This window comes from Bradysia coprophila, unplaced genomic scaffold, assembly GCF_014529535.1.
Source record: "Bradysia coprophila strain Holo2 unplaced genomic scaffold, BU_Bcop_v1 contig_232, whole genome shotgun sequence".
NCBI lineage: Eukaryota > Metazoa > Arthropoda > Insecta > Diptera > Sciaridae > Bradysia > Bradysia coprophila.
Genome location: NW_023503493.1, coordinates 22,653,334 through 22,792,248, shown reverse-complemented (window position 1 = coordinate 22,792,248; position 138,915 = coordinate 22,653,334). Strand labels below are relative to the sequence as shown.

The 138,915-nt window shown below is 33.9% G+C and overlaps 7 protein-coding genes and 1 long non-coding RNA gene across 18 annotated transcripts in view; 6 read left to right on the top strand and 2 right to left on the bottom strand.

Moving 5' to 3' along the window:
• Positions 1-745: 745 nt before the first annotated feature.
• LOC119076367 (protein-glucosylgalactosylhydroxylysine glucosidase-like) lies at positions 746-7,989 on the bottom strand. Its single transcript, XM_037183073.1, has 14 exons — positions 7,643-7,989; positions 7,447-7,560; positions 7,169-7,377; positions 5,021-5,145; positions 4,790-4,952; positions 4,562-4,662; positions 3,994-4,132; positions 3,788-3,935; positions 2,924-3,162; positions 2,748-2,835; positions 2,321-2,681; positions 1,950-2,121; positions 1,725-1,868; positions 746-1,097 (listed from the first exon to the last, which is right to left on the bottom strand). The coding sequence occupies exons 1-14, from the start codon at positions 7,789-7,791 to the stop codon at positions 1,003-1,005; spliced, it is 2,247 nt and encodes a 748-aa protein (XP_037038968.1). The 5' UTR covers positions 7,792-7,989; the 3' UTR covers positions 746-1,002.
• Positions 7,990-17,115: 9,126 nt separating this feature from the next.
• LOC119076393 lies at positions 17,116-17,350 on the top strand. Its single transcript, XR_005087610.1, has 2 exons — positions 17,116-17,167; positions 17,238-17,350. It is a non-coding gene; the product is annotated as an uncharacterized LOC119076393 (long non-coding RNA).
• A 12,717-nt stretch (positions 17,351-30,067) lies between these two features.
• LOC119076385 lies at positions 30,068-31,102 on the bottom strand. The gene is made up of 2 exons (XM_037183106.1): positions 30,692-31,102; positions 30,068-30,637 (listed from the first exon to the last, which is right to left on the bottom strand). The coding sequence occupies exons 1-2, from the start codon at positions 30,998-31,000 to the stop codon at positions 30,122-30,124; spliced, it is 825 nt and encodes a 274-aa protein (XP_037039001.1). The 5' UTR covers positions 31,001-31,102; the 3' UTR covers positions 30,068-30,121.
• A 1,642-nt stretch (positions 31,103-32,744) lies between these two features.
• On the top strand, positions 32,745-33,796 carry LOC119076386. The gene is made up of 2 exons (XM_037183107.1): positions 32,745-33,078; positions 33,143-33,796. The coding sequence occupies exons 1-2, from the start codon at positions 32,880-32,882 to the stop codon at positions 33,730-33,732; spliced, it is 789 nt and encodes a 262-aa protein (XP_037039002.1). The 5' UTR covers positions 32,745-32,879; the 3' UTR covers positions 33,733-33,796.
• Positions 33,797-42,929: 9,133 nt separating this feature from the next.
• On the top strand, positions 42,930-51,674 carry LOC119076373 (protein mothers against dpp). Of its 6 annotated transcripts, none has more exons than XM_037183089.1 (5): positions 42,947-43,070; positions 43,135-43,206; positions 44,702-44,776; positions 49,797-50,083; positions 50,150-51,674. In XM_037183089.1, exons 4-5 carry the CDS (start codon positions 49,817-49,819, stop codon positions 51,224-51,226), a joined length of 1,344 nt encoding a protein of 447 aa, XP_037038984.1. In that variant the 5' UTR covers positions 42,947-43,070; positions 43,135-43,206; positions 44,702-44,776; positions 49,797-49,816; the 3' UTR covers positions 51,227-51,674. The 6 variants fall into 6 exon arrangements, with proteins under 6 accessions (XP_037038983.1, XP_037038982.1, XP_037038984.1 ...); XM_037183083.1 differs by having other exon boundaries at positions 43,135-43,244; XM_037183087.1 differs by lacking the exon at positions 43,135-43,206 and having other exon boundaries at positions 42,935-43,070.
• A 5,653-nt stretch (positions 51,675-57,327) lies between these two features.
• Positions 57,328-113,033, top strand: LOC119076360. Of its 3 annotated transcripts, none has more exons than XM_037183059.1 (11): positions 57,328-57,593; positions 73,573-74,773; positions 75,031-76,143; positions 76,396-76,780; positions 80,891-80,988; positions 92,148-92,240; positions 94,562-94,693; positions 105,826-106,244; positions 109,713-109,908; positions 109,970-110,570; positions 110,642-113,033. In XM_037183059.1, the coding sequence occupies exons 1-11, from the start codon at positions 57,585-57,587 to the stop codon at positions 111,774-111,776; spliced, it is 5,382 nt and encodes a 1,793-aa protein (XP_037038954.1). In that variant the 5' UTR covers positions 57,328-57,584; the 3' UTR covers positions 111,777-113,033. The 3 variants fall into 3 exon arrangements, with proteins under 3 accessions (XP_037038954.1, XP_037038955.1, XP_037038956.1); XM_037183061.1 differs by lacking the exon at positions 57,328-57,593 and adding an exon at positions 69,454-69,793 and having other exon boundaries at positions 110,642-111,884; XM_037183060.1 differs by lacking the exon at positions 92,148-92,240 and having other exon boundaries at positions 110,642-111,884.
• Positions 113,034-117,438: 4,405 nt separating this feature from the next.
• On the top strand, positions 117,439-120,184 carry LOC119076366. Its single transcript, XM_037183072.1, has 2 exons — positions 117,439-117,542; positions 117,780-120,184. Exon 2 carries the CDS (start codon positions 117,824-117,826, stop codon positions 120,101-120,103), a length of 2,280 nt encoding a protein of 759 aa, XP_037038967.1. The 5' UTR covers positions 117,439-117,542; positions 117,780-117,823; the 3' UTR covers positions 120,104-120,184.
• A 6,871-nt stretch (positions 120,185-127,055) lies between these two features.
• The window catches only part of LOC119076361 (serine/threonine-protein phosphatase 6 regulatory ankyrin repeat subunit A), a 44,837-nt gene continuing 32,977 nt past the window's right edge, over positions 127,056-138,915 (top strand). For all 4 annotated transcript variants that reach the window (XM_037183063.1, XM_037183062.1, XM_037183064.1 and 1 more), the window contains exons 1-2: positions 127,056-128,088; positions 134,295-134,396. In XM_037183063.1, the coding sequence (XP_037038958.1) occupies positions 127,729-128,088; positions 134,295-134,396 (462 nt within the window). In that variant the 5' untranslated portion in view covers positions 127,056-127,728. The remainder of the gene's footprint in view (positions 128,089-134,294; positions 134,397-138,915) is intronic.

Here is a 138,915-nt window from a genome sequence, read left to right as displayed (position 1 = left end):
TAGATTTCAACATGATGAGAATTTGTTCAATTATGGATATCAAAAAAAAACGTACGTAGCATATAGGCCTCTGGTGTAATTATACTTTTTTATGAATTTTAAATTTATTTCGTTTACACAGAGCCGCACCATAGGGTCTCAGGACCTTTAGCATGCGTTAGGAAAATAACTATTACCAACTTAAAAGCTTAAAACGTTTTCAATTGACGTAATAACCTTTCTTCCTAGTCGTCCTAGTTAGGACCCTTCTAAACAAACACTGTGAAAACAGACCCTCTGGAAAGGTGGAAGAATGACAGGTGTTTGGTATTAGCCCTAAGAAACGATAAATTTACCCGAACAACGGCCCTGTCTCAATACAAAAAAAAGCAACATTTGAGATAATTTGTAATTGTATACGATCGTCCAGTAATAAAATAATTCTAATCATAAACAGCAAATAATTATCAGAGGTCAATTCTAGCTGATCTTATTTCTCATAATTACAATTTCGATTTTATTCAGAATCTGGTTTTCTTAGTGAAAATTTATAGTGATGGAGGTTCATGCTTGAAGAGCGGTTATTGTTTGGATTTTACTCGCTGTAACATATTTGATTCGTTGGGAACAATATTTTTTTTTTAAATAAATTAGCTCGTTATATGAGTGTGTATAAGAGTACAAGCCCAACTTACATATGTATGTGCACTTCATACACATAATATATCCAACAACGTCTGGCGATCAATAAATTGAAACATCAATCGGGTTTTTTCATTTATGTTTATAAAAATGATTACACACATTAGCTAGTAGTGTAGGTAACATTCTACAACTTCACCGTGATGTGCACCTTTCAATATGATATTTAAAACGAAAGTTGCGTTGTAGGAGCCATCATTTTTATTATTACTGTGGCATTCTCTTTGAATTATCATTTTTACCTTCAGAAATTTAATGCACCTAACTAAAACATCCAAAAATTTTCATTTTTATTTTAATGAAATATTGATGGGCGCGAGTTTAATCTGATACTCCGATAATGTCGTCCGGTATTTTGCAATGACCGAATGCACTGTTCATCCTTTTTATGACGACAGTCTCCGAATTGACATTATCTGTAACAAAAATTTCTTATCTCCTGTTTTGTGCTTCGAAGAAGAAAATGGGCACAGAAAAAGATACTGTCTGTCATCGACACTAAAAACAAAAATAAACAATAATCTCTGACGATAAGATAATGTTAAGGTTTATGAAGTAGAAGACTTCATATTGTAATGACTTCATTAAAACTATGTTTATGCAACTCGAGATCATAATGTTCGAAAATTGCGAACTTTAGATCGCTCTGTTGCATAAAACGTTGTACGAATCTCGGTGCGAAGTACTTGATTAGGCTCACGATGTGTATTGTAACACACGGCCTGCGGCCTCGTGTCATAATTACACATATAGAGCCTAATAAAGTACTTCGCACTCGATGTCATAAATAACTATTACACCGGTTGATACAATGATTCTTCAGTGAGAGCAAATTTTTTCAAATTTAACCTTTAAGAGACGGCAACAACCTTTAATCACTAGTATATCGAATCTGTTACTTCTTCTGATTGTGAAGCACACAGATTCTATATAAGATCACATCAAATAGAGCTCATTGATTATTTCTGTCGATATGCGGTCGATAACAGATGACATCCCTTCTTACTCATTCCTATTGCGTTTAGTGAAACTTTTTTACTCACACTTTAAATCTTTAGCAATGAGTGCAGCGGTTCCATTAGGATAGATTATTTGGAGAGTTACGTCTTCATTAGAGCGCAAACACCGAATGTGGGTGTCATTCTTGCCAATATTTATTTCCAATGACGATCCCATATATTTAATGGCTTCAAAGTTTTCAATATTTTTGAATTAAAGGAGAAAAAAATCGCTCAAAAACATTCATTTTTGTTGTTGTACATTCATACCTGAAATAGACAGCTTATCGGTCATGAACGGCAAACGAGGGTTTCTTATCTCAAGCCGGTCAATAAACATTTTAATTCCCGCATAACCATTCAGTACAGTTTGTAAAAAGCCACCGGAACCAGTTATAAAATTTGTAGCACCCTTTTCACCTTGTATCACCTCATTCCACACCTGAAAATAATGTTAATTGTGTAAGTTTAAGTAAGTACACCGTCATTTTTATGGCAAAAATTTGTTTACAACGATATTCTAATTTATCGCTTCAGTAAACGGTTGTATACAAGATATCACTTGAATTTTTAAATAAAACGTTCAACCTGAATGGAACGAATAAAAAAGAACACCGAACGAAATGACATTTTTTTTGTACATTGAATGGTGGTCGTATGTAATTCTGATAACTTTTCCGAAAGAAAACATCTGCTTTTTCGATTTCATTTAATTCTATATGACTTATTGCGTGTATTTGCCATGTCATTGCCGGACCCGTTTGGCGAGTCACATTTTCGTAAATAAGTAGATCATTTCTCTTCACAGCATCGCTCATGTTGTACAGAAGTGGATAGCCAAGCAGAACTGTGTCTGCTTGTTTAATTATCGTTCCTTGTTGGTAGTCCTCGTACTGCGGATGGTAATTGTATGTCGAGTTGTAAAGTAGTTTGATACGTTTTGCTATTTCTTTCCAACTAAGGATGGTATTGATACTGGGGAAGCACAAGCACGAAGCAAAACTATGTGTACAATATTTTGTTAAAATTTCGTGCATTTTAAAATTGGTATATTGCTTTGCTACTTACTCGGCAAAGTATAATGCATATCCAGCAACAACATTCGTGTAAACATTATTCGAAACCAATTCATGATCTTCATCTGGTCCCATAACGTCTTAATTTAAATGAAAAAAGACTCAGTCACAGTCAGCCCATTAGCTGGTGATTCTATTTAACTATAATCAATTGACCATATTACCAACCTCTGATATCATAAAAGTGAGTTGATTTATTGTAAACAACACGACTTTTCCAAAAATTGGCTATTTCTATAGCTAATGGACATCCTTCACGACGTAGCCATTGCATATCGTTTGTGGCAGCGAAATGATTGCGAATAGCAAAGCTAATGTCAGCGGTCACGTGAATCTGATTTCTAGCAACCTCCGGGCAACAGGGCTGAGTGACTTCCAATCCAGTGAATGCCGATTCCCATGGGAATCTTTCGGTTAATTTTTTTTTGTTTTGTTTCAATTTCGTTTTGATATTGGTTTGTACGCAATTCAAGTGGAAAATTGTGTATGTTAATCGGTTAGAAGCAGTATACTTAAACAAGATAAATTCGCTGACTTTATTACTTTACAAGTTTATTGCATTTAAATGGAATCGATAATGTGCATATGATGAATGATTATGATTTTGATTGTGAGAACAATATACAAAAGAAAACGAAAATTCAAAGCAAAAACAATGCAGAAAATTGATGATACAATCAGGATTTTATTGCGTCATAATCAGTCATTTAGGTGATTTCTGCCTTTTAGAAAAATTATTTGAGCACTGATTGTTGGCAAAGAGATGAAAGCCATCTGTTATAGCCAACGATGAACCTGACTAAAATCCTTTTATAAAGCAAAATGTACAATAAAATAAGTGAAGTAAAAGATTTTTTTAAACCAAACACTAGACAAGTCTTTAAACAAAAGAAGTAACAGATTTAATAATTATATCACAGTATAGCATTGTGATAGGAACCGTGAAGGACTATTTTTGGTTAAGGGTAAAATTATGAGTGGGGAGGATTTTTGTAGTTATATATGAAAAGAATTAAAGAAGATGTAACTTACCTTGCACCATCGAATCCAGATATCACCGAATTTCTTTTAGCTGCTTCAAGTTTGCGGAAGCGATAGTTTAGCAAAGCTTTCGACCATGTCGGATTCATTAAAAGTATTGGTGGGTGCATCCATATTTCAGTGTCCCAAAAGTTATGTCCTTAGTTTAATAATCGAAAATGATTTTACCAATTTTCCATTCGTTCATTACATCTTACCTTCGTAGTCTTCAGAAATTTTACCACCCCGTCCGAGACCTGTTGGACTTAATCCATAGAATTCATTCGTAGGTATGTTTGTTTGATTGGATGGTAAGGAACTAACCAAATAAAATATACTGGCGTATATTGCACGTGACTGAGTAACGGATGTAGGAAATAATAAAAATTAAAGCAAAAAAAATAAGTGCGGATAAGATGTCCGGTGCAATCAAAGACCATCAGTTGAGCTAATTTTAAAAATATCAAGGTTTGCATTTTAATGGGTACTGGATCTTAATGAAATCCATCGACTTTTTAATTTGAAAAAAGCTGAAAGTAAACGAAACCTGTTTAAAGCTACTTTGTTTAGGCTTTAAATTGTGTATTAGAATGATTCGATTGAGACGATGAGGCAGAATTGGCAATGTTTAGAAAATTCATCCAAATTAATATCTGTCAACTGTTATTATCATGTACTTGATAAATTTAACCGGAAAATGTGTAAAAACGATGAAGAAACCATTAATGAAGTGCTAGATACATGAGGTGCTCATATTTCACAATTTATACTTGTAGATACACTCACTAAAATACGGTTTCCAGAAACTTTGATTTCGAAATCGTTCCAAAATTCATCCCATTCGGCTACATGTTTTTTGAACAGTTCTGAATTCGAAACGGTCAAAACTAGAAGTTTTATGAAAAAATTGTATTTAATTCAAATTCAAGCTGAAATCGTTATCACGGTAATTTAATCCATTAAAATTTACTTTATTATAAGGTAAAGTACATTATACATTTTTACAACACTCACCATCCGTCATTTCCTGCTTGGCTACACTCAAAACACCGTCAACGGTCATTACGAATTTGAAAGACATGACTTGCATGCCTTTTTTTAGTGTTAACTGTTCTGGAACACGATTCCATAAAACACAAACTTGCTGAAGATTTACTTGATATTCGGGATCTTCTACCTGTAAGTGTGTTATTCTCTTCATGGTTTCGGTGTATGAAAATTTAGTTAATTTAAATAGCATTGTACCTCATTTGTTAGTCCACAAGCTGCTGTTACACTTTGATTATTTACTTTGATTACATTTTTATGGTCGAATGTAATATCTTCACTTGAGTTTCCCGTATTACGATTTACATCGACGGTAATATCACCTGCAATTTCATTTTATTTTTTTATTAACATGATGTGATTAGAACAGAGTGTATGTAGAGTTATGGTATGGAAATTGAGTCTGAGTTGGATAGGTAAACTTAAGATTCATACTTTTTTCCTTTGTGTTTTTTTTCTGGTGAAATAATAAGTGCTCACTGTAATGGAACGTGAATCTTGATGAAAGTTTTGAGGCAGAACAACATACCGAGGAAAAAAATCTATTTTTTTTTTCGAAAATGTTTTTATATTTCGGTTTTTTGAAATGAAATTCCTAAATTCCACATCGAATAAGTACGTGACCAATTAAAATTAAATCAGAAAAAAATATTTCACATTCACATAGCTTGAAAAACGTAAAGTGCGTGTTTCTTGTAATATTCGTCTTTATTTTAAAGCCATTGTAAATAATATAATATAGATCTATCGGTTAGATTTGTCAGAGCTTTTTGTTTGGCTACAATAAACTTAATATATTGGATGGTCTAGAAGATCAAGTCTTTGTTTAATTTCTTTTTATTAATTAAGTAATAAAAACCATTCTGTTACACCAGGCTGCCCAAACTAACGCTTGCATCTCGATGTGTTAACCGTTCACAAACGACAAGTATATCACCTGTAATATTATAGAATCTATTACTTCTTTCGGTATAAGTATTTTGCACAGACTAATGCAACATCTTTTACTTCCTTTGTTTCAACATAGCTTTTCCCACATAAAACTGCGTTAGGCAGTTCCTTGTCTGTTATAATCGTTGCAGTCGATAACAGATGTCATGGTCGCATGTACAATAAGAATTCGAACGTTTTTTGTTGCATGATAATGAATTTTTTTAAATCAATATAATTCATTCAGCACTCCTCGAAATAGTTGAACAAGTGTCACATATCTACGAAAGTATCAACTCAAATAGGGGTACGAACAAAGAAAACGGAGGCCATGAAAATCGGTTCACTTGATCATAGCCTATATGCTTCATATATGAAGATGAAGTGATGTTGAAAGTTTAATGAGGATTGAGAGGGTATACAGCCTGTAAATATTTTTCATATGCAGAATGAGCACCAGCTGAATATCACCAGCTGGATCTGCTAACACACACTTATTGTATGATAAACAATCAAAACACATTCTTAACAATGTGTTTACTTCATTCAGGTGATATTCAGCTGGTGCTCATTCTGCATATGAGAAACTTTTAGCAATTGTATATAATCAACTTATACTAAAAACTACTAAAATCTACTTTTGGTCATACGTTTCATATCGGCATATGTAAATGTTTCGTACTGGATAACGTATCACACCATGTATACGTATGTCATGATACACAGGTAATACTAGTCAGATAAACTTATTTCTCCGAATTTCTCCGAATTCTTTCAACTAGGTCTCAGGCCTAGGCACAAATAACCCAAGAAAAACCAGAGTTCAGCAATGGGTTGTGATTTCCGCCATTTTAAGAAGAAGAAGAATTGCGATCAAGGTATATGACGCTCGTAAATAAGACATGTATTCTGGTTGTTTATGTTTTGACTCGGTAGTAGAGTTTGTATTTTTTAAGTAAAATTACAAAATTATTCCCGTTTGAGTAGAAATTACGTGTGAAATTACAAAAAAATTACAAAGTTGGCGCTGGAGTCGATTTTTGCGGCTAAATCTGTAACTTCCATCACAACCCATTAAAACAACACTTTTTAATTAACCCTACATTAACTGTACCGATAATTCACAGTTGCTGTTCGCTCAAATGATAAATTAACCAATTTAATTAATTTTATCTAATTAATTATTGAGACTGACGTCTTTTGTTCGATCTAGCGAATAGAATAACTTTAATAGACAGTGGAAAATAACAAACAAATAATGAAGCGATCTAAAACACAAGTGGTAGATGTAGTGCTCGAAGGAACCGTACATCTCCATTCCGAATATTATTATAATATCAAAAGCGAAAAACCGCCGCATCATCAGACAAACATCTTTGATTTTAATGAGGCGATATAAATATGCGATTTGATTACCTTCGTAATTAAGTCGATAAATGTACACTTGATTTATAATGGCTCTATTGTAAAATCGATGAGCATAGATGCGATGCACGATACTGTAATCCGGACCGATCATGTCAATTTGAAATGTTCCAGATTTTGCATTAAAAGTAAATGTTTTATTTGTGATTGATGGGCTGGCGATGTTAATGTTCATTTCGTTTGGTATTCTAGCACGATGGCTTTTTTTTAGAGAAAATATTATATGAAGGAAGCGATGTTGAGCTGTTCAGCTGTTTAAAAATACTTACCTTAAGCCTTTGAGACCATTGTACAAACCATTCATATAAACTGAATCACTAAGTACTGTGAATCCAATGTGTCCGTTCGATATGGTCGGTAGCAGATTATTGTCTTCAGGTAGGCTTTTATGAACCAATAAAACGAAATCAGCGAAATGATTGTACGACAATGAATTACGTTTTCTCATCGATTGGCTTAATTTACCTTTCTGTAATAAACACATAATCTTCATGATTGTTTCCATTTACGTGTAAACTATCATCGGTTCGGAATCCACTGTTAACTCTTGCGTAAATTGCAAGTAAAATTATAATGATTTTTAAATTAAATTTATTCTTAACAGCAAATCTCATTTCGTAAAACTTTATGATTGCTTTTACTGCACTTTAATTATTTTTTATTTATTTTTTTATTTGAACAAGCACATTCTTTTTTATTATATTTATAATTTCTGTACTTTGTTGGCTGTATGCGGTTAATCGAATTCTTTTGAATTGATTTCGTTAATTTCTGTGCTGGAACTGCTGACTGATCCAAACACTTTGTACGGGGATTTGTATAAATGTGCTGTGCTCGATACATTTACTCATAATTTTCTGATATATTCTCAATTTAGGTTATAATTAGAAATCGTTGCGGTGGTCTATTTATTTTGAAATAAAAATATTGACTCGTCTTTGTAAGAGCAACACAAACAGAAATAAAAATGCTTAATTGCGCTGCTGATGTTATATTGTTGGAAATTCATTCAGTCATTGAATTCTAATTTAACTTAAAAAGAAAAACAATAAATTCTTATGCCAATTATTGAATGTACGGTCGTTCATCTGGTGTACAACTTCATTTGAGATGTAACTCAAGTTTGCAATTGTTAACTTAGCTGTTCACATATTTATCATATTTTGTGCTAGTACAAGCACATTACACAGAGGGATTCTTTTGAAAATCCACCTATCAAATTCGGACCCATTTCGTCTGGGATGGATGTATCCGAAGGTCCCAATTTTTTGGCCGCTATAAATGATCGATCCGGGTGAGAGTGGGCTCGTTGAAAAGCTAAGTTCAAGTACTTTCGGGTCATGCCTAGTTTGATTAGATTCATTGATCACCCGGGACCATCATTTATAGCGTCCAAAAAATTAGGTTAAAAAACACCCTTTTTCGACCTTCGAACACCTACCACCAGCAACCAGGTGTGGCTAGACACTGTTTGAGGCCTGTTTTGAGGTCTACAGGCAAAGACCTTTCAAACCATGTATCCCAGACGAAATGGGTCCGATTTTGATAGATGGATTTTCAAAAGAATCCCTCTCAGCTTTCATACGTACTTTTTTCACACTCGTGACTATACTATGCTTATTACAGTCGAGTTGTCAAAATTCACAGCACCTTTGTGATAAAGTATCCTAAAGTAACCCAGAACTCAATATCGTAGGGGCTACCTGCTTTCCACCACTCGATTAAGTCTGGAAGTTCAAAACTTAACCGTTCGGAGAAGACAGATTTGGAGGGTTGTAAAGAAAACAAAGCTGATTAAATCGGTTCAAGTTAATTGAAGTTGACTTTACAGCTTTCATTCGGCTTACCAGGGTGTTGAGGAATTTCGCGCTGTGTCATTTACTGGGTTATTGTAACATGACAAACTAAAGTCAGGTAAAGTGACATTTTCATTATACAAAATGTGTCATTTTGTCAATTATTGTGAATAACGCGGCGCGAAATTCCTAGCAGCTTCGGTAATGAAAGGGTCCCAAAGAGTAGAATCAAAAGCAGGTCAATCAAAAACTAGTATGTAATGGTCTAACCCCAAACCCTTTGTGGTTTTTCAAGGCAGATTATTTTATTTAATTAATAATTAACCAATAGTATGGTTTAGTATCTTGCCTTGAGTTTTAATATTATATGAAGGTCTTTCGACTATATTGTAAGATTGACTATAGTAACTACAGTAATCAGCACTGTTCTGGAGGCCTGACTAAAATCCGTCGAGTGGATTCTGGTGACATTGACTTTGTTGCAGCGACATCTTTCATGGAAATAATGAATCGTAATCTGTCGATAGAGTTGACATATAATTGACAAATAGAATTGATTCCGTAATCCCTCTCCAGATAAGAGATGAGTTTAAAAATTTAGACGTGGAACACTCAATTCCTAATCATAACTACCATAAAATAGAAACTATTTCGAGCGATATGCTATGGTGGCACAATGTGTGCTTACTCGAAAGAAAAGTCCAAAATCAGTCATTTGAAACTTTTTGATGTACATCAACCATAAAAATATACGTGCATAATTACTCAACAATTACACCTCGCAGCTACCTGATTTTCATTTCTTTTATATTTTTTTATAATTTGCTTGAATTAATTTTAAATGTTTTCGAATAGAAAAAAAACCCATTCAACGGATTTTATAAACGCACGTCTTCGTAATTTCTATTTTTATGCTATTAGATTCAGGTTGTCGACGTCGTCGTATTAAAGTTAAGAAAAACAATAGCGGCGGTAATTATAAAAAAAGAAGAATAAAAACGATGATCGAACGTCATCGAAGCAAAATGCGTGTCTTTTCAATGGTTAAAATGAATGAATAGTTTATACATTAAGTTTTATGAGACTGTGCATTGTCTATGCCTATGTATATCTATCGCAATTGTATAGCGTACAGAAAAAACGGACATTCAACACAAATAAACTCTATTTCGAAAATAGTTTCCATTTTTTATCATGAAAAAAATTCTTTTAACTGAAAATATGTAAAGTAAACCTCACTTTTTCAATCAAGTCAAGTTCCCCTTTATTCCAGACAGGTTCATTTATGTGTTTTTCATAATATATTAAAATGTAACGTATAGACGCGCAGATAACCGGAGATGTGCTCGGGTGATCACTTGAATTTCATTCTGTGAATAATTTATGTCTGAATTTAATATATAAAATGTAATGCAAGACAGAATAAATTGTAAGAAAATAATACATTTTTTAATTTCTTCTCATTATTATTATAAAGAATGGTTAATTAACATTTTCTTCGTATATCCATTTTTTTTTAAATAAGTATGCTCTGCTCATACATGTGTAATACTTAATTCTTACTGAACAACTATAGATATAACCTGTACGTCGAAAGGAATTCCGACAACAATTGTTGTAAAGTCCGGATGTAGTCAATGTGACCGAAAACATCTCCCCTTAATGAAGTTCATTTTCACTTAAACGGTTTGACTGAAAAATCGTTGATTTAAAAGAAGAATTTATTTTGTAATCAGATAAGATCGGTCTGTACGACACTTCCACATCTACGTATAAACAAAAAAAATTAAGATTGCAAAACAGAGGCGAGGCCCATGGTCGAAAGTCGAAATTTTAGGAGGCAAAGACGAAGAAATCATTTTTTGATTTACCATTTCATTAACCTGTTACAGACGGCTGTCATCTGTTATCGACAACGACAGTAATAATAAACGACAAGCTCTGACTAAAGAGGTCTTTTATCGCAAAAAGCATGTTCTAAACAATTGAAGTAAAAGATTTCTGAATTCAATCTAGGGAAATCTTCGATCAAATGAAGTAACTAGCCTTGAGAGAAATACAACTGATCATAATGCGATTTTTCAACGGTCTTTTACACTCTCGCACTGTACAGCGTAAAGAGCTTTCCAATTTTCAATTATACATAAAGTCTTAAATCTTGTTTTTAAAGTTATTATTGGGTTATACCAACACCCTTTAAGCAAAAGTGATCATAGAAATGGTTTTGAAATTTGAAATGGTTTTTTTACTGTGTTTTACAGTTGTGTGGCACTAGTTATTAATTATTAATAAGCATATTATGGAAAATTAAGCTTTAACCATCGTAAAGTGTGAAACAATACTTTTAAGTTCCAAGATTGGTCTACGGAATTGTAATCTTTTTCAACCCTTTTAGTTACTTTCCAGAACGGGTCAGACTTGCTGAAAGGAACTTTTGATTGTTAATTGTGAAGACAAATGCTTAAATGATGAGGGAGTAAAATTCCATGACCAATCTTACCTTGAACTTGAATCTTTCTCCAAAAAACCACAATTGCTAACTGTTTGTTTGAATTAGTGTGTGAAGCGAATACAATTCATCTCATTTCTATTATTCTATCTCCAATTTTGAGATAAAAAGAACCAAAATTTAAATTTCAGCTCTTTGACTTTAATAGTAATAGTAATCACAAAAGCATTTAGGTTTTTACAAACACGTTAATGTAAGTCAATTATAATGGCCGAGCTTCAATTAAAGTTAGATTTAAAACAAAAAGCAGGGCACGCATAAACAAGAAAAAAAATGAACAATAGAGGTAACGTGATTGTTTTAAAGAACAGACAAAATTTAAAATTATTTTTAAATAGGCAACTTCAGAAGCAAAACGGTGATATCCCATGCTTCGCATTTATAGTTTTGTTAAATTGTATTTGAGTGTTTGAAATGCTAGAAACGACAAGAACAAATGCCTAAAAATGGGATGCAAAAGATATGTAAATTGTAACAGATTCTCAACGAATGATCGTTAGGCTTAGTTTATACGTCTGTATTCTTAGGTAAGATTTTTCGCCTAGTCGGTTGGCCTGTAGAAGCGCCACATTTTTTTATAGTACTTCATTCTCACTGTACTATTTTTAGCCCCGTACGAAGTACTGGGGGCTTATAAGATTAATATGCCGTTTGTAACACGTCGAATTGGAAGCAGACAGAAAGGGCAAAGCATTTGGTTATGTTCATAGATAACGAATCCGCAATAAAAAAAATGTCCGTCCGTCCGTCCGTCCGTCCGTCCGTGACCCCTCTAGCTAGAGTAAATCACAACCTTTTTTCAAAATTCTTTTTTTCCCCGATTGGTATCGACAAAAGTAAGGTCAAGTTCGAAAATGGGCATGGTAGGGTCGGCCCTTCCAGAGCTAGGGCCCTATAGGTGTTTTTCAGTCTTTCGACGATATCTACCGAAATACGCACGCAATAGCTGCTTGTGATATATCAAATGAAAGGTATTGACGAGTAGAACAAAGTTGCTGAACATTGTTTTTGGGTAAGATGCAACGTGGGCTTGTTGGGAGGGCTCAAAGGTCGTTACTCGGCCCTAAGTGTTTTTTGCACATAAATCGAGTAAATCTCATCCGATTTTGCTAGTTTTAGTTTTTTTATGGAAGGTAATTGAATACCGAAAAGAACGTGACGAAAAAAGTTTCAAATTAGGGCCCTTGGACTAAGGCCGCTACTCGGCCCTAAGTGTTTTTTGCACATAAATCGAGTAAATCTCATCCGATTTTGCTAGTTTTTGTTTCATTTGAGAGATAATTGAATGCCGAATAGAATGATGGCGAAAAAAGTTTCAAATTTGGGCCCTTGGACTAAGGCCGCTACTCGGCCCTAAGTGTTTTTTGCACATAAATCGAGTAAATCTCATCCGATTTTGCTAGATTTTGATTTTTATGGAGTCTATGGAGTACCGAAAAGAACGTGGCGAAAAAAGTTTCAAATTTGGGCCCTTGGACTAAGGCCGCTACTCGCCCTAAGTGTTTTTTGCACATAAATCGAGTAAATCTCATCCGATTTTGCTAGTTTTTGTTTCATTTGAGAGATAATTGAATGACGAATAGAATAATGGCAAAAAAAGTTTCAAATTTGGGCCCTTACACTAAGGCCGCTACTCGGCCCTAAGTGCTTTTTGCACATAAATCGAGTAAATCTCAACCGATTTTGCTTGTTTTTGTTTCATTTGAGAGGTAATTGAATACCCAATGGAAAGTTGGCAAAAAATTTTGGGTTTCTAAAATAATGTCGTAAATTGTTGGTTTTATTTGAAAGGTACTTCGTACGGGCTTTCGTAATTGCGCTATGCGCAATTTTAAAAATGAACAGTTTCAGTAAATTTGACAATGCGCAACTTGACTTGCATTTTGGTAACATACGCATTAGAGGGTTGTAGACGTATTAGGGTTCTGGGCTTATTAGGGCTACGGACGTATAATGGTTGTACGGGGCTAAGTCGCAGCAAACGCTGCGACTGTTCTGATGCCTTGTTTTTGTGTAACAACTTCACATTGATTCATTCCCATGAAATGTCACTGCAGTGAAGTTTGTTCATGAAAAAATAATTCAGTGACAGCAGAATTTTGATGAAGAAAAGTACTAAATTGTAATAGATTTTACCCTTAGTTTCTAAGCTCCATTCTCCTATAGAGGTACCGCTCAACTTTTAGATTTTAGTTTAGTTAAGGAAGTACAGTAAAGGAATACTGTTACGAATTTTCCCTTGTAAGGCGATCACTTTGGTCTCACGTATAGTCCCATATATATGGAAGTGTGAGCAGAAACTATAGAGGTAATAGATTGTAAAGCCACTCTCTTTAAAATAAGTGCTGTGATAATGGTACGCCCTATGTTTTTTTGTAATTCTAGATCAAAAGTAGTACCAGATTCGAAATGGAGCTGTGTTGTAGACTATGAAAGGCCACCACATCTTTAAAGTTTCTTATGTTCAAGTGTGACTGCGCTATGCTTTTCTCTGTGAGTAAATTACCGGTCGCTTTTTTACATTGAATGGTATAAATGGTAAATTACACGAATTCAGTTTAGAACTTTAGACATTTTTGATTTTTTTCTACGTTCTCCGGTTTGAACAAAACAAAAAACTAAATTACGTAATAATGGAATTTAAAATAAAATCTTTTTATAAAACATGCAATAACATTTACCTAACAACAAATAATGTTAGGGTATATCTCGCTTCACTTACATAATATCAGGCATAAAAAAATGTATCTGTACAACAACTGTGGCTTGGCTTTTTACAAAAGGCCATCTGTTGCAAGAAAACACACCATTTATTATTCTTTCATTTTAAAACACTTGTTCATGTTCTATTCTTTACGCTTATTTCATTTAATGAACAATTTTATCTCCAATATAATTACAACATGAACATGAAAATTATTAAACATTTTATACAAAGAAGTGGTAAGCATTAGCAATTATTCCTGGACTTTGTAATGTTTAATTCGAAAAGTTGTTTTCCGTTGGTTTCAGAAAACAAATTTGGATCTATTTCATGACCGAAACAAAACTGGTTCTGTTACAAATTTCTTTCGGTTCAACAGCACCGGGGACCATATACACCAGTTAAAACCATTTTTGTCCTGCCTACCCTAAATTATTGAAACATATTGAATATTCGATGGTAAATATTTTGTAAGTAAATTTATTTATTATACTTACGGCTGTTACGACAAAAATACACGATAAAAATGAATAGCAGATGAAGTAACAAATTTAATGATCATACCGCGCTGTACTTCACACAATAACAAAACAATTTTTCCAAATATTCCTACTTTTTTGCAAGGGCCTTGGAAATTTCATTAACCTACGAAACACAGTATCACTTTTCTGAGTATTTGTAGTTACAACGAAAAATAACTCAAGCATTATTACGATTAATTGTTGTATGTGAAGAGGCCACTTTATTTTGTCACCTGACGCATAATAAATTAACACTATTCTCATGCGGTGTTCGCTCATCGAGTTAATTAAAAACAAAATTGTATTGAGCATACACCGGGTTATTATCTGAAAGTTATTGATGAATGCGTCTCAAAAAGAAGGAGGTGGTTCTATTACTTCATTTAATCTTACACGTTTCAAGTGATGGGTCGAGCAAAATCTCTTATAAACTGAAATCGCAATTTCCTTAACGTAGAAAATCTCTCTAATTGAACAATCTTTTTAGTTTTTTGCGTGTAATTTGTGATGATAGCCATGGCCTTGGGGCCAAAATCGAGGTCAATTTTGGAAATTTTCTGCATGAATTTTTTTTGAGTACTTGGTTTGGACGATGTTTTTAAGCTATTTCTCCTTGTAGCCCTCACTTAGTTTGGTATACAACTCGCGAAAATCTAAGAGTAATTATACCTAGAGAGGAAATTTCGAACAAAATTACGTAAAATACGTGGTCCCAACATGAAATACGAAATGTTTATTGGTATGTGTGTTTACCCTCTTAATTAAGAGGGCAAATTGAACTATCAAAAGCGAAATAGCGTCAGCGTATACATGTATTGGTGTAAAATTATACGAAATGTGTATCTCATACAAACTGATGTTGGGACCACATTTCGTCGTACAAATTTCCTCTCTAGTTATAATTACTCTAAGGCGAAAATAGCTTAAACACATCGTCTAAACCAAGTACACAAATAACTATTACATCACAAAGACAAAATTCGAAAGTACTTTTCCGTGAAAGGTTACTTTCGCCCCTCGAAATGACAGTTTAGCAAGCATACAAAATATACGACTTGTAGAGATTTCATGGTATACTCATAGGAAACGTCGGTTGGCCTATAGAGGCGCCACAATTTTTTCAGTACTTCTTTCTTTGCACAGTATTTTCAGGTGAAATAACTTCACTCTGGTAAATTTCCATGAAACGTCATTGCAGTGAAGTTAGTTCACAAAAAAATAGATCTCTGACATTAATAATTTTATGACGAGATGTAATAGAAATTTACAAAAATCTATTACATTTGAGCTTTAGTTTCCAAACATCATTTCCCTATTTTTATATGCCGTGCCAAGAAATAAACTTAGCGCGGTAAATTCAAAACAAGTTCCCTTACTCGGTGGAATGTGTCTATACTCATCTCCAAAAACAACTTGCTGATTGTGTTTTTGTATTAGTTGGCGCTTAAAAATTCAGTTGTATTCATAAATCAGGGAAAAGACCGATTATTTTTGATTATTCATAATATTAATAAATGTTTAATAAAAAATCAACAACATTATTTTGATGAGAACGCACACGCTAAAAATAGCCCAGTATTGGAGACGCAGCAATACAAGTAATAATACAAAAAGCAAACGAAACATACAAACCAAATACGAGAGTATGGTGACTAAGGTGGGTCGTATTTTACCTTTAATTTCTTTACACCTGACTCGTGGTTAGAGAAAGCATTGAAGAGACTTATATTTTTTAAATACGTGTTTCCCATGGCACAAGACTCATTTTTGTGATAGTAGAGTGAGACTGAACATAGGATAAAGTGGGCGAGACACAGGTTCTCAACACCTTGGCTTCTAGTGAGCTGAACATAGCGCTGAATGATTTCTCTGTCATGTGTGAAGTGAAACCATTGCTGTTTACTAGGATTAATAAACTTTAAAATGATATTACCTTCTTGGAGATCGACCAAATATTTGAACTTTATCTGCGGATGAAATCTACAAATCATGACAATTAAAGTCATCTTGGATATTGCGTTGTATCGCCTGGATTCGACAAAATTAAAACTCCAAAAGTTGATGTGACCAAATTTGAGCCTAGCTTTCGACTGTGTGACCAGTCATCTTCAAGGCTGAAAAATTTTATTTGGCACTTAATCACTTAGAGCTATGAACAATTATAATTTATTTTCGTAAACTTACGCTTACTACTAGGTTGTAAACAAACTTAATCAATTTCTTGGTTTTTTCCTTAGCACTTGCTTACAGTCTCGTTTGTTTTTGTTTGTCACTTGACAATTTCACACCTGTCACTCAAACATCTGTTGCAGATTCATTTCATCATTCCGTCTTCGAGGGGGGTTCACATGGCGGCGTTTTCCACTATTCACGATCAAAAACAAACAAACGAGACTGTAAGCAAGTGCTAAGGAAAAAACCAAGAAATTGATTAAGTTTGTTTACAACCTAGTAGTAAGCGTAAGTTTACGAAAATAAATTATAATTGTTCATAGCTCTAAGTGATTAAGTGCCAAATAAAATTTTTCAGCCTTGAAGATGACTGGTCACACAGTCGAAAGCTAGGCTCAAATTTGGTCACATCAACTTTTGGAGTTTTAATTTTGTCGAATCCAGGCGATACAACGCAATATCCAATTTCGTTCTAAATCGACAAGCAATACAACAACTATAAACGTTAAAGTCATCTTATTGTAAGTTAAAATATTATGGGCAATTCAGGGCAGGTGTACTTTTAAATATCACTTTAAAAATACTCAGGTACTATCGCACTAAATTTAAATTCTGTGAACATTTCGGCGTGTAGCCGAAGTCAGTTGTTTAAAAATAAAATCAAAGATAAAGTGCGACCCACCCTAACGGTGAACTAACAAAAGTTAATTTAACCTAATATATCTTACACAAAGAGAGAGACTACACTGTTGTCGAACCGGTTGTAATTATGACCGAGCTTTTCCTGGAGGCACAAATTTATTAAATGAGAAAAAAATTATTGATGAGGATCAATCTAACGAACGTTTTGAACGATCGGATATATTTGTCGAAAACTTTTGTCGAATTAAACGTATAGCGTTCTGATGTATTAGGTTCTTTAATTCTATTGGTGAGATTACCTTGTCGGCTTTTTGAACTATTACACTCAATACGTACATCTGCATCGCTTAAAACGGCGGTTGAAAGTGTATCTCTTTGCTGCTTGATTTTGAATCATTTTTATATACAGAAGTGTACAGATAGTAGATCATAATAAGTAGATTTTAATATTTTAAGACTAAGAACCTCTTGCCAAAATTCTTATCGAGACGTGTGGGCTAGTCGAGCCGAAGGCGACACTTTTTTATCTGCCGAAAACGTACATACCGAGATAAACAAAAATCCTCTAGAGGGATAAGTGGGAAGTTATTGTTCTGGGCAGACAAATAAATTAACACACTAGTGCGTAAAAAAGACGTTTTTAAAAAGGAGGTGGGGGGAATCCAACTGCTATACATAAAATCTTGTTCCTAAACTGGAACTTTGCGCAAACAATATATTTTCAACCTCGGCATGGTCTCAAGTTGACAATACAAGTTCCATTTAAGCACACGTGTTATGAAACAAAGCTACAAAGTTACTGTCGAGCATTATTAGCTTCGGTATATTGTCCGTAAACCATTTCTGTGGCGTTCCCTCACAGTCGAACTGAGGTGCGCTTTAAAATGTAATTAACGTTTAAATTGAACGTAAAGTGACTAGATGATCGGGCTGATGTGTAGGCTAAAAATTTGTTGTTATGCATAGATGGAAATTACTCCAAATAATGGCAAGCGATTTCATTAAATTTACGATCTAAATGCTGTAATTAACAGTTAACACAATCACTTTTACACGTACAACACATCAACTTATAGTGTTGTTATATATATAACGCTATTTGTTTTACTAGTTCAATCTTATGTTATTTGAAGAGCAAATAACAAATTCAATGTTGAAATTTCACCTTCATCTAGTTCGAGCGATGACAAAAAAAGAAAAAAATTAAAACAAAAACAGGAATTTTATTTGGAATAAAATGGAATAAATTTTGAACGATTTTTTGAGAGAAGAAGAAAAAATAAATTTAAATTATTCATTCATTCACACTTGTAAATGTTTGTTTTCTCACTTTTTTATCTTGTTTGAAAAAGAGTTATTGTTTGATGGTTGACTTTTATTTGTTGTTACAGATTTTGGAAATTATTTTCTGAATGGTTTTTGTTTTTTTGTGTGTGTCTCTTTATTTAAATTTTTTTTTTAAAGTGATTCGAGCGTAAATATGACTTACACAAATCGATTTTGTATTTCGTCGTATGCTACTAGTTTATAATGGATCTGAAATTTATATTTTTCGTTCATAGCTATTTGTACACGAGACATTTAATAGTTTGTTTGAATATTATATATTTGTAGTAATTGAGAGACAGAGAACGATAGCTTACATCAATTTATAATTTTGTTTTTAGATTTCCGTATGTGCACGATTTAACTTTAAAAATTATTAAAATTACGCTTTCACACAGGGTAATTCTCGGATCTGTTACTTCGTTGGATCATCGACTTCGCGTCGGATCGGTTAACTTCACATAGGAAGCACTTTTGTACAGTTGATAATTTTTGTCTACAATTATTTCATCAGCTTTAATTTTTTTTGTAATGTAAGATCTCAGAGCTGACCATAACAGATCACATAGCAAAAGGTTTTTTAGTTTTCTTGTCTGGAAAGTTGCCTCAAAACAAGCGTACATCAAGACGATGGAAAAACGGATGTTCATTATTTACATTCCACAATAACTAAGTCAAGTGTGAAATTTGTTTATCTGAGTCAAGCCGAAATATAAATACAAAGAGCGACACAATAAAAATATAAATAGATTTTCTCCGAACCTAAAAAAGTGCGTATTTCTGTCGTGTGTCGCGTACAATATTTAACCTGACATGCGTATTTAATGAAAAATCTTTTACTTCAATACTTTCAACATTCGTTTTGCTACAATAATCATCTGGTTAACACTTATTTCGCCGTTGTTGGCTTCAGCAGTGCTGGTATTATGTTGGCTGTACGCGATATAAAAAAGATGTCATTGACTCTTTGATAGAACCAACTGAAATACTATAAGATTATCGATACTTGAGACAGACGATCGAGGCTTGCCGAGATTTGCCTCTCATGTATCGATATCCTATTTTATCATATGAGTGAAAACTAGATAACAACAGTTGAACTTGTCAATAATTTTCATTTATCGCATGAGCGGTGTGATTCCCCGAAAAAATTATTCACCTAGGATATATAATAGTACATTTTCTACCTTGGTGTATATTTCGAGAATAACTTCGTATGTACAATTGTATATAACGAGCGCCAGCGAGTGTATATACAATTGTACATAAGAAGTGATTCGAGAAATATATACCAAGGTAGAACAATGTTTTATCTCCTGCAAGCTGATATTTCATACATTAGCGAAATAACCACAAAAATTTGAATTTAAAATTAATTAATTAAGCATGTTGTTTTAAAACGCATTCACAACAAAAAAAAACATCATACAGAGAATCCTTTATTTACTTACTCACACACATATACTATCCACCTCAACATTTCGTTCAAATCACATCATTCCGACTACTCTGATTATTTGATCGATGTAGAAGTGACTAACGAACCACTACCGACACCAATTGCATCTCGTTATGTGATTTGTTGGCGTAGTGGTCAGCATGTTTGGTCGATATGCTGCTGGTCCCGTGTTCGCTTCCGCCGTTCGGCGATTTTTTTTTTTTTTTCAAATATGTAGATGGAAAGTAAATTTACCCTAGGTGGGTTATGTGTGAATTATCCAATCGTATAGGCTGTGGTTATGTATGCGTTTGTGTTTATATGCAGAAACGCGTAATGTATGAAATATCAGCTTGCAGGAGATAAACAAACATTATACTTCTGTAAATTGTCAAAGTGTCATTCGCATATCTTGTTGTCTCGGCAGGCCTCGACCACTTTGTCATACGCGCATAATATTTATTATCCATTTAGGCAGCCGATTTATCCGTCTAGATAAATAACTGTGACGTCACAACATGACGCGAGTATGATAAAGAATATAAAACTGAACAGCTGTTGCGACTGTTCTTTCACAGATGTCCGAAATAGAATCCAAAACTAGAGTAATCATAAGAATTGTAGATATTTACAACACTGTAATACATCCCGTTTGTTGAGACAAGTTAGTATACAGGAAATTTGAAAGTTTCAAACTTTCACAGGCGGCAAGCATACCGTCTGTATGATTATCGAATCTATTACTTCTTTTCATCTAAATATTTTCAACAGGATTATAGAAACCGCAAACCCCTCCCGAGTAAAAATAAAAGTCTCAAAGGTCGAAAAGAGACGTCTCACGTCTAACAATACAAAGGATTTGAGACCGTGAGACGTCTCTTTTCGAACTTTTGAGACTTTTATTTTTACTCGGGCTGGGTAATTACTTACTTCCCAGACATGTTGTGTAATCTGCTATTACTTCATACTTACATTTTTGTCAATAGATGATATAGCCGCCAGAAGGTCTATTTACTTCATTTCTTTCTACTGCCTCTATCATACGAATATTTTTATATAGAATAGAAACTTTTTTCTTTAAAAAATGTTAAATTAAAAACGACCGCATTTTATTCATTACGGATTCATATTATAATAGCCTGTACCTGTACAATGCACATACCATGCATGTGATTTTTCACATCGCATGCCACTTCGTTTTCTTATTACTTTTCCGTGGTAGATAAATCTAGATTTCCCAACGATTTTGTGGTTATCTTAGAATAATAGAGAAAAAAAATACCTACAGCTTCTACATTACAAAAAAACATTAGTTTAGGTGGCCTGCAACAAAAAGACTGGTCGTTAGTCGGTAACAGAATTTTATAATTTCGAATTCCAACAGTTTTCGATGTTTTTTCCCTATGATAATAAGTTTTTGTTTAGAATTTTATGTTATATAAACTGGCAGCATATCTAATTGCAATTAAACTATGTCCAACGTGTCCAAGTTTATTAGTATTTTATCACATCCGACATTGATGATTTGTATGATTCAACTGTGGGATTTTTTTTATTCAACTCATTTGCTTTTTGCGTTTCGACAAGGTACATCGATTTTGAATGGTTCTATTCTTTGAGATTTGTCACAAAAATCAACCGTAATGATTGACTTGGCGGGTAATAAGTTTCAAAACTTAAAGGTTTTTTTAACGTTCTTTTTTCTCTCCTGTTGAAGTTTTATGAGCAGGCTTGAATGTAATATAATTTAATAACAAAATATAATAATGAAACTGAACCAATATTGTTCCTATGGTGGGCTACTTACAAGAAACCACGAAATCATTAATCAATGATTTGTGTGAAAGTTCTTCAATTAAATGTTAAATTACTGGATGTGGAATGTCTGTGAGAATATATTTGTATTTGTCGGAACAACAATTACATGAACATACCTCCGATATACTCATACAAAGCAGATGGTTAGATGAAATAACAATTTTAACATTTTGATTGTTATTGGGACCCATCATAACCAAATTCTTGTTTCATTCACCTCACTTTAAATTATCATTATCGTGTGGTGTATTTTTTGTGGAAAAAAAAATCGTTGTGTGTGATGATTGTACAGTAAAAAAAATATCGCTCATTTCGTTGTAGCAGTTATGTAACCATTTAATGCTTCGATTTCATTATTCAATATCGAAATAGACAATACAACACATAACTCTTCAGAAATAATGCTGGTATATGCATTTCTTATTACTTCCAACTAATTCGTAATGGCTGGAATATTGAATTTGTAAAACTTGTCCCCGTTAACAAGCGTTTTTCGTTTTGTTTGTTTCTAATCAAATGTTAAATGAATGCCCGTAGACACGATGTCACTAACCGAAACGCCAATCCATCGATGGAAGTATATTAACATTTTGCAGAATATTTATTTATAAAGGAATTTGCATGATCTGATTGGAGTGAAGAATAATTTAATTCCATGTGATGTTAAACAGTTAACCACTAGCGTTGTGGCATTTCGTGTTGCCGTCTAAAAAAACTATTGCTTAAAAAATAAATTGTAGTTATTACAACGCTGGCGCCGTCGAGACTGACATACCTATTATCATTCGAATAAATCCGCAAAACAATATTAACGACAATTTGTTCGTTAATTTCCGAAAGAATTTAAATGAAGCTTAAAGCTCGACAACGCTCAAAAATCTTTTCATGCTTCATACGAGAGCCGAGAGTAGAAGTGTCAATTTTGATGTTTACTTTCGTCCCTCAAAATTGACATTTCCTCACTTTCGGCTCTCGTATGAAGCATGAAAAGCTTAATACGTCAAGCGAAAATGAAAACAATTATTAAATGTGTTGAATTTTCGTCTGACGTAATACGATAGGTTGAAGATATTATCAGTGTTTTTATGCTTCCAGAAAATGCACTATTACTGTCGCATCCAATATCGGTTTTACGCATTTTCTGTTCGCGTTAGTATGAAATAGTAGATTACGTCCTTGTTTGGAACTTTTTATTTTGACAGGTTTGGCCAAATGCAGCTCGAGCCGATGGAAAGAGATTCAACAACACAAAGCAAAATACAAAGTTCCAAACAATTACGTAAGTCATTTTATATGATTATGCACCAAAACTTGTACATTTCCTCAAAGAAGCATTTTCTCGGAATAATAAACTTAATGACTGTACAATATTCCTTGTATTGGATATTTGGTTATTTATTGACGTGGAAGTTGTAACTTCTTACATATAAGACAAAAGAAATATAAGACAGTAATTTACTGTACCTCATTCATTTTTGACAATGGTGGAACACTTCCTCAACAAAACACTGCGAGACAAAGTTTAGATTACTTATTCTCGCGATCAGGATTTTCATTTCAGTTGATTTTTTGTGAACAATACTCAAAATTTCTATTATTTGAGATATTCATAACGACTTACGCAAGTACTACTTACCTCGTTACTTCAATGAGACATTACTTCCTACTTTCGTTGCTTTTTTTAACTCTGTGTTAAATACGTTTTTAGCCACTCGATAGATTTGGTTGATAATGATTCGGTTCTTTTTGAAACGGTTATTTCTTAGCAATTTCCTGACTATTTTTGGTGTGTCAATTTGATCTCATGCATTTCTTCTTAACTTTCTAATTAGGGTTCTAAAGATCTTCTAAAAAATACCGAACCTCTACCGGGCTGACCGCCCACCTCTATCACACGATGTGTATAGTCACAATATACACTTCTAGTGTCTAAAAAAAACATCTATCACTCGTTGGCATCAATAACTATTTATAGAAAGGTCTTTTATAAGAAGTTGGTTGGATTCTGCCGAAAATATTTTTAACCGTTTTGCAACCTCCTTTGTTTTCCAAAAGTGCTTAATCATTGAACTTATATATTCTTAATCAGACTTTGCCACGAAAATTACAAAATTTTTTCGGTATTGATGGAAGTTCTGCAACGTTGTCGTTGTTGGGCTCTAGTAATGCAGATTATATTTCCAGTAAATATGTATATTACAAAGAATATGGTAACAATGTTCAACAGAAAAATTATGTGAGCCTCCGTGAATTGAATTTTTTGAATAGAATCTCTCCTTACTTACTTATGAAAGCCTCTGATCTTTGTATATCCGATGTAAAGAGAAAGCAAATATCCAAAAATGTAATAGCTAACCTTTCGAAATTATTTTCACAACTCTCTTCCGCTGAAACTTCGAGTCCCTTTGTTGTGAAATAGTTATTTGTTTACCGAAGGAAGAAAAAAAACAAATTCCAACAATTAGCGAATCGTTCGAATTTCCCAATTTCTTCCAGAGGCGAACACAATTGTTTTCATACGTGCGAGTGTGACTAAGCGCTGTTCTCCACGAAACAAAGACATCAACCATTTTCCAAAACAAAAACTAAGGTCCTGTAAAAAAGAGGGGAGAAGTCATACCGGACATATGCAAAACATGGTTTATCTTGGGAAAAAAGAGACATTTTCTCGGATGACTTGGGACTATCGCCACGCTCTACCAACACCCTCGAAATGTAGTTTTCGACTTTTTTCTCTCTGGTATCAAGTAACTATGAAATTAATTAAAATTAATTAATTAAAAGTTCGTGAACCATTGCTGTTGGTGGTATATTTTTTTTACCAGTTTTGCATGGGTCAGAAATCTTGCGTAGCAATGCTAGGAGACCATTTTGGATTTTGCAATTTTTTTGGGTAATACAAAAATCGGGGACCAATTTTATGTCAATTTGTAAGGGAGAACACTAAATTTGTTCGTAGAACAATTGCAAAATTTCTGGCCTATGCAGTTTTGTGTATTAATTTATTTAAGTTTGGCCTGTACTCGAATGACAAAAATTCCATCAAATGATGAAAACAGACCTCACAAAATGGTCATCAATCAAATTAAATTAACCATAGCGCGGCGGCTACAACAGAAAACATTCTGTTTTCACCACTTCGTAACAAATATTGTCTGATCTGTCTTCACATAAAAAAAATTAAGAAAAAAACGAATCCGAAATCAGTAAATCTGAAGATAAAAACCAAACAATATCCGAAGATAATTTAACTCTTTTTTTCCTTCTTTCTCGTAAACTTGTTGATGGACTTATTGGAAACATTTTAATTAAATTTTTCGATATGAGTTACTGCCGTTTTTCGTATCCACTATAATACCTACCGATTGAATACGGTTGGTATAAAAACGTAAAACATTATCTCAGCTCAGTTGAACGAATTCCAGTTTATAATAAAATCTCACTTAAAATCTTAAATCGTATTTTAATTTATGTGAAAACGGCAACTCAGGTAGCCAGTTGAAACATCTCTTCAGGTTATGATTTATTAATTGGGTGGCTATAACCTTTTTTCTTCATTATAAATTGTTGTTTAATTGATATTAGCATGAGGAATTAAAATTTAATTGCTTTTAAACGTAATATTAATTGAACTTACCACACGTCCATGTCGAATTCGATTATATTGTTGGAGCTGTTGAATGCACAAAATATTTTTCTTTCTTTTGATTTTTAACACATTTTTCCCATGTAAAGCGAATGAATGTAAAACGTTGGTTCATCTTGCACTCGTGATGCCACTAAGAGACCACGGGTATGTCAAATAAACCCCGTGAATTCTTCCAGTGCCATTCCGAGTACGATATTCGATGTAAAATATTGAAGTACAAAAAAATAAACTTTGTGTAATCCTCTCTCGATGTATAATCGTGCGATTGATTACTGTCATTATGGTTGAATTCAAAAAAATAAATAATAAGTCGTAACCATTTGCAACGTACAATCAAAGAACAAAACGAAAAAAAAAACTTTGTTCTCTTGTACACGATCAATTTCAATGAACGCAGAAGAAAACGTACAGATTATGTGATCGGAACGTCGTTGTTTGTCAGATAATGTAACATCCACAGATCGTTTTCTTTCTCATCGAAAACCATTTTTTTTTTATTTCTTGTTCTCAGCAAACATTTCAACGAATATAAAAAGTGTTGGATTCGCTCCACATCTTCATATATATTATTCGCTTGTTTGTCATTGATGCACTGATTAGTGAAATTCGTTTTGGATTAGAATTCGAAACGACGAGTCAGTTCCTCTTAGCAATAAAAATAAAATTTAATAAAACACTGAGAAACCAACAGTTCTTTGAATAAACTGCCATGGGAATATTTAAAATCAATTTTCTATTAGAAAGTGGCAATGGACCCGCTGAACTCACCGATGGAAACACCTTCATAAATTTTATACAATAACTGTTTTACACTCAACACTTTTAACACAAAATTTATTGCAAGCTAACACGATATCCGATTCAGAAGGTGTTTAATTGAATTTATTGGTTAATTACAGCATCTTACAAAAAAATATCAAATCTTAACAGGAAAAATTACTTAACATCTGGAAAAAAAGAGGTGAACGTGCAATCTTTGTAACGTTTCCGTTGAAATACGGAGTGTGTACGGTTCTCGTTTTTTTTTTTTCATTTTCTATTGTGGTTGGCACATTACATTTACTTAATAACAATTTTGCCAACTTTGCAATTTTTTTTTAAATTTCAGTTAATAACAAAACTCCGCTACTATTACAAAATTTGCTTTGTAAATTGTATATTAACCAATTCAGACCATATTTACGAAATATATATTTTTTAAATATTGTTTATTGTGATACATATGTTTGCCTTGCAGTTGCTTATTAAATGTACATTATCTTTTATGTAAAACATGCAGTTTGTCGAGACTTTTCTTTTAGTGACTTGTAGCCAAATAGATTCAACTGCAAAGTAATAATTTTGTCACGACAACTAACCGATAGGTTTTTTTTGCACTGTTCTTATAAGGAAACTTCGGTTGGCCTGTAGAGGAGCCACAATTTTTTTCATTACTTCATTCTTTGCACTCTATTTTTTGGTAAAATAACTTCACTCTGCTAATATCCATGAAATGTCATAGCAGTGAAGTTGGTTCTCAAATAAATGTAATAGAATTCTACATAAATCTATTACATTTGAGCTCTACTTTCTACACAGCATTTCCATATTTAACTCAATAAGTAAACTTTGACTCAAAGAACCGTACTTTGCTTCTCAGATACAAACACTGACAAAAAAGAGTTTGAGATCTGATTTTAAACCCGGTAAACTTTAATGCGAACAACCTCTTCACCTTGTAATATTGGTTAGAGGACTCAGTCATACCATTCAGCAAACTAAACACTTGATTTACTCAAACTGACGTATGCAAAACGATTTTTTATTCAACAGCGTAATGGATCATGATTCCTAATAACCGAGACCTGCTACGATTATTGTTTAAAATGTACTATTGTATCCATAAAACTAACAAAAGTACTTCCGCTTTTGTCATCAGATTTTTTTTAAACCATTTATAATTTCAGCATTTGTACTAACCGACTAACCGGATGATATTAGCCTCGTTATTAGCAACGAATTTGGTTTTTGATTTTTTTTAAATCTAATTTTACAGTTACTCTTCGTTTGAGTTTTTTTTTCAATATAACTGTCTGATCTCAATGATTTTATCGTGTCCGACCCTTTTAAAAATCCATCAAGAAAAAGAAGCCATAATGTTGATAAAATAGAAATATGCAGTTGTCCATCTCCGTCTCCTATATTCAGTGTCACGTTCTGACTATATAGTATACAAGTCTTGAAATATATCAATGAAATATTTATATAAAAAAAGGAAAAAAAATATTGAGATATTTAATACACTCATACCGGATACAGTCATCCGACGATCAAAACCTGATGATATCAATTTTTCTGTTCTTTCACACACGCATTAAACTCGAAACATTGAATGGTATGGTAGGTATATACTATATATACCAACAAAAATATATAAAAAAATCGGTAATTTCCTTTAATTACATGTAAAATTTGGATCCACCATTCGTTCATTACTAATTTTACCATTACATAATGATGAATAAGAAAAAAACAACAACACAACACAGCACAACAGCTCGGTAAATTACATTCATATTTAAGTTTTTGTGGAGAGTGATCACCACACAGAGTCAAAAAGCTTTAAAATACAATTTTGTACCGAAAAATTTAGTTTAATTTGTATATACAAATGAATTATTGTGTGACGTGTGTTAAATTGTGTGTTGGATTTTGTGGGAGATTTTTTCTTCACTTTAGTATCTAATATAAAAATACGAAAATTGTGAAGTCGTAGATAAATTTTTGTTGTTGTTGTTGTTGCTGTATAAGAGAATCATCATGTGCCTCGGTACAATTACCATTTACCATACCATTCAGTCTCTGATTTTTTTTTCCTTCTTCAAACTAACATATATGAAAATAATGTTGGATAATAAATAATGGACACAGATCAGTGTGAACATTGATTCTTTTGTTTTTGTTACTTTTTTATATGAACCGGAAATCGGTGTCTTTTGTTCGAATTTCAAGAGAAACAAATTTATTAAATGAAAAAGGTAATGAGAAAATGTGAAATACCCACTTAAAAAGAGGTAGACTAGATTTCGTTTCTTCTGTTGTTTTTTTTACAGTGTAAAGTACGCTCACATTTCAAATTGGATAGACTAATATCCGATTCATTTAAATGTCCCAAATTTTGTACTATTCAGATGACTGAATAGAAAGACCAGATTGTATCTAATTGATGTAGGGAAAATTAGCGTTTCGCATTATTAAATTTTGCCATTAAATCTGGAAATAATTTTGGCGGTGAGTCACCAATCTAATATACAAAGGTTCATTGTACGCTTTTTGTGAATAACCGTGAAAAAGTTTAGACAAAAAAATGGTAAAGTAAAAATGTAACCATTCAATGAAATCACTACACGTTACAACCTGTCCACTCGACGCAATATTCAAATGTTATCACCGAACCATATTCATTACAATATTATTAGTAATTGTGTCATTCGAAAAGAAAACCGTAGGCAGTTTAGTATCATGCACTGAACTAGTTTTCAACACACCAGAGAATGTTTCGTATCGCTGTGGCTATAATGTTGGAAAAAAGCACAAATAAATTATTCTTATCGCGCAATAGTAATAGTAAAAACGATGCAGAACGACAAATACAATTATTGGAATATTATTGAACGAGTTTCAATTCCTTTCCTGACGTAATATGGTACAACAACAGCGCAAAAAAAAAAACATTACAAAATTAATGAGTGTTATACACTCATGACGACGGTAGTTTATTGCACTGTGCACATAAAAAAATTATCTGCGTTGCATATAGCTCTGGTTGTAAATTTCGTGCTTTTAATTACACGAAACAGAATATCGAACATGAGCTTGCTTTAGACGTTTATCCACTCTTTGTGGTGTGGTGTAAATGGTAAGAATTATACCAGCATCGGAGATCGAAACTATCTCGTTAATTATTGTATAACAGGAATATCTGCATTATTTAACCTTAAGTAAACATGCAGCCACACAGCGGCTTATTCTAGCAAAACGGCAGGTGTAACCAATTTTTTTTTTTGATATCTTCGCATGATAAACGAATTATTTATCGCAGCAGTGTGGTGACATGACAAGAGTGCATACAATATACATATCGAGCCTATTAATAGAGCTATAATTCATGACACAACGAAAATTATATTATGAAGCTTTGTGATATGTAAATATGAATTATTGCGACCCGGAAAGCCTACCTTAAAATGTAATCTGTGTGGTTGAAACAATGTCGCCTCAGGGGGATGCGGGAAATCGTAATATAAACGAATAAATGAAAAAGTAAAATTAGGCACAACTGGATTTATTTTAAAAAATCAAGCGATATTATCTAAAATGATTTTAGGAATCAAATGACGCAAAATAAAGGATGCCCATTTTTTAGCATCAATTGCGTCAAATTTGCAACTGCATGCACAATCATTGGATGTTTTTGTATAGAATGACGATAAACTTGCTTGAGTATTTGAAACTGCTTTATGCGTCGGTTAACGGTTTCATGACGTGACATGTACAACGCATGTTCTTTTGTATTTGTAATGTTGGGTAAAATGAAACGTTTTGCATCTTTGTACCCTTTGTCAGCCATGGCACGTTCACCATTTTTTAAAGATGGTACAAAAGCTTCACGTGCAAGTTTCAAATCGGGATACAAACCACAAGGGTAGCCACCGAATACCCAAACTATGAATCCAGTTCGAATATTCAGAGATATTTCATACCGCAGACCAGCAGCTCTGAATTTATGACTGTACCATCCAGCACTGAATGGCGTTGGTTCATTAATTTTGAAGTCAACTCCGTCGATCGTAACAAAGCATGTCTGTCCGTTCGCGGCGCCTTCGAAACGGTCTTCCCAATCAATCTGCAAGATGTATTTTTGATTTTTTTTTCTTAAATTCATAGATATTGAATTTACCACGTCTAACTCTGAGAGTAACTCAACGAATATCCACGTCCATTTACAGATAGTTTTTTCGTCGGCGTGAAATATTGATCGCCGATTATGTTCCACTGAATATTGTTTTAAGAAACATAAGCTCCACAGGAGATGTTTCGGAGCACCTCCACTCGGTACACTTTGTTTAATTTTGTCCCATGTCAGACTGCAAATTCGGGGAGTAACGCCGAAGAACGCTTTGAAGCGTCTCAGTGCAACATATTTACTTGATGTCGACTTAGATTCGGTATAAACGTTCCCCAACGTCAAAAAGGCTTGTTCATTCATTTCCTATCAAAATGAAAACACGGAAAATTACTAGACCTTCTATTGTATCGAGACAAATGAATTCGATTATTGATAGGAGATACATAAATCTGAAGGCAGGAGCAAGTATGTTGTTAGGAGGAATACATGAAGTTTTGTACATTTATTACCGAGTAGCATTTCAAATTTTTCTGAATATGTCTTCGCAACATGGGAGAATTTGTTAATATTTACAGAAACGGAAATTAAGTGCGATTCAATTTACTGAAATAAGTTCAAAAAAACTTGAATTTGCCCGTATCGTGCCTCAAACTTCAGATTTTTGCTGATAAATTATGCAGCAGTGTAAAGTAAGAAAAATCGAAATCTCATTTGAATCAGATATTTATTATCGAATAAATTTTTCCTTACAAAAAGATAGGAATAACAATAATCGAAAAATACTTAACTCGTCTGTTGATCTTTTTAAACTTGAATAAACCGAGTCCTTTCCGTATTTTAATTAATCATTAATTAATTTGCTTTGATTTGTTGTCAAAGATTTATGTAAGGTTATGAAAATGTGTTGTATCGAATTGATAATTGAACTTCTTGAAAATGTAAATAGTCAGAATTCATTCGGAAATTTTCGTTGACGCATCGCATCCCTATAGCAATCGCCATTCAGCACGAGTAATGAAAAATGCGTTGAAGCACGTAAACCATGCAAACACTTGAAATGCATAATAAGAATTATGCTCGAATTTAGCGGATTTGCTCGATTTTACGCCGTGTTTCAAATTGCTTTTATGCAATAAATAAATTATTTTTAATACATTGTATTAGATTTATAGAAGCATGTGAATTAAGACTTCGACATTTGTTAACACTGATGATAAATAAAATTTCTTTTAGAAAAAAATTGTATTTGAACACCCGTTGCTACCTGGTATTATTGCACGGTATCGATGGGTATATAAACAAAGTTTTTTTTATATTAAATAAATGGTGATTCATTAATGTGTTATCAATAGTTGCGAGTGCATTCAATCTTTCGCTTTCACTAATACATTTCAATGAAAACAATTCATTTATTTAAAAAAATGTATTTGAACCACGGCGTAAAATCGAGCAAATCTGAATTCCCTTGCATACTTATTAGGCGTGTTTGTGTGTTCTTAATAGCAGTGTTTGCGTGCTTCAACGCAAGTTTTCATCGCGATGTCTTAGAACGGCTTCAAACCACTATACCAGAAATTTCCCCTATTTTTTATGTTAAATTTTGATGATGAAAGCTGCAATGCATTTTTATACGTATGTAATTGTATAAAATGTTCGTAGGTAATGTTCATCATGAGATATATGCATATCAATTTGAATATTTAGAAGAAAATAAGTCAAAACAAGTTTTTTGCTAACCTAAACATTAAAGAAAAGGTGTAAAATCAAATCGCGTGTCGAGCAATTTCATCTGATGACCGTCAGATTTGATAAATTTTTACTGCGAATGATAATTATTTTAATATATTTTCTCTGCATTGTAGAATTTTGTTTAATGTTTAATGGAATTAACAATTTATGTTTCAATTGACTCATAAAAATGAATTGAAAATAATCTACAAATAGATTTGTCATAGTTTTCTCACTTTCGTTAACGCAACAAACAGATAATCATAAAATATTTCGAAGTCATTTTCGAAATCATTCATAAAATATATTTGTCTCACTCTATCAAGTAGTCCGAAGCTTTTGTGTCATTCTATTGCGTCGTTCATAAAAATTTAAGCAAACTCGTTTCATTGATCACTTTAACAAAAATATTGAAACCGTAAAGGTTTCTTGTTGAATGAGTTCAACAAACATAAAAATATAGCCTATTGTCTTCGTCAAATAAATAATAAGTTCAAACAAGGAAACTACGATGTCTACAAAATTGTGGAAAGAAAGACCACCGGGCCGTGAACAAATCGAGCTAGAAAAGATGTTCAAGAACCAGGAAATCGATCCTCGTCGTGACTCGCCAGATAGCGTTAAGCGAAGGAATGATCTATTCAAGGATTTCAGTGCACCGGTCTTTGCCAATCACTTTCGCAAAACAAAAGCAAAATTGGGATTAAGTGGTATGCAAAAGACATGACCACACACATTTTAAAAATTGTGTATAAATTCTCTTGTTTTCTTCAGCCACTGTGGTGAATTACGACGAAGGACCATCATCTATTCCTGAGATGGGGGGATTCGACGTAAGAGAGAGGTCGCGTACACCACCAGAAATTATTACGTCTGAATCCAAACAGAAGGAGCAAATTAACAATATCAGACATAACAGTGCGCCATGCTGGACATGGACATATACTGACCACGACAAGAAAAAGGATTTTGTATGTGTTGCGGTTCCAGCAGTGTCTGGAAAAAAAGCCAAATTTTCTATTTCGGAAGATGGATTGCAAATCACCATTAAATACGAGTGGCCAGAAGTTATGTTCAAGGCAAATGAGCTATTTAGCAAGTCAAATGCTGACGGACGGAAACTTTTGATGAATCATCCGAAGGTTCACTCCTTTGTATCGTATTTAAATGAATGTGGAGTCACCGAAAAATCTTCATTGCAAGGGGACAGCATCATAGACTTGCCGAAAAAAATACAACGGGAAAATGATTCTTGGACGATGGAGAAAGTGTTAGTTTCGGACACTAAAATGATTCTTTTGGAATTTTCAGCATTCCAAAAATCGTTAATGATAAATGATGCAGACACATCACTTGATTTTTAAAAATAAATCTAATTTGTGCCAAATCTAAATTGTTTCCATTTTATCTGACTTATTACGATTTCCCGCACCCCCCAGGATTCAAATGATTCATTGCATCCTACCTCATGAATACAAACTTATCATGAAATAACCTGAACTAAACTCATCCACTTTTTGTTTTCTTGTACTGTCACAATCTTATTCAGTCAACAAGAACCACAATTCTCTCCTAACGATACCCTCTCAACTTCTCAATTACCTCTTCATCTTTTACATCTAATCTAGTACTTCTTTAGTTTAGTGTATGTTTTCCTATATTAATGATTGCCACTGTTTGAGTTCGTCTCTTATTTTTGTCATCCTTGTCAATAACAGATGGCTATCTGCTTCTAGAAGGACGCGTCGAAGAGCTTACAATGATTTTTAATGAGAGCTTCGCTTTTAGAAAAATTAATGCCTTTCCGTAGTACGATATAACGACTGATATTAACACCTTTTTCCACTATGATCCCAATTGGTCTCATTCATATTCAGCATAACAGCGTTCGAAAGAAATCCAATTAGTATTGATATATTACGAATATAATCTACAACTACGGCAATCGAGTGATTTCTTACATCCCATAAAATGATAAGTGAAATATAAAATGTGGAAATGTTGTAAAAAATGCACTAAAAATTACAATAAATAAACCGAGCAACTAATAGTTCTTTTTCTCCGATCATAATTTAAAATTACACTTTAGTTGGATGGCACATCCTCGTTATTATGGCTGGATGTTAATATTCAATTTAATACTGAAACATTTTGCAATTTATAGCTTAATTTTCTGTAATAATTGCAACAATTATAATTTTATTGATATTTTCGCTTGTGCGCTATAAAGCATCAATGATGCAGCGAAATGTGGTGCTAGTGGCACAGTAAGAGATTTTCCGAACGTTAATGTGTTTTAGCTAGGAGCACTTGTACTTATTAATGATTATTACAATTTAACTGCATGTATACTATGAATGTACATACACCGTACAATTGCTGTTATAAAGCAAGATATTAAAACATCTGAAGCGATTCCGTTTCTTTCTATGATAAATTGAAAGAAATTTTTATTTCTCAGTCAACAAGCAAAAAAGTTATTCTTCGTGTAGGAGAAGATACGATCCTTCTAGAAACAGATTTTCCTCTGTTATCGCGACAACAACCCGCCGAAATGTAAGTTAGAAAGTGGCAGATTTAGTGAATATGTAGACTGTGTAGTAGATTAAGATTGTCTTCTGCGGAGGGTATTTGGGGATTATGAATACAGTATTACAGTAACCAACATATTATTTTCGTATAAATTCGTCTACTTCCTATTTGGACAAATGGGCTGGGTAAAAACTTTAAAGCACAGAAAAGCTTTTCGGAGAATTATCTGAAATGTACAGAATCTTTCATTGTATACCACGTTTCGATTATGACACGTATTTAGCACTACTTTTTGACTCTAGTACCCATTTATCAATTGCAAGTTCATGATTTGATTCCTATTGTCACAACTCGTGAGGAAATTTTGTAATAGCGTATAGACGCTAAATATCCACTTTATTATGAATGAAACAACTGGAGAACCACTCGAATTTATTGCCTGAATAGTTAATTTTTGTTAAACTCAAAATTGACTTAGTTGGTAACAACTCGTGTCGCACTGAAATAGAATTTAAATTTTTGTTCCTAAAAACATATATGGCGCATAAATATAAATGAATGTACGCATAAATTGTTAATGTTGAATCCACACAATTCACATTTAAGACTCTTTTCCAACTCAATAAATAATATTTTAACCATTACCTTGAATATAAAAAATCTATTCTATCACTTTAATTTATAGATTCGAGTTAACCGTACTCGTATAAATTGAACTTAAAAAAAAACTGAAAATCACGATCTTTCAAAAAATTCTAGATCACGAACTTATGTATTATACACACACTCGAAAGTCTTATTACATTTTGTTGGGCATTAAATTAAATGAGGCAATCCAAAATCAGAGTCGAGAGTCGATCGACTCTCTGACTTTTATATTATCGAAAATTAGACATTTGTTATGGTTTTTCCTTTAGTAAGTAATATGAAAGTTAGTTTATTTGTTGGTAGGTTTGTTGAAATGAGCTCTGTATAGCAGAGAAAAAAAAAACAACAGCTTTTGAATTCAAAAGTAATGGTATTATATGGCGGTGGCCTTTATTTGCAATGTATAGAAATTCGATGCTTTAAATCGAAAAAAAAATTGGAAGCGATCATTGAAACATGACTTGATCGAACTGTAAATGCTAATTAAAGAAAATGCTCTACAGCAGTAAAATTTCGTTATGACTGGTTTCAAGATGAGTAGATCAATATATGATTAATATCGTGGATTCTGTTGAAGAAGAATTAATAGCGTCAAGCCAGAATTCATATAACGGCTAGTCAATCATCTGTTATCGACAGCAATGACAGAAATAAGCCACGCCGTCGGTGGTGGTCTTATACAGTAAAATTTATTTTTAAACAAATGAAGTAATAGATTTCTTATCAAATTCAAAGTAAAATTTAAAAAAAAAAGTAAAGGATTTAATCGTGATATGCTTGATTAACCTTTCCTAACCTCTGAGCAATTTTTATTGCAGTACCGACTGACCATTAAAAGACTTTTTGGTGACTACACTTTGTAAATCAATTTTTAAGGCACACAAAAAGTTTCATCCCGAATTTCCTCAACTTTTAAAAAATCTATGTTCAAATCTTTCGCTCGAAATGTTCAATATATCGTGCTGCTTAAGATGAAAGAAAAACGATTCCACCAACAAACAAACAAAAAAACAGAATCACCGAAATTCAATGAATTTCGACGAAATCTTTTCTTCGGTCTAAAGTTGAACTGCTACTTTGAAGTTCATGCTCATCATGCACACATATACAACAAAAACCTTACCATTACATAATTCTGAACCGATACATCATCCAATCCATCACAAACATTTATCATAAATATTCAACTCGTGTACAATTTACAATTCGTACAGTACATTAAAATAACAAGAGAACGTTAACAGGCCCGATGTGAATTTGTGATTAAAATTAAAGAACCTCTTTTATTAAAATAGCATGAGATCTGAGAATTCCTTGTATTCCCGTGACTCTATTTATTTCTCTCGTCGTTTTTTTTTTTCGCCAGTAAATTTCTTGCATAAAATTCTTTGTTTTACATGTTATATGTTAAAATTCACACGCTTCTGGGTACGCAATAATTCATACAAACGAAATTATGAAATCATGTCAAAAAAAAACATCAAGGAAAAACTATAACCGTGCATGCACTAAGCGAAGTAACTGAAGTTAAAATTTTTCTTATTTTTTTCTTATAAAAATCAAGACCGGTTTTTCGAAGCACATACTTACGTTTTGTATGTGAATATATCAAGAGGTGAAGTATTTTATTTTTGTTCCTTCTTACAACTTACTCATATGTTTCGTATTACTAAATATGTGTATTTTTGCATAGTCTTCAATAATACCAAATAAACATTTATGATGGTAGCATGTAAGAAAATAAAAAAAATATTTTTCGTTGGATACAGAATAGATGTGACGCCAATTTACCATCATCGGAAGATAGTGAATCAATTCGCTACTAATTAAATGTGCAAACAACGTTTCTAAGTCATTTTTTCCTCGTCAATACATTCACGAGGAGCTGGCTAACAGACTAACAGATCATTGATTTCTTCGTTTAGCACAAACAAAAACTGGATATGAAAAAATGAGATAATCGATTAAGTCTTTAGGTCGCAAGAACGTCATCAACTTGTATCTTCTTATCAGAATTTCATGCATTACCAGTTAGGTTGTTATAAGAAGTAAAATTAACCTTTTACGGACAACTAAACTATTTATTATTGCCAACGACACCAACAATAAATAATGAGCTCTAGCTAACGTCGTATTATACGGCAAAATGTGTGTTTAAAACAAATGAAGTGAAAGACTTCGCTTTAGTTTCAAGAAAATGCATTTTTTTTAGAAGAGAGTGTCGATCGAGGCAGATTTTTTTGTTTAACTTTGGAAAATGAAGTATTCAAAATTTTACTCCAAAATTTGCATCAGTGAAAAAAGGAAGGATCTGATGTTAGGCAGCAACAAATATATCAAACGCCTGCCCAAACACCTCTTATAGGAACGCCGGAGTCATATGCCATGATGACAAAAATAAGCAAGGAACTCCGTTTGGTGATCTTGTTACTAGCACACCGAATGTTAAATCTAACGAGGATAACTATTTTGAATCAATTTACTTGACGATACTTTAAACAGAAGAAGTAGCAGATTGAATTTAATAATTACATGGCCATACTCTAGGTCTCGTGATGTATGTAATAGGTTAAATCTTGAGGGGCTACCGACTCGAGAAATGGTGTCACACCTCTACGAGAAGAAATGGGTGTCACACAATCTTGAGTATAATTTACAAAGAAAACACCTGACTGCAACAGGTCATATGGACTTTTTAACAATTGTGCCCAATGAAATCAATTAAACATTTTGCTATTTCTATTTTATGACCAAGAGATTATTTGTTTTTTTTTAAGAATTTGATTTAATTGATTTTTCAATTTTCAAAAATCACTCATGAACATACCATTGAATCCACCGGCTAAATCCAAACAACCTACAGCAAATTACTCAGGTTACTCGTCGTTTTTCAACAAAATTCTCGTGGATTTTTTTTATTAATGGCAATATTTTGTTAGAAAATAAAACGAATACGCGTACTAATCAAAAAAAAGAAAAAGAAAAAAAAACTACAAACACACGTTTACTTCACGGTTAACCATTTAAGGACTCTCTTTTCAACTACTTTATTTTTATAAAAACAACTTGCAAACGCTTAACTATACTTATACGTTTTTGTTTAAAAAAAAATATTTTTAAAGTGATATTGATGAAGATGATTTATGTTTTCGTTTTATTTTTAAAACTTTAGTCAATTTTTTTATTATTTTGTTTTGTTAAGTTTACTCTTGTCCAAAATTAGACAATGAATTTATTAAAACGTGCGAACCCATTGGAAGGCAATACTCAACTGACTTGTTGATTCACAATTGAACTGACTTTGTTACGTTTAAACCGTTCGTGTGTTGTGTATATAGTAGATCTTTTTTCGGTTTAACACAACAGGTAAGCAAAGAATTACCTGTCCGTGACATAACATCCCCGCTTTTGTTTATTAAACACTTGGTCTGCATCATCACCGTCGTTCTTATATATCTCTTTTTTCAGTTGAGTTTAATTCGCTCTCCGATCGAATACACATCAAAGTATAAATGTTGGTATATAACTTTTCTGTTTACTGTCTCTGTTGCTCTATTGGATTGATTAGTTTGAATGAGCGCCCCTGCACATAATTCACAAACAAGTACGATATTTTCTATTCCTTGAGAAACGTATGACTAAGCCTATGCTATTTGCTCAATCTATTGACGGCCATTGCACCTGTGGCTTCACTGATGTGTATCAAGTTTTTTTTCCCGTATATACATTTTTTATGTTTGACGATTGATTGTATACGTATATGTATATATCGATATAAACGTTCTCAGTAGAGTGAAGAAGAACATTCAGCACATCAGAGGATGAATAAATTCTTATTTTCTACTATTTGTGATGCAACAAAGTTCCTTGAATGAAATATCATAAATTCTGGTATTTTCAATAAAAATAAAACGGAAAAAACAAAGTGGTTACAACACCACTGGATTCAAATGATGGCCGTTAACAAGATTTCGATTTTAGTTTTAGGGGCGGATTCCAGAATTTTAGCATCGTACATGGTTATTAATAGCGGAGAGTGAAGTCGAGCCTGTACAGTAGCAAAAATTGCTTATGGTCGGCATATTTTTACTGTTCACGAAATCATTAAACATCTAGTTCCTTATTTGTTAATCGAAATAAGTTAGTAATCCATAAACAATACAAAAGTAACCCTCACAGTGACGAGTTAGTCATAGACTTTCCAACTTGTTACGGATGGCTATCATTTGATATCGATAACGACTTCTGGAACGAAAAAGTCCTGATGAGCGACAAACTATGACTGATGCAATCTCTCATTCATATATGGTCTTATATAGTAAAACGTATGTTCAAATAAATGAAGTAAAAGATTTGATATAATCGATCTCTTGAAAATACTCCGAATGAAGTAGCATTAGTAGATTCAATAGTAAAACCGCTGATATGATTGGCGTCTGCGAATTTTTATCGGACACATTGAAACATTTTGAAGTTATCAAAAGACGTTGAAACATTCTTTTATTTTAACTTTAAAACTCCATTCTCTAAATTAAGCCCACAAAATGAATAGGCCCAGACACACTGTAATGAGCTAAAAACGACTTGTACGAAAACGATCATAGTGGTCAGCTGCAGAACATACTCTTTTTTACATGGAAATATTCTTACAGTGTTTTACGTTTGTATGATACACTGTCGAGTTTCAGTACTCTATTTCATCAAGGTCCTTGATTCGAGGGTCCTATCAATAGAACAAACTGACAAATTAAAATGAAAAATCATATACTTAAATGTGTGTGTGACATCTCCGTGTCCAGATAGTAAAAAGGGACTTCTAATGTCAAACGTAAAGCAAAGTTGACGTTTTCGTGCTTGTGGTGTGTGTGATATAATTTTGCAATGAACTTCGGGTCGTTGCTGTTGCTGTTAACAGATTCGAAGGCATAGTAAGACGTCAAACATTCAAAAATAATTGGCATTTTTCACTCTCTTTTAAACCAGAAAATGTTGGTACTACAATGTCTTTTTTAACAAATTTATGGGAATTACGAGCGAGTTAATAATATGTGCCGGATAATTCAAAGACTCTACAGGCTGGGCAATGCCCAGTGGGCATTTCTAGAGAAAAGTTTAAAATGAGCTTGAGGGATTGCTCTGCTCGTTTGACTTTCCACTATTAATACTGTGATTTTATTTGGTGATATTTTTGTATTAATTAATTACGTCATAGCTTTGATTACGTTCAGTTGTGAAATTGTAACCAGTTGAATTGAGTATAAATTAACAGATGGTGTACGGCCACTTACATTTTCAGTTTAATAAATTCACTTAGGTTCACATTTTGATCTGATGTACAATTAAATTTCTCCGAGGGATTACTTATTTAAGGATAAATTCAAATAATCCCTGAGGGAATTAAATTTTAATTACAAAATTCGGTCGCGTACTAGTCTCAAAAAGATCGAGGTCCACATTTTATTTGTAATAGAAGAACTATCATAAACCGTAGGTTCTTTTGTGCACCGGACAACTGAAATACGACAGAATTTGCCATGATTTTTTGTTATGAAATGTCAGGTTTTCCCGAACAATATATATCGTGCGGGAAAAAGTTCGTTTCTTTACGATTTATCGTGTGAGAACGACTTTCAATGAATTTTTCCATGACTATACGATTGATCAAATTTAATATGGTGAAAGTGAACGTGAAGTTTGTATGTTTTCAAGTAAATTGATGTGTTTTGTATATTTCAGTTGTCCAATGCACAAAACGTTCGTAAATGGATTTTTTCAGCACAGGTCCTAAGTTTTCCTTACGAGCGAAGCGAAGCGTCATTTCCTTTCTTGGTAGGAAAAATACTATTATTTAATTGGTCAGATATTTTAATCATTTTGTAAAAGTAAAAATTAACTCAGACAATTAAAGATCTTTTGGAAGTAATCCTGTATGAAGATTTGGATCACAAACAATCGACGCAAGCAACTGTACCCATTAACGTAGGCGGTCTTGGAATAAGAAGACTTCAAGACATTTCTTTACCTTCTTTCCTTGGCTCGTCATTTGGTTTTGGAGGTCACGTCCATATTCTAAACTCCCAAGATGTGCCTTTCATTGCTAATTTTGATGAAGCTTTCTGGAGAAATGGAAAAGTTTAAATGTTGAAGAGCCATCTTTGAAGACTTTGCAAAAAGCTTGGGACATGATCAACACAAAACGGATTATCAAGAATGATTTAATTTTTACATCGAAACTTGATTTGACAATTTTCAAAGCATTACAATTGTAAAGAATCAAATGCTTGGCTGCATGCATTTCCTTCTTCGACCATTGGAACTTTTATGGACAGTAACTCGATCAGAATTTGTTTACGCCTAGGTTGTGATACTTGTCTTTGCGGATCTGTAGTATCCGCCAAAGGTCTACATGGATTGAGTTGTCAGAAGAAAGCAGGCAGATATTTACGTCATGTCACATAGAATTGAATGAAATCATCAGTCGAGCATTTTTGTCCCTTCATTTCCAAACCACTTGGAACCAAAAGGATTATCAAGTCATGACGGAAATAAACCTGATGGAGTAACTTTGACGCCATGGTCTAAAGGAAAACCTCTGGTCCGGGACGCAACCTGCGCAACCTCGTATTTGTCGAAAACATCTAAAAAAGCTTGCGAACTCGCAAATTTTGCAGCGCTTGAAAAACACAAACATTATTCAAATTTGATTTCTTCTCATAATTATATTCATTTAGCATTTTTAGTGGTGTTAGGGAATCTCGCGCCGCGTCATTCCCAATAACTCACAAAGTGACATCTTCCTTATACAAAATTTGTCAAAATGTGAATCATTGTGAATGACATGGCGCGAGATTCCTAGCAACCCAGGCTGACCTCCTTTTCTTGGTACATGTCAATTTCTTTTATAAAAAAAATCTGACAAAATATTAGCTATTAGCGAGGATTTTCGAATTTCAGCATCTCTATTAGGTCACCGTAACTTGGATTTGCGAACTGACATTCATCTAGTGAACACACGTTAGACGGCATTATATGAGTCTAGTAAATTCATTTATCGCATTTGATTTGATTTGTTCGTTTAGACCACCGACTTAGCTATATATATATAATGTCGAAATACATGGTAAAAAATCTTCCTCCAAATAAGTCAATTCCAGCTGCCCGTTGATACAAGAATCTAATACACATATTTTCAAATAATGTGACTAAGAAAGATTGTGGAGATCACTGTACAGGTGTCGCCAGTGCATTGGTAATCTCTTCGCCTACCAATATGAGTGTGCTCTTCCATAACTGATGACAAACAGTTCATACAAGAAAAAGCAACCTAAGAAAACAAAAATTTCTAAAATTTGGTACTATACCAACACTATACCATTCAGTCCATTCGGTTTTTCCATCGACCATTATTGCCTTTTGTTCGCCTTTTGATAAACAACAATTTGTGACAAAAAATCACAATTAAAGCCGTCAAAACCAATAAAAATCGTAAAAAGAAGCGCCAATCGGATTATTGACACAAGAAGTAAGTACGGTGATCCGTTTTTGAGTAGTTCAAAATAAATTTAGACGTGTAAATTTGGTAACAGACATTACGACGACGACTACAGACGAGTATAGACGCCTGCATTTTTATTACAAAAAAAAAGTTGATCAAGGAAGTGACTATTTTTGGTGTTTAATAATAAGAAAATGAAAAGTTAGTCAATTTAAATATTCGTTGTTCATGAGATTGTCAATATTTTGCTTGTGATGATTAACCAATTTTCGTGTTGTCCAAAGAAATAATGCGCTTCTGCGAATTTTTATGATTCATTTCGACTTTGAATTGACAGCTCGATGTAAATATGAGCAAAATTCGTAGTTCAATCGATACTAAAGGAAACACTGACCATTACTAAAAGTGTGTTCAAAAAATACGTCAATTTAAACCATTTTTACGCATTCTAAAATTGAATTTTGTTCAGTGTTTATATAGATTGAGTATCGGGGTGAGGTTCTTTGCGAGTGTTTTTAGTATGTATAATACGTTGGTCTTACCACTTGGGGGAGATGAATATTATTGCATGTTTTCGCAAGTGTACATCGGAAAATGGTCGATGAAAATTGATGTGTTTGTGTTGAAAAATTATAATTTTGTGGATACTAAAACTGACCACGGGATCCATTTGAAAGAAGAGGCAAACACATCGCCCTATAATTAATTTGGTTTAAATTGGATTACCCATAAGACATCTACGAATTGCTGCTGAGACAATTTCGATTTCTAATATTTATTTTAGTTACTTTAAGGATAGCGAGGGAAACTACGCAAGCAAACTCTGTCCCATCTACTTCCATTGACGTCTGTTGACACATCTTTTGGCGCACTATTTACTTCTATTGGCTCACTATTTCCGTACTATTTTCTTTTCTTCTATTTGCCACAAATATCGAATAGCACCTGTCCCAGCATTTGCTTACGTAGTTTACCCATCGAATGATCGAATAATAGTTTTGACACACCATACGTATATCTACATTGAACAACTTCTATCACCATTTTCTGTATTGGCACCTGGACCTGATCTCACTGCATTCCTAGCACATTTTGCCATTTTTAATTCCATTTTACCTTTGTGCAGAATTTAGACCATACTTGTTTGTAAAAGTGTTTCTCATTAATTGTATTTTGTAGGTGTCTTTGGAGGAAAAGTACCCTAAACTATTGGAAAATTGAGGGATACGATTCATAAACTTAACAAATTCATTAAGCTTGATGGTTTTATTAACTTTTTTTTTGTAAACAACCCGTGAATGCCGACATTTCATCCAGTGTACCATTTATCACAGGCAAAAACCCTTTCGTTGAGATAAGCATAAAACTGTACGCGTTACATTCGTCAGTATTAGACTGTGAATATTTGGGATCTATCAGTTAGTTTTATTCAACCGTTGGTGGAATAGGTACACCACCGAACATTTTTGTTTGATTAACACAATGTTATCTCATTTCAATGTTTAAATGTTTACTCTAACGCCTATTTTCATATAAAAAAGAATTTTTCGTTCCTAACATTGTGTCTTTTCGATTATGACTGTTGTTGCGACCATTTTTTTTATCTCATCCCTGAGTCACCGATATAATTATACATTTTTCCAATTTTACTTCTGCAGGATATTTCAATTTTAATACAAACACACAACAGGTTGGTTCGACTCGTTTTCGAAATACCATTCAATACAATAATGGTAAGTTATGCATATTACGTGTGGTGTACAAGGATGTTACTTACCTTCCAACGTTAAACAAAGAAGACAACAAAAATTCAGACTTCATACGGTGCACATAATTGCCACAGATCAAGATCATTTTGTTTGTCTTTTTCCACATCTCTTTCTTATACACAGGAACATGATTTTTAACGATCTTCAAAATGCATTGTCTTGGTTAGGGGCTGACAACGTTCTACGAACGTTATCGTCATTATGTTTTGTTCAATGTTAAATTAAAATATTTCATGCTGTTCGTCCCTTTGTCTTTTTTTAGTTTACAGTAAATGGTGTCTGTTTTCTGGATTTCATAGATCATCGTGGCCCAAAACTTTTTTTTTTAATTCGGAAAAGAAATAAGGCGATTGTAGGCCGAACCGTTGTTAAGATTGACATATTTCTGGTCTGGTCTGAGCACTTGTAAAAGGTTCTTTCAAAAAGATTCACAATCTCGCTCTCCACTAATTTGGGATGACGCCGTTTCTCTTCATGCAATTGAATAAATATTTCGTAGAGATTGGCAAAAATGACATTGTTCCAGATTCTGACATTTGAATCCACTTCGTAATTATGAGATTTAGTAGAATTCGGCATTTGCCAAACATTTCTACGAATCTTTGGTTGAGATTTTCCTTATTAGTTATTTATGACATCGAGTGCACAGTGTTTTTTTAAGTGTAACGATTTTGCACATTTTAATGCTGAGTTGTACAAAGTATGCATTGTGTAACCCCGACTTAAATTCGAATTGTACGTACGTTTCACATCTGTTGTTTACAGCGAATCTAAATCAAACTCCTACACATACCATATTCCATTTTAGTTTTCTGACTGCATCGGAATTGCACTTCCCAAAAGGTTTCGTAAGGTTCAACTCGAAAACCAATAAAACTTTTCTGTTCGGTCGACTAACCAAACAACGAAAAAAGAAACCATAAACAACATCAATCTTCATTATGCATTGAATTGCACCGTATAACAAACAATATGCAAAAAAGACCATACTTACAATATCTCGTCTTAATTCATCGTATATCGTATATAACAATAATTCACTCTCTATATTTTTGTTTCGCAGTATCCAACATGTACTTATACGAATCGTATATAATTGAATGCTGTCCAGATTGTTCGGATAAATTTCATGCCCATTTCCATGTCACATTGTCACCTACACACGCCCAGTATAACTTTATGTGAAGAGGGATCAAATTGTAATCTAAATAATGCCACGGACCTGAATAGACAATCTGCATATTTATAGAATCACTTCAAACCATTTTTAGACGAAAACTAACATAGAAATAAATAACATTCACCATTACGCATAATCAAAATATTGCTTCAATTTTTTTTAAATTAATTAAAAAGATTACTAAAGGAGTAAAGTGTGACGTCATACTCTAACGAGCATTTATTTGTAATATATCCACTAACACATCAGTAAATCATCAATGACGTCATTGTTTCTTAGTTTATCAGTCTACCAACTTTAAAAATCAAAAAGTAAACAAACGAATGTCAAGTAAATGTGTAAAATTACTTAATGCCGGTTGTGTAATCGTTTTTAAAAATGAGCAACGTGCAACAATTTACCAGAAGTAGATTTTGAAATGTTTATGGATTTCATAGCAAAAGCAAACTCAGTGAACACAAGATTGGAAACTCAAGGCTGGAAAATGCAAAAATCACACCTTCCGGACTTTTAGAATGAATCGATCCACTGCTTTTTGAAACGAACGACGTGAATGAAACAATGTTGGGTGAAAGATTGTCCAGACGTTTTAAGCACGGAATGACACCATTTTTGAGTTTGGATTTCGATGATGGATCTGGATTATCCTCGAGGTCTTCATCGATCTGTAAGGGACAAAAAGATTTAATAATCTTTTCGTGTTGATCGAACTGAAATACACCAATTTGTTCTTGTAGATACATTTCTCGGCACGTTAAAAAAAAGTTTATCTGGATTTTTATTTGAATTATATCTGCATGAAAGCACAAAACAGTATTTCGGTGACATTTTGTTTAAGTTTTCGTTTTTTTGTGTTACGTTGGTGGTACTGATTTTTACATATTTCATTTTAGTCAAGTGTTACAGGTCGAATATTTTTTTGATTAAAAAAAAGGGAAATTTGAGTTATAAATTTACATTTTTTTGATGTTTTACTTAATATTGTTAATATTTGATATTTCATAGTGAAACATTGTATATCAAAAAGGCAGATGTGACTAAGAAATAAAGTCATATGAAAATATGTACCGTTTGAGATACCCGACTATAACTTATTCATGTGTCCACTAACACTTTCAAACAAATCCAACTACAACTTTGCGAAAATGATGACGTCAGTGACTCGCGAAAACTTTAACAGCTAATTAAAAATATTAATTAACATCATTGAGCTATAAAACTTCGTATCTATGGGTTTTGAGACCTAAACTATCAGAATAAAATAGTTTCAAAAACTCATGCAGATTGTCTATTGATAAACACTACCGAGCCCAATGCTAGACTTTTATTATCTACAACATGATCTCGAGTTTGATCTCAATCCTTCCCAATGTGTCAATGTTAAAATTTATGGCGTTGATTACAAAATTATACTATGGACGCGCTACATCCATACATACATATATCGAACAAATTACAACTTTTGCTGTAGTGATAAATTGTGTAGCTTCTAAGTATAATTTACATTTGTTTTCCATCCTACGTTCAGCATTTTGTAGCAAAAGTTGAATGACATTTCTCATTTGTATTAATGTCGAATCGATGAATAGGAACTGTTCCTGTCAGAGTGAAATCTTTTGGAAAGTTTACGAAAATGTGGGCTAGAAAAATTGGGTTTCTTTTGACGAAGGCGAACTGAAATGGATCGTCAAGATGTGCAAGCTAATTGAGAGTCATTTCGTTCAACACTGAGAAGAAAAGAAACTTACGCACGTTCCATATCTTAATTGATCTTCTGTTTCTTGTCTTCACCTTTAATTCACTCACAAGTCGATAGATAAGTCTAAATTACCTGTTTAGTTTAACACCCTTGTGTTGAGAAGTAGACTGTCAAATTTAAAACCCCAATCGGGAAGGGAGGGTCAACAAGATACCATTTTCCCACCTCAAAATGGGACCGAAATGCTACGTCTTCTCATAATTTTCGTGTAACGAAAGCACACACAAAACACTAACCTTTACGCAAAGAAAAACCTTACTACTATCCATTATTGTTGTGACTTGTGAGCTACATACTTAAGAATTGCATATGCGCAGCTCATGTGTAAAAACGTAATCATTTATATGTTGTGTACGGCCTGTTTTGATTTAGTTTCTTTTTTTCCTTCTTGTTTTCGTGCTTTATTTTTTCTTCTTCTTTTCCTTCACATTTTAATCACATAGCTCTCAAACGAGATTCAGTCTAAGCCTGTTCGTCTCCGCGGCATCAAGTGGTTGTATTTATTCTACATACAGCGCCAAACCAATTTACATTGGCCTTGCGCATTTAACTGTGTTACTGTTTTTCTTCAATTTTTTTTATTTTGTTTTTCTCTGTGCGATTTTTATTTAGTATGCGCGCTGTGATTTAGTTCTTTCTCGTTCAGACGATATAAATTACATTTGACTTCTCGACACTGGTTTTGATAAAAGAAAAAAGAAATTAAATTTAACATTTATACCAATACGGAATTGGATTTGAAGGAAGAAGAAAATGAATCATTTCAGTGCCGGTAAATATTTTCTTCTTGTTTTCAAATAGATTTTATGTGACTGTCCTAAGTGATTGTAGGGAAAAAGGACATTTGAAACGGGTAATCATTTGGCAATGACGACAGGAATAAGTGATTAGATTATTTCTAGCAGTTAGTCCAGATTCAAACGAGTCACCCAGTATACTTGACTGCACAACAAACGAAGTATTAGATTTAACAAAAAAATTAAGCAAATGAAGTAACCGGTTCATTCAATGATAATGTTGTGGGACATATTTGCTGACTAGAAAGAGTTGATAAGAGTCGATTCCATAAATATTTGTGTAAGAACCCGATCCGCAATCATTACTGCAGTAATTATAATTTTAATGTGAAGTTCAAACTGTTACTGTTTACTGTGACAGGTTAGCAGCTAATAGAAACGCTCAAATATCTTATCACCGAATCGTTGAAATAAACGTTTTTTTGAAATATTGAATATTTTGTCGCTTTTGACACTTTAATTACAATTACATTGCTTGGAAATGTTCACTTTAATCACGTACATTAAAAAGCGATAGTCATATTAAATTCATTTTAATTCCCATTATATACAGCACACAATTCACGTCGATAGTGAATTTTCAAGCGTTTGAAACGACAACCCAAATATACAACATAGTATATCCCGTCGTATGTGGTGTTTGAAGATTACGTACATTGAAAGTTGTAAATCATTGTTCAAGTATTCGTTTTATCTCTTTTAATAAAAATGTTAACAATTAGTCACCATTAAGTGACTTTTGATTCAGTGGTTTTTATGATGTCCTACCCATAATCAGTGGAAATTAAATTAATTTCTGGTATGTCTATTAATACCGTCGGGTTATCATGTCTGCGAGTAAAAATAGATCGAATGTAAACGGAATGGGAAAGGTGTTGTTTCAGTTGAACGAAAAGGTTTTTAAGGCACATCTTCTCCTGAGTTAAATATTTTAGGTTACGGTGTATTTTCACTAAAGTTGCGTTTTAGTCAAACTACTTTTCAATGAAGTTCTCATTAAGTGTTAGTTTGCTAAACCGGAGGTTCTGCCAATTTGATCTGAAAGAGGTGGGCTCCGTCAGGTAAATAAAATTTAGAAGCCAGTCCATTCTGAAGCGAAAACATAATTTCTGACTCGGTCCCAATTTTCACATCGTCACACACAACATGACCGCACCAACCACCAGGTCGTCCAAATGCTGTACTAACATTCAGTTGTACGTTTCTTTGTTTTTTTCCTTTACTTAACATTCCTCAATTATCTTTCAGAGTACAATCAATTATCCACCATGGACTCCGATGATATAGAATCATCTACCAGCGCAATGTCCAGCCTGAATAGCTTGTTTTCGTTTACGAGTCCGGCTGTGAAAAAGCTGCTGGGTTGGAAACAAGGAGACGAAGAGGAGAAATGGGCTGAGAAAGCAGTTGACAGTTTGGTTAAAAAGTTGAAGAAACGTAAGGGTGCCATCGAAGAGCTAGAAAAGGCCTTGTCTTGTCCAGGTCAACCGTCAAAATGTGTGACCATTCCCCGATCCTTGGACGGACGTTTACAAGTAAATTGAACGGCATTTCTGCGTTAATTTTACTTTGTCCTAATTTTTTCTTTCTATTCGCTCAAGGTTTCACATCGCAAAGGACTACCCCATGTTATATACTGTAGAGTATGGCGATGGCCTGATCTTCAAAGTCACCACGAATTGAAAGCACTGGAAACTTGCCAATTTCCGTTCGTTGCCAAACACAAAGAAGTTTGTATCAATCCATACCATTACAAAAGAGTCGAAAGTCCAGTTCTACCACCAGTGCTTGTACCACGACATTCTGAATTCGCACCCGGCCACTCAATGCTCCAGTATCAACAGCAACCGGCAATGATAAATTATTCGTCAGTTGGATATCACGGCAACATGAGCCCGAACAGTATGATCTCATCCGTGCCGAGTCCTGGTTCAGTCAACTCAAATCCAGTCAGTCCATATTCAATGCCCGAATCCCCACCACCCGCATACAGTCCAGCCGAAGATGTGAATTCGAACAATCAGTTGGACAGCGGTTTGGATACACAAATGACGGAGGCCGCACCGGTTTGCTATCAGGAACTCTCAAATTGGGCCACAATTGCATATTACGAACTGAACTGTCGTGTCGGCGAAATATTCCAGTGCAATACGAGCGAGGTCACAGTCGACGGATTTACAAATCCTCGCAACAATGCCGGCCGTTTCTGTCTCGGCCAGTTGAGCAATGTGAACCGAAACAGTACCATTGAACAGACGCGTCGACACATTGGAAAAGGTGTGCATTTGGTTTATGTTGGCGGTGAAGTTTACGCCGAAAATAAATCCGATTCGGCATTGTTTGTGCAGAGCCGTAACTGTAATCATCATCATGGCTTTCATCTAAGCACGGTATGCAAAATACCACCCACATGCTCATTGCGTATATTCAACAATCAAGAATTTGCTCAACTGCTGTCCGAATCGGTGAACCATGGCTTTGAATCGGTTTATGAACTGACGAAAATGTGTACGATACGAATGAGTTTCGTCAAAGGCTGGGGCGCCGAATACCATCGTCAAGATGTAACGTCCACACCGTGCTGGATCGAAATACATTTGGGCGGACCATTGCAGTGGTTGGACAAAGTTCTGACACAAATGGGATCGCCACGGAATGCCATTAGTTCGGTGTCGTAAGTTTACCGGTTGAAAAATAAAGTCATTGAAGATTAGAGAAAAGAAAAGTGACCCTACGTTCGATTCGTATATTTTTGATAGAATGGGATCATTGATTTTATATGCAGACATTTGTTGTATTGGCCATTTAACATTTTAGTGAACAAATTAAATTTTAAGTTTGATATTCGTTCGTAAGGTGGGACATGTGTAACGTGAAACTTTTTTTTCGTATTTTAAAAAGTTGTGCTAAAAATAAATTTAAAAAAATTCTTAGATCAAATTTCAGTTGATTAGACGTAAAACGAATTACCATCGCAGCACATGGTTAAATGGTTTCTTTTTTGTTTGTTTAGATATTTTAAAATGATCATGCTGCCAAACCAACCAGCTAAAACGACAATTTAACGTCAGATATAAAAGTTAGTTTGTTGAACGATTTCGACGGAGCACTGATTATTGTTTATCTTAGTTTTGATCTCTACTTAAATTCGTTTTTTTGAAATCAATTTTTGTTCATTTATATTTTAGGCAATTTTTAAGTAGCTAAAACGTTTTACTGTATGATGATTAACTAATTTTAGTTTATTTAAATTGTGAGAAAAAGAGATGTGTGCCATGAGTCACACGGCAAATAAGTTTAATGGAAAAGAAAATTGTAATTTTTAAGATGTAGAAAAGATATTTTTATAGAACAACGCTGACAGTTTAGTCGTTTTTTGTGAAAGTTTAAATGTCATTCGTCCATTCCCATTAATTCCTTGATCTATTTGCTGCGAATTGCTGCCATTTTATTGCAGTTACTTTCAGTAAATTTTCATTCGAAAAAAATCTCGAGATACAAAGACCGACCAATTAAGTCCCGTTTATGAGGCGTTGTTTCGAACAAAGGACAAATCCACTGTAACTGTACCAACTGAGAATTTTCATTGAAATTTCCATAAAATTTGCTCAGACTTCAAAAGATTTGATTGCAAGGTTTCGCTTTGACGAACGTTTTTCCTTACGATTTTTACAGTCAATTTAGTATGGCTGTAAGGATAGAGTCTGTTGCGTTCGATTAGCATCTTCAGTTTCCCTGTATACGTCTAGATAAGTGGTTATACCAATTCGATATTTAAACTTTTACGTTTTGTCACGTTTCTTATTAATCTTTCACAAAATTAGATCGAAACGAAATTTTGATTTCCGATTGTGATGACGAAAAATAGGAGTTTCAAAATTGTCATTCGGTTCAATGGCAACAAGAAAGGAATTATATTTACAATTGAGTGAATTTTTCTGTTTATACTATTTTATAAAGCTTACTTGTGTATTTGATGCTATAGCTTACCTTCTGTTGTGCGTGAAAGGTTGAAATAATTGCAACAGTTCTACATTTTACCGAACTGATGATAACTTTCAATATTTTTGACAGTTTGACAGTTATAAAAGCGCAAATCTTTGGCCAAATAAATATGTTTTTCGAAATTATTATTCAAATATTGATTGTTGCTTCTAATAAAAAAAAATTAAATGCCTTGATTTTGAAGGGGAATAATTTATTTATATAACAAAGGATAAAAAGATGGAAAGTTGAGTTCTTGGCTTCGCCTCGGATCAATAAACACAAGACTTTTTAATTTAATCCTGAGTTATGTAATGGATTCTCCTTGCTTTTGAGCTTTACGTCAATTTACTTTTCATCCCCAGTGTTGTAATAAGCCGATTTCGACCCTAGGGAGTGACAAAGATTTTTACTATAAAATAAAATTTCACTAAAGTGCTAATTAAAAAGAAAATTAAAATTATTTGAGTTCAGATTTTTAGTTGTTATAAATTGGGATAGATTAGCTGACGACAGAAAATGAGTGATGAACTCCGGTCTCCAATGTGGAAAAATGTATAAAACAAACACTAAGCGATTAAAGAAGTAACATAAGCAATGGTTGTATCGCCAGCATATACTAAAGGATTAAATGATCATGTAGGCCAACCAAGAGCATGCAGACGTTCAGAATAGTCGGATCGGAAAATTACAAGAATCAATTTTACTAAAACTTATCAGAAATTCTTTGTCCGACTTTACAAATTAAGAAATCATTTGAGTATCTGTTTGTCTACATTTGCTGACAGCTAGTCTTTGGTTAGAGTTGTTGTCGTATTCTAAGAATAAAACCCAATGTGTTATAAGAAAGGTGTTTGATCCTTACAGTTTTCTTCTAATGTTGAAATATTTACGACTAGTTTGATGCTTTAATAATCTATCCCATTCATTACTTTAAAAAAACTTATTTTTATTTGTTGTTGACTTTTGTTTCAAAATTCTATTTGCATATTTTTTGCGCATGTACATAATGTGCCCTTTGTGTTTATTGTTTATTCTAAGAAAATTTTGAAATTTACAAAAGCAAAGAGAGAAAAATTTATTTTTATTTTCATTGTGGAAGTGCCTAATTACAATTTCTATTGATTTATATTCTTTCGTTTAAGAAATTTGCCTACGACAAAATTTTAAAATGAGTAAATTAAGTGACTTAAAAAATAAATAAATTGTTAAAACGAAGAAAATGGCCTCTCAAAATATTTACATGAAAAAAAATTACTATTTACAATACAGAAGAAAAAAATGAATGAAACTAAGATATTTACAAAGATACAAAACAAAAAAAAATATTAACATTTGGATTACATATGTAAATAAAGGCGTACAGATCCTTAATTTTGTGGTGCTCTAAAAATGGCTCAGCTCGAACGGCTTTCAATTTTATGTAATGCTTCAAAAAAAATCGTGCATAAGCCGATTTTCGTAATATTAACCTACACAAACATTCATTTTAAAAGTATTGACTTAAAACATTTTTGATACAGAAACATGACGACTTGGTATAATTAAAATAATTTGATCTGTACTGAGACTAAAAACCGATTCGATTTGATTCGTAGTGGGACCTCTATCCTCACCTGGACACAAAAGTTTCAGTTAAGTGCAATATGTAATTAAACCAAGATTTCGCTCGTTGAGTAAATTATTCCAACATTGTTCGATAGCATTTCTAAAAGACATATTTTAACGGTGAAGTAATTTTGAAGTAGTGCCTGTGATCGTTAACCACCATGAATTGTCTTTTAGACTTTTATAGATTTCATTTGCTGTTCTTCCGCCACCCAGAGTTTTCAACTAGTACAAGTTTACAAATTTATGAATTAGTAGTCATAATGCCTAATTCATTTAATTGTTTGTGCCTTCAATTATGAACATATATATATAGTCGTTCTCTCTGGGTATTTATAGTGAGGACTTTCAGTAACAGACGAGCGTAATTTTAAGTGACTGAGCTACAATTTTTAGAGCACATTTTATTAATGTCCACTTTATTTATTACTTCGAACTTTCCGAATGACTAAACCGAATGAAAGAGAAAATAATAAAACAAAACAAAAAACTGTTTGATTAAATTATCTGCAATTTTTATTATTATTATATGCCTACCAGCAGTTTGCGCTGCAATATGTTTTTTTAATATTGCAGCCGTTATATCAAATTACTGGTATATAACAAAATATTTTATTTATAACGAGTGCCCCCCTTTGGTGCTGTAAATATAATGCTTTTCACGTCCTAAAAAACCATTTTTGGCTTGTCTTTTTTCGTAAAAAAAAATACAAAACGCTATACGATTGAGTTATAATTGATTTTTTTCTTGTTTTATTCTGTTCGATTGAAAGTGAGTAAATGATAGAACATAAAAACGTAATATAAATAATAATTATAAATTTAGCTATATTTGACTGTGTATTTTTTAGATTGTATTTGAAACAATTAGATAAGAATGTGTTAAATGAAAGTTTTGACTAAAAAATAAATAAAAAAAATGCGAAATTTAAAATTAAATTCTTAAAACTTTTATATCCTTTAATTAAACAAAAAATTGTTCATCCCTCTCAACGCCTAGAGTCGAGATAGATAAATCGGACTCCATCTTCACCTCATTGCAGAATGGTTGGTTTTAACGCTTTCCGTGCAAACATTCTTACCGCTGTCCATGAAGGTAAACAACATAACCTTTAAATCGATTACATGTATTCTGATAATAACGTTTTCCAAACCAATTTGAAGTCAGCTAAGCGAAAGTGGTTTTTCCATTTTTTTTCTTTTTTTCTGTAAACCCTACGGATCGAGACATAATTTTCGACAAATATGTCTGCGTGATTTTCTCCCAAGCAGATCAATTCCTTACTTGCAGCTCCTTGTGATGCGGCTCGCAATAGATATTTCATGTCCATGGTTTTAAATGCCCATAATTTTTTATAAATGCCCTCCTAAACAGAATTTTTTTTTTGAGGATGTTAGCAGTACATTTTTCGTGGTAGTTGAGTAGTACTATTGTACTGTTGAACAGTACTATTATCTATTGAGCACACTTTGTTTGTATTTTTTACAGTTAAATAAAGATCTTTCTTCTACAAGATAGACAGGAATGATGTCCTGCTCAGCTGAATATTAATGTATTTTAGTTGTAAGTATATACTGCTACTTTACACATTTGTACTTGTCCCGATTCAAAAAAAAATGTTCAGCTTTGCTGATTATAATTTTTTTGGGTGATAAACAAGGTCAATGCTTTTAAAGCCCGTAGTCGATCCGAAACCGATGTAACTCAAAATCGTATAACCTATGTACTCTCTATTTACATATCCACCCATAACATTTTAAAAGACATTCTCACTAGTCGCAAAACCTTTAGTGTAATAAAAAAAGATTAAAGAAGTAATTGGTGGTACCATAATTCTCTCAAAATGCCGGTACTGTGCATACGTCTTATTAATTCCTCATACATTCGAATATCCCCTTTTACCCATACTTTTGCTCATACTCGCAGCCGTAGACCCTAAGCCTAAGGAATCTTCGAAGAATTCCTCATGACAAACTGATTTTTGGGGTTTTAATGTTTCTTGTGCAGGTATTTTTTTGCCGCTATAATCCATGGAAACAGAACGACGCAATAATAGATGTCATCCTTGTTTCGATATTTTTCGATATAAAATAAGGAAGTCACAACAATAATTTAAGGTCGTGCACCCTGTGTGATTACAGCCCATGTCTCACATTCCCTCACATTTACTAAATAGAAAGTTCCAAACAGGGACGTAGTTTCTAGAAGCCATATGGAAATGAAAATTACTGCAAATGTCGTTTCCGTGGGGTGATGTGAGCAAACTGTATTTTGCCCGCTTTTGTCCGAAGAAAACTTTGTTTTTCAAATAACAAAGTTTGTCTATAGCGTGTGAAATAAGATAAATCCTTTAAACATGCATCATGTGTACATCGAGTCAAGACAAACTTATGGAGCATTAAAAGCAATCCAAGAAAAAAAGATAAAATCATTTTATGTTTGGCAGAAAAGTGGTCTTTTCGATTTCCCACACAATTTTCATTATCGATTGAAAATTGGGGCTTGCGCATTTCTATTTTTTTTGTAGAAATTATGCTTTGCTTATTCGAACGCTATGATAATCATGCGTTTTTCAATTTTCTATCCATTTGTCTCGCTTTTGCATAACAATAATGCATTCAATGATTAAACAGGCATAAGTATAGCTGGGGCAGTTTTTCCGCGTTTTATCATCTGTTATAAACTGAGTCGAAGATACGTAGATCAAATCAAGTAATAGATTCAATAGCTATTCTTATTGATATGTTTCTTGGCTGTGAAAGGTAAATCCTTTCTATTAGTTAGTTACAGTTAATGGAATTTATAAACTTAGCTACTGATGGCATGACTTCCTTTTGTTCTGTCAGAAAAATATTTACCTAATTCTATCGATACCTTTAGATATACTAATCCTACAAAGAAATAATCAATTAGTTTTTCTTAAACATTAATTGCACAAACTTGCTGGTCTACTGCATACTAATAATAGTTGGCCTAGTGCTACAAACTTCATAAATCTTTACAAATTTCTTCTTCATACAATTTATGGTTTGCACTTGTTCCATTATTATGTTGTCTTCTTGCTTGTTGTAACAAAAACACTCGAACTGATAATATTTACGACTGCGCTCAAATCGTATACGCGCTTGCCGTCTCTTTCACTTTCATCGCATAACATCATGGAAAAGCTTTGTTACCCATCAGTGATATGACGAAGTGTTTCAGTGTTCAAACGAAATTATTCGAGAGTGGATCTGTGATTTAAATACGCGAATGATTTTCTTTGAAACGCATCGATTTATTTAATGTTTAAGGAAAATTCTTTTTTAATTATTTAGTGCTTGTGGTAATTCAATGTTCTGACATTTTCAATTTAACTATCGTTTCTGTGAAGCAAAAAAGTGCGCAACCTGGTTCGATATTGATATAAACTTATTGGGATTACATCAAGAGCGTGCAAAATTATGGCTAGGGTGAGTGTTATGAGAATAACTGTAAATTTATCAAAAAATGAATTTTGTTAATCGAACATAAGTGATCTTTGACTCCATTTAAAGAACCGATCTTATTGCGTTAGTGATAAGACCAAACACATAAAAATGCTTGCAAATGGGGCCCTTTCCATTCAATAATTTATTGTAGGTATCAGTGGCAGTCTTATTTCAATGATTATTATTGGTGGCAATCTTTGCCGAGTCGAGAATTGATTTATGTTATTCCTCTCAAAGATAACGGCGTATTTGTCGAATATAAAATTACAATCCGTCGCTCCTTTATGCAACTTTTTTTGTCCAACCAATTGTTTTTGTTTTCAATGTGTTCAATCGTTTGATTGGCTTTTAAAAAAAGTTGATCAAAAGTAACAGATAATGCGTCGTCATATACATTTTTACTGAAACAACCCACGCCGAACTATACACATCTCTGACCGTTAGTTTTATTTTTTCGATTCTTGTTTCGTCGCAAGTTCTTGAATAAGCAAGAAAGGGTTGTGTCAAGTAGTTAACCAATCTTTCATAAACGGCAATTGTATCACGGTCTGATCACCAAGTTATGGTGCAGCGGCTTTTATAAAATTTTCTTTATTTCAAAAAGACTGCGCAAAAATGAACTATTTGCTAATTTTCAAGGACCCGTTGATTCTATTACATCTTTTGTTTAATTTGAAATCTGTTATATTAGAAGAAACTTGCAAGGCACAGAGCTTATTTTTGTCGTTGTTATTGGTAACAGATGACTAGCCGCAATTTTGAGCTCGATTTACTATTTTCAAAAAATTGATGAGATAAAATTTTGGAATTTTGATTCAATTTGGCAGTTTGGCCTCTACAAAAAAGATCTATGGCTCATCTTCTGGCTGTATCACGTTAGTTTTACTGACTATTATCTCGTAAAACTATAAATAATAAAATTCGCTCGAAAAAACGTTATTTGGGGAGCTTTCGAAGACTTTCCAAAATTTGATCGGTTGAGATACATTGTGAGAAATAAACTGGACGGTGAGTATGGTCGAGTGGGGTGTCAATGGATAGGGCGAGAAGTAAGCTACAAAACTCCGGGCTAGAGCTTCCTGCTACTAACTTTCCCAACCGCCCAGAGCCATTCAAAAATTTTGGTTTTTTCGATGTTTTTCACTTGTTGTGGCGGCTGGGTGGGTCGAACTTCGGCGTTTGTTGGTCAACAATATTCAGCTCATCGACCTTCATAAACGTACACAATTTTACATTATTCACATCTCGCATGTTGGAGTAATTGATAAAAAACGATTTTCGCGACCACTTCGGAGAAAATTTTTCTAGGGGCCATGACAGCCCAACAAAATTTTTTCGGGAAAAAAGTTGTTCCACGATATTATCAGAATTGAACGACGATTCATTTGAGCCATAGCTCGTTTGGATCGCTGTCGGCTTGAATTCCATATAAGCTGTTCGAAGTTTTGGCGAATTGACTCTTAAAACCTACAAGGTGTTCGATATTTTCACGTGAGTCCGCCTTTATTTTACCTTTTACAAAATGCATATTGTGTTCGTTCCTTCTTTCGATATAAATATTTCACCAGATTGATGCAAAATCTGTTACTTTACTGTCCGTTTCGAGGGATTCTTTTGAAAAACAGCCTACCGAAATCGTACACATTTGCTAGTGGAATTTTGTATATGTACCTGGAAGAACTTCAACTCTAGGAGCCAAAACTACTTTCAAAAAAATTCTTCGAATCTTGTGTTACACGAGTCACACGAGCCGTAGAGAGTCGTGTGAGCATTAATTAGAAAGGCAATCCCATGTACTATTGAGCCGAATAGGCTTACTTATTAGTTTTAAAATTTATCCACACTGAAATATGTGCAGTTAATGTTTTCAACCGAAGACTTACGCTGTTCTTACAAAAATTTCTCGAGCTACACAAAACGTACATGGTCGTGTGGGGTATCATTTGAGTAATTTTATGTGCTTTTGGGCCAAATAGGACATATGCATCCAAACCCCATAAGACCCAAAAGCACATGAAATTACCTTTCCAATAATACCCCACATGACCATGTACGTTTTGTGTACCTCGAGAAATTTCTGTAAGGACAGTGTAAGTCATCTGTTGAAAACTTTAACGTTTAACTGCACACATTTTAGTGTGGATGAATTTTAATTCGGCTCAATAGTACATGTGATTACCTTTCTAATGACACCCCACACGACCCTGGATGGCTCGTATAACTGGAGAAATTTTTGTAAGAAAAGTGAAAGTTTTCGGTTTTTGATCACCTTTTGGTTTTGGTTTCGGTTTTGGTTTTGGCTTCTAGGGTCGAATACCTTTCTAGGCACATATAAAAAAGTCCACTGGAAAATGCGTCCGATTTCGGAAGGCTGTTTTGCAAAAGAGAATCCAGCTTTACTACGCGAGACTAACATGATAACAAATTGTATAGTCATCTGCAAAAGGTGGACGACCTCAAAACAGTCATTTGCATAATATACGATAAGAGTTGATAAGTACAATTTTCGGGTTGGTTGATCCGAGGCGAAGACGAGGTCAATAAACACACAATGATGTGACTTTTTACTTTTCTCGCTAGTATTTTGCGTCAAAAGTTCATGAAATTCGATGAAAAGAACGATTTTTGACCAGCAAGCATGTTAAAATTATTTAAAGATTTTTTTAAATGAAGTTGGTTAATCCCAATACACGCAACAATACTCACATTTTGCAGAAATTTTAGTTGCGCCACGTTCCGCTATAATTAAATTATTACCATTGCACATATTGGCAAAAGTAATTGTTACAATTCATTTCCTCGTTTATTTCTCTTGAACAACGTTACATATTTACGATGTTCAGTTCACGAGATACATTATACGTGCTGTATCGTAACACAACCAAAATATATATATTATAAATGAATGTGATACACCTCTTGCTTCTATTTTTCTTTCACTGATTTATTTTCTACATGACATTTCTTCGACTTAAATCCTCATCGTTTTTCACACAATAAGAAAATCGTATGAGAAATAAATCGAAAAACGAAATAAAGGAAATTACATATCTATCATTTCGATAATATGTTACACTACACACTCACCTATTGTATTTATCGGTATAGATATCTACACATAATTCCTTTCTGTTTTCTTTCACAATACAAATGTTATTGTGGCATGGTGTAAGAATTTTCGACTGAATAATAAATGATCATTATGTATACGCATAGACAGTCATGAACTGAATTTTGACTTTTTCGTCCAGGCTAGTTAGTTCATACCTCATCATGTATGAAAGTGGGTTAAAGCTAGGTTGAGTACTTGAAACAAAGCTAAACAAAGTGAAAGTGTAATGATGAATTAAGTAGAAAAGTTTAAAGGAATTTAATTTCGGCTAACCACAGTCCACCGGTATAACGTGTGCCTTGACATTAATAACTTATGTGAACAAGCATTCCTCAATTTAACCGTTGAGATGCTCTTATAACAACGAAATCATTAAATCTGTTACCATATGAGTCTAGCTTCTGATGTTTTGATACAAAATCTATTACTTCAATATTTTTATCTTACACATAGGACACTTGCCTAGAAGTCATAGATTATTCTTGACATCGCGTCGCGTTGATAATTAACTTAAAAATTAAAAATTAAATTGTGGTTGATCAGCGATTAACCATTATTAGTGCGAATTGATAAGTGTCTGCCCCCTCGACTAATGTCAATCCTCTGTTCCTCTCATAAAACAACCAGCACACAAGAATTTGTGATTAGAATTTATTTGCAATAAAAAAGGTAGAAATCTTGAATCGATGATTCGATTCAGAGAGATTGTATAGGATATAATTGTGACCTTTTCAGAGCCATCAATTGTAATTATCTGTGCGCACAGATTAATTTCGTTAGATGAGTCTTGCTTGATTGGATTTCCCAAATTGAGATATTTATTAATATTAATTGGCCATCAATTAAGACCGTCTTGGAGTGAAATTGATGCTTTTAACAAAAATAATTTCCGATTCATTGAAGAACCCGTTTGCGTAGACAAGAACAAAACCATCAATTTTAAATTAAATCTGTTGTTCATACATCACCATTGTAGGTCAGTTTGTTCTGTTTTATTTTTTCGTTTTTATTCTGTCTATAATGTACTCAAACAAAATAGCGGTTAAGCAAGTCACTGAATCCATCATCATCATTTTTATACTGCTAACACCATCTAATTAAGAGTTTCTCATTGTTGCTGTTTTGTTTAAGTAAATTAAACTTTCTCCGCTTCAGTGTTATTATTAAATTCTCTTGCCATAAAACAATAAATTTAATTTACAATGCTTGCAAATACAAGCCACAATGCATCGGTGGTACTGTGCAGTTAGAATGAAAATGTTGCATTACTCTTCATTAGCGTTACATATGATTTGAGAGAACGACAATTTGTATCATACATCAATCCAACCGAAATCAGTTATTATCGCTCTGTGCAAGCAAGTATATACTCTCCACTAATTCAACAGAGGTGCTCCAGCACTGTACAAATGTGACAAAAGGAATATTTCGCATTTAATTCTCAGAACAAAAGCATATTTCCCTCGTATCTGATATATGAGGCAGTACACATTCCACAATAACTTCATGGCATTAACAATAACAATACCAGCAGACGAAATACATGCAATGTAATCCAGAAATACGCTGATAAATCAAACATGGTAAATGGGATTATCTGCTATGCGAAATGGTTTGAACGAACCTAAGTAAAGTATTCTCTTACATGTCGACTTCATAAATGTCTCGATATGTTGTTCGTTTGCTTACCTACCATACATTATACCGAGCGTGTATCAATTAGCATTTACATAATTGGATACAGACATGCCGTTTTGATAACATACACGAATGGAAATTAAATTCGATTTCGATTCCGGCTGATAATGCAATCAAATCTTGTCTACATAACACGCAAAGAGTGCTTTATGTGGCTGTGTAGGTTCGTGAAATAGCGATTCTAATGTATTATAAGGCTAACGCTAATCCTAGTGCTCCAGACGTGAGTGCATACACACTCATTTTGAAACTGAGAGAGGTGAATGTATGGAAAAGCAATCTAGATTAAACCTGGCAGTAAATGTATGTGCAGGTCCGGTAAAATGAAAACATTTCTGGAGGCTAGCACAGTAATTTGTTTATTTTTAAATTCACCACTTTGCTCGCTCGGAGAGTGTAAAACCAACACGAATAACGAAAACTATTTTCACACCTGCTATCCAACCACTAATATCTACATCATTTTATTCACACACGTTGATACTTCCACAACAGAACATCTAAATTAATTAACTTTTTTATTTTCATTGATCAGAAGCGCCATAATAAATTATAAACAAACATCATAGTTTCCCACATGCGGCTTACTCGTTCATTATTTCACACCTCACTACAACTGAAAGGGAGATTAGTTGGAAAATTTGTTATTTTAATTTTAGTACAAACAGAGCCTTGACTTATGGTTTATAAGAAGAACGCTTCCAAATTTAGTTTAACCTTGAATTATCTGTAAAAAGATCTCGTGGTATAAAGTAAACTAATCATCTCGACTTTTTGCAAACCAGAATCTTCTGGTGAGAATTGTATAAACAATGAAATGAACGTACAATAACAAAAAAGTGATGTTTTCATTGTACGAACTATCTTAACTCGATCATCAACTTAAGATTCCAAACTTTCGCAAATAAATTGTAATCACAGAAATCGATGTGTGCAATTTTATCGGCTGCTTTTTCTACTATCGAATTAATCTCAATTGGAATCGACAAGGTAAATCAATCAAACCGTCTATATGTATCTCAATTTCGAATAATTATGTTCAACGAATTCCTGTTCGTGTACACATACATCGAATCCAGTGGTTTAATCAATAATTTTATGGATACAGTGGATTGGGGTGAAGTTTATTTTCTTCGAAAAATCTTCTACCGAAAGCTCGTCATCACGAGTGATTAAACTTTTTCTTATGCTCATGGAGAAACAGTATTTGTGAAAATTCTTTACAAATTTAATTAAATTTGTAAAGTCGTTGAATTCTCAGTGGTGGATGGTTTAGCGTTTTTTTTAAATAATTGTTTGCAATGAAAAAATAAAAGTTTCACGACAAGCATAATGCTGAATCTCTTACTTCCTTTTAAGTAACATTTCTTGTTTGGTAAAAATCTTCTACCTCGTTTGTCTCAACATTTGCTATAACATAAGAAGAAAATAGCTAGAGCTCATCGCATATTCCCATCTATTGTCCAATTTTCCCTGTCTACTTTATCAAAGTTTTTTAATTAACATTTATAGTGCAATAATACTTTAGTAGATTAATAACATGTTAAGAATTAATCACTCAGCTAAATTGTCCTTCCGATTCAGTTCGTTTATACATTGGTCTGAATCTATTAAATCTTGTACTTCAATTGTTACTTACAAAACACAACATAACAAAATGATTTGAATTATGTGTTACAAACAGGTTATTCCATGAACATAGTACCACTTGTATATCTTGTCGAAGAGCTAGCTGTTAATGATTGGAATCTGAGTTTGTGAAAGAAACTCCAAATAAACAACGGTCGATGCGAACTGTGAGACTTTTGAAACGTAAATACTTAGCTTAATTGTAAAAATACGAGTGATAATTCCATCTCAGCAAAAGTAAAGTGACAACGCCACATGTCATCACAATCATCTTCGCTTCACATCTAAAGCTAACGATGTTTCTTCTTCAATTAATCTAACAAAAAATGGAATTAAGCTTAAGTGCACAAAGAGATTGAAACAATACTTTATTTAGATTACGTATGCAAACAACAACGTGCCAAAACTATAGAAAACTTTCGTTGCAACTTTTCTCCAAGAAAAATTAAACATCCTCAACTCACCCATTTTGTTTACTCCAGCATAATATTGTATTAAATAGAGTATGAAAACACATCTTACAAGTGTTATACAAGGTGTCTTATGCTTTCCCGGTTAAGTCGTAAATCGCTACCTTCAGCATTATGCAAAATCACAAGAAAAAATTGTTATAACTTTGAACGTGTTTGATTCGTCTGGCTTATTTATAGTAAGTAGAACACACAAAATAAGAAGAAATCGGAAAATAATGTTGGAATCTTTCGTTGCATCTGTGTTCATGTATAAATTTAACTTATATCCCGCGTAAACGTAATGCAATGAATACGTTGCAACTACAGTTTCACTGATAAAATTGGAAAGGTCATTTGGGAATAATAGTGGAATTATTCTTGTGAATTAAAAATACTTTGGATTTAAAATCGGTCGGTAAATACGGAGCTAAAGTCGAACATCAATCACTATTCATATTCACTTTGAAACCCCCTTTTTCCTAGAACTTTGTTTATCTTTTATCTAATTTTACATAACATCGGCAATACGTTCCCAACCAACGATCCTAGGAACTATTTTCTTTTTAGTATTCCATATTGTTGAACAGAACACGAACCGTGTTGTCACCGCGAAGATCTATTTTCGAAATTATTTCCAATGTATAGCAGCCGAAACAACAAAATATCAAATGGAAAACTATTGCCGGAAATAAGAAATCGAAGACTCTTACAATAGACTCCGATGTACAACAAGGAAGAAGAAGAAAAACAAAATGATTTTCTGTTCGTTTCCGGTTGGTATGAGAATAGTGTTCTAATTCCAAATTCATAGTGTTCGTGTGAATGGGAGCAGAAAGACATTTCTTTTTTGTTAAAAAAGAAGGAAGATGAAAATAGTATTTTAAGTGAAACGCCTCAATATGACTTGATGTAATGTAGGTTTGTTTTTCTATGTAAATTTGTAGACGATGTTACATTATGCATGCAGATGAATAAAAACACATTTGCTGGAATATATCAATTTGAAATCTCAGTCGACTTTTTGTGCACGTGGATTCCAATTTCATACTCCATTTTAGTGTAGATTTGAAATTCAAGTTTTTCTACCCTATGAACCACGTCCGCTTGCTATACTGTACTGAAATATAGTCACTTGATTTATTCGCATATTACGTATATAACACACACACACACACATGGAAATAAAACAAGGCATCAGAACAGTCGGAGCGTTTGCTGCGACTTAGCCCCGTAAGACCCGTAATCCTATTTCGTCCGTAGCCGTAATTCGCCCGGAACCCTAATACGTCTACAACCCTCTAATGCGTCTGTTACCAAAATGCAAGTCAAGTCTAGCAAAATCGGATGATATTTACTTGATTTATGTGCAAAAAACACTTAGGGCCGAGTAGTGGCCTTAGTCCAAAGGCCCAAATTTGAAATTTTTTTCGACACGTTCTTTTCGGTATTCAATTACCTTCCATAAAAAACTAAATCTAGCAAAATCAGATGAGATTTACTCGATTTATGTACAAAAAACACTTAGGGCCGAGTAACGACCTTTGAGCCCTCCCAACAAGCCCACGTTGCATCTTACCCAAAAACAATGTTCAGCAACTTTGTTCTACTCGTCGAAAGACTGAAAAACACCTATAGGGCCCTAGCTCTAGAAGGGCCGACCCTACCATGCCCATTTTCGAAGTTGACCTTACTTTTGTCGATACCAATCGGGGAAAAAAATAATTTTCAAAAAAGGTTGTGATTTACTCAAGCTAGAGGGGTCACAGACGGACGGACGGACGGACATTTTTTTTTTATTGCGGATTCGTCATCTATTAACATAACCAAATGCTTTGCCCTTACTGTCTGCTTCCAATTCGACGTGTTACAAACGGCATATTAATCTTATAAGCCCCCAGTACTTCGTACGGGGCTAAAAACGTTCGGGTTAAAAAACGCTCAAAAAAGGGTGCTCGTGATGATAGTAAATTATTGTTTGCCAGAAAGCTATATGATAGCAATATTTAAACGTACACTAGAGCATCCCATTACAGTACATAATAGCAGCGTTTCACACATAGAGTCAAAGCTTTTCGAATTTACTCTGCCGGAAAAAAATCCCAAACAAATATGAACAGTCTGGTTCGGTATTAACCGTAGATGTATTATAGGTAAAAGCATATGGATATTCTCCCATCGCCACATAATCTTTTGAAACCATACACATCGTTTAGTGTGTTTCAAATGTGTGTTTTATAAAATTATGGTGAACAGGAGATTATATACTGTTTGCCCGTGGTCGTGCATCGATTTTCTTTAATGAAATGTAAAATTTTTAAGTACAGACCTTGATAATGCTTGGAGTCTGATCTGCTGTGTAATTTTAGATTTTCATTGTAAAGAAGTGAGTCTTAGTGAAGACGACTGGATGGCAAATAGCTGGCAATATCGAATAGAGTCTCCCGTTAACCATAAAGTACACAAAGAAAGTCATTAATTTTAATGCACTGGTTGCACTGATAGTTTCATAAGTAGGTTGATTCTGCTTAAAATTTATACGGTAGTTAGATGTGCACAATAACTTGATTATTTATTTATTTTTGCTATTTTTGCTATATTTACACATTGGAATATAAAATACTTTTTCAAAATGAATTAATGCATTACACTCCACTCCAGCACTATACCCAATTATATCGTGAGTTATTCATTTTGCATATATGCAACGTCATTACGAAGTTCAACAATTCCAAATATTTGTATGTTTGCTGCATACTTTTAATGAATAACCATTATGAACATAACTACTGGCCGTATGAAAATTAATTACGTATAATCACAACATAACAATGCAATTAAACCGATAATTCTCCGATTAAATATAGGTTTTGTCACACGGATTTTCTATGGATGTTAGACATTGAATGTACACCCGAATGAATCGAATTTCTGTGCGTGACAAAACATTGTTAATAAGCGCACGATGGTGACCAGTAAACCAATTTTGAGAAACCTTACAATAAAAGACAGAAAAAAAAAACGAAATGCACTTTTCCAACCTATGATATGTTGTATTGTAAGTCGAACAGGAATTATACCTCAATGACCAAAATGAATAATGTTTACGAATTTTGCATAAAATATACTCTCAGGTCTTGCAAGTTAACAACATAGACATTCAATTAGCTAATGACCGAAAAGTATAAATGCACTTCATTGTTTGTATGTACGACTACACGTTCATTAAGATTTCATTGCTTGTTACCTCCTGTTAGATACAATTTTTCCATTTAACAATTAATGATTTGCTGAAACATTCACTCATCGAAACCGCATAAAAACAGCACAAAACGGAAATGGGCTCTCCGCCATATTATACACCATATAGTACGCTCTGTCGGCAGTGCGTTAATATGCCTTTTTTTTACAAAATTCACATGCGGTGAATCTTTTCTCGAATCAGCTATTGTAAAATATATTCAAAAATTCTCATAAATTTCTGTTTTCAGTATAAGGTCATTGTTGAGTATATTGAGCGTATATTTTGCTTTTTTTACTTTATAGGAAAAGATTCCATGGATTTAGAGTTTGAGTTTTGGGAAAGTATCAAAAACTTACGTTAATTTACGTTTCTTTTTTTGATTTGCAGACAAAAAGTTTTAATTTATGAAGCTTTTAACTACTTTCGGTGGAGAATAGAATAATAATAAATTGTAAGATATCGTTATTTGTAAAACGAACAGGTGCTTACGTTCCATGTAATTTCTTGAGTTTTTATTTAGCGCAAATGAAATGTAGTTTGAAATTAAGGCAATTATTGGTAACTTTGTAAACGATAAAAATGCTCAAATATGCAGAAACTTTATACTCAAGGTCTTATTTCAACATACATAGTTTGGACTTGTTTGCATTTGTTCGTCTTTTTTCGTGTGTTCGGTTAACTTCGAATCCAATTGAATTCTTTGTACTTCACACGTACCCCCACAAAGAAGTATTAATAAATTGGTTTAAAAAAATTAGAAAAAATTCAACTTTTTGAAATGACAAGGGTATGATCAGGGATACACAATCTTGTACTTCATTTGTTCAGACATTCATTTTACTACAAAGATCATATTAACCGTAGAGCACCGGTTATTTCTTTGGTTGCTGTGGATAGCAGATGATTAACTGAATGTTATGGAAGAGTTAAAATTTATTCACCAATTTCAATGCGAAGATAAGAACAAAATTATCGAAACTAAATCGAATGCAAAAACAAAACCGAAAAGAAAACAATCGATAATTATTAGTAATTCTGGTTTATCACGATGAAACTACTAACCAAATTACTTGTTATAATATTTCAATATATCGATTGAAGCAATTAAGCGCAAATGATGTCGGAAACTCTGTAATATTGAAATGCTAGATTAGGATCTCTCCTTCGAAATTAAAGCTCCAAACGTTCTGTAACGAAACAATAAATAGTCGAGTTGGGGTTGTTATATTGATTTTTGTGAAAAAGAATTATTGCGGTCGGTTATCAAGGATAAATAAGTACGGTTGATCAGATAACCGTTTTAACACTGTCGTTCAAAACTTATTAAAAGCAGAAATGAGAAAAGGCTAAACAGCGTTGCTTTCTTGTCTATAACTATAAAAGTTACCTACATAAAGTCCATGGTTGTTTTTTATATGTATAAGCAACTTGCTGAGCGGCACACTATACACCACTCTCGCACATTTCAGTTTAATTAATTTAACAGTCACAAAGATAGTCCGCGCTCGACAACACTTGTGTGCTATTATGTATACCTCGACGATGCGGTTTAGAAATTATTGACAAAATAAAATGCAAAACTAATTTTATCGGCGAGCATTTTTTTACAAATTTGAATAAGTAATTGTTTACTGAATGTTCATGACTAAAAATTCCGATGACAAGCGAAAAAAATTCATACAAAATACTGGAATCACTGTGCCAATAGCGATTAACAAGTTATTGTTAGATGTTACAAGGCAAGAAAATGTTGTGGAGAAACATTGAGATTATGCAAGTTTCTATGTAATCACTTGTAACATTCAGCATCTTAATGAGCATTTTGCGAGACAAGTGCAACAATAAATTGTTTCGGTTTTGACAGCAAGTGTGTAAAAAATATGATTTGTTTTTATGTGAACGTAAAACGGGATTGGCAGTTGTGTGTTAAATGGCTTTCATGTGAATTGATATGAACAGAATGATTAGATGATTTTATTGAAAATGTTTTAGTGAACCTTGGACTATTTCGGATTTCGTTGCATTTCGTAATAACTTGCACGATCGTAAGGTAATATAAAATTAATGAGTCCATTATTCCGTGACCACCCATTCTCACTCTAATCCCTGTTCATTAATTTGTACATCTAAACCTACCAAAAACATAGATGAATTAAACAGTGTACCCGTGTACGTTTTACCACTTTCATTGGATATAAATATAATCTTGAACGGCGTGAATGATTTAATGGTCCATGATTCATTTCGTGTCTTTTTTTATAGAAACTTCTAAACAAAATTCTTCTCTACACAAACTTTTTAAACAAACAAATCTCCGTTTTCGCTCAAATCATAATAATGCGATCTTAAATCAAATCCATTTTCACATTTAACATATTCAGCTCTAAGCCACGTGTGAGTGTGGATACGATTTTTCTTTTCGCTATACGTTTCGAGATTTTATAATCGTGTTGGAAAATAAATAAGAAAAAAATCAAAACAAAAATCGTCCTACGGGTTTTACGTTCGAAGAAAAAGTGTAAATTGCATCGTCGTAGTGTAATAAATTAATAAGTTTGAGTAAGGAAATGTGAAGCTTACAATCAAATTTTATTGAATTCCCTCATTTCGAAGATCAAAACAAAATTGTCTGTTTATTATCTAATGGTGATTTGCATTTGATTATGGCCTTAAATTGGTAATGTTAAAACAAACAACATCTATGATAAACAAATGAGTTATTGAAACATCAACAGTGCGGTTTCATTATTATACACTCGAGATGGTTGTGTGAGATGAGGTGTATGTGTAAGAGCACAACTCCAACTTATATTTTTATGAATGAACGAACTTATCGTTTAATTCAAATAATGTTTCCCAACCAATTTGTAAACAATGTCTGAGCACATACTCTTAACCACCTAACGGTGCTAATAAGCAGATTTGTTGTCATTTGTTTTACCCAAATGTGTAGTCGTGGGATTTCGTAAAAAAATCTTAATTTATTGACCACTTGCTCAGAACAAATTTAAAATCAATTTTCAATATGTGATTGTCCACGGTAAAAATGTATAAATTTAACACATAAAACGTGAAAATTATCATTTACAAAGGTTCGTAAAAATAACAAATTTCTCCGCATCAATTTGCGAGTGATTTATTAATCTGGAAATATATTCGATGGTAATTTATGTGCATTTTATTAGTGAGATGCGCGACTTGATTTTCTAATGAAATTTGAACACCTTAATTAATTTGATGTGATTAAATGTTAATGTAAACACTCTCCGGAGAGATGGGGACAAGCAGATATCGAGAGCATATCAATTTCTCCATTTCTTTTTTTGTCGCTGTAGTTTGTAGGTCCTTACTTCAACATGTTATTAACCTCTGCGACGTGCTTCATTTAGCATAAATTTGCACTAACTTTCCCCTTTGAAACATAGTTCGACTGTTGGTGTTTTTTTTTAATTACAAACCGGTATAACCGAGGGTAAAACTGAAGAAATCTTATAATTATGAAGTAGCTTATCCATCAGCTACGTTAGAATTCTTTATTTAATTTTGTGGAGCAACCTGATTTTAAGAAGTCAAAAATACGTATAAAAATGCAAGTCAAGTTTGGTTAGTTAAATGTTATTGACAGAGACGCGACTTCATTATCAAAACCTGAAATTATAATCTATTGATCGGACACATATTAATTATTATTGCTCTTCAAGCAAGTTTATCTGAGCGTCTCTCTACAACCTTGAACCAGTCCAAAAATAATATAAACATAATCAAAAATCATCTACTAGGTATATATTAGAAGCTTTCATCTTGCAATTTACATTCAGTTCCAATTAACATAAACATTTATTGATTTGTATACGAAATGAGATTACTTTGTGACATACATTATTTACAAATTTATTTGCCAAAAGGTTATACTCTGGTTTCGTTCAATCGATAAACTCAATTGAACTTAATTTCAAATTGTTTGCTATTCCCATGATTTTAGCCGCTCCATCATATCATCACTGTGTATTGAATATGTGTGGTAAATTTTAGATGACTTAAACTGTGTCAACATACGAAAGCTCTTAACATTACTGCAAATTTAAAATGTTCAAAATTAATACAAACGACGCAATATGAACACACATATGTTTCAGTTAAAATCCAAGATTTTAATGTACAACAGCCACTTAACACATGAATAATTAAGAACATTTTAACTTCAGAATCGTTCCTACAAAAACACATGTATGTGGACCATATGTATATATCCACAACAACAATGTTCCGCAAAACAATCATATTTATTCTGTAAAATTATAATGATGTAACCGTTGTTGGCACAGCGCACGGTATTTACGTGAATTGTGCCTTTTGTTCATAAGTAATTGACGAATTATTTGCTTATGATGAGGTCTTGTTCAAATCTCAGTTTCGTTGAATTTTTGTGTTACGTTGTGAAATTTGTCGGTAAACAAATTGTAGGCTTCTTTTGGATACTTAGGTAATGATTTTAGATCTTAAGTGTAAACCACTTATTCACTTCCCTGGGGTTTGTTTTATTATTTTTCTTTTCACTTTTTCTTCACGTGCATACGTGATTCTTGGAGTAATTTAATTTAGAGGAAGGGATCATCATAAAGTCAATTAAATTCACCGTGAGCTGCCGCATGGATATCGAAAATGTGAAACACTCAAACAAGAAGTGAGGACGAGATGGGAGGTGATTGAAGATCCGGCATAGAAAGACTGAACGTAATAGTATATTACATCCATGTTTGGAGATTTTTATCCGATAGGAAGGAAGGCCAGAGCCGAAGGCGAGGGCTATAATCCCTCGAGGCAAAATAACAATTTTCAAACACTTACGTATGTATAAGGTATTTTGCAAAGCCCTGCGAAAATGAAAACGATGTGTCCCTTGAGAAATAGTACATTTCGTTCCTAGGACTAAAAGTCTTTTTTAGCGTGTGAGAAGTTCGAATTCGCTAAAAAAGACTTTTAGTCCGTGGTACAAATAGTATTTTTCATATTGGACGGAGAAAAAGTGCGACGAGTGCACTTTTCGGGTCCTAGGTATGAAAATATCGTTTTCGCAGGGTGCTGCAAGTAAAATTTAACATACCTTAGTTGTTAAACCCTAGAGATGAAAATTAAATTAAATATAACCTCAAAATCATCGCCTCGAACGGATCAACAAAATACACACGAGAACTAATCTTTTTATCGCTTGTTATGTAAAAGACTATTCAATTTCAATTGTTCTCGTTGCGCTGAATGATAGGGAAAATTTTCCAAATATTGAAAAAAATGGGGATAAGAAAAATTCATGCAGTTTGCAAGCCAGAACCGACAGCAAAACAAAAACATATTTTGTTCCTAATTTAAAAAAAAAGGTTTTCAACATCTGAATAATTTATGGCTATAGTAAACTCCCGTTCAACGTATAGTAAAATTGACTATTATCAGGCGTTTTATATTCATGCATTCTCATAACACTACAACCTCTTGTATACCAGAAGCAAACAATATATTACGTAGAGATACTCGAAAGCAGTTGTTTTCGTTAAATTGTGAATTGTTGATTGTTTAGTATGAATAATCAAACGTTCAACGATCCGCTCAGTGTAAGGCAATGAAAGTAGATAAATAGGTATGGCCAGTCCATACAAGTCCAGCTCCGGCTAGAATAAATTTGAACGTTTGGCCATACCTATCCATTTACTTTCATTGATGTAAGGGTCGTCTTCTGAAACTTTTTTTTTGTTTCTCCATATCGATAGCTCAAACTATATCTTTTCTATCTTGTTTGTCTTCATCACATTAATAATGGTTTTCTCTCCATTTCAGAATCCATCTCATACCAATATACCTGAAATTGGAATCTCATCCCGAATTCCACAAATTCGCGCAGCTAAGCAATCAAAAATAGCGAAACCATCCGGAACGGTGGGATCCAAATTATCAACATTGCCCAAATCATTATCAAACGAAAAAATATGTCAAGCATCTAGTCTGGTTCATAACACTACGAAGACATTGTTTAAGAGTAGATTTGGAAAACCGCCTGACCCGGAACTACGGCCAAAAATGAATCCACAGCCGAGGCAACCCGCACCAGTTTCAGACACAAGCTCATCAACTAAAGATTCGACTTTTGCTATCAGTCGACCAGCTCTAAAACGTTCAGATACGTTCGACAAATCTGAACCGAGTGTTGTTCCACAAGCCGTAGATGTAGGAAATAATTTAACGCAAAACGTGATGAGCAAACTGCAAGAACAGACATTTACTACAAGCAACCCTTCTATACGCATGAGCATATCACCAATTGCTCCATCATCTGCACAATTCGCAGTGCCTCGGACTATTACAAAGGTTAAGAAGGTGGTTGCTGCACAAATCAGTTCTACACCATTTCGTGAAACTCCAATTGCCAATTACAGCACAAAATATCTGTGCAATGAAAAACCGTTACCGCCGATATCATTCGACATTACTGGCACAGATCCGACAGAATTTTCCCAAACTACGCAAGATAAGTCACCGGCAACTAATCAGTCAGATTTTATTGCTGATACTACAGAGCCAAGCTTTTTGTGTCAGGCGAATCTGTCACCATTCGACAATACCGCTACTTGTTCGACGCCTTCAGTAATCAACCGGAAAAATAATCAGTTAGGCTCATTGCTGGACGCGACCTGCGATAATATTGCCGATACAACAGAACCAAGTTTTTTTAGAAAATCTACACCAGCTGTTCCACTACCGTCGCTGGAAAAATTACATGATTTAGCCGAAAACTTGAGGGATGACAATTTACTGGTGGACACAACGATGAATATCTCCAAAACTGATTTGAATTCCACCGTAACTGTGTCGTCAAATGAAAGAATCAATGACACTGACAATGACGAATCAACAATCAAAAGTACCACTATGCTTCTTTGCCTCGGCGATGAAAGTAGACATGAAAATACCCTCGTTCCCTTAGTACCAGATCATGCAGAAGTAATGGAAATTGACGATAGAGGAAACATGGCTTCTAGTGGTAAGTGACTCGTCAAAGAAATTTTTTGTAAGGTCGATTTTTTAATGCGAAAAAACTTTGATGGAAAAGTGCAGGAACTTGGTACTTGGAAGTTTTTACAGTCTGATGTAAATTTCAGAAACTGAAAATTTTGTATAAAAAACGGGAAACATTTTCTTCTTCCTTTTCCCGATATGATTTCCATCAGTGTGAAAATTCTCGCTTTTCCTCAAAGCAGTTAGTGCAGTAATAGAAACTCTAATTTCTTTAACTTTCAGCTGATGTTACCGGTGCGTCAAGTACTCCTATCGACATGCCGAACAAGCAAAGGTTTTCATTTGGTCAGGATATAACTGAATGGACATTGGATTGCTCAATTGAACTGTACGATTCGTCTGTTGGATCTAGTGCCGCCAATGTTGGATCACCGAGTCACATGAAAAAGCAACATTCCTTCGATGAGAAAAGCTTAAGCATACTAACTCCGGATCAAATGAAAGAGTTTCTGGATTCGAACAATACAAATTTGAATTTGGATCTGCCGCTATTCCCGAAAATGCCGATGCATCAATGCCGTATCGATCAGACACCTTCACCGGAAGAATTGCCTTTGGATCCGATTGGTGTTAAGACCGATGTTTCTGATATGTCGACGGTAACGGATAATCAAATGAATAACGGACAGTACGTACACGAACAGCAGCTGTCGCAAACAGATTCATACTCGAAAACCGATCAGATGACTAAGTCAGCTGCCTCGAAAGTTTCGAACAGTTTCATAACAAGTGTAACTAGTATAACAAGCTTGGACACTGGATATCAGGGAGATGGAGAAATGTCAAGACCAGCCAGCCGTGGCGGTGATCATTCTCCATCAAATATGCACGGCATTCACTCAATGCGACCGATTGGTGGTCGAGAACCACTGCTCATGAACAATAATCAAAATAATATTGCGATCGTTCGAAGACAGGATCCAATGACTGACTCAGATTTCTTCACTGAAAGCGACGCAGACGATATAGTTAATCGCGGGGATCGTCGAGCGCAAGTAATTGATGGACAACTGTATGGTGCACCAATGGTACAAGATGCCAATGTGAACCACTATGTCAATCAACAACCATCCACCGAGGACTCGTGCATGGAATCAAGTGGCATATTTACAGATGCTGAAAATCGTGGTGACGACGAGCTACATCGAAGTGCAATGGATAGCGATATGTCTCCAGATGGATCGACTGATACAATTAAAAGTTCAAATACAGAATACAATAACAAAAAGAATTCAACCGTAATAGAAGCACATACAGACACATTCGTGAACAATCATCAAGGGCACAGCATGTCAGACAGCACAACGTCGACTATAAACAGTGGTTGTGAAAAAGGTGGGGATCGACAAAGTGTTATCAGTGAATATTCTATTAATTCGGTTCATTCGATAAAGTCGTGTGATATTGGATGTGTAGTGGTGACGGGTACCGTTGTTGTACCGTTTCAGTTGTCAGTTGTAAAGTGAATACGGTGAACATACATATCGCACAGCTTGTATTCGAATGAATCGAATTTAACGGAATGTTGCGTGGTTCTATTCATTATTTAATCAAATGATAACCCATTGTCGTTACAATTTCTTTTAGAGCAAAAACACAACAAAAATGAAGCAAACGTTGCGCTGAAAAAACACGAAATGTCGAAATCGAAGCGACTGAGTGGAGAGAAAATAAAAAATGCTTCGTCCAGCGGTGTTTTGTCTAGTGTCGGTGACATTGAAAATCAGGAAAATAAACGACCTGTAACAAGTGGCAGTGCACGTAAAGTGGTACCGAATAAATGGGACGCCGTTATGAATAAGATCGCGTCGAATAAGACGAGTGTGAAGTCGAAAAATTACAATGAAGTGAAATCGAAAGTGACATGTGGACTGACGAAGAAAAGCTCACCGGGCGTGTTTAAGAGTCCGACCGTTGAAGATGACGTTTTTGTGGCAACATCAAAGCGCAATTATTCGTTGTCGTCTAAAAGGTATGTCATGTTTGTGTTATTTAATTTTCAGAGTTTCTGGTGAATATTGTTTCAAGTCATACGAATAACGAATAACGAAAAAAAAACCAACTCGACGACTATAACACATAATTTGCTGTTGATAAGACAAATAATTACTTAACCAGTTTTATACTCTTTCGGTTCGCTAATAGGTAGACATCTACGTCTACATGTTGAGCACTAATCATAACAACAGTGTTGTTGACGTACACATAGGAAAGGTTTTTTTATGGAAATCTATTCGAAGCAGTCGTCGGTATTAATTTCGCCTTAATGAACAAGGGAATCGGTTAAATTTACCCAAAAAAATGTGAAATATTTCGGTTCATATCTATCGATACTTATCTCATCGAATAATTACAATGTCAATGCCAATGCCAATTATCTACAGCTCCATCAATTTCGTTTCACCAATGTTACATAATCGTTATTCGATTCATGTATTTGGAACTTGTATATACCTACATACTCGATTCGGCTGCATTGTCTCCGGCAATTATATTGCGCATCACTTTATTACAATTAGGGTGGTCCATCTTTTATTTTGTTCTTGTGAAGAATTATCGCCATTTGTTTTGAATGTAATCAACGCACTTCAAGCAAAAGTGCTATTAATGACAGCTGCCAAATAGAGTACTATTTTGTATGAAATTTTATCCCCACTATTTTTACAGTGTAAAATTTTGTATGGAGCACTGTCAAGTTTCAGTACCCTATTTAGAGTACCACTTTTGCTTGAAGTGCGTTGATGTAATGCGATATTTGACGGTTTCATTGACACTTTCAATGTTCAGAATATTCACGGGTATTTTACATCACATGATCTTTGAACCTTTGATACAAATTTTGAGAAGTAAATCTAATGAAGTCACCCGGTAAATGCAACTTGTTTCAATGCTATTCGATTGATTTCTAAAACTTCTTTGTAACAGTTACGGTCTTGGTCACAGTGGCAGACAAATCCAAAAATCAAGTTTCATAAGCCACAAGGTCGCCATTATAGCAATAGATTGCGGTTTTGAGCACAGGACTCTCAATGATTGACGCTGTCGGCAAGTCGGTTACTTCTCTCACTTCGCCAAACAATATTTTCATGGAAAATGTGATCGAAAATTTAATTTCCAAACAAATGATTTTGATTTTTAAATTTCGTATCTCAAAAGACCGACTCGAAGGCAGTGCCACCGCTGATTTTTGCGGTAGTGACGATAACAGTTTCCACAATCTATAGAGTAAGGCATTTCTTCTTGTATTACTCGCTTGACAAGCGAGTTTCCACCGGTCAGCAGTGGGTTTTGATTTTTTTTTCACCTTGGCATATGTGCACATTATGTCAAGGCTGTGAACTTTGGGGCTATTCAAAGTTTACAGCCTTGCATTATACTAATTGAAAGCCCGTGCTTCCACCTACGTAACTAACACATACTAAACGCGCTAACATCAATCTGCTGCATATTTTGTTTAATGTATCGCCCAGCGGCCCAGCCTCAAATACCAAAATGTCCGACTTCTTTATTAACAGAATCCATATATAAAGGGTGTAAGCGGTGTAAGCCACATCCCAACATATGAGCATGATTGTTTAAAAGAAAAGTGTCGACCATTGATCCACCCTAAAATTACACAGTTTACCTGATACGAATAAAAAACTCGTTTGAAGTTTTCATATTATAACCTCTGAAGTGAATGAACAGTGCAAATAACAAACTAGCCGTTGGAAATGATGGTGGGTAATCAAATGCATTTTATTGAATGAAATTAGTTTCATTTCACCGAATTTAAATGAATCCACATTTAAAGTTCATTTAACCAATTAACCGTTCGTATTCAATTATAATATGAGCTAGACCTTTTGATCCAACATAATTTTCCGTTTGGGATTCGTATAAGTAGTGTTGATAATTACACGTAAGTTAGTTCAGAAGCAGCTGTTGTAATACAGATTGCCGAATAGTGTAGAATATGAATGAGTATCATTTTTGAATAACATTGTTGCTAGGTGTACCATAATAACGAAGGAGGTGATGAGGTCACAGGGGATTTTGCTGTGCTTACGTAACAGTATAAATCCAATTTTTTTCTTCGGAATTGAAGCGAAAAGCTGTTGGAACAGCATTATGCCATGTTGTACTGACCTATATCGGTAGGTGTGCAGTAGAGATGTATACATTGAAACTTCATTTTTTTTGCTAACGTTCTCCGTTCCAAAATATTTGTATCATTTTGCAGTGTGCACAATCCTCATGTCGACGAAGAGGCATGTATGCATAGCATAACCTTGACTGGTAAAAAAAGACAATAGACTATAAAAAAAATCGATTTTGTCTGTGCCAGAATATCTCTACCCGACTCTATATGTCCACATTAAATTATAGATGTGAACTCTCTAATATTAAAAATGTTGTTCCGTATGCCGACTATAATTTAATTGTGTAATGAAAAATTCGTTACACGTACACGAGAAGTATATGAAGCATCTTATATTCCTTGTCGTGTCACGATGTTATTGGGCTGTAAATGATTGTAGTGTGCCTGGGGTCATTTTGGATTAGGCAGTAAGTAATTACTCCTGCCAGTCGTCGTTATGATTTTCTTATCACAAGAAGATAAAAAAGTGTAACATTTTGCCACTCTTGCAATCTAGCAAGTTTGTAATCGTTAAATATTTTAGTTCGGACCTAATCAATGTTTTAAAGATAGGTGACCGAGTTCCACTCGAAACAAATTCCAAAAAATGATTTTATGTTTTGAAGAGCTAACAGAAATTTTATCAGAAGTTTAGTCTAAATATTTAGTTAGTTCATTTACTTATTTGATTAGCATTCAAATGAAATTAGCATTACTGAAACAAAACAAAAGATGACCCCTCGTAATATCATTCTTTGCATACGTCAACCTAAATATTATTTCAGTTTTTGTAGATAACATCACGCTGTGTGTTTGTTTACGTCTAATTTCAAATCTTATCACTGCTTTTGTACCTTGTGTACAATTAGAGATTTGTATAAATTCTGAAAATGTAGCGCTAAGGGGATATTCTTTATTCTTGCATTTATTACGTTCCCAAAATTATATCAAAAGATTGCATTGGGTCGCCTAAGAAAAAAATTGAACAGAAGACCCTTAGTTGCTAAAGAGATTCTTTTGAATTTCGACTGACCGAAATCGGAGCTATTTTTTCCGGGAGTTTTTTATATATGCCTAGCTAGATATTTTTGATCTTTCCATACTTGAAGGTTGGTAAGCGGCCAAAAGTCGAAAAATTGAGTTTCGCAGTCCGGTTTTCATTTCCGTAAGATGATGTGGACACGGGCGTGTATGGGTTCGTTAGAAAGCTGAGGTCATTAACTCCCGGGGTAAATATTAATTTCAAAAAATTTGATGATAAATGGCCGAAAATATGACCTCCGGAAAATTTCTCAGAATCGATGGAACCTCGGTGAACTTTGACGAGGGCTGTGACCTCACAATATTATACGCAATTATATGATCAAATTATTATTTATTGTGAATGTGGAAAACCTCAGATTTACAGCGATCGATACCTATATTTTGTAGTTTGGCGGGGTGGAACACACAGTCTTTATCTGTTACGTAGTCACGTGCCGGTCACATGAAATCCGGACTACGAAACCCCATTTTTCAAAAATATCTGAGACTAGCTTTGGGGCCTAGGCCTAACTAGGTATATATAAAAAAGTCCTGGAAAAAATAGCACTGATTTGGGTCAGTCGAAATTCAAAAGAATACCTTTTAGCAAATTGATTGGAAGGGAATGGCCGGGATTCTGAATCAATAAAGATATTCGTGTATATCTCGCTTCAAGTCCTCAAACGATTATAAAAATCAAAAATGGAAAGCTCTTTTGCCAGTTGCTTATGCTTATTCCATTTCCAATATTACGATTACGTGTACCTGTCATTGTAGATGAAAATACTGAGAATGAGGGAAAAACGAATTCAGACCTTTGACAACGAAAAACTGTTTAAACCTTGAAGTCCCTTTAAAAAAAAAATCATATTCCTCGTTGTCCGCTTACTTAAATTTGCGATGAACCTCCTAATAAATTTACTTCATTTCTCTTTCCAGAGGAAGGACACACAGTCAACAAAGCTCACAAAGTGATATTAGCGAAAATGTTGGTTCGTCGATAACTAAGCTGCGAGCAAATTCAACATCAACTCCACGTAAGTAATCACTTGATTTTTGCTAATGAATGACCATTTCAACCTTGTAACCTAATATCATCACTCATCAGGTTTACTAAATCGAAAAACGTTTAGAACATTCATGCTCTTGCTACATTAGAAAAAAAGTATTTACCAAAGTACTTATAGCTTGAACATAATCATAGGTATGTCGATCTGCAAACAGCACCGTAATCTGACAAAAATTTCAAATTCAATTACTCGAAATCTTTAACCAATTTTTGCTGACGTGCTATTGACTGATAGCCAACGTGGTGGTAGATTAAATTATTTCAAATAAATATTCGAACTACGAACCATGTTACTCAGAACATACGGTACGGATAGATATAATGAGTGTTCAACACGTTCATTGTGTTATATGATTATTTATTAAATCATATTGTCTGACCAAAGATTCTGCCCATGCATGCACCATAGAAATGAAGCATTCAAATTAATCTTTAATGAACGTTCAACGAATAGAATAGCAGAAACGTGACTCTGTCAAAACGGGAAATTCGCGCTTAAATGAATGTGTATCTCTGTGGGTATTCATCACATCGTCAATTTTTCAGTCACACATCTATTTCATTCTAGATACGATTTATATACACAGCAATAGTTTGTTCTTCTGTACTTCATTACTATACATTCAACTACTTCTTGACTCTTCTTTGTCTTTGTTGCTTGAGTTTTCGCTTTACACAAAACTTAAACTCTTAATGATTTATATAGAGGTAACAAATATTCACAATTGCTTATAATACACGGTGTATCTCCGCAAAGAATGCTGTTTATTGTTTTGAAATTTTTAAAAGCATTTTCTTTCACAACATCAAGTTTCGTTTGCAGAGTGTCTCTTCTCTATGTCTCTCTCATTTGAACAATATTTTGACAAAACCAAAAGCCAACTCACCGCGAGTAATTTCAATTTACACATCACGTGTAGTGGAGCATACTATGAGGAGCTTACCATATACGAATTATACTGTTCATATTCATGTTCACCTCTTTGTGTACAGTCGAGTGTAAAAGTGAGCGAAATATTTGATGTCTTTCAAGTCATGTCTTTTGCCAGCTTAAATAAATATTTGATGGTCTTACATCATCATGCTGAAGATGATGGGGATTGGTACAGGCCAAATTTAGGCTATGTAAAATTAACACAATCGACATGGTCAATAGGTCGAATGTAGTATTTGACTTGTTCAATCTCCAAACAGGTCAACTCAAAATTGTATGTACGATGAGTTGCCTCTAAATAAAACATTTCTTTAGTCGCCAGACAAAATCATAAAAATCGCCTAAAGTTATACCAATCGCTTCAACATCAACTGTCTAACATTTTATGATTGTGTGTACTGAACTGATTCATACGATGGTATCATAACAGAGCTCAAAATTTAAAAATATTCAATACTCAACTGTTAAAACAAGTAAAATGCAATTACTTTTTACTCAATGAAATCACCCTTTCAAAATGGTCTTTCAATTAAGTCTTGCAATTCCTCACAAAATAACACTTTCCTTAAGAATGTTATTCGAAATTCTAGTACAAAAACCTCCAAGTCTTCATGTCATTTCAACCTCTCTACATATGCGAACGAAACTTTTATTGAGAGAAATACGGTTCGTTCAACAAATTGATATTGTGTATTTACTACCTTCTACACACCGTGGCACGAACATTTTTCTTTCCATTCGTCCAATCTTCTGCAGTTTGAATAAAATCGCGTCGCAGTGCGGTGTCTGTGTATAGCGAAGAGCACTTATTATGAAAATACGTTTTATATAATAACAAAACTGCACCGAGCAAATTATATGTGAGAAACCGGCGTTTTTCCATCTCGAGTGCCGTTTTCAGTGTGTGCTACAATCGTTTCATTGTGAAAAATGTGAATTTTTATCAATAATACTAATTGCTCGAATTGAGCTTTTTTTAACGATTGCACAAGCGAGAATGATAGAATATTTTAGTAATATTTTGATGAAGAGTTAACGTGTCTGTGACCTAATCGAATTGTGTTGACTCTAATAAAGTAATGAAGCAGTTCCGACGGAACGGAAATTTTGACCAATTTTTTTTTTCTACATAAAAAATGTTTCCATAACTACACTTACGTTATGTCTCTTGTTCATTGTTCTAGCATTTAGCTTAAATGTGACATTGAACTTATTTTATTCGAAAAATATGGATTTTTGTTGGCTTCTTCTTTTACTTTTCGTGGCTATTTATAAATTTGGTTCGTAGACTACACCCCACTTCCAAAACATGTAACCGTTTATTGACTACTTCTACCAATAATAACAAGCAAATGTTTCGGCATATCTATATACCATAATGACAATGACGGTGGTTTCACGTCAATTCCCTTAACCGTACTAGGTATATATTGGACATAATATGCATCAATTTGTCTACCTTCCAAATAAATGTTATCAGTGACTGACAACCAATCGAGATCTATTCGTCAAGATAAAAAAAAATTGAAATTCATTTTCAATAAAAATGTGTTGCATCCAGCCGAGCAATAGTGTTTCAAAAGATAAAAACATAAAAAGACTTTAATAGCACTCAATTCAAACATAAAATTGAAATTCGATCACAAAGTATTACACTTTACACATCAAAGTGTGTGTGTTTTTCGATTACCCCGGAAGGTAAAGTAAAATACGACAGTTTGTAATATGCAACGTTCACGAACTCTTCCATACACGAAGGTCGCAGTATTACCAAAAACATTTTTCTTTTTAATAAATTCACGCCAATGCGAGCCAATGTCAATTTATTTGAACAACACATACCCACAACTTGAACTCTTTATATTGCTGGTTGTTCAGTACTTTACACTGTACACAATATGTTTTAATTCTCAAGTTCATTTATCGAACAGTACCCATAATAGCATCATCAATATTTAAATTTATCTGAAAAATGTAATAAACAGAAAATTAAAACAAAACAAAAAAACCTTCGTGAAATTGAAAAAAAAATCTCTTGGCCTATATTTACAATTAGGATATTGTGGTGTGCTATCGCATTGAAAGTCATAAAATAGTAATAACTTTGTTGAATGTGGGATCACATTAGTTCTTCATAAACATCTTTCCTAGAACGAAAAATCTGGTCGCATAAACACGGTACATGCCAACCGCCAACAGAGAGATACTTTTAGAATATTTCGAATGCATAAATTGAAGTCTAACATTCCGATGAGACTCTCAAAACTGATGGTGTCTTCATTTTTCATTAAAAATAAACCGAAAAACTTCGAGCATTTTTTCTTACAATTCTTAAAATTAACTCTGCCGGACTTTCTTTTTTATAAGTGAAGTAATTAATGCGCCGATCCATGCATAAGTGCAGTTACTAACTATGACAGTCAATGAGATTGTGAAAAATGTTATGCTTTTGAAAATTACGTTATTTTGATTGGTATTCATGTGGGTGTTAGTTCTTGTTTTTTGCTCGAAATGTGCTGGTTGTATGTAATAACTTGTTCGTTGCACTGTTTTCAGCTGCTAAATATGCAATTTTGTGTTGTATTTATTTTCGGTCATTTACACATTTTAATGTTATTGTTAATATGACATGAATGGTCTGAGTATTACGAAATTTTCATCTTTGTGACCTATAGCAAAGTTTTCTGTCGAATAACGCATTGTATTGAAGACCTTCCGCTAATTTTGTTTTGTTACCCAAATCCCTTATATGGCATTTTTACGTTTTACGATTTTTTTTTTCAACGACATTATTCAAGTCATCGAATCAGATTTAAATTCAATCAATTCACCAAGGTTACATTGATTTAAATTACATTTTCATGTTATGTACAGCACATATGTGAAAACAATGGCGTAGCTAATATTCACGTAAATGTATTCATTACATGCTCTGATGGCAGAAATGCACATATATTATGCACTATACATTATACGAAATGCGGAATGATGCATTTGTAACAAATAAAGTGAATGACATAAAAACATCGACTCTATAATTTGCCACTTAATTAATGTCAGAAGGGTCACTCTGAAAACACTTACGGCAGAAGAACGTTGATCGTTTGGAGAAATCTGCTTATGGCGAAAAGTTGGGTGGTCTGCTATTTATACAAATGTTCAACGTTACAATCGAGCCATTGAGCCATTAAAACAATCCCAAAATATATTCCTGAATTCAATCAGGATCGTCGATTCGTTACAAGTTACATTCTTTCATTTTTAAAGATATATTAGTCGAATTTCGAAGCCTGTATTCTAATCTTGTTCTTGGAGTTTAATTGTTTGAAGTTAATTTATAGAATTCAAACTAAGAAAAAGTACTTGTACGCCCATTTTCTATTTTCAGTTCTTCTTGAGCATGTTCCATAAATCACTCAATTGACAAAACATCGATTATTTATTGGATGTCTATCGATTATCGATAATTTTCAAAAGATTATATCAAACGAATGGCTTATCGCTAATCTGGCAATATTGACCATCGATACAAATGTGGATTATCAATAATCAAATGAGTACGGATTTTTCACAGTCATATAAACATGATTATTGATACTCCCAATTCCCAATAGCACGATGCAAACCAATCTCCACTAGCCATTAATTGCGCTGCGCCAGTTTTTGTTTTGCATATAAGATAAGTTTTTCAAGCTAAATATTCTAGAAATGAAATTGGAATATAAAATGAAGCATCGGATGAAAAAATGATGGAATAGGAAAATAGATGCTAATCAATGGATTGACTATTTACGTTTTCAATGTATAATTGGGCTAAGGCCTGTCCAATAAAACTATAAATAAATAAATATTGTGATCGAATATGTTTGCTTCATCCATTCTAATAACAATTGGATTGGTAAAATTTAGTTGATCAAGACTAACTTTGTCAACTGTTTAAAACTTAGATGTCGATTCATGTGACAGTTTTTTTTTTTGGCAGCGATTCGTATCCCGTCCATTTCGATCCAATTTAAGCCAGTCACTCCACATTCGATATCCACATTACTATACATACAAATACGTGTGTATCAGTAATATCCTAGAATCCACGTCGTGGCCATGTCATGTGCAACAAGTTGAAAATATTACTTCTTTTTCTCAGACTAAATTCCTTATAAACTTCTAATGCTCAAAACAAACGAAATGTTTGCGAAATGTTCGAAGCTGTCAAATGAAGTTAGAAGTTTTTCTATTCAAAATCGCGACTGCTGCATCTGTCAATGTTACCTAGGACCAAAACACGTTTTCAATGTATCGTTTGTATTGAGCATAAGAATATGTAGTCGGTGATCAAATATATTTGTATGCTTGCTAAGAGAACCGAAAGTAAAGCTGTCAATTCCTACTCAATCGATACATAAATAACTATTCCCCCTAAGTATTTTCTATATGACTTCAGTGAAATGTCTTAATTTAGAAAATTGAACGACGATGGCGACCAATCTAAATTGGTTTACCACTATAATAAAAGCTGACCATGCTTCTTTTCACGGACGGAACGACAAGTATATTGTTAGTAGTATTATCGAATCTATTACTTCTTTTGATGAACGTTTGTGTAACAATTCAATTCAATTCATTTTATTAATCAAGGAACAAGAAGGAAATGAATCCTTATACAAATGTCCTTACGATTAAGCTTAAGATAACAATATTTACATTTGATATGGGTGACATCACATTAACGACAATACACAGGAAGATAATTAGCAAAAAAACACGATACATAGCATAGTTACAGAATAGTAACAGAATTGAAACTATTAGTCTTACTTCATTTGATTTAACCCACCTATAAACGACGACAATAGCCAGAATCATCGACTATTTCTGTCGTCGCTGTAAATAAAGATGACATAGCTGTGCCGTAAATAATTATTATCAGCAATTTTTAATTGAATGCACAGTCTTTATCATGTAAATAAGTGACGCGACAACTATATTAATCCATTGACCGAAGTTAATTCAATTCTGGCAAAGATAATTATCAATTTTTGTAGATTTTGCTAAGCCATAATTGGTGTTAAATATTTAAATTTGTCAAAATAATTTTCTGTTAATTTTTTTATGGATTTGTTCGGCGAAAAAGTTTTAATCAAATTAAAAATATTTTCAAATACAAAACAAACAAAACGGATTACGAATCAACGTTTTTTTGTCGGTAGAGTTCTTTTTGTACATTTTTTTATTTTGTAATATTAATATTTGCTTGGGCCACCAGTCAATATAATATTTCTTACCGCAATTTATTATTCAACCTTTCAAAGAACAGAGTCAATAAACTTGAAGATCTTCAGTGGAAAAAATCGTACCAAAATTTTTCCATTATTAACCGATTTTTTTATACTGAGAATCTCTCATTATGAGTTTCCAGCAATTTGTTTGCATGAATATCACAATAAAAAGTAAAAGTTGCTAACTCATCACCCATTCGTATATTAAAAAGCGATTTAGCAAACTAATGCGCGTGTACTGTGCCACAGAAAAAAATTATTTATTATTGAAAGTTCATGTGTAAACTTTGCATATTATTGACTAAATTGTACGTCTTATTGCTTCATATCCATACCAGTCAGTGATTGATTGGAAGCAATTGTTTAGGTACTCCAATTTCTATAGATCTTATACACAGCTCCATCTAAATTAAAAACATATATTTTACCAACGTCAGTTTTTCCGTGGCTCAGTCATGTCTAATTAAAGCCAAAAAATTATTGCTCATTCCCATACGTAACCAAAATGTATGAGTCATGTTTATTTGCGTACTCCAAAAAGAAAGAGGTTTTTTTGAGTTATGCATAAGACTACTGTGCCGACTCGATGGATTTTCGTGGTCAAACAAAATAATTCATTTTGCATGCAGTTCCGAAAATAGCAGCCAACAAATCTATTTAAGGATGAATCCTATAAATTCAATCGAAAATCGAAAAGAGACACTTCGACCATAAAATGTTATTTTTACACCAAATTCATTCGCCCTAATTAAAATGTTCTTATAAATCTTCAACTGTAATGTTTGGTCTGAGATTGGCAAAAAAAAATTGAATCCCATATCCCATACGCACATGTGAAATATAAAATTTAATGGGCTTCTCTATTTTTGTCAAATATTATCTAAATGTAGCACTGAATATATGTATACATGAACACCGAAGAGTGCATATCACAGAAAATAAACAAAACCTTCAAGTGTTGTTTAATGCTCAGAACATATATCCAACACAATGTATTCATCGATGATTTGTGTGTAGGTATATGCGTATACAATTTTTGAATCGTTTGGTCGTTATGCGAACGTATCGTTTTTTGTACTTCAGATTTTCCGAAATGCTTTTATTAGGTTTTCCAGATTCCGTTTTTTTCGTTTTCTTTTTTACAAATTCACCGAGCGGAATATTTTCTTTTATTTAGCCGTGACAAATTGGATTGGTTTATTTCGGGGAACGATCAGTTATATAACCATGGATTGGAAATGGTGTTTTCGTCGGTTTCGACTGCCTCTTCGTCATATTATTTTTTTTGTATTTCTTTTAAATTTTGGCTGATATTCAAAGTGGTTTTTATTTCAAAATTCGAATTATAGAATTTTGGATCTGTCCTACTCGTTTGCCAGCTTATATTGGATATATAGACTGTTATGGTTGGCTCCCAAATCGTATACGATTCTTTGCATTTCAAAGGGAATTATTGTTAATTTGCTTGATTACTACGCATCTTTTATTGTTAAAGATTTATTTTTCAGTCATTAAAAAACATTAAACCGGCTTAAACACCGGCGTAGCATGATTTATGTTTTGGTCCCATTTTGCTTGATTTTCGCTTGTAGAAGATTTTGGTATCGGATTTTTTTCCGAAAATTTTCTCTAAAAATATTTTTTGATATTTTCCAATCTAAAAACAAGCATATCCGAGGCGAAGTTTTTTTTAATGTGACATGACGATGACTAAGTTTTTGAATAAGTTGACGTCTGTATTATCTACTGATTCATATCCTTCCATAAAATTTATCTGAATACTCCATCATCACCGGGTTAAGTAGCTAGCACCCGACACGTATGTATTTAATTTGAACAAAGTCTGTACAATGGCATCCATCAGACACAATTCTTTCCTTTTTTTCAGTTCGTTTCATAAACCACAGCAGCGAATAGAAAAATATAAAAGAATGAAACTGAAACTATCATTTTTCGTCATGATTAATTTATATAAATACATATCGACTCCGTCATTTTGAAACCAACAATTTGTTTCGTTTGATAAATAACCGTTGTTATACGATGTACGAAATATATCACTGGCGCTGGTTGAATTGATTTTTTTAATGGACTTGTCCAGAACCAGAAAACGACTAAGTTGAATCGTAAATCACCGTTTTATTGAATGGAAAATGTGTTTTCTGTTTACATTTACGCTGTTGATATCGCGTTGACATCGCAGCACTTTATTTAGTTTTTAATAATTTTCTTTTTGTCGAATACACACAACCAAAGTTTACTGACCGAATGACCTTTTTAACGTATTCAAATAGTCATATCGCATCGATCGTGTAAATTCATAATTTTTTTTTGTGTAGCCCAATCAGTATATGATTTGTCTAATACCGAACGACGATATGCAAATTGGAAGTTAAATAAACGAATTAGCAGAGTTAAAGTACTTGGTGCCTGCTGGCTTCCTACAAATATAAATTTCATTTGCATATTATTGTGCTGCTAGTTTTTTTTCTTCTTCTTTCGACATTGAATATTGAATGTTTGCTTTACAATTAAATGGTTTTCTTGGATGGAACAGTTAAATGAAGTTTTTTCTTTGCTTTTCCTTGAATTTAATTTGTTAGTTTGACGTTATGCGAGTTTCATAATATTATAATTTTGCGTACGAGATAACGGTATTTCGTTTCGATTTAATGAGCTTCAATACCTCTAGAAACACCGACAATCATGCACTGTGTAACCGCCTCTAATCTGAACAATTACTACACCCAAAACGAACCTATTTCGGTAGGAACAACTTAGCACCACATCAATAAGATTTCTTTCAAAAGATAAAGTCTTCACACATCGAAATTGATCCTTCCTGTTGCTGCCTCCCATAACTCAATGCTAAAACCTTGGTTCAAACAACATCTACATCGCTTCAATCAAAACAAACTCCTACACGGCATCTGTTCATGCATTTGTTGTTATTCAAATTATTATTTTCTCTACACCATCATACATTTACCTACCAGTAAAATAACTATAAATTGACATTGTTTGTTGTCGGATAAAAGGTGCCAATACCTTCTATTCCTTCCATATTTGAACGAATATTTAATTTCATAATTGAGGTAGATGAATGGAATTAAGCGATGAATTAAGAGTTCGTATTTCATATTACAGTCAGTGTTGGTGAGTGTCAGTCAATTGAGTGTCGCAACGCTGTATGGTGTATATGCATAATGGAATAACGTGCGTTGTGGGAGTTAAAACATGTGGTGTGAATTTATTGACATTAATGAATCTTGATTGCGGCTTCTCTTCGTACAGACTGACTGGACACAATGAGAAATCTCTTTTTCTTTGTTATATTTACACATCCAAGAAAGGTCCCATTACTTGCATTTAGATTTGAGTGCTCATTCAATTCACAATTCGATAGGAATGCATCTAACATTAGCCTTGGCGACAAATTCTTTTGTTAGTATTTTTTTTGCAGTTCCATTTCCGGTAATATTTTCCATCCGTAAATGTAATACGGAGATTTTCTGGGACATAAAATGTTTATCCAATAAATTATGGATGATACACACACGGCATTGTGCGCTCCGCTCTTATCGAGATCGTTACCGAAGTGTTAAAGTGTAAAGAAAACATAAAATTCCATTTATATGCAAATTGATACCGCATTCATATTCAGATTCAAACTTTTTGAAAAATTATTTGTGTTTTTACCGAGACAGCTTCCTTGCTACCACAAAATTCTTTACATTTTATTTTCATATCTAGTATCGCTCTTCCGACTATGGGTGACAATTTTAAAAAAGTTAAAGAAATTATCCCTTATCTCAATGTAATTCAAACATTTGAAACAAAGTTAAAGTGTATCCGACTGTAAAATAATCAAAATCTGAGCAAGTAATGAATAGCAAGTAGAATCTCGTGGAGTAGACCTATTAGCGTCAGTTTTGTTTTATGGGCAGTATCACAAAAAACTTGTTTTATACAAAGTTTACTATCAGGGTCACTGTTCGCATGTGTATATCGATACAATTTAATTGATTGCGTTTTTTGCGTTAGAAGAGAGCTTATTTGAAAAGCGGTCTGTGATCAAGCATTCGGTTAATTCACTTACTCTAAAATTTCTAAATTTGAACGAAAAACGATGTAAATTAAATTGATATTGGTTAATTTCGTAATAAAAAGTAAAAATTTTTTAAATTTCTAAAGTTCAAAGACCAACCAATTAAGTTAATGATGAGTGCTTTAATATTAATGTTGTACAAAGTCAGTGAATAAAACTTAAAATTATGGGTGCACACGGTTCGAAAGAGAAACTTTCAAGATCATCTTCTGAACGATACGTGCACACACAAATTATCGAACGTGAACGGTTCGGAAGTTTTGGTAAAAGAACGAAAGGTAAACAAATAATTCACACCATATTAAGCAAGCAGCATGCTGTTTAAATGAAGTCACCCAGTTTTTCATTCATAAATATTTACAATTTTATTTTTTCAATGAGAACCATGAAACACTTGGAAAATTGTTTCATTGTTACGGAATCATCAATAGAGAGAAACAAAAAAAAAACGGAATTTGTTTGTTAACAAATTCTATTCTTGTTGAACGTATATGCTAAGCCAAGCGAAAGAATTAATCAAAATTTGGTGGGAAAGTCGCACGATTCTTTATCTCACTCCTAGTTGTATTGTTAGCAAAAAAAATTTCTTCAAATTCTTTCAGGAATTCATCCGCCTTTATATGTCTTTTTCTTTAGCATTTTTAACATATTTTCTTCAAGAAAAGACATTACCATCTTCTAATGTCGTTAACGAAGGGAAAATTCCATTCCATCGAAGCATAACACTTTATGACCTAAGTTAAATTTATAAAAATCTTCCACATTTTATCTCGTACGATAAGTAATTTCGGTTTTGTTTTATGTTGCAGGTGCAGCTAAAAAACGCGATGTCCGTGCTATAATTACACCAACCGATTTGACAACTGGTAAAAGTAATGGAACACTTAAGCCGATATCTTTACGTAAGTAGAATTGTCTCAATTGTTAACTTTCTTTAAGGCCAGTTGAAGCGCCGTACATCGCATGCCAACAATGCAATAGTAAACCGCTTCAACCTGACCTAACCTAATCACAAGGAAAAGGTTCCTTTCACCCTAAGGTTACTCAGACATTGTAGTTACGCGTCTCTAATTTCAACACCTTACAGCAGAAACCGTGTCTTTGACACCACTTCGTCGAGTCGCTTTCATACTTGTCCCTGACTGTGGGCGTAACGAATTGTTTTCCTCATTTCACTTTGATATAAATAAATTTCATTGTTGCCACTACTAATAACATGCTATATTATAATTAAATGGCCGGAATTTCTCGAAAACAACAGACAGTGTTCAATTAATGCAATAAAATCGATAAAATTAATTAGAAATGACATGCACTGCGGTAAATAATATGCAACCCAGGCAAACAGTAAGTTCTATTGAGGCTTTACAATGAATTTCTAAACTTCTAAATCAAATATTTCGTAACACAATCCTACAACCGACTATACAAATGGAAAAGCGACAAGAATTTTGTTAGCTGTGGTCGGTATTCGGTATCGATTACATAAAGTAAATTGGCTGTATTCGATCGGAATTATAAATCAGCTGATGAATTCAATGAGAAAGAAAGGAAAAAAAATTATGTCCATTGTTTTGTAACGATGGGATGCTTTAAGACAATTTATTTATTGCAAACATACACCATACACAATGTTGATTTATGCTTAATAGTCTTCTCTATAAATAAATGTTATACAGACGATGTACACATACAGACAATGGTTAGTACATTTCGTATAAATAATAATTGAAAACGTCCGGTGCATTGATTAATGTTATAATGCCATGGTCATGAAGGAAAATAACAGTAAATTATTAGCGCAATATTTTGGGTCAGTTGTTTGGTCTCGGCGCACATGTGGTAAACTTACCTGTAACTCATCTTCAGGAAATAAAAATGTCTGGATTTTAATTCATTCATTACTATCGAACATAACGAACCAACTTTAATTAAAATTATAAAACTGGCCATGATACTGAGAGGTGTTGTAGCAGTAAACGGAAGTTGTTGTTTTTTTATCTAACGCAGACAATGTTTTCCCGAAAGTAAATATTTCTCTCGCCTAAAACTGTTTTTATTGTATCAAAAGCATTTATTAAAGACACTAACCTACACCAATCGTTGCAATAGATTTACTATACGTAGATATGGTGTTCAGACCTACACTTCGATTGATTGTTTTTGCTTTGATATTTTTTATTCTATAATGCCAGAGGCTTCATATATCCATACAAGTATTCGAAGAACCGTATAAGCATAAGTTTTGTAGAAAATCGCATGTGCAATTGAGTAAATTTTATGTTTTGTTTATGTAAGGCAACACAAAATGCCTTTGGGGCGGACTGATTTTTTTCCTGTTCGTGTAAACATTATGGCTGTTACAATTCATTTTGTGCATCCACATGCAGTCATATTGCGATCTATATAAAAAAAAAATGAAACGTAAACAGCGTTTTCATGTATCGAGGCAATTAACGGAACTTGTTTTTTAAAGTCTGCTGTACAAAGAATGGAATCTCTTTTTATCACACAAAAAAAGTCACATTTTTCCGGTTCAATTGGTTTTATGAACGAGTGCAAAACTTTTTGTGCGAAAATTGTTGAAGGTGCTCGCAAGTTATTCAATTACATTCATAAGTAAGAGGCACGCAGTAAAATTGATTTAGAGAAATGGTACTTGATAACTTGAGTTATCGTTTTGTGACTTCAAAACTTCAATTCTATTCCATCTTCTAGTCCACTTCGAGGTCCACTTACAATTCGAGAGTTTTGGTGGTCAGCTCATGAAATAGTATAGTATAGTAAAATGTAAACACTATTTGTACACAGACTACGAACGAGAATAATTATCTTGAAATTGTGCATTAGATATTTCCGTTTACTCATTCTATGCGTTCAACAAATTTAATAAATTTCTTGGGTTTGCAAATATGGTTTACCATACACATCCACACAGGAATCATAAATAAATTGAAACAATAAACTTTGTCGAATTACCGCAGAGAATTGAAGTTTGCACTCAGTCTGAATGCAAATTAAACTTCACGTAATTTAAACTTATCATAAATTAAAACGACGAGAACAGCAAGCAGACATTACAATTCGTATACCATACAAACATACGCTTCGTGTACTTGCCTGCTTTGTATGTACAATACGTTTGAAACTTAGATATTTAAACGCCTGAATTTACTCTTTCTATTTAACGAATATGAAATGAATTCATTTTCTATTCTTTCAGAAAAACGATTTTCGAATGGATCGTCTTCAGCTGTTTCTTCTTCACCAACGGAACAAAAGTCATCACCTCCACCCAAGAAATTTTTATCCAAACGATCGGCTCAATCTGCGTCATCGAAGACACCGTTGAAAGGTATGTTTTCTTCAGATTAGTTAAACCAATCGGTTAAAGCCCAACCAGAACATGAGATAAGAACTGAATGGAGATCATCCGTGTTATATTTTCTAAATTTAAATAATTTTGACATAAACGAAATTATTAAGTTGTCTGATTTTAAGCTAAGTGAATAATTTTTGAATAGATGAGAATCTGTAACCACACTCATCAGTATACATCAGTGCGCGCACAATTATTTAACGGGTCAACTAGTAAAATTTAATTGTGTTTCTTGTGATTTATTGTGGCCATGATTTTGATTTATTGTTCATTTTCATTTTTTTTAACTATTCCGCACGATTTATTTGTCCGAATGTTCTCAATCACTTTTTTTTTAAAGCTACAATACACGGTACCATATATGTATTGTTGGTAATGTATGGATGGTATATTTCTCTGTTTTAATTTGACACGGTCCTGAATTCTGATTTTCGGCATAAATATTTATTTTGAAAATCACTCATCATCATCACCACTTATTCAATTTTGAAGACGATAGAGCTGGTGGTACCGTTATTTCCCCAATTTACTTTTATTAAAATGAAAATAAAATTATTATCTCAGACAAATAACTCGCTCTAATAGATTTTTAGTTTCTTTGTGTTCTGGTTGAGTAAATTTCTTCTTTTTTTATTATAATTGTTTTACTCTCATATAAGATATGCGAGAAATGCACTTCCAATTCATTATCTATTGATGAACGTGCTGTATTGATAGGCAGAAATTATAATATTTTGTCGATAACTAAATAATGACGACAGTCTTGATGTGCCTTATACAGGTATTTTGTGTAAGACATTCGAGACTTTTTTGAGTTTTCAAATACCACAGAGGTCCAGACGTGTTACCTGTCTAACTGTATGTCCAATTAATCAAACTTAATACTCGTTCGTTCTTCAAAAAGTAAAAGTGCGCATGCTTTCGAGGTATAAATTTAGTTGATTGGATGAAATCAAGAAATAAATTGAAAATTGCGAATATTCGTTGTAACACTCGAAGCGTGTATTAATTATCGGCACCTAGGTCTGGGTTCGTAAAATAAAAATTTTTCGTAATCGTTTGTAATTCTTCATTGTTTCTTCTTCTTTTTTTGCTAATGCAATGAACTCTTGCTGTCGTTAGTCGTAATATCGTTGATAAATTTCTATATTCACTCTGGGAAGACATCATTGGGAAGATTGTTAAATTAAATATTGTAAGACATCATTTTCAGTTTATTGTGCAATTAAATTAACATTTTTAATAGATCCATTTTATATTCAATTCTTCATTGTTGCTCTGATTTTCACAGAATTGTTTGATTTAAGAAAAAGTAACTGATGAGAAGTAAATTTTACCAGCTTTTTTATTGTCTCGTACAAAATTAATCCTATGTAAGCCGCGAAAACTCACTAATAATTAAGTGATTTTTTGTTAGCTTTAGTTAATCTTTTACAGACAGCCAACTATTATCACATCGAGTTTATTACTTCGTTTGATTTCAGTGACTTTTTAAAACAGATTCACATTAATCTTTTACTTCATTTTAACGGCTGCTAGATATTTCGCGCCGCTTCATTCACAATAATTGACAAAATGACACGTTTTGTATAAGAGAAATGTCACTTTGTGGGTTATTGTGAATGACGCGGCGCGAAATTCCTCAACACACTTTTTGGCTATGTCATCAGGATATTAAATAACAATCTGCAAAAGCTTAATGAGCTTTTTAAGCTTTGAACTTTTGCTCTAAAATTTTAACCGAATTTCCTTTTATCTTTTAACGGCATCAGCCATAAAAATGAGAAATTTCCTCCGGTGAATGTGGTCTAAATACTGAAAAGTGTGTCAAAACAAATGATGTAACAGATTTTATCAAACACTAGCGATACTTTCAACAACAGATCCCAACATATGTAACAGATTTAAAGATACGCTTACCGTTTCTGAACGGTTTAGCTTTTTAGTCAGTTAACTGGTGTCTGGTGAATCATGATCTCCTGACACATGACTAAATTCTTGGAGAGTCATAAATGCAATTAGAGACATTTTTTATTCTTTTGATTCTACTTCCACGTTTCCACCATTGTCAGACTTAGATCTAGTTTCATTAATCATTTTGGTGATAGAAGCAAACACAAAGAGAATAACTTTTTTAGTTATTGTAAAACTTCCACGTCTGTGTTATTATAGTCTGTGTTTCGCCTTTCATATCGAAGTTCCTCATTTTTATTATTACTCTTCAAATATTGTTTAATAAAAACTTCTTTTTTTTATTTAATGCTTGAATAGCAAATCATGACATAGCACATCGGGAATAATTATATCGTTTCGTGTGTGTTTATGAAATCACTTTCAATTTATGTTATCCATTCAAAATTTCCCAGTCTTTTGTCAGTCATATTATATATTGTTGAGTTAATAATTTTCTGTGCAAAATTTAAACAAGCATCAGACGAGGCATCGGATTGGTGTGAATGACATGCGTTATTAACATTTTGCTAATAATCGTAAAATTAAATTGCGAATTTTCTATACAAATTTTATTCCGGCAACATATGTTAAAATTTGGCCTATGCGGCGGAGAAAAAACAACCTAAACACAACGACAATATATACATACATATACTATGCATAGTGGTACTATATTAATGGATCGCTTGAAGACTTTGTTGCTTTGCTATTAAATTCATGAAATAAAAATCCTTTCGAATTGGCACTGTCATTTACATTATATCTTTTTGCGGCTTTACATTCATATACACGCATAACATATCAATGTACGAATTATAAATGTAATTTAAAGCATGCGGTTCTTTTTACCATTTCTGGTAACGTATAATCGTTATTGATGGAGTAATTTCAGCAAATGAAAATAACAAAAAGAAAGAAATAAAGAAACATCGTTGTGAAAGAAAATGAAATTAAAATGTGATTTTTAATTATTGTCACATTACCTGTTACGCTACGGTGAACAGTGTGGTTCAATCGTAATAGTAAATGTTTTCTAGTTTTAATGACAGACGAGCTAATAACAATTTTATTTGTTGGAAGTTTGAATATGGTATAATTCCCAAGGTTCGAATGTGCATTCCAATTCAGTTGAAGCTCTGTCTTTTGTTAAACTTTTGAAAACGAGACCCGAGTATTAAATCTGTTACTTCTTTTGTTCATACCCAAGTATTTACAAATTGTTTGACTTCGTTTGTTTTAGCATGGATTGCACACTTTCATATAAACATCCCTAAGAGAATGGTGTTCATTCATTTTAGTCGACGTGGTCGATAACAGATGAATAGCCGTTTATAAAAGATCCTTGAGGGAATTTTTATATTCCGTGACCTTACCACACAATCATTCGTTATATCAGTATTTCTGTTAGATACATTACCTTCCGGCCCTCTCATTCAAATCAAAACATTCAAGTACACATTGTGCAGACATTGAACTATTAAGAAAGTATATAAATTTGCCAATCTCTTTCACGGTATGCTAAAACGTACTGTTTATCATCAAATTGTATTATGCCAAAATGTGTACCTACACCTCAAGCTCTAATAAAATTGACTCACAAAAATGTGTGTATGCTGTTTCAAGCATAGCAGACTTTTCTTTGACGAGCACACAGACACACACTTCTAAACATTGATGTAAAACTAAATCAGAAATATCGCGAAAATAAAAGAAATGGAAGAAAGTACACAGTGAACATTTGATTGTTAATTTTGAATAGCTAAACCATATTTAGTTGGATTGAAGTCAGTGAACAGTAAACAAGCTATGCGAGTAAACCTTGTTTAAACAAGATGCATTTCATACAAGTTAAACGTTTGGTTTGACAAAATTAATCGCGAAATATGTTAGTGAAACCGGTGTGGTGGTGTGTCTTGTTGGCTTCCCTTCGACTTTTGTGTTAAATGTTAAACATTTCAGGGAAATTCCCTGATTCATTCTAATCTCTGCGCTCGTTTTTCGTTTTTATAGTCGGTTAAAGAATAACGAACGGTGAACTAGTTACTTCCAATCGGAATCGTGTTAACAATGGGCTTAAATAAATTTGTTTCGTTTTTCGGTAACAATAGTGACTCGAACAACAATAGAAATGAAAGGATTACTAAAACATATAACAGTGAATTGGATATATATGGAAATTCGCAACGGCTGAAAAAATCGCTGTTGTGGAGCTCGTTGCGGAAACCCAAAAGGGATAAAGGTATTATAAGTTACACGAACGGAACAAAGGGGGAATTATGAAATTTTTTCGCTTTTGATATTAAATGTTGAAAAGTGGAAAATGAATTGTAGGGACTGTAGCTAGTGAACAATTCAGTGAAACTTAGTTCATAAATATTTGCTAAGCTTGCACAGAGAAAAAATCACGGTTTCAATTTATATCTGTTTGAGATTGATAAAGATTCTCTCTTGCGGATTCGCTTTAAATTTTTTATTAGTTTCATTAAGCCAAATTGGTCGGAAAAAATTGATGTGAATCACACAATTCACAAAAGATTTTTTTTTGTGTGCTACGGTTTGTAGCACCAGAACTTGGAAGACTATTGGGAGAATACTAAATTATTGAAAAAAAGCGTAACGTATTTTTCTTAATTTCGAAATCTGTCGCGCGACATGTATTGAATAATTGAGAATGATTGAGTTTGGATTGACAAAAACAATTTACAGTTTATTCAATTTGCATAACCGTTGCGTTTTTCTAATGTGTTCAATCGCCTTTGGTTTCATAAAATAAATGGCAGTGCGTGCTGCCTATTTTACGGCGTTTAGTTATCAATTTCACTTCTCTAAATTGCGTGGTCTATATTATCCGAATTTCTCAAGATTTCGTTGAAAAATGTTTTGTGAAAATTTTGTATGAAACTGATTTAGTCAATAAGCCTCAGGAAAATCTCTGAATTTTTTACATTGAAATTTGGAATGGATTTCTGTACAAATTTGATAAGCAGACGGATTTCAAAATTTTACAAACTTTTCACAGACGCTTATCAATGAGTTATCGAATCTATTACTTGTTATATATTACTAAGTCATTTCAACCAGATTGAAATGATTGAAATATAATCTTTTACTTCATTTGCTCTAATAATGCATTTTGCTAAACGCGAAAAAAACGAGCAAGAAAATTCCATTTTAGAAGTATATCAAGGCCACACTGGACTAATGCTCTAATTGTCCCATAGCTTTTTCATCAACTGGAATTTTCCCATGTTCAGATTTCTTCTTTGCTAATATGTTACAATTTTGGTAATTACTCGTGAAATGTGTGTAGTATTCTCTCTTTCATTGTTTGTAGTAATTATCATGGGACATAGCATGTTGTTTTTATGGAAGAAAATAAAATTAAAATTTTTATTGCCATTTATAATGGAAATGGATCTAATAGATCAAATAAAGTTTTTTTTTTTTTAAAAGTGTCGAGTTTCTACCCTAAATTGCTTTCATCATTTTTGTTAATGTTTTCAGAAATTTGCAAATTTCAAATCAAAGGGTCTGCATTTCTTCTATACCACTTTTCACCAAAACCTACTTGAGATCCCATTTGGTACAACAATTAAATGTCGAATATTTATTAGCCTACACGCACTTCATATTTACATTTTATTATGTTTAAACAGCACAAGCCGTGCGTATACAATACGAGACTATCCTAAAAAGTGGTCACTAGTCCGATAAAAAGAGGCAAATTCAGCAAAAAATTTAAATATTCACGTCATGCTATGAATCAATGTTCAGACTGCCACTTGACTTAAAGTATTCTTTAGCCGTTCACCATAATAATCAAACATTAAATACAATTAAATTGAATATGATAATGTGGTGTTTGAATTAGTTTTACATATAATACCGTTTTTCTCTACACTATACTCAAAAAAACACATCATCATCATCATCATCACCATCATGCGCGCTATGCTAAACAAAAAGCGAGACAAGTGAGACAGTCTTACAGAATATGCCGCGACGTGCTGAACGTTTTCTTTTCGATTTAAAAACAAAAATTATGCGCGGAAAATTCTAAATGAGATAACGGGTGGCAAATGAGTTAAGATTTCTGATTAAATTATCATTAAAAATATGACACCGAAGTGAAAATGTGAATTTTTTTATTTGGGAATTATGCAGATTTTTGTTCGGTCAATCAATTTTAATGAGTGTGATTCATGTCCTGAAAATATGATGTGTCCATTCGCCATATCGTGACAAGAGAATGTACAAAACATTTTCTACAGCAAAAGATCAATATCATGCCATACAATTCCGGTGACTCGGTGGTATAATTAATTTATTTTGTGCAGTAAATGCAGTCCCTATTTTTTTGTCGTCGAATCCGGTTAACCATTAATTTTCTAATGCATATGAATGGATGGTGAAAACCAGCTATTGATGTTTATAGCAAAGTGTTATGATGATGATGATGATATTGGTGAGTTAAAAAAACTTAATCTGAGATGTAAAAAAATAAAATAAAATTTAAAATTAAAATCCAATTTCCAATTTATTTTTGGACATTTTATTGTGTGCATCAATGTTTTATAAACATGTCGTTAGGTAGGTGTGTTTGTTTCATGGCAAAGTTATTACTTAGTCTCTTTTAATAGGCATACCTACTAGTTGGCACTAGCTTTTCGAATATTTTGTATGCGTTTCGAGCAAATGATACACTGTTTGTTTACAAACAATAATTTTGGTAGTTTTCGTCGTAGAAATTTAGTCCGATAAAATTGATTTGTTTTTATCTTTGACGAGAAAATCATTTTACTTTGTTTTAGCGTATATTTGACGTGAGGTAATAGTTATTTTCCTAATGAATGCTAAGATGCTTTTTTAACGAATTAGAGGTTTTCAGCTCAAGCCGGAGGCGAGTGCTAGAATCGAATTCGCTTTTAGCATAAGATAGGAACAACGTGTTTTTGAAACACGACGTGAGAAGCGTTATCTTTACTTCACGGTGTGAAAACATTACCACAAAATTTGGTGTAAAATGCTCTACTTGCAAATGGGACAAATTATGAAATTGGTCTGTCTTGGATGTTTACATACCTCGGCTTCGGCTCGATCGGTAAATTACACACAAGAAGTATCATTTCCTTCATTTGCCTCATTTGTAAGTAATGTCATTATATAAGTGAACAATAGCTAGAGGTCTACTTTAGTTATTGTTGTCGTAGTCGATAACAAATGTAGTGTTTGTTCTTAGTAGTTCTCGAAAATTATAAAATCCAATTTCCAAGAATGGTAAGAAGTTCTTACTAACAACGGTCTAATGAGACACTATGAAAACGATGTACAAATTCCTTGTCTAAGTTTGAATGATGATTGAGACAAAAGTCACATAATTCATCTAAATGTTTTAACATACAAAACAGGGACTGCCATCACTGCGAACAGAATTTCGGTATTTCCTAAGCCTTCTATTACGCATTAAACCTAAAGAGTTTACATTGTGAAATAATAAGGATTATTGCTTTATCCAGACATATGGCAAAGTCAAAGTTATTACAGAAATTAAGAAAATTTCCATTCTCTTGCTTTCTCTGTTTTTTTTTAAATAAATTAATAGCAAAAGAAGAAAAACAAGTAAAAATTTTCCACGGCTTTCGTTAAATGTAAATTTAAAGAATGAAATTTCTGTCATTTCTAAAGTACATCAGACAATGGTGATCAATCAGCAGAAATTTCTTGTAAATGTGATTAGATATTATTAGAAGCTCCAAAAACAATTCCATGTAGACGTGATTTTACACATCCCACAAGTCGCCAATTTGTTTTAACGAATAAATGCAAAAACGAAATGCTGCTTATTAAGCAATAAGTTTAACTACACAGTGCAAGTAGACCGCTGTATCATTGAATGTGTTCCTTTTATTGATGTAGGTTTTGCCGAGCATCATATTAAATTGCAAAATATTTATCCTAAAACTGTGTTCTTGCGTCAATTGAACGCATGATTAATTCAGTAGATGAGGCATTCACATTGAGCTCATATCTCATTATACATACCCCGGAACATTGAATAACATTGAATGTAGAACTACTCGCCTAATAATAATATCCGTTGTTATTGTTTCACCACAAAATTATGCGTTCGGAGCGCCTTTAGGTTGGAGATGAATGTATCGATGTTTTAAATGCATAGCAATTGCGTGAAAGGAATAGAATAAACACTTGGGCATTTGTAAAAGATACATGCACCGACTCTAAATAAGACTTTTTGTATATGTTTGTACATGGACAGATGAATGAAAATGTTTGTTTTTAATTGAATCTCTCAATATTTACATTTTCATATTTTAATTTTCAATTGAATTGATATGAAAACTAATGTTAAATATTTGCCATCCAACCACCGTTCAACGAAATATTTAAACTTTTAATTGAGATGTGAAAATGCATTTGAAAATAATTACGAAATTTGTTGGCACACTGATTTGAATTATTGAAGAAAAAAAAAACGTTCCTCGTCTGTTTTGCTGAAATCATTTTATATCATTTGTTAATATTGACTGTAGAACATCATCGAAACGTCAGACCATTTACAACGTATTATGGAACGTTAATGCAGTTTCAAGTGTTTTGTGAACATTATGATTGATTTATCGAAATTTCATTTCCGACTTTATTACACAACCACTTGTATGTACGCAGTTTATTACGACTAAGCTGATTATGTCAGCGTAATATATCGATATCTATCGAGCAGAGCTGTAAAAATTCAGATTTCTTTCAGTAGGATATGCGTCGAGTGTGGCAGTAGCTGTGTATTTATTTATCGCGAAAATTTATGTTCCCAACGAGTATAAATAAACAAAAATTCTTTAAAAATTATATTTCAATGAATATAAAAATTTAAATGAAACGTTCTCATCGAAAAGAAATCGTGACTCCAACTGAAATTTATTAACATTTTAGAAACGGAAACAAAATTATTAAATCTGTTACTACATTCGTGTGAAGTATTTGATTAAAAATCTATTACTTCATTCGTTTAAACATACATTACATAGAGCACATTAACCACAGCTCATCGCTTGTTCCTGTCGTCACTTTCGATAGCAGATGACTAATCGTAAACATTACAAATCTAGAACTTTATCAAAATCTTTTCCAGTACGGAAAGAACTAAAAATAAATCGAGTTCGTCATTGAACTTTTTGTTCTTCCTTTTCTCGTTTTTATTAGGCTTTCCATTATAACGTACAATAAACATGTTGGTATTACATTATCACTAAATATACGACCAAAGTTTTCATCGCCGTACACGAATCTGTTGTTTTATTATTTTTAGAAAATCTTAACGCCAGAAGATACGTATGAATAAAAATGAAAAATGGCATTCAGCCAAGTGGGTACACGTATATATACTTCTACATTGTGTTATAAAATTAATTGAAAAAACTAAATTTTCTTTTTAAATTAATTTTTCTATTTGAGATGCGGAATTGTAATTTTTTTCAGAAGTGATGTTATTTAGAGGAACTCGGTTCTTGAGGTTTATAGATGTGAAGTAATCATTAATGCGCTTGGAGAGTGTGTAGTATATGGCCACATTTTATTACAAGGTGTAAATCACCAGAAAATCATAAACACGTTATGTGTCCTTGTTCATACTTTGTTCGGCAGAATATTCACGTTTTATTTTATTTGCGTGGATGACAAATCATTTTTTCAATAATTAGATTTCGTACATGTGCTGTCGAAAGAACATTCGTCATTGTTCATAATCTTAATGTTTGTCCATGTCTTTTCTAATTTCCAAATGTAAATCTTTTCTTCCAAAAATTAGAATTGCGTGTTGTATAATTACAGTTTTGTCCCAGTTTTTACAGTCTTTTGTCACACCAAGCATAATATTAGAGAATTCGAATGAAGTGAATTGTATGTGATATCTATTAAACATTGATGTAGGATAATGCAATAAAAGTCACGGTCACTTTTTCTAGAAAAGAATTTTTCGCGATACGCTTATCGTTCGTTATTGTGGTTGTGATGCAAAAATAAAATTTTGAATAATATAAATCAGAGTGAGACTGTTATCACATGTCAACATGCCAGGAAAGTAGCTCTCGGTTAGATTCGTCTTCTCATGGTCAAAACATAGGATCGATAAATCTCAAAGCTGAATCGTAAACAGCTCTGATTTCAGTTCATATTATCGATTCAATCAATGAGTCGCTTGTTTCAATAGTCTTGAAAAGCTAGTTGAATTGAAATACTACTCCGTAAATGATAGGTAAAGCGAAAGCGCTTCTCATATTACAGTAACCGTTCCACACAATTCATCTGTCACTATACACAAGTTTTAATTAAGTTGATCATAAAAATGTTCGTCAACCCAACCACTCGCTTCAATTGATATTACGATAATTGTTTGTATTTATAAAACGAAACGGATTCGTCGAAACATCACAGTTTGTTTTATTGCATTTTATTTTAACATCCAATTGTTTCCAATATGTTTCCAAGTAAATGTTTGCGCTTTTCACATAGACTATATGCAATATGATGGTTCCAAGTTTTTATGTTTATTGCCTCGGCGGCCCATAATGCAATCTTATCTTATTTACATGAAGTTAATTCTTTCAATTTTCGTTTGAATCGCATAAATCTAAACAAGGAAAATAAACAGCAAACAGAGCACCATTAAAACACTCTCTATATTTGAAGTCATAGATAAACGAACCGAACAATTGATTTCACAATTTCATGTTTATGTTTACACTTACACTTTCGTGGTGGATATAAATAATGATAGAAAACGAAAATTGCTTATTGTGTTTTTTTGATATAAAGTAAATACGGCCAGAGTGGAGTTGAGTTATATATCTTTCGATATGCAGCACTTTTTGTAACTCATGTTCACGTATTCATGTCAGCTGCTGCTAAGCAACATGTAACTTTACTGAGGTTATCATAGTATACAACTTGAAACCGTTTATCGATTGTAACGGTCACTCGAAATCGCTCTTTCCACTCATTAATTTTACTACCGCCATAAATATCCCAATAAAAGTTACCATTATCTCAAGTATCATCGTAATAAAATCCTCAGAAATCGTTAAGCCTAATCATGTAAACCAATTTTGATATAATTTTATTTCTCTCTGATTTTGCAGATCACAATCGTTTGGTCGGATCTGGTACACCAACCACAACAACAACACCACCACCACCAACAACAATATTACAAGCAACATCCCGTAAGATAGATACTAGTCCCAGAGGTACAATTTCGCCAAAAACAACGAAACGAGTACTGCTATCACACACATCGCCTCATTCAATTCAAAATGCAACCCACCACACGAACAACATTGTTCAGAACGATAGGATATTCAACAGCAGAGCTCATGCCAGCCAAATCGAAAGAATTGTGAATAATGGTAAAATCGACAATTGTTTGAATGGTACCACTCCGAGTGTCATCACAGCAACCATAGCCACTTCAACGATTGATGTGGTTGATCCGAATTTGATTCGTGCTAACAAGGGCGTTGCGGCATTGGGAGTGTTGGTTAAATATCTTGTCGATGATGTGAGTAACAATTTGATTTAATTTTTCAATTTAAAAATGTTTGACGTGAAATCTGCTCCATGTTATTCTGGTATTGTCACTGGCTCGATGATATTTTTTCGAATAGTTTCACAGAATTAATACCAAAGCAGATGAAAATTTAGCCAAATGAATTGTTAGGGGTGAACTGATTGAAATATATTTAAAACTAAACTCAAAAAGTTCGTTCGGCTCCTCCAGTTCTGGGTCTTTTTACAAACAAGGGAATTTACCGAGACAACTGGCAGATGTGCCCTGTCGGTATATATTTCATTATGGAATTTTCCATTGTCGAAACAGATTTTTCATGTTTTATATTACCGGTAATTGTGTGTTGTGTACACTTACAATTGTCTAATGCAAATATCATGCTTACCCGTTCTCATTATGCAGTATTGTCAACCCGAATTGCCCCTTTGAGGTATAAGTGGCATATCAGGTAAGAAGAATAGGAAGATAATTAGAGTGGGAGAATTTTATGACCTTTTAAGTGTTTCACCTAAAAATTTGTCGGTGTATGAGTGTTAAATGCAAAAAAATAATTAAGAAATTCGAAACATAGACAAATTTTCAGTATAAACAGTTCCGTCAACCGGTAAACATCGTTTAGTGCATCCCTTTAATTAAGAGTTTGAAGAGAACGTTTGTTTGGAATAAAAGTTTCGATTAAAGAAATCGTTGAAATTATAATAGTTGCAAAATGAACATCAGCTTAATAGACATGGATTTTGAAAGTGTAAGAAAACCATTTCCTCGCTTCCCTCGCTAATCTTTCTCGTTATTAGTTTTTCTGAATATTCAAAATAAACAACACGGGCGAGTAGATATAGGTTCCAACTAACTCTGATTATAAAAAAAAGTTTGATCCGCATTTCGATCAGTGTTTTATCAATGCTCAGAGCACTAGTTCAACCATATTGTAATCGTATATCGAAATTGTAATTTCATTTGTATCATAGTACTATGACGTTCCAATAAGTTACACTTGACTGGTCAATAAGAAAAATTGAACTGTCTCAAATATCTAGTCTTTGCCTTGCTTTACAAGAAAGTGTCAGTCATAAATGCTTTATTGTACGTTAGGGTGGGTCGATTTTAACAACTTGAAAATCCACAGCCAGTGGCAGGTGTAGCTTGCCAAAACTAGTCAATCTGCATCATTAGTTTTTCTTTTCCGAATACTTTTGAGTACCGCCACAGCACTGCTACTAGCATGAACACTGAATTGACAAGTATCAAATTTGGAGGCTTTAGTGATACGAGCTACCGCTTAAAATTTTTTGTATTGTATGTTTTAACTCATACAACGAAAGCAAGTCATCTATCTGTACAACAGAAACGCAGTGCCTACTGTGATTTCATCAGCCTCCAAATATTTTCTACGTTCATGCTAGAAGCAGGGCTGTGGTACCGCACAATTGATTGAATGGGTTTGTCAGGCTACTCGTATTTCCTTTTCAAAATTTCATTGACAATTTTCTTAAAAAAGCTTTTATAAGCCTTGCAGAGGCTGTAATAGACTGAAACAAACATAATACAACTTAATTTGGAAAAATCGGTGCATTCGACGTGAAAATATTTACATTTTCTATGTAATATTGGGGGTCTGTGAACTTTGAACCACCAAATGAGCGATAAACTTCCTCAAATTTGGTTAGTCCTTTCTGTTAGGGTTAGAATAGGTAAAAACGACAAAGATGTCGAATTGTCGGAATTTCTCAGATTGATTATTACCATAGCACTGCTACTGAATACTGAATTGACAAGTGGCGAATTTGGAGTTTTTTAGTGATTTTCATTGTTAATAATTGGATGCATGGTTATTATTTGAAATATTTTTTCGTCGTCAGGGAATGAATCAAATAAATAAATAAATAAAATTGTTTGTATGGTACGTTTTAACTCATACAACGAAACAAGTCGTCTATCTTCACAAAAGTAACGCGATGCCTACTATGATTTCAACAGCCTACGAATATTTTCTATGCTATAAGCTATAAGCAGTGCTGTGTTATTACCGATGAATAGTTTCAGAGGTCGAGCTACTCTATTAGAAAAATAGTCCGTTTAAGAAACGTCATTTTTCGAAGTAGTTTCTGATGGAACGAAATACGTTCTCCTTCTACTGTAAAATTATGAATGTGCTACTACTTTATGACAACAGAATGTCAACAATTAACGTCACGGGGAACGTTATCATCTGAAGGCCAATTTGGTTTTATCTAGCCGGTTCGATTGGATACGCCGTACCGATCACATTCAATCGACAAATGCGGCATAGGCCGTTGTCGGTTATACAAACGTTTCAGAGCGTGTTCAAATGTAAAACATTCTACAGATTCTATTCTTGTAGAAATCTGTAAATCTTCTGTAAATCTGTAGAAATTTCCGTTTTTGGCTCAAATAGTTCGCCATCAGCGCATTTGCAACAATTTCTGACACATTTACAGCGAGCGATATCAAACAGTTTTTCGAAATCGTCATAGAATACTTTAAAGCGGTCGATTCTTGTATCTTTTATTTTTCTTGTAATCCTCAATTCGTGTCTTTTTCCAAATTCCAAATTCTCATGTACAACATCAAGAACAAGTAACTCCAACAGTTCGCTTTTGTTTTCATCTGCAATTTTGTCGTCGCAGCCCAGACATACTCTCCTTATGATGTCAAGTTTTGTTAGCGGGCGTTCCTCACTTAAAACACTTGGCTAGATAAAGTCAAAGCGGCCTTGGCAAATTTCAAACTATACTGAAATGCATTTATGTAGCATCTGAATAGTAGGAGATTCATAATTCTACGGTAAAAGAAACGTATTTCGTTCCATCAGAATCTACTACTTCGAAAAAATGACGTTTTTAACAACATCGGTAATAATCAATCTCAGATTGAATCTGAGAAATTCCGACAATTCGACATCTTTGTCGTTTTTACCTATTCTAACCCTAACAGAAAGGACTAACCAAATTTGAGGAAGTTTATCGCTCATTTGGTGGTTCAAAGTTCACAGACCCCCAATATTACATAGAAAATGTAAATATTTTCACGTCGAATGCACCGATTTTTCCAAATTAAGTTGTATTATGTTTGTTTCAGTCTATTACAGCCTCTGCAAGGCTTATAAAAGCTTTTTTAAGAAAATTGTCTATGAAATTTTGAAAGGAAGTACGAGTAGCCTGACAAACCCATTCAATCAATTGTGCGGTACTCAAAAGTATTCGTAAAAGAAAAACTAATGATGCAGATTGACTAGTTTTGGCAAGCTACACATGCCACTGGCTGTGGATTTTCAAGTTGTTAAAATCGACCCACCCTATTGTACGTACCTGTTGATTGATTTATTATTTTGATACGACAAAGATATCGATGAAAATGTGCCTTATTCAGCTGCTGGTTTAACTTTTCTTTTTAATTTTCGTTTTCGTTTTGACAATTTTTTTTCTTTCATCATTTTAGTTGGACGCATTCAGTATTCCGCATCTCAAAAAGACAAACGAAAGCCTGAGCAAAATGTTAATGGATACAAAAGTACAGCTGGAAAATGCCCGACTATGTTGCTCCCAATTAGAGGATCAAATGGCTGAAAAAAATGCATTCTTCAGTAACCGAGAAAAGGAAATTGAGGATCATTACAATGGCGAATTAATAAAAGGTAATTATCCAGCTGCGCAATCTCTCCGAAATGATTTTTATTTTATTTTTTTAATTTTCAGTGGAGAATCGATTCACTGACCTCGACCAGTCCACTAAAGCACGCATAGCACTACTAGAGGAGAAGCTTCAAAATACAACCAATCACTTCCAAACATCACTGGCTGAGAAAGATGAAGAATTAGTGCTGGCTAAGAACAACGCAGATGAACTTTCGAAACGAATCAAAGATCTGAGTTCAACGGAAAATGAGCTTCGCGAAAAGGTGCTGGCTAGTGAAACAGAATTCAGTGAACGGTTACAAGCATCTGCAATGCGTGAACGTGAACTCACCGAGAAGTTCAGCGTACTGAGCAAGGATTTAACCGAAAAATTGAGCTCAGCAAATAACGAAATTATGGTGTTACGCAGTACAGTGGCTGCAAAGGTGCCTCCTTCACCAAAAGTGTCTAAGGAGCAACCGATTACATTCGAGAACGAGATTCAGAGCTGGCGTTCGGTGCTGGAAATGAAGCAGAAGGAAATTTCTGACCTGAAAATGCAGAACCTTACCTTAGAGAATAATGCCGCAGCGTTGCCAGGTGCTCTAACAAAGATTGCAGTATTGGAATCACGACTCGAAGACTTAACAATTCAACTGAAAATCAAAACTGACGAGGAGCAGTAAGTTTTTTGTTGTTTTGAAATTGTTGAATCCGAAGTCAGAAAATAATTTTTCTTTCTTTTACCTTCAGGGACCTTTTACAGAAGAACAGGCAACTTGAACAGTCGTACAAACAGGAAGTGAAAAATCGGTCAGTGGTGAGTCTCGACAATGAGCAACTGAAGTACCGACTCAAAACAAATACCGAAAAATTCTCCTCGGCCATCATTGAATTAGCCAAAAGTCAAACGGAATCGTCTATGTTGTCTGATTTATCGATCACGTTGAACGGATCGGACAATGTTTTCGGAAATGATACATCATCACCGCCATCAACACCGGTGGTCAAAGGAGTCGTAGAGAAAACTGCTTCCGTTTCTTATGTTCTTGAAATCAACGACGAAGAATCACCTGAAGCATTAGCATCACGAATTATTCGACGTGCTGGCTCATTCAGACAGAATGATCGAAATCGATTGGTGCAGCAAGGAAACGCTTTAACCCAATCTGCCTCAGCAACTTCAATCCTACGACAACATTCCGAGTCGGGAACACCGCGTTCGCACTTAAATACCATTCGAAACAGATCGAAGTCCGTCAGCACCAATTCAACCAACACACCGAGTTTACAGGACGACAAACAGTCAACAGTGAACAGTAAACTCAACGTACCACAGTGGAAGACTCCGCTGTGCAGTAGTTCACCGAACAGTAAACGCACTATACAGGCGGCGAACAACTCGAAAGACAACGATGTGCTACTGTCCGAGGAAGAATCAGAAACTGAATGCGTACGGCCATCAAATGCCGAAAAAGGACAATATTTTCGTCGAAGCAATTCGTATAAACATACCAAACGTGGTTTAATCACCTGCAACACAGCAGCGCTTACTTCACAACGACCTGATTTATGTCTCAGTTTGCCGATGCATCCAACTGTGAAAGAATTAAAGAAATTCCAGCAAATCAAAGAGTCGGCTGGTGAAGCTATGGTATCAGGAACAAATTCCGAGGATGAAGCCAGTACCGCCTCATCGGACGGATCATTGTCTAGTCGCAGCAGTTCATCGGGACGACGGCGTTCGTCTCTTGAAGATGCTAATATTGAGAAAATTGTTGCTAGTCTTGGGGCGAATAACGAGCCCGCAACGGGTCTGGTCGGAACTCCAATGGAAGTGAGCTGGTCAGACGATGTTGACCATTTTGCTAGTGATTCGGCTGTATGATATGATGATAGTTTTTAAGTTTCCATTTTTTTTTATTTATAAATTATTTTGCGAATTATACGTCGATGGACTTCACGATCCACGAAGACGGGAAGAGCAACTAAAAAAGGAAAAAGAAAAATATTTTTTGTTTATAGAGTGACTAACAGTATAACTACACTGTGTACTGAGATACGTTTTTTTTGCAACATTTTCAATTTGAAGAAACGACATCATTTTACCTTTAATTTCAACTAATATTGTGAAACATTAGGGTCCACCCAGTTTCAATATTGTAAAATAAAATAACGTTTTTCGTATAACATCAAGATTTTACATAATGGATGCGTTGTACTCGAATGATCGATGAAAGCAATTGAAAGGCGACTTCTGTCGGACAAAAAGGTGAACATGGACTGTAGGTTGTAGGAGTAGATGATTTACATATTATACATCAAAAATGTCACAATTCCATTCTCATGTCGGTCGTTGATCGTTGAATGTAATTTAGTTACAGTCTGACCGACTTTAATTGTTCAAGCGCAGTGGGTAACATTTTCCGATCATTGTTGCATCTCTCAGATTTCTAAGTCTGGATTTGGTGCTTTTATCATACAATAGTTCATACCCATTAGACTTTCGTGGGACAAACAGCGGAATTTCGTGTTAAAATTATTGATCTCAAAAAGAGTTTTTGCAATTCTTTGTTCGTGTTGTTTCAATTATCATTGTAAACGTTGACCTAAATTTCAAAAAGAGATTCCCGTTGCCTGTTAAAGCGGTCACACGTTAGACGTCATTTAAATTCACAAAAACACGAAAAACCTCAAACGGTTCACTGAATCTTTAAGATTTTTTTGTGATTTTTTCGAATTTAATTATGTAGAATCGTACTCCCAGTCCAATCGATAGTTATCTGCGAAGACGAAACAGAATTTCCCATGTTCCATACCGATTCCTGCGGCAGCTGTAAACTTTTAATTTCAATCAAACGTTTCAGTGCAACAAAATTCCATTTTATGTTTTGTTCAACAGCATAAAATTGATATTGTAGACATCAAAGAGCATCGAATCTCTGAAATCAAATCTGTGCTAAGCATAAAATGTGCTAGTCCGATACATCGGTGACAAAGTCAAGTTTATTGGTAATGGACAAAGTCACAATGGTGCAACAACCATGAAGGAACAACCTTTTTTTTGGTCAACTGGCTGTACGGTGATATTTTTAAAATTTAAATCGATAAATCAAAAGCGATCTTAAATCAAGTGCATAAAATTCAAATGATGAAATCAACAAATTGAGAATCATTTCTGTGCACAATAAAATAATTTATGTAAACGAAGTGTGTAAATGGGAGGGAGTGAATCAGATGGAGAATCATCTAATCGGATGCAGCGAGTGGTTGTTATGTAAAATGTAATTTATAAATGTATACCAAGTTAGAAAGTTTATTGTTTTTTGCATGTATAATTATCGTAGTTAGTACTTACACACCAAATGAATTTTCATTTAAATCAAAATTTCACTCAGCAAAATAAATTCTGAAAATCAAATTTCTTTGTCGAAAAAGTAGTGATGAAAAAGGACAGCAAAAACGATTTAATTTCCAATAAAAATGCTATAAAATACAAAATATAATTATTTTAACTGTGCGATCGATAAAAGTAACCAAAAGTAGCATTTAATAAAATAAATAAATAAAGGGACAAAAACCAACTAATCTTCAAATTACAACAAAACAACATGCCGTTCATTCATAGACAAAAAAAAACTATTTAAAGAAAAACTATTATTAATAGACACACAACACTCTATCATAATTACACTTATGTTTGCAAATGGAAGGAGAGAATGAAAATATTATAATAAATTTAAATTAATTTTTAAGAGAAATATGGACAAGCATTATTTCACAACTTTATGTACCTATACTACCTTGAAGAAAAATTTATTTAAATGGTTGAAATAAAAATGAAATTATTATTAGTTGAAAGGAGACTTTTCTTTATTCATCTTTAAAATGTTCCAGTTCCTGCTAATAAGGAGATAAGAAGGATTGAGTAGGCTGTGCGAGTAAGACGGACGTGAAAATTTTTGCTCCGTAATTTTTTTAATAAAATTTATATTTATTCCTTCGATTTATTATGTTTTCGCATCAAAAACGTTTCGAATGTATGTTTTACGGGATCGCGCTTCGGATAATTTAGGAATTTGATCCATGTGCAGGAAATTTGTTCAATGACGAGGAGTTAGGTCCGAAACGGATACACAATGATCGTATAAACGGTTTCTCATTGCCTCACAAGGAATTAGGTTAATCACCTGTCAAATGATCGCTAACCAGAAAGAAATAAATGATGGAATTTGTTTATGTACTGTCCGTTTGACAAGAGGATCGCGACGGTTCAGCAGGGGTTTTTGAACATTTGTTTTTTACACGTTGGCACACGTGCTCTTGTCAGATTCAAGATTCTTTTTACGAAGGTTACTCTGATTATACTTTGTGAAAAAGGCCAATACCTTGCAAATATGTCACATCTTGGACAGAATTTGACACTTCGAAATTCGAAACCCCCTGAAACCCCGTGCTTCCACCTACGTAATATACACAAACTAGGTGAGCCAATCTTAATTTATTCAAAACTAATTCGAACTATATACTACAACGTATACCGGCGGCAATGAGTGGTAAAACAAGACACATTCGCTACACATGTTTGTGTCAAGGCTGTATACTTTGGGGAGGTCACGCAGACCGCCATTTTATTAGATACGCGGGAACACACCACTTCTGATGACTTTACATATACAAAAAATTCACCACATCATAAAGACGACGAGAATCATCAGAGTAGGTGAATTTTTGTATGAAATCGGCCATTTTATCATCAACTGTGGTGTGTAACCCGCGTATCTGTATCTGCGTGACCTCCCCAAGTATACAACCTTGGTTTGTGCTATGCAAATTTTTTACATGTAAAATCATCAGAAGTGGTGTGTTCCCGCGTATCTAATAAAATGGCGGTCTGCGTGACCTCCCCAAAGTATACAGCCTTGGTAAGGACACCTATCTTACCAGTGGAAAGTTCACATTAGAATCGAATTTCTTTGCAAAATTAGATGTCACACATCGAAGGGTGACAATTTCCCTAACGTGATGTCCTATCTTTCGCTAAATTATTCATAACTAACTAAACCCTACTAATACCCTATTCTACCCCTCTGCGTTTTCACGGACTTGGGACCGTTAAATAGCATGTGAAGCTTGCTATTTAGCCGCATTAGTAGATATTGCTGTCATTCAAGCGACCGACATTAAAACCTAGAGCGCAATATAAGTATGCACACAACAAATATCAACTAGCATAGCAAACGATATCAGCACAACCAAACATACCACACAGTTCAACAATTCTTTTCTGTGTCCTTATTATACATGAGTGCCTCCGGATAACAAAAACAGCAGTACTTTGCTTTGATTGGTTTACTCTTTGACAGCTGATCACCGACTGAAGTATACCATTGTTTTGGAAGAGATGTTTATTATTTGACAGGCAATCATCGACTGAAGTATATCATTGTTTTTCAGATATGTTTACTCTTTGACAGCCAATCACCGACTAAAGTATGTCCTTATTTTGGCAGAGATGTTTACTCTTTGACCGCCAATCATCGACTGAAGTATACCATTGTTTTGGAAGAGATGTTTACTCTTTGACAGCCAATCACCCACTAAAGTATGTCCTTGTTTTGGCAGAGATGTGTTTTCATTGACAGCCAATCACCGACTAAAGTATGTCCTTGTTTTGGCAGAGATGTGTTTTCATTGACAGCCAATCACCGACTAAAGTATGTCCTTGTTTTGGCAGAGATGTTTACTCTTTGACAGCCAATCACCCACTAAAGTATGTCCTTGTTTTGGCAGAGATGTTTACTCTTTGACAGCCAATCATCGACTGAAGTATACCATTGTTTTGGCAGAGATGTTTTCTCTTTGACAGCCAATCACCGACTAAAGTATGTCCTTGTTTTGGCAGAGCTGTGTTTTCATTGACAGCCAATCACCGACTAAAGTATGTCCTTGTTTTGGCAGAGATGTTTACTCTTTGACAGCCAATCATCGACTGAAGTATACCATTGTTTTGGCAGAGATGTTTTCTCTTTGACAGCCAATCACCTACTAAAGTATGTCCTTGTTTTGGCAGAGATGTGTTTTCATTGACAGCCAATCACCGACTAAAGTATGTCCTTGTTTTGGCTGAGTTGTTTACTCTTTGACAGCCAATCATCGACTGTAGTGTACTATTGTTTAGACCGAGATGTTTTCTCTTTGACAGCCAATCACAGACTAAAGTAAGTCCTTGTTTTGACAGAGTTGTTTACTCTTTGACAGCTCATCATAGATTGAAATTAGTTTAAAACTAAATTATTGTATCGGTGATAGAGACTTAAGATGCTTAGGAAGTTTAAGAATTAAAAATAAGCTGATCAAAATTACATTGCAAAAATTGTCAGTCAAGGGACCTGACCCACCCAAAAGGTTTTTTTTTGTTTGTTTTCTTTATTAAGTTTGATTCAAAATAAGATTTTTACAAATTAAATACAAAAAAGAAACAAAAATAAATTATTCAAAATAAGAAGAATTGACTATCACAGGAAAACGTTATTATCACTTGTATCACAGAATGTGTTTCGTATGCTCACTGCATTGCCCCTCTGGATGGCTATAGAAATTCGTTGAAGCTAAAAATCCAAACTTCGCGGTTCCCCAGTTTTACCCAAAAGGTGGGACCTAGTCTTTAGATAATCACCAAGGCTGTACACTTTGGGGAGGTCACGCAGATCGCCATTTTATTAGATACGCGGGAACACACCTTTTCCATACAAATAAATTCACCAAAATTGAATTTGTATGGTGTGGTGAATTTTTTGTATGAAACGTGGTGTGCATGATTTGGTTTAATGTTATGTTTTGCAAGGCTGTATACTTTGGGGAGGTCACGCAGATGCAGATACGCGGGTTACACACCACGTTTCATACAAAAAATTCACCACGCCATACAAATTCAATTTTGGTGAATTTGTTTGTATGGAAAAGGTGTGTTACCGCGTATCTAATAAAATGGCGATCTGCGTGACCTCCCCAAAGTATACAGCCTTGATGTTTTGTTTGTTATGTGGTCACACCAAAAACATTACAACGATGACGTTAATCACAGCTAACTCCTAGTATGAACATAAGAAATCTTTGGAGGCTTGAGCAATCAAAATAGGCCATGCATTTTTTTCGTAGAGTTAAGTGCCCATTCCACTTAAAAAAAGTACGCCGTGAGAGAGCCGTTAGAGCGCCGTGAGAGAGCAAACTGTCAAATAAACAAAGAAAAATTGAAAAAATTCAATTTTGTCTCTCACACGGAGTACTTTTTTTGGTAAGAGGAAACTAAGCATTATAATTTCTTGGTGTGAATGTGAATAAAAGCATACAAACAATACCCTCCCTAGAGAGAGTATTGATACAAACCATGTAATCGTATACGCATACACGTTATAAAATTTGACGGCTTTTTGACGTTGAGAAATTGAGAGTTTGTGCTAGCAGTCGTGCTATGCGTTAATGCATCCTCTCATTTTCGCTATTTCGTGTCTTATTCTACTCCATCATTTCGACGCTTTAACACAATAGCTTTTTGTATTCAATTAACGGCATTGACAGTTTGCCTGTAGGTAAAGTGAATGTTGAAAATCTGTTTCAACCCAAAAAGAAAGTTAACAAAATTTTGTGAACGGTAAGGTTACGTTTATTTCTGTTTCATCATAGTTATTTAATAATGCAGTGTTTTGATGAAAAATACCGACGACAATCAGGTTGAAATCCGAAATCTGACAATTATTTTGCATTTTGTGGTCATTTTTGACATTTTGTTTCTCGAAAAGTTGTTCGGCCCTTATAAGTTTCCCTTTATAACGGCACTTTTTAATAAACTTGTGATAATTCTGATAAAAACATTTTCTCACATTTCCAGCACTTCTGATTTCTAGACGATTTCGCCTAGAAATTATACGAACAATGTCAAGAAGAATCACCAGATCGCAAACCGTTTCTGTGGAACAGGCGCCAGTTTATAGGTTTCTAATAAACCGAAAATCGTCATCGACAAGAAAGTCTTGTCAACCCTTAACACCGATCACCAACAACCGGATATCGCCAAATAAAAGCGCCTCTAAAGAACAATGTTCGGAACAAAAAAAGACAAAACGTGTGCAAGTGGTGCCGAACCCCACATCTCCATTGAAAAAAAAGTCAGCTGCTGCTGAAAGAAAAACTCTGTCCAACGTCAAACGTAACTCAAGTTCCATTGACTTAAAATTAAATCGAAATGCTGTGGAACAAACTACTGCCATCACATTGACCTCATCTCGAATAATGACAAGATCCCTATCCGTTTTATTGGCGAAAGCACCGGTAAATATTGGAAGACGAAAGTCTGAACCAGCGAATATTTTCAATCAACATTTAGCCAATCAGATTACATCGAAGAATGTTACTACAAACGCTCCCATTACTCCATCGATCTCAATAGAAACGAGTACTGCGTCGAAGAAATTACAAACTGCTACCAAAGTTAAGACCTTACTCAACAATATTACCACGTCTACTACTGCTATCACATGGAACACATCTCGAAGAATGACCAGATCTCAATCTGTTTTGTTGGCGAAAGCACCAGTAAATATTGGAGGACGAAAGTCTGAACCAGCGAAAATTCTCAACCAAAATTTAGCCAATCAGCTTATATCGAAGAAAAGCGCAACAAAAGCTCTCACCACTCCACCGAATTTACCGGAAAGGTGTTCTGCACCGAAGAAATCACAAACTGCTGCCAAAGCCAAGACCAACGATTTGTCCGAAACAGCAAAAATTGATGACAACGTAAATGTCTTTGCAACAGATTCCCGCGCTGATGAAACTCAACCGATGCTTTCCACATCTATAAAAGCTGCCTGCGGCACACCTCGAAGAAAGGCCAAATCACAATCTGGTTCATTGGCGAAAGCACCAGTAAATCTTGAAAGACGAAAATCTGAATCAGCGAAAAAACGCAACCAAAATTTAGTCAAATCGTGCTTCGGCATCACTACAAAAGTTGTCACTACTCCACCAACTTCTCCAACAGTTGCTACCGAAGTGACAATAGAAACCGGTAATGCATCGAATAAATCAAAATCGGCTTCTAAAGCTAAGAGCTTGTCCAAAAATGAGCCCGTGATTGAAACTATTCCTGTCGAAGGAAAATGTGTATTGACAACTAGACTCGACGACAATGGAAATCCTGCAGAGAATGATTCGCAGCCTGAAGAAGCTGATCCGGTTGCACCTTCTTTAAATTTGCAATTAATTTCGGATACCACTGCAGCAACCGTCTCTCCAACATCCAGTATTCGGCTTCGTCGCAGTACCCGCAGTTCAAAAGGTTTAATTCCAAAAAGGCACGAAGATGTAACTCGTAAAAATGATTCTCCGAGTGCAGCTAGGCCATTCATAGTTTCACGTAGACGGCACACAGTGAATTCATTTCAATCCACAACTGATGCAGTTGTCGCTAACGCTTCTGTTGATGACCAAGGAACGTCGAATGAAAATATTACGACCGATGTGCAGTCGGATATAATTAAAAGGCCTATGAATACTAAACCTGCGTTAAGAAAAGACAGATCAACAACTGACATTAATGCAAATTCAACAACTGATGAAAATGTCTCTATCGTTTCTACTGAGAACCAAGGAAAGTCCACTAATCGTGCAAGTACAAAACCCGCGAGTGCAAAAAAAATCCCTGCTTCAACCAAGATTAAAAATAAAGAAAATGAAGCCGCCTTTATCAAAATACCTGATGGTCTGCGGCAAATTTTAGTGGATGATTCGAAATTCATAAACACGTCCAAAAGACTTTACGAAATTCCATCTGACTTTAATGTAGCCGAGCTGGTCGACGAATATGTTATGTCAGTTGTTGAGAATGAAGCGTCCAATCCGTGGAACTCAACACCAATGTCTTGCGGCGTCATATTTGAGGGTATCATTGAATATTTTGATACGCTCATTGGCAGACAGTTGCTTTATGAACCAGAACGCGATCAATACACGTTGATAATGAATAATTATCCCGGAGTGGCAATGTCGAAAATATATCCGCCGATATATTTACTACGGCTTTTGGTTCAATTGAACAAATTGCTACACTACAAGGATGCATCCAAAGAAACCATGAAGTTTTCCATGGATCACTTGCACAAGTTTATCAACTATTTGACTGACAATAAGTCTACATTCTTCAACACTTCTTGATAACCAAGTAACATTTTCCGACATTTTTTTCATTAATTTTGATATAATTTTAAGTTACCTGAACATGAATTACTTATTGAATGAATAAAATGATGAATTGATTTCTTCCAAAATATTTTGATTCATTTTTTGAAATATTGTTGCACACATATTACGGCCTGTTGAATCAAAGCAAAACACCATACCACCATGCACCCTTTGCAACTTAAGATGCTTCATCGAGAAACATCGTCAACATCATTGCAAAATACCAAGCAGTTGTTGAACATATGTTTTGAAAACTATGCTTTTCTCGAAACTCTTTATATTATACTGAGAACTGAGTCAGATTTCAGTCAGATGGTAAGGCCAAACTCTCATTGCTAAGTTTCGTTATTAAGTGTGATACTTGGAAATCTTTTAATTGCTTACAGTGAAAGAAGTTCGATTGCAAATTAATTAATTAACGATTCAGAACTGATTAGAACTGATTCAGATGAAACTAAACACTAATTTGAGTTATTACTATGAGAAGGTCAAAAAATAGGACATTCTGGAGGTTCCAGAATCAGTGCAGAGTTAAAACTGTTATCATAAAAACTATCCATAAATTTGTCTCGGCTAGCCTTATGATACAATTACCTCGGAAAGATTGAAGATTTTCAGAAAATCCTACAGACAAAGCTTATTTTTCTTTCAACTTTTCTTTTTTACTTGGATAAATTCTTCGTGGAAACGTGCATCATATGTTATTCCCTTGACTGAAAGTCAGGGTCTTATGAAAGAAAATACCCTTAAATGTCCGTAACGCTAAGTTCACTATGATAACTCGAGTAATTCTTTACCGATTTGCAAAATTTTGGTTTTAATCGACGGAGAATGAAAATCATGAGGTTAAGTTCGTAGATGGGCAATATTGGAGTAATGAGATGGGAGTAATGCTCAAGAGATTTTTTTACTTGTTACCGCGATAACTTCCATAATTCTTATCCGATTTTCAAAGATTTTGTCTTAATCGACGAAGATTGAAAATCTTGAGGCTGAGTTTGCAGATGGATAATGTTCGAACAACGAGATGGGAGAAATTCTACACAGACGCTTTCTCTTGTTACCGCGCGATAACTTGAGTAATTTTTACCCGATTTTCAAATTTTTTGTTTTAATTGACAGAGAATGATATTGGAGTAGTGAGTTTGGAGTAATTGTAAACAAAACTTGTTTACCACGACATTTTTGCAACGGATTTCCAGAAAAATTTCTTATTTGACGAGTAGTGAATTTCTGGATTTCTGGTCTAACAATTAAGAAGTACTTCCCCAAAGAGATTTTGCTTGCTTGAGAAACCGATAGATCGAGTAATTCTCAGAGGCTTCAAAAATCAATTTCGACCAGTAGCGTAATTCATGTGGTTAAACTCGAACATTGGAATTTAATTGGACTAGTAATCTGGGATATACGACAATTTTTGCGTGAAATCCGTATTCTTAAAAGAATTTTTTTCGTTCCTAAAATGTTTGAACGAGTGTGAACTTTGTAATTCACACGAGTTATATTTTTTCAAGAGGTAGGCAGGAAATACGCCAAATTATACTCAGACGCTTTTCCTTGTTATCGTGATCACTTAAGTAATTTTTACCCGATTTTAAGTTCGTAGATGGATAATATTGGAGTAGTGAGGTTGGAGTATAATTGTAAACACAACTTGTTACCGTGACATTTTTGCAACGGATTTCCAGAAAAAAAAATTATTCGACGAGTAAGTGAATCTGGATTTCTTGTCGAACAATCTAGAAGTCTAGAACAATCTTGCTTGCTTGATAACACGATAACTCGAGTAATTCTCAGAGGCTTCGAAAATCGCAGATTTGAAAATATTAAGTGTTTTCGACCAGTATCGTAATTCATGTGGTTAAATTCGAACATTGGACTTTATTGGACTGGTAATCTGCGATATACGACAATTTTTGCGTGAAATCGCGTTCTTAAAAGAAATTTTTCGTTCCTAAAGTGTTTGCACGAGTGTGAATTTTGCCAGAGCCGTAATTCACATGAGTTTTTTTTTCAAGAGGTAAGCAAGAAATGCGCCACCTGTTCAGCGCTTTTAGTAGACTATATAGGAGACTCAACTTAGGAGTAAGACATCGCTCGCTGGACCTTCAACTCATAGCTCTTTTTGTTTCTTCGGGAAATTAAATAAATATGAGTAAAATGAAGCATGTGATGACTGCTGTTTTCTGAATAAAAGAGACATCATCTTTTCATGTGACTTTAATTTTGTGATCTCAAAAACACCACCTCATTTAAAAATGGTTAGAAAACTAAGGCTGGAATTATAGAAAAAAAATAGCCAGTCAAGGGATCTGACCCACCCAAGAGGTGGGGCCTAGTATAAATAAATATAGCAGGAGATCATGCTCAGCTGAACATTATTTAATATATTATTATTTTTGTAAGTATATGAAACCTTGGTTGGCTTGTAAAGGCACCACAATTGTTTTTTCATTGCTTCGTTCTTCACGCTCTATCTTCAGGCGAAGTACATACTTAACTTCACTATGGCAAAATATCAATGAAGCGTCAGTTAGTAAAAACGGTTTCGGTAAAACCGGTAATACCGTGATCCCGAATACCGGTTTTACAAGCTTGAATACCGGTTTTCACAGAAATAGAAAAAGTTGTCGAAAACAACGTAATTTTCTTGAAAAAATATCAATAAACGAATGAAAACGAATAACTTTGCCTTTACAATTTGGAAGAAGTACCTGGATTACTATATTTCGGTGCATAAGAGCACCCTTTGCTAATTTCAAATGAAGTCACCCAAAATCTTGTCTAAAAATTTGCGTTGTGATCTCTAATTATCATGACGAATAGTTCTTCTGCTGTGCTGTCATTTACAAAACATAGGTCTATTTCTAGCTTTCACTAAAACCCCTAAAACTTTTCGTCAGTTTAGATTACAGAGGCGTTGACATAAAAGTGATCAATATTTCCAGTACACAAATTAATGAGATAAACTCTCTCGTGTATTTTTTGTAAGAAAAAAATGAAAACTCAGACCCAATATGAATTTGTGTAGCTGCTTGAGAGATGTTTTCATTTCATTGAATGTCGATCAATTTTGTAAACGCTTCTGCAGATTAAATACACAGATCTTAAATTTGAGAAGAGGCTCAAGGAATTTAAACAAAACGAAAATATAACAGAATGAAGGTCCGCTTCTACTTCATGACTGTGTCCTAATGGAAGTAACTGAACGAAATACTCAAAATAGTGATCTGCATTAAAACCAGTCTGAAATGATCCTACACATTAAATTCGAATGTATTTGAGATTTATGGAGAAAATGAATTTCAATGAAAAACCGGTAATACCGGTATTACAGTGTCCGGTATTGCCAAAAGCCTTCCGGTTTCCTTTCCCTCATTGCTGTGAAGTTGGTTCACAAAAAAATAGAGCGCTGACGAAAAGATCGGCTGGTATCGTCATATTAGCATCACTCTGCAATCTGCATTTGAGCTTAAGTTTCCAAAAAAAACTTTCATATTATCTGAAAGACGCTCAGAGCCCATTTCGTCTATCAAAATAGGGCAAAAAGTATGAAGCTTTGAAGTTGGAAGAAAGTGGAGCCGAAGAATTTTTATGAGCCAAAATATTAAACCAGCTACCGGCACGATCTGCAATGTACCTTTAATGTAAATTTCATTACGAGTACAACTTGCCATTTCATTGTGGTCAATTTTCAAGAATCTGTCAGTTTATAGGACTTAAAGCTCTCGAGTAGATATAACTCCGAGGGGTGACTCACTTCTAGATTAAATGGATTAAATGGATTTAATGGATTAAATGGATTTAATGGATTAAATGGAATAAAAATTGGATTAAATGGATTAAATAGGAAAAAAGTTCATTTTACCAAATACTGTAAAAGTCTTAAAAATTGTTGATTTTGATCGAACCACGTACTACAACTTATACTACAATGTTAAAAAGCGAAAAAATCCACTTTTAGGAGTTTTTTGTGTAAAGTGGATTAAATGGATTAAATAAATTTAATACCATTTTTAACAAAAAAAAATTTCCTATACCTCACGAGTACTTAAACGAGCTGGGGATCGTGCAAATCTAATTTTCGCAATTACTTTACAAATTTTTCAGGTGGGTAGCCTACACGGTGCGGTTGAATTAATTTTAACTGAGCATTTCGATGCACTTTTGATATTTTTCGATATTATTAGTCAGCTCGGAGCCCTGAACAAGGTTCCACAAAAATTTTTGATTTTCATCCGTATTTTCGGTGACAGTGGTGCATCGTCCATCCTGTCTACAGAGAGAGTGGAGGAAAACTGGTTGTGGTTTCAATCGATAGTGCCTGAAATTCTAATAACAATTGTACAAAAATGTGGTACCCTAAGTGCAAGTGAAGCCGACAAAGACATGCTAAAGTTGAAAAAACGTGATTTTCAAACAGTCATAGAGGCGTGGATAAATGAGGGATGAAGCTAATAAATAGTTCTAGCAGTAGAGCAACATTTCCTCTACCAATGACCAAAAAATTATTTTTGGAGACCAACTACATAAAGGCCGACAGTAGCTCAAAGTTTTTCCCTCATATTTGGTAAAATTTGCAGGTTTCAGAGGTACCTGAGACGCACTTATTAAAATTTTTTGTAATTAAAATGGTTAATTCTGAAATGCTGGAAGTCTTAGCTGTCCATCGACACCACACATGCAATGACTCATGTCAACAGTGCCGATATGTTGCTTGAATAAGTGAAATGTGTCCTTCCACAACGAAATTTTGTGCATGATTTGAAATATCTATATAAAAAGCAAAAAATCGATGTTATTTTGCTTTTTTCGTTGTTCCTATGACTTTGTTTATCAAACAAATCATTCTAGCAGTGTTTTCAAAGACTTTTCAAATCAAGCACAAAATTTCGTCGTAGAAGGACACAATTCACTTATTAACGCAACATATCGGCACTGTTGACATGAGTCATTGCAAGTGTGGTGTCGATAGACAGCTAAGACTTCCAGAATTTCAGAATTAACCATTTTATTTACAATAAAATTTAATAAGTGCGTCTCAGGTACCTCTGAAACCTGCAAATTTTACCAAATATGAGGGAAAAACTTTGAGCTACTGTCGGCCTTTATGTAGTTGGTCTCCAAAAATAATTTTTTGGTCATTGGTAGAGGAAATGTTGCTCTACTGCTAGAACTATTTATTAGCTTCATCCCTCATGTATCCACGCCTCTATGACTGTTTGAAAATCACGTTTTTTCAACTTTAGCATGTCTCTGTCGGCTTCACTTGCACTTAGGGTACCACATTTTTGTACAATTGTTATTAGAATTTCAGGCACTATCGATTGAAACCACAACCAGTTTTCCTCCACTCTCTCTGTAGACAGGATGGACGATGCACCACTGTCACCGAAAATACGGATGAAAATCAAAAATTTTTGTGGAACCTTGTTCAGGGCTCCGAGCTGACTAATAATATCGAAAAATATCAAAAGTGCATCGAAATGCTCAGTTAAAATTAATTCAACCGCACCGTGCCTAATTATTTCGGTAAAACTAAAAAATTTTTTTTGGATTAAATGGATTAAATGGATTTAATGGATTAAATGGAAGTGCGGCACCCCTCGTATAACTCTATCACAGAATCACAGACCTCCAGTGGTGATTCTTGAGATAGGAACTCATTTTTGTGGGAATGGTTGAAAGTGTTGTACAGAGATATATGTGATGCGATGTTCAATGAAAAGAAGGTAGAAAAAATGCTTGAGTTTGTTGTTCTTCACAACATGTTGAAGAAGTTCAATTTAAAAAAAATTCAGAAATGGAAGTTATAATAGCATATGTAATTGAGTTATTTTGACACGTAGGCACAGAACTTCTCTTGCATGTTTTTGTTTGTGTTGAAAACTTTCCTTATTTATCACTGTAAACCCAACAACATCACCGTAAAAATTCTCTCCAACCTACATTTTCAATAATAAAGGAAAAGCCTCTCTCTCTCTCTTTCCTTTAATAAAAAAAGGCATATAGCGGAAGTAGCGTGCACTTAACGGCGAGCCAAGTATTTCTATATTTATCAAGTTGGAGCTGTTTGAAGACAACGTGGAGTAGAATGCAAATTTGTGTATTGTTTGTGTGAGTAAAAACCTCACCGTAACACTACCAGTGGAAAAGTTCTTTCACACGATTTTCTCGTCAATGTGGGAAATTTGTTCGCTTAATTTATGCAGAAAAAACTCTGTGTGTGCTTTGATGGGGAAAATAGGTTTTCATCAACTTTTCGTTTGTAACGGCAATTACATTTTGTAGGGGAATTTTGTCGATTATATTTTTCTTAATTATCCAAGTCCTTCAAAGCTATCGAGTTGTAGAATGCGAACTAGCCATAAGTTACAATGTTTGATTACTAAACAAGTGGGGCTCTAAACAATGACTCCTTCATGAAATCCGAAATACGTTTGGCAAGGAATGATCTAAAGCATAAATTTCGATTTAACAACATTTTAGCAACGGTTTTTTTGGTGGTGAGCAGTAATATCACCCGTTTCTTGAACAATCCATTTTCAATTCTCTGTTGAAGGTAATGCAGGAAGAAAACTTACTATTTTTCTGTAAAAAAAGCCTTTAGTGATGATTTTTCAAGTACTCTCAAAAATTTTAAGACAGGAGGTCTGCCGTGGCTGGTATGCAAAGTAATTTATTTACACAACAGCGTAAAACGTTTCTATCCACATTCATAAGTTAAATGCACCACCAAACATTGAAATGGTATGGTGCAATAATATCGAAAAACGGTTTCCCATTTCAAGAAAACCCCACTGTGCTATTGCGCAAGACATTCAAATAAAGTAAACGGATAAACATCTTTAAGGAAAATTTCAAATGTGGAAGTCCCAAATAAACTATTAAAAGCACTCCTTGCCTTTAGATTATGTCGAGACATTGTACTGTTAGGTTTCGATTAAAGGCAAAATTTAGCTGCTTAGTCTCACAAGTGAAATAGTTTTCCGTTTCTTTTTTCTTTTTTTGGTTTAACATTTTTTCCTTTCTGATTTTGTCTGAATTGTTGAACTGTAAAACGGATAACATGGATGTAGGAATAGACTCAATTAATCGGTCTGCCGTCACATCCGATTACGAATGGAAAGTATTGTGCAATTTAATAGATTAATCGGTTTCAGCAAAATGACCTGATTATAAGCGGTGTAATAATATAACAAGGATTTACTTTGTGTGCTGTTAATTGAAATGAATTTTGAATTTGCATAGTCATACGCGTGTGTTACATAAAAAAAATTGAAATGATTAATAATGCTGGAAAATTGAGGTTGTTGCCAACATTTTTATTTTTCGTACTCGTTACTCGTTTTAGCAAATATTTCATTTTACAATCAAACTGCTACGAGTATATAACATAAAAAGTTCTCATGATTAGCTTAAAATTAATGTTTCGACGAAAAAGTGCCGTCCCACTAAAATGTTAAAGCCTACGTTTATGAATAAATGAATGAATTTGAAGAAAGAAAAAAAAAATTGTTAACACACACGCTGATAATGTTAATGAAGAGGTAATGTGATACCATAAAGAATCAGAATAATTAAAAAGACAACGAAAAATGTCCAAACCGGGTGGGAAAAAAGGAGCGCCCAAAGTGGCGGCCAAAATCCAACCGAAAACTGATGATGAGTCCAGTGAACGAGCAACACCAGCCGCAGTCAAAGGTGACATGGATAGCAAAGACGAAGTGTCAAGCAATGGCGACAAAAAGGATGCCAACAAAAGTCTGGACGAAATTGTACCACCGAAACCGCAAAGTGCTGGTGCATCGACACGGGATGCGGCACAGAAACTATTGGGATTAACGATGCGGCAAGAATGGACACCGATTGAACAGGTGATGAAATCGTTGGAGAAAGCGGTTGCTGCAGCCGGCGAGGACGCTAACACGACACCTTTAGCTGGTGTTTTGGATCCGGTAAGAAGGATTTTTATTTGAATTGTGAAGTATAATTTGTAGCGATGATAGATAATTCGTCGGGAAATCTAGTTTCATTAATTACGAAATCACATGCTTGTGACCATATCGGTCTTTCTGTAACCCAAAGCTACTTTGTTCAATTTTCTCAAATGTTTTTTAAAAGTGGTACATGAAAATCGAAAATTTATTTGAATAATCGTGTGCATGCATAACTATTTCACTACGGCACTCTATTTTACCTACTAAAGAATTTTCAGCCACTTCATTGTTAGAACAAACATAATTCACGTGATTGTTAGGTTGTTATTATGCGAACATTTAACACACGAAATTTGTAATTTAAGAACTTACTTTCTTGTAAATTTTCTAATTAGGACGAAATGTAAAGCCTCGAAATGTAGGTCAACGAATCTTGATCATAATTTTCCAATAAGCGCAAGAGTTTGCTATCAAATTACCATAAAGAATTAGAAGTAGAAAATGTATTGTCTTTATAATAGCTTGGAGGAAGAGTCATTAGATTTTGACATTCCTGACGCAAGGGTATGTTGAAAAACTGTATTAAAGAAGAAGAAGAAAATAGAATGCTCCTGGTATAAGATGACTAATATCTCTACGATTTTGTGAATCATCTATAAACGCATAAAAAATGAATTGCAAACAGTGCTGATGCTGAGACGTCTGAAATTTTTTCAGGAACATAGCTAACGCCGACTCGTACGAAACAACTATTTGTATCAAAAGACTTTACTGTGAAACTCTTCATTTCTTTTACTTCATTCTCTACTAAAAAGCTATTCGCGCTTTAAAATCACTTGCATTATCCACTCTTTGCCTTGTTATCATATACAAATAAATTGCCGGAGACAATATAGACAGCCCCGTACGAAGTCAACTTTCATAAATTCCTATTTAAACAGCTATATACCGCTATATTTTCCTATATTTTCCTATAAATAAACATTTCACAGATGAATATGCTATTATATAGCTATATATGCCTGTATATAGCTCAATATAGGTGAATATAGATATATATAGATGTCCATATATGGAATGCTTGAAACACCCCACACATATAACAAATTATTTCCATGTTAACAGAAACTCTCTAAGTACCATTTTTTTCAATATATATCACTTTTATTAAAATCCAATATGGCCACCGGCAGCCATTTTGTTAGGAGACCGGAAATTTTACCGACGCTTTACAATCGTTAATACCTTTCAAACAAAAAAAAAATTCATGAAATTCGGTCAAAATTTACTCGAGATATTGACAAAATACTCCACGTTCATTGTACGGCCGAGTAGCCAGATAAGAGCTCACTCCAAGAGACCTAGCTCGAGCTCCGGAGAACATAATTTCAAAAACTTTTTTTCCCTGATTGGTACGGTCAATACCTATCTAATAAAGCTAAAACAGAAGAAATATGTTCAAATGTGGCATACCTACAAACTGCTTGCCGCCCTGTGCCTGTTTCACACCAAGGGGTCTAACTCACGAGTCGGTCATCCGATTTCCATAAACTTTTTTTTTGTCGATCGGTATTGTAAATACCTTTTATTTGACGTATCACTTACAAGTGTAACGTTTAAATGTCCGGAGATATCTTCGAACAACCGTAAAGCACTTATTGGGCCACAGCTCGGGAGGGGTCGATCCAAAATCACTCATCTTCGAACTTAGCCTGTCTTTTGACATTAACAAACGGGAAAAAAAAGGATTTTCAAAATCGGATGCGTTTTACTCAAGTTATCGTGCAGACAGACGGACAGACGGACATTTTTTTTTACTGATTTGGCATCTCTAGACAACCACAATAGGTTTCCCCTTACTCAGGGAGTCGAATTCGACGTGTTACAAACGTATGCGTAAACCTATAAGACCCCAGTACTTCGTACGGGTCTAAAAAAATGGAACAAGAAAGCTTAACAGATATCAGTCTTGTGGTAAATATACCCGAAACTTAGCCATTAAAATTCTATGTATAGCCTATGGTCTCACACTTCGTAATTAGTTCAACACTAATGGAATGATCTATTTTTAGAATAAAAGAAGAAGAATTTAATTCCAAGAATTTTAGAAATTCGGGTTTCACACTTCTTAAAAACTAATTTTTGAATTTTCAACCTGACTCCCATACTCAGATCAGCTTCAGAACAACGATGCGCCAGTTTCAACCGACAGAGACGTGTGGGAAGAAAAAGTCTCTGCAATTCGTAGTCACATTTCAAGTTTCGTAGAAAATCACTTCAAAACCACTTCACACCCCATCCCTTATTTCAGACTTATAATATTTAAAACTTACAAGGAAACTTTAATACCTGACTAATTTATTCATAAGATAAAAAGTATAACATTTTTCAACATTTAAAGGTTAATTGTGAAATATGTTTTTTTCATTGTTAAAAAAAGAAACAAAAATATTTGAGGCGTTGTAATTAACATCATGCAGAAACAGCAAAATGAATTATTTTAAAACAAGTACAAGAACATGTACACAATTAAACTGTAAGTAAACAATTAAGTGCCATTTCTATCACGAAACGATAAGATAAGTTCTCACGAGTATAGACTAGGTCAACTATTGGTAGTAAATTGGTAGCATAACATGCACCACTTGGTAATCATTAAGAAAATGAATTAAAATCTTTCAGAATCGAATATGCTCACCTGATGTTGGTAATGACAAACGGACGTACAAAAATGAGCTAGTTTTTTTTCTTATCTCAAAATGTACGTTAAACGTTTAAATGAAAGATTGTGACCAAACAAAAGAAGTAGCAGATTTAATGAACATTTAGCCATAATATCGTTGCTCTTTCCAAATTGTTAAACAATGAAGACGATAATCTACGGTTTCTAGTCAACAGTAGAACATAATAGCACTTCCTTGTTCTTAGAATTCTTCGTGGAACGTCGGTGATAAAAACCATGAAAAAATGTTCAACAAAATTCTGAAATAGAATTCCAATAGTAAATGTTAAATGCAAATATATATTACAGTATAGCCTGTAAATCGATTAATCAGATTGTGTTAACATTTAAGTGAAAAGTAACTACATAGCACTGTTATACAAAGTATATTAATTTCTAAAATAAATTTTCTGAACAAAACTTAGAGCTGAACAGCGTCGGGTCAGGCTTACGAATAGAATTAGGATTTAAAATCCGTCTGTAAGGAAAACAATGTCTGCCTACGTTTCGGTTTATTTTTGTCAAACAAATTTTTTAAATCATTTGGCTTCGCGTAGCTACTGATATTGATTCAATTCTGGACTTTATTAGTTTTACACAAGATCTCATTTCGGCACTGGAACTTATTTAACATACAATTCGCGTGCAAAATCGTACAATTAATTCACGTCTGTTATTGATTTTTTTAAGAAATTTCATGCAATAATTTTTTGTTTATGATATTGTAAAGTAATAAGACTTTGATTATTAAATCTATATGTCTGTGTGTAAATCAATTTCAAAACAATTAAACCACTGTTGGTTACTGTAAACCAATGGAATTGCTCAGAAAAATAGAAGTGAAATGATGCAGTAAATATTTGAAGAAGTTAAGAGTCAGTCTATTCGTAAAAACCATGTGTGTGACCCTAATTTTAGTAGTAAGCGAATCTTATCGGTAACAATAGTAGCCTACATTGGATGCTGCGAATGTAATTCTTTACATGAGGTAACAATTTTGTGATAAAAGCAAACTCACAAGTTTGCCTTGGGAGTGAGTTTACGAGTATCACAAAGTTGTTTCAAAAGTAAACCAAATTTTACCTTTCATAAGCAGCAACATGCCACAACTATTAAATCTGTCACTTTTATTATTAATACAAATTCTTAAAGTTTGGTACTTTACTTCATCAGTCTATCTCAACTCAGGTACAGTTTCATTTGCTACACAAAGACAACACTAACAACTCATAGTCTATTTCGTTAGTCGTTATTAATCATTATTGCAAGTTTGGGTTTCGAACTGATGATTTTTAGCACGGCAGAGTAAAATAAACCAGGAGTATAGGTTCATTTTCGAAACGTCAAATAAGGGACCTAATACACTGTATGAAAATGAACTCAAATGAACACTGACATAAATTGAAAAATGTTATTCGCAAAAATATAAGGTTAATAGATTATTCAGGTCCCTAGTCTTTTTTTTTTTTTTTAAATCAACCATAGCCATTATTCAATAAATTTGTATTTTCTTATACATTGCGTTCACGAAAATTCGAGAACAAAACTCGTCGAGAATTAGTCCTTAGTACTTTACAACAACCTGATCAATCGAATATTTTTTGGAAAACAAAATGAAAGAAGAATAACTCGACATTTGGTCAAACTAACATCATGAAACATATAATAGGAATTAGAGGCAAAATAGGCTAGCAAAAACCTCGTCAAAATTATTTATATAAAACGAAACATTAAGGTCCCTAGTCAAATCAGCGCTCCTGTCTGGTTAACTTTACTCTGTCGTGTTTTTAGTGACTTATCAGCTACGTTTATATTAATTAATTAACAATGTAGTTAGGAGGAAGGCTCTTGGTATCTATTGAATTTTAACAAAATTCTAAAGAGAGTTAATTGGAGTACAGCTTAAAATTTTACACATTTTTAATGGGTTGGTGAATGGTCGCCAGAATGGCTTTTTTCCTAACTCACAACGAGAGATTTTTTTGAAAGTGGACCATGCTCCGTCGGAGCTATTTTTTGGCGACACTTTGTTTTCATGCCCAGATAGCCCTTGGCCCCAATAGTGTAAAACCGCAGTCGTTTAATTTTAATATTATTTTATTGGCTGGGGAACTTCTATCAAAAGTCGAAAATTGGTGTTTTTTGTACGTGATTTACTGCCGCTACAGGTTATGGGCATACATGTGTGAGGGTTCATTGGATGGGTATTGTCCAGGAGATACGGGGCAAGCTCAGATATTTTACAAGTTCTGTGCCATTGTTCGAAAATAAAAATAATAATATTTCAGTCAAAGGCCGGAAATTTTGATCCAATAAGCCCCCACACATGTATGTCCATAGCCTGTAGCGGCAGGAAATCTCGTACAAAAAACACCAAATTTTGACTTTTGGTGGAAGTTTACTAGCCAATAAAATAATATTAAAATTAAACGACTGCGGATTTAGACTATTGGGGCCAAGGGCTATCTGGACATGTAAACAAAGTGTCGCCAAAAAAAGCTCCGACGGAGCCTCGTCCACTTTCAGAAAAATCCCTCAACACAATTCAAGGTACAAAGCGAATCGTAGCCGATCTAACGTGGCCATGTATGGTCAACTTAAAAATTGTCAGTTGGCCACAAATAGTTCAATATTAAGTAATTGTTTCAAAGATAATTATGTATGATAATGTGGTCGGCAATCGGCATCGAGGACTACAATTTATTTACATCCAGATTGTTCTTTACGAATTGAAAAGAAAATTCGTTATGCTAAACTAAACATAGGATTTACCAGTGTGCGATGGAAGATGAAATGTTCCTTAAAGTTTAGAAACCTACTGATTCAATTCAGTCAATGGCGGAAACCTCTTGCAGGGTTCAGTTTCATCAAAATCGATAGAAAAGTCCTTTTTTCATAGGAAAAAATCCTTTTTATTGAAGAAAAAAAAAACTGCTAATGGCTCATTCACATTGAAGGCAAGGCGTCTAATAGTACACAAAAGTGAAGATAAGTATGGAAGCGTTTTGTCCTATATATACTTAAGTATTGTACATTGTTATTATACGAAAGCTTTACCTTTATAAAAAAAGAAACAAGAAAAACTTGAATTGAAAACAATAAAATTTGCATTTCAATTGTATTCGATTGAAAATTTGGGGCAAACTGTATAACGGACTAAAATACAAGTTACAAAAAATATGATACACAAACACGGTACATTGAACTTTTTATTATTTGAAAAAGTCGAATTCGATCGACACTTTACACAGGTAAATCGTAATACTACATTTTCTGTGCCTTGTTTCCAAATCTTTATTTTACGAGTAGGAATCAGACCTAATCGAAAGGACAATTTCGAAACTGTTATCTACAAATTACACTTTGCCATCGGTTTGCAGGAGATCAATTGGAATGATAAATCTCTTTGAAAGTAGATCTCTATGTGGAAGAACCTGCCCGATCTACTAATTAAACGTTTGATTACGAATACTTATGATTGAAATTAATTTCTTTTTGTCAGGCTACTGGAATGACACCTCTGATGTATGCTGTGAAGGACAATCGAACTCCACTTTTGGATCGACTTATTGAATTGGGTTCAGACGTGGGAGCCAGGAACAATGTAAGTAATTTAATTGAAACACTTTTCAGCACACACTTAAACACTTAAAGAAATATAAACTTAAACCACTTTATTTGCGTCATTATGCTAATTTACAACCCAGTGAATGACCTAGTAAATTTTCCCACACAAAATTTAGCATGGTAATAATGAAAACGCGATAAAGACGACGACGACGACTATTGCGTTTTTTAGTGAAATGAAACAGAAAAAGAAGTTGATGTGTGTGAGTGTTTGATTTTGTCCCAAATGGAATTAGTTTTGATTTTCTTTGACTTCTTTTTTGATTTGATGTGAAGGTATACGTAGCAATCGTGGCATGTAGGTACACTGAATTACATATCACGAACTAGAGGGGCAATAATACGTTTACAATCTACAAGTACTTGTATACAATACGCAATCAGCCTTGCCGGTAAGACCATGACCTCAATTTTGTTTCAACCATGGGTAGTCGTTTATCTTCAACGTAAATCTTTGACTTGATTTTGACCGTACTGTATAATTCAATTCACAAGTGGAATAGGATTATGCTACGTATGTACCTGTACACACACAGTCGACAGAATAGGGTTTTTTTTGTGGTTTATTCATATTTTGCTCGAGTGAATTGGAATGATTTATGCCACCAAAACAATAAAACCATTCGAAATCAAAAATGTATGTAGTCATTCGATTGTTGTTTCTATTTTGAGAATTTGATTAACCCAATTTGTGCAAAAATAGTTTTTTTTTCGAAAGATGCTTCCAGTTGGAGGTGTTGCAAATTATTAATATTTAGCAAGTGGTTTTATTGCTACTGTTAGAATCGTAAACTTTGCCCATGATCAAGTATAATATGAACTTAAAGGACTTGAAATATTTTCAATGAATTAGTAAATATTAAAATATAAAAGCTAGACAGAAAACCACAAACCAGACTTTTTAACTTTAAATAGGCGGCAAGCTTCTAACCAGTACCTGTAAAATCTGAGCTTTGACTTCCACTTACAAAAGCACTCCACTTACTCTTTACACAATATAAGACGATGTTAATTCGAGCTCATTGTTTATTTTTGTCGTAGCCACCATCTATAACTAGAGAGATTAAAGCCTAAACGATATTTTTCCATTGATTGATTTTAACTGATTATTTTGTTAGAATAGCGCTGGAGCTGTCTGTTGTCTTTTGGTTTAACATTGGGCCAAAATTTTTGATTAACTTCTTACATTCCTTGCATCGTGGCACTGTGTGGTTGAATGGAGTTTAAATAAACATGTGGTCGCAAATTTGATATTTTTCGATATTCTTAGTCTGTTCGTGACCCTGAACGTTCCATATTTATTTTTTTTTGAAGAACCCGGACCAATGCTCTCTAGATTGCTATGTGGGTCTGGGTGCGATAAAATTGATTGGGGTTGCAATAGATATGGTATGGAATTCTAATTGTCACAGTACAAAAAATTGATCCCACAAGGCGTGGACACTTGAGACATAGAGGTGGTAACAAGCTGTACAAGTAGAGGGACATTATCAACTTTCCAGTGGTCCAAAGTTTTTCTCTGTTATTTGACCATAGTTGTGAAACTCAACGACGCCTAAGCTACATTCATGATAATTTCTCGCAACCAAACTGATTAATTTTGTTTTTCTGGTAGTCTCAGCTTTCCAACAAGACACCATTTGATATATATCTCGACAAAAGTGCCGTTCTGTTGAATGCCTAAGTGAGGTAGGTCCATTTACGACGAAATTTTAGGAATCAGACCTAACAATCAATTTTTAGCCCCGTACGAAGTACTGGGGGCTTATAAGATTAATATGCCGTTTGTAACACGTCGAATTGGAAGCAGACAGTAAGGGCAAAGCATTTGGTTATGTTCATAGACTACGAATCCGCAATAAAAAAAATGTCCGTCCGTCCGTCCGTCCGTCCGTCTGTGACCCCTCTAGCTAGAGTAAATCACAACCTTTTTTCAAAATTCTTTTTTCCCCGATTGGTATCGACAAAAGTAAGGTCAAGTTCGAAAATGGGCATGGTAGGGTCGGCCCTTCCAGAGCTAGGGCCCTATAGGTGTTTTTCAGTCTTTCGACGATATCTACCGAAATACGCGCGCAATGGCTGCTTGAAATATCAAATGAAAGGTATTGACGAGTAGAACAAAGTTGCTGAACATCGTTTTTGGGTAAGATGCAACGTGGGCTTGTTGGGAGGGCTCAAAGGTCGTTACTCGGCCCTAAGTGTTTTTTGCACATAAATCGAGTAAATCTCATCCGATTTTGCTAGATTTAGTATTTTATGGAAGGTAATTGAATACCGAAAAGAACGTGGCAAAAAAAGTTTCAAATTTGGGCCCTTGGACTAAGGCCGCTACTCGGCCCTAAGTGTTTTTTGCACATAAATCGAGTAAATCTCATCCGATTTTGCTAGTTTTTGTTTCATTTGAGAGACAATTGAATGCCGAATAGAATGATGGCAAAAAAGTTTCAAATTTGGGTCCTTGGACTAGGGCCGCTACTCGGCCCTAGTGCTTTTTGCACATAAGTCGAGTAAATCTCAACCGATTTTGCTAGTTTTTGTTTCATTTGAGAGGTAATTGAATACCCAATGGAAAGTTGGCAAAAAATTTTGGGTTTCTAAAATAATATCGTAAATTGTTGGTTTTATTTGAGAGGTACTTCGTACGGGCTTTCGTAATTGCGCTATGCGCAATTTTAAAAATGAACACTTTCAGTAAATTTGACCGTGCCCAACTTGACTTGAATTTTGGTAACAGACGCATTAGAGGGTTGTAGACGTATTAGGGTTCCGGGCGTATTACGGCTACGGACGTATTAAGGTTACGGACGAAATAGGATTACGGGTCGTACGGGGCTAAGTCGCAGCAAACGCTCCGACTGTTCTGATGCCTTGTTTCAAATTTCTTTTGTTCTCAGCACTTTTCTCAAGCATGATGCCGAAAGAAAAAGTGTCTGACATTGACCTCAACAAAAAAAAAACCTTAAAATGGCCTCTTCTACATGTGTACCAAAGAAAGCGTACCGTGCGCACTCATTAACTATTCCCAATAAATATTTTGAACAACATTTCTTCAACAAAAAAAAACCATTTCGTGGAGCTTTGCGAAAAAGAGTCACAATTTTATGCTATCAATCACAGACGATAATATATTGAATTGCCTCAAGCATAATTTGCCATGAACCGCTTGTAATTTGACTATAATAATGATTAGCATCAATTACTACCAGTACTGTTAAGTCATCATGCCGCAATAATTTTATGACTGTGAAAGCGTTAAAATGGATTTTCCCATCAATTAGGTTTTCGTTGAGGTGTTTTAGTTCTGTGGAAAGAAATTAAGTATACCGAACAACAATATTAACGATGTGTAGTACAATATGATGAGATGATACTTACATTTTCCTTCTTTTTTCATTAATTTATTTTAGTTTCAGTAATGCTCGTAATTAATCCTGAAAAAACCCAAAAGTTTGCATGTTTACAATAATTTTGTTTAATCAGAGCAATAGAAAATTATTCAACATTTTCTGACCTTAAAACACATGGGTGGGTTCGAAGAAATTACTGAAACATATATGCATTCCAACAAACGTGATTTCTGATAATATTTTGCTGATAAAATTACCCCATATCCAATGTATTTAACATAGAAATCAAAACTGTATACTCGTGTGTTTAACTCTGCACCCAGTTTTTTTTTACAATTTTTGTATTTTCATTAGATAAATTCGGAAAGGGCAGATACTTTATTACGAAAATAAATTTGCATGAAACGGTAAATTTAATTTACCTAAAATGTTATGATTTTAAATAGTCACAAAAAAGGTAATTGCATGTCCTGTTTGGAATCGTGTAGCGTTTTGCTTTCCAATTTGCATATGTCTCATAATTTACGGTAAATTTACATTACCGCCACGTGTATGCTTTCTGTTGTATGACAGAATCTCGGGTAGTGCTCAATTAATTACATTTTTAATATGTTGGACCGAAAACCAAAACTTTACTGAACAGGTGTACATACATTGCTTAAATTAGATAAACTTAGGAGAATCAGATCCCATGATGACAAATATTTTATTCCAAGGCTCAGAATCAGAATCCGGTTGGATTAGGGTGAAATGAACCTAAGGTCAGATTACTTGATTGAACAAATGCGTAGTTTTTTTGTCTCTGACTTTGTCTAATAAAGAAATTTAAAAAAATGTAAGATATGAAATACATCATTTCGGTATATCAAACTTTTTTTTTAGGTAAGGTTGGAATACATTTTCTTCCCCTAAGTTCTTGGGGAAAACGTTTTTAGAAAAGGTCAAAGCTTTTCTTTTCCTAAACATATTTTCTTCTCTGGCTATACAAGAGGCAACGCGGCGTGTATTCTTAGAACTCTGCGAAGGAAGAGAGTAGATGATTTTTATTTATTGTAATATTTGTTGATTGAAAAGATCGTTTTTTTATCCTTTTTTTTCGCTTTGATAAAGAAATTTTCATCTTTGTTTTTATCATCCATTCTAGCGCGT

Coding starts and splice junctions, on each gene's coding strand:
- LOC119076367 (XM_037183073.1), bottom strand. CDS start 7,791: ATGAGATTTGCTGTTAAGAATAAATTTAATTTAAAAATCATTATAATT. Junction 7,378..7,446: donor AATGGTCTCAAAGGCTTAAG/GTAAGTATTTTT, acceptor TCTAAAAAAAAG/CCATCGTGCTAGAATACCAA. Junction 2,682..2,747: donor TATGCATTATACTTTGCCGA/GTAAGTAGCAAA, acceptor TTGTACACATAG/TTTTGCTTCGTGCTTGTGCT.
- LOC119076385 (XM_037183106.1), bottom strand. CDS start 31,000: ATGAATGAACAAGCCTTTTTGACGTTGGGGAACGTTTATACCGAATCT. Junction 30,638..30,691: donor TACTCTCAGAGTTAGACGTG/GTAAATTCAATA, acceptor TACATCTTGCAG/ATTGATTGGGAAGACCGTTT.
- LOC119076386 (XM_037183107.1), top strand. CDS start 32,880: ATGTCTACAAAATTGTGGAAAGAAAGACCACCGGGCCGTGAACAAATC. Junction 33,079..33,142: donor AGCAAAATTGGGATTAAGTG/GTATGCAAAAGA, acceptor TGTTTTCTTCAG/CCACTGTGGTGAATTACGAC.
- LOC119076373 (XM_037183083.1), top strand. Junction 44,777..49,796: donor TACCATTCAATACAATAATG/GTAAGTTATGCA, acceptor ATTATCTTTCAG/AGTACAATCAATTATCCACC. Junction 50,084..50,149: donor CCTTGGACGGACGTTTACAA/GTAAATTGAACG, acceptor TATTCGCTCAAG/GTTTCACATCGCAAAGGACT.
- LOC119076360 (XM_037183059.1), top strand. Junction 76,781..80,890: donor TATTCGTTGTCGTCTAAAAG/GTATGTCATGTT, acceptor TTCTCTTTCCAG/AGGAAGGACACACAGTCAAC. Junction 106,245..109,712: donor TTAAATATCTTGTCGATGAT/GTGAGTAACAAT, acceptor TCATCATTTTAG/TTGGACGCATTCAGTATTCC.
- LOC119076366 (XM_037183072.1), top strand. CDS start 117,824: ATGTCAAGAAGAATCACCAGATCGCAAACCGTTTCTGTGGAACAGGCG.